Raw genomic sequence first — 144179 nt, forward strand, 5'->3', positions numbered from 1 at the left:
TTCGCTCCCCTTTCACAATAGAAGCCTAAAACAACGTTCTAAAGACGGTTGACATCTAGTGGAAGCCTTAGGAAGTCCATTTACACTGTATATTGGATAGGCAATCACTTGAAAAACTACAAACCTCAGATTTCCCACTTCCTGGTTGGATTTTTCTCAGGTTTTCGCCTGCCATATGAGTTCTGTTATACTCACAGACATCATTCAAACAGTTTTAGGAACTTCCGAGGGTTTTCTATCCAATAATAATAATATGCATATATTAGCAACTGGGACTGAGGAGCAGGCCGTTTACTTTGTTTTGTTTTTTCCTTGGTTTGTGTGACCAACTTGCACCAAATTTCCTGAAGATGTTCAGGAAGATGAATGCTGCTTCAGGTAAGTTACTCAACCTAATGATGAATATAAAAAAAACATGGCATTTATATGATGAATACAGATTAGTGTCCTAAATACTGAAATTGTCCTTCAACTGCTGTAATTTGATTTCCTAACTTTTGAATCAGATTGTTACTTGGTCCTGTCCGGACCAACGAAATGTGGGGCTGTAGCTCAAGAAGAGTCACATTGTAGTTTTATCATTGTCAAATAAAATTTTATTAGTCACATGTGCCGAATAAAACAGCTGTAGACCTTACTGCAGGGGTGGGCAACTCCAGTCCTCGAGGGCCTGATTGGTGTCACACTTTTTCTCAATCCCTAGCAAACAGATGATTAATCAAATTGCATTCTAAACTGAAGATCATGATTAGGTGATTATTGAAGTCTGGTGTGTTAGCTGGTGCAAAACTGTGACACCAATCAGGCCCTCGAGGACTGGAATTGCCCACCCCTGCCTTACAGTGAAATACTTACTTATGAGCCCCTAACCAACAGTGCAGTTAAAAAAAAAAAATAACACTGTTTATTTGCCTCGAAGCGAGCATAGAAGTAGTTTAGCTCGTCTGGTAGGCTCGTCACTGGGCAGCTCTTGGCTGTACATCCCTTTGTAGTCTGTAATGGTTTGCAAGTCCTGCCACATCCGACAAGCGTCAGAGCAGGTGTAGTACGACTCTATTTTAGTCCTGTATTGACGCTTTGCCTGTTTGATGGTTTGTCGGAGGGCATAGCGTGGTTTCTTATAAGCTTCCGGGTTAGAGTTCCACTCCTTGAAAGCAGCAGCTCTAGCCTTTAGCTCAGTGTGGATGTTGCCTGTAATCCATGGCTTCTGGTTGGGGTATATATGCACGGTCACTGTAGGGACGATGTCATCGATGCACTTATTGATGAAGCCAATGACAGATGTGGTGTACTCCTCAATGCCATTGGAGGAATCCCGGAACATATTCCAGTCTCTGCTAGCAAAACAGTCCTGTAGCTTAGCAACTTTTTTATTGATCTAGTCACTGGTGCTTCCTGCTTTAATGTAAGGAGGAATCAGGAGGATAGAACTATGGTCAGATTTGCCAAATGGAGGGTGAGGGAGAGCTTTGTTTGTGTCTGTGTGTTGAGTAAAGGTGGTCCAGAGTTTTTTTCCCCCCTCTAGTTACACATTTAACATGCCATTAGAAATTTGGTAAAACCGATTTAAGTTTCCCTGCATTAAAGTCCCCGGCTACTAGGAGCGGTGTTTTCTTGTTTGCTTATCACGGAATACAGCTCATTCCATGCTGTCAATAGTTCCAGCCTCTGACTATGGTGGTATGTAAACCGCTACGAAGAATACAGATGAAAATTCTCAAGGTAGTGTTGCGGATGAATCAGAATTAGTTAGGTAACATAGATAAATAAGATGTTTTATTTATTTACGTAATATGCTTATGTGAGATACTTGTCATTAGACTGTCTCCTTTTGGACAATATTGTTGGCAGTTGCACTTTTCCCTTCTCAGCTATGGAAAAGTCCCTTGGGGCCCAGAGAGGGGAGAGGTCAGGTTTGAACATTGTCTTCATATGTGAATGTATCTGTTAAACCATGTGAAGGGCTCCACAATGTCTGTACGCCAGTCACCCCCTCCTTTTCCCATTGGGGGGAGGTGTCTGGAACCATTGTATTACCCATCTGATGTTGCACTTATCTTTCATAGTATATTACCTAGAGGCTCACTCCCCTCAGTGAGCTTGCCCAGGATGGATTGTACTTGAGATGGGAGTATCTAGAGTTGACAATTGATATATGCCATTGGATGAGGTAATGTTTTGGTACTATGAAGTACCAAAACGAGATTAGAACCTCGTCTTAGAGACCAAACTGAACGAAAATGTATAGCTAATGCTATCTGGTTATGGGATACTCCTCTCTCAAGTAAATGGCTATAAAATATCTTGTTATTCTCTTATAGGCGCACTCAGAATTAATTTATAGACACTGAATTCATCTGAGAGTCAAAGGGCTATGGTGAAGCTCATATAATTAAAGATGAAGTTAAAGTATAACTCTGACTGGTGTGTGGTTTGTAAACTCTCCTCATTTAGTAATACAGGAAATTACCACGACAGTAGGTAGTGTGGTCTAAAGTTTATCATGAAATACAGTGGCTTGCGAAAGTATTCACCCTTTTGGCATTTTTCCTATTTTGTTGCCTCACAACCTGGAATGAAAATTTATTTTTGGGGGGTTTGTTTAATTTGATTTACATAACATGCCTATCACTTTCAAGATGCAAAATATTTTTTGGTGTGAAACAAATTAGAAATAAGACACACAAATTGAAAACTTGAGACTGCATAACTATTCAACCCCCCAAAATCAATAATTTGGAGGGTTATAATAATAATAACTTTCTCAGCAATTGTAACTGCAAGTCTGTTGGGGTATGTCTCTATAAGCTTGGCACATCTAGCTACTGGGATTTTTGCCCATTCTTCAAGGCAAAACTGCACCAGCTCCTTCAAGTTTGGTTCTTCTGGTGTACCAAACTCTTTAGGTCATACCACAGATTCTCAATTGGATTGACATCTGGACTTTGACTAGGTCAATCCAAGACATTTAAATGTTTCCCCTTAAACCACTCAACTGTTGCTTTCAGCAGTATGCTTAGGGTCATTGTCCTGCTGGAAGGTGAACCTCCATCCCAGTCACAAATCTCTGGAAGACTGACATATTCTTTCAATTTTTTAAATAATTGATTTAATGGTGCTCCGTGGGATGTTCAAAGTTGTGGATCTTTTTTTATAACCCAACCCTGATCTGTACTTCTCCACAACTTTGTTCTTGGCCTGTTTGGAGAGCTCCTTGTTCTTCATGGTGCCGCTTGCTTAATGGTGTTGCAGACTCTGGGGCCTTTCAGAACATGTATATATGTATACTGAGATCATGTGACACTTAGATTGCACACAGGTGGACTTTGTTTAACTAATTATGTGACTTCTGAAGGTAATTGGTTGCACCAGATCTTATTTAGGGGCTTCATAGCAAAGGGGGTGAATACATATACACGCACCACTTTTCCGTTTTAATTTTATATAATTTTTTGAAACAAGTTTTTTATTTTATTTAATTTCACCAATTTGGACTATTCTGTGTATGTCCATTACATGAAATCCAAATGAAAATCAATTTAAATTACAGGTTGCAATGCAACAAAATAGGAAAAATGCCAGGGGGTGAATACTTTTGCAATGCACTGTACTCTACCTCAGAGTACAGTGCATTGCAATAGCTAGAGACTTCCTTAGATATCGTGCACGAGCTGTTATTTACAAAAATACATAGTCCGCCGCCCCTTTTCTTACCAGAGGCCACTGTTCTATCCTGCCGGTGCAGCATTTCACCAGTCAGCTGTATGTTGATAGTGTCATCGTTCAGCCACGTCTCCGTGAAGCATAAGATATTACAGTTTAGAATGTCCTGTTGGTAAATGTAATCTTCCGCGTAGGTCATCTATTTTATTGTCCAAAGATTGCACGTTTGCTAGCAGAATGGAAGTAAGTGGGGGTTTATTTGATCACCTACCAATTCTCAAAAGGCAGCCCGCCCTCCGGCCCCTTTTTCTCCACCTCCTCTTCACTCAAACCACGGGGATCTGGGCCTGTTCCCGAGAAAGCAGTATATTGTTCGCGTTGGCCTCCTCAGACTCATTAAAGGGGAAAAAACGATTCTGCCAGTCCGTGGAGAGTAATCGCAGTCCTGATGTCCAGAAGTTATTTTGGGCCATAAGAGATGGTAGCAGCAGCAACATTATGTACAAAATAAGTTTAAAAAATAAGATATGAACAAAAAAAAACACAATCAGGTACATCTTGCCAAGTGTATGTTCTCTACAGAAGGTGTAAACGGTACAGCCAAATTGTTACTTGCATAGTAGCAATATAATAAATAGTGTCAATATAAATAAAATAATACACAGTATGTACAAGAACAATATCATTGATAGATGAGGTAATATGCATACAATCAGGGGTAAAGTGACTGAACAGCAGGATAAAAGAAAATTGTACATTAGCAGCAACGTATTGGTGTGTGTGTGTTAGGAGAGAGTCATTTGAATAGAGGCGGTGCAGGTGACTGGTCCAGACCACGCATGAACAAGGGAATCTATATTCGGAGAGCATGTTTCTGTCCTGCCCTTGACTTTGGTGCAGGGCATGTGATGTCCATAGCCTCTTCGTCGCAAAACTCCCTGATCTTCTCAAAAACATAAGTTTGTCTAGCTGTGTCCAGTCCAGGTGGTGCTTGTACAGGCAGACCATCTATGGGAGGAAGGATGTCAGCGTTGTGCAGCAGCTGAAACCTGGTCCCGACTGAGTCCAAACGTTCCTATGCGACAACAACACCAGGCTCCAGAGGATCGAAGCTGTAAAACAGGAAAATACCCCCAAAATTGACAAGACATTATAACCTTGCACAACATCAATTCACCTCCCAAGTTTATAATAATAAACTCATACAATAAAGTGCTGGAACTGCCTGAACTGTGGCAGCAGCCTGAAATAAGTTAGGTGTTGTTGCCAGCCATAGCTTTCCACCAGCACAGTACCATCCTCCAGTCCAACCAGCTGTGGGATGTTGACCCTTGTTGTCCTGCACAACACCAGCAATCTCAGACAAGGTGTTTACTCTGGTCTTTCTGAAGCGCTGCTTGATGAGGCCGAAGCACCAGTCGGGGGCAAACTTGGTTTGGCCTGTGATCAAAAAGTGAAGGTCCAGACTCTGGTGGAGCTTGTGCATAGTCCGCCAGGCACAATACCAGAGAACAAACTTGTTCTTCTTTTGGCCACTGCAGTTATCACAATTCAGGTCCACACGTCCACACATGTTTTCCAAACTCCGTAGTTGAAGAAATGATGCATGTAGCTGGTGACTGTGCTCCTGCCTTTGCTGGATGACATGCCTTCATCAATCAAGTAGTTGACTTGTTGTGATATTCCTTCACAGCAGACACCAAACAAGCCACACTTGCGAGGAGTTTAAAAGTAGATGGGACCTGGCTGCATGGGGTCAGAAGGATAGTGCACCTGCAAACAACAAAAGAACAGTAAGATAAGTTAATGAAACTAAAATGTAACGCAAATTGTGATATTTTTAATGCATCATTATCAGGTAAGTTTCACTTACCTACAAATGTGCAGAGTAGCAGCACTGCATACAGAAACATAATCTTGGAAACTGGAAGTTAAAACGATAACACACAGCCCGATGACACGTACCTCTGGAAAATACAGAAATAATGTGTGCTCAAGAAAAGTAGTGCCAATCATGTTTGAGGTCAATTAAATAATCAAAATGTGTTGTTTATGGTTCAAATACCAAGTGCTGTCATCGATTCCTTGTAGAGACACCACACTGCTGCTTTTGTCACATGGGATGGCAGCAGCTTTCCCCCAAAGTGTTTGTGTCCTGGGTGGCGTCCTGGTATACTATTGCATTATCCTCTGCGTAGTTGTTGAAGTTCACCACTCACTGCAAGTTCTCATGCTTCAGGTGTAACCTGTGCTTGCTTGGGACAGCTCTCTTTTTGATGGGAGGCATTAGACCATTCTCCTTGTATAACTGTTACAGGAGAGTCAGGCGTGTTCTACTGACGCTGAAAGACAAATTCCAGATAAAAAATATTTTGCCATTATTATACAATACCGTCAGACACACCTGACTAACTTGATGGGTTATGTAATCATCTGGCAAAGTTTAGTCTTTTGTTTAGACATGCTAGCTAAACAATTAACCATAATCCTAATCCATAGAGTACTAGCAATACAAACTGATTGTCATAGCTAGCTGAAGTTAACCAAAAAGGTTCAATGTTAGCTAGTTATCTATCTAACATTAGGCTATAACTCACAATGCGAAATCGCATTCTGAGAACATACTACACTCAGATCATATGTAATGTTAGCTAGCGAGCCAGCCATCTAATGTCAGCTAGCTAGCTAACAGTAAACTTGCAATGAAAACAACTTTCTGACAAAATTAGAAACATATAATATCTGAAACTAGCTAGATTCTTATCCATATACATGGATGAATGCTTCATGGCAGACTGCAGCCCCTTTCATTAAATAAGACGTCCTGCGTTTCCGTTTAGTTTGAACAGCTTGCTTGGCCCTTTGTTGTGTCAAGTCACTCTGGTTCACACTGACCGTGTGCAATGCCAATAGGATCATCTTAAACTTTAGCCCCCACTCAAACTCTGACTATTTTACTCACCCTATTAGAGCTGTTTAGGCTGTTTTCATGTTATCCAGAGTGTTGGTAGTGTCAACTGTGCTCCTATAACAATTGAATTATGCTTTTTTTGCTGACGTTTACTGACACCAGCCATATTCAACCGGTGTTAGTAAATTCATCCGTTATTCTGCGCTCTGGCACACTCAGACGAGACTGCTCTGAAACTGCTGTTGCAGTGACGTTCTATTGCAATGGATACTTGCATAGTGGAGTCTTTTGTTAAGTTTTACTACGCAATACACAAAAAAACTGCGTTAGACAGGATTGCCTACACAAACTGACCAGCTCAAATAGACAGAAGCGTGCTATATGGCAGACCAATCCAAACTCATCTCTCAAACACATTATGAAGGAAAGAAATTCCACAACAGGCACACCTGTTCATTGAAATGCATTCCAGGTGACTGACTACCTCATGAAGCTGGTTGACAGAATGCTTGAGTATGCAAAGCTGTCATCAAGGCAAAGGGTGGCTACTTTGAAGAATAAAAAATATATTTATTATTTGTTTAACACTTTTTTGGTTACTACATGATTCCATATGTGTTATTTCATCGTTTTGATGTCTTCACTAAAATTCTACAATGTAGAAAATAGTAAAAATAAAGACAAACCCTTGAATGAGTAGGTGTGTCCAAACTTTTGACTGGTACTATATTTATAGATATTTTTTAATTGCCTGTTTTTGGCATTAGTCCATGTCACATATCAATTTGCCAACAATGTAAATCAGGTTTAGTGAGTTAATAAAGCCACATACAAACATTTCTCGATTAAGGCAGCTCCAAAATGTTTCAGTCTAACTCAGTGTTTTCTGTGGTGGAAGGGCAGCTGCGGAATACAGAGAGTGTAGGTGTTGGTAATCTTCTTTAGTTGCGCCGTGATTGGCTCAGTGTTCGGTCACTCATGGGGACACTACGTCACCGCAGAATCTACAGGGAGAGTTAGGCAGTTTAAGCCCCATTGGGTGTTGACATAGATTTACATTAGAAGTCCCCATCCAAGAAAGCACAAGGTCATTGGCCACAGGTAAAATGATGTAAAATCATGTTATGTCTACCGTAGCTTTGATTGGACTGATGAATGCACTAACTGTAAGTCGCTCTGGATAAGAGCATCTGCTAAATGACTCAAATGAAAATGTAAATGTAGGACAGAGTTCCTGCCTTGTGGTCCAGATACACCCCTATTCTGGAGGACTAATGGCCAGACACTACAGTCTTTATATTGCTGTGTCTGAACCAGTAACTCTGCTTATTGCACTCTAAACTCGAGGACTTGTCATTGTTTCCCAATCCAGAGTCTTTACTTGACCTGCTGATGTCTTGAGACTGATGGAAGAACATCTTTCCCACTCCACTCAACCTCCCAGTAAAGTCCAGACAGAGTCTCTCACACAGCACCTGCCGGGCCAAAACAAATCTCTCTGGTTGATTAGCTGTTCTTGCTGTTCAGCAGTCACTTTGTTCAGCCCTCACTGAGAGGTTTTTGAATACTGTGTTTGAGTCCAAAGTGAGCTGGCAGAAATCAGGAAGAAGAGAAGGTCAAAGTTCTAAAGTTGTAAAGGGCAAAGTTGCAGATACCCTGTCTTTGAATCAGTGGAGAGAAATTGCAGTCAGCTGGAAACTGTCTTTCCAAATAAAACCACATTTGCAAATAAAACCACATTTGCAACCAAAAAATGGTTTTGTATGACCTGAAAGGGTTCTGGGACATTTCAGTGGGCCTTATAGATGATTCCAAAGAAACACATTCCAGCCCTCTTTCATTAACCAAAGGCATTTCCAGTTCAATAATAGGGTAGTAGTCTGTCACCTTGATATAATATTCAGACAACAATGAAAAAATATGACGTATTTCTTCTTAATCCCGCGGTGAAGCACTGGGGTTTCGTTTCGATTTAGGCCACTCCCACTCATCACATGTGTCGAAAGTCAGCAGGCTACACAGTATTTCATAATCAGGGCTCTCTCTTATCATGTTATTACAACGTCAGCAAACATATTTTCGATGCAAAGTCCACGTGTAGCCTACAGTAAGACTACAATAACATTTCATCATCGGTTATGTTGTCATGCATTTTCGATCTGCTTCAAATGATATTCATGATGTCACACAGCCTGAGGCTCAAATCAACGTATATTTGTCATGTGCGCCGAATTCAACAGGTAAAAAAGGTATTAGGTGAACAATAGGTAAGTAAAGAAATAAAACAACAGTAAAAAGACAGTGAAAAATAAACACACAATGCAAATAGTCCGGGTAGCCATTTGATTGCCTGTTTGGTTACCTGTTCAGGAGTCTTATGGCTTGGGGGTAAACACTATTGAGAAGCCTTTTTGCCCTAGACTTGGCACTCCAGTACTGCTTGCCTTGCGGTAGTAGAGAGAACAGTCTGACTGGTGTAGCTGGTTCTATTAAGTCAAAAAGAAAAATAGGCCTACGTTTTTTTAAATTATGGGCTTAATATAAATAAGATATTTTTGTTCAATGGCAAACATTAAATTAGACCCATTTCGATTGCTACTAAATTAAATAAAACAAATAGGCTAGTTAAAATCATATTGAATAGCCTACATTAATATTTACAGAAAATGACTCTGAAAAATACATGGAGACGAAGCCTACAGAAAATGCAAACAATTGCAATTTATAGCCTCAGCTCAAGCCATGCAAATCGGAAAAAGTGTCTCAAACATGTTTAGATGCGTCCTATTCAACGCTGGCTTGGTATGACATTTACAGTAGCCTATTCGATGTGTGTGAATATTGCTAAAAACAATACATTGACTTTCCAAACACCTGTAAAACATAAACGAATATAAATGTCGTGGTAAATATGTGATCTTAATTGTTTTCCAACCGTCGCAGGTACGGAAAGTGAAACAGGTATTGGCTTCACCCTATTCGTTTTGAGAAACTATAAAGGTCGCATTCCTACAGGTAAGCTGGTATACCTAAACATTAGTAACAAGACAGTGACATTTGACATAGCTAAGCCTGTTTTGTATTACAAATATATACTTTTTTTGCTCCACGTCTCGTTTTCATTACCAACATGCATAGGCCTACGAAGTCTTTGCTTATTTGTTTGTTTCTAACCCTGTGCAATGGTTTATCGGTGGGCTGCAGATGGATGGACGATCACAAATTCCTACAACACAGTGAGACCTTAATGAACGTACTCAATATTATGGTGAGTAGATTCTTATATTTTTGTTATTCTAAACCATTGCTGTAATTGTATCGTGCCAACAGAAATTGAAGCTGAATTCTATGATTTTGAATATTGTACATTAATTATTGAATGTATACATTGAATTTGTATTTATCATGTTTTTTTTTTCTCTCTTAAACATAGGGTGGGGAGTTTACTACAGACAGTGTGGACGTACCTTTCCCAGAGGACCTGTACGAGCAAGCTGAATATTTACCAGTAAGTTAGGCAGTCTTGTGAGATAGTCGACCTTAAGCATGGGATGTAGTGGTGCACAGAGGATGTATGCATTAGCATTGTACTGACATTCCAGAAAAATGAACACCCCGACGTTATTGTATGTCCATCATGAACTATTTTGATTGGCAAATATGAATTAATTTAGTACGGATCAGGTTAAAGTCATTTCCTCATGTCTTTCATTTTACAGACTGATGACACAATTTGGTTCATCCTCCAAACCCTTGACAAGATCGCTGAGCTGTTTGATGGAGAACTAAACTCTGTCTGGGATGAGAAGAAAGTGGAGATCTTCCTCAATGTTCTCACCAGTCAGTCTGATGGCCTTCAGTCATGTGTAAGTATAACATCTTCATATTCTACAGCTGGAATAGGACTTCTCTAGCCTGGTCCAAGATATGTTTGTGCTCTCTTACCAACTCAGTTGGACATTGACAACGATCAAGTTGTCAAAACAGATCTAGGACCATGCATGCTAGACATTTTAATATGAGCACATGTTAATTTGAATGAATGGACTGGAGTCTCAGAGAGTTGGAGGAATGCAATATCTATATTAAGAACGTTACTTTTATTCCACAAACAGACTGTAACTATAGTGCAATTCTTTCTCCTCAAATTATTTAAACTACTCACAATTGTGTTATACTTTAATGGGCCTTTTGTTTAAATTGGTAATGTATTTGTAGGGAAACACAATGCATTGAAAATAACTTATAGGAGATACAAACATTCAGTCATGCTTTTATCATCTATCCAGGTTAGGGCCCAGAAAAAAAATAGCAAGAATCTGCAAATGTACTTCAAGAGGCTGAACAACCACGTCCTTAAAAGAATGGTGAGTTTTTATTGAAATAATGTTTCATATGTGGCCATAATGAGATGAATCATCATGGTCACAGTGAGCCATTGGATCCTGTTTTACAATAATCTTTGACATAGAGTACCAGTAAAACGTTTGGACACACCTACTCATTCAAGGGTTTTATTTTATTTTTTAGAATAATAGTGAAGACATCAAAGCTATGGAATAACACATATGGAATCATGTAGTAACCAAAAAAGTGTTAAACAAATCTAAATATATGCCAAGAGTGCAAAGCTGTCATCAAGGCAAAGGTTGGCTATTTTGAAGAATCTCAAATCTCAAATATATGTTGATATGTTTAACACTTTTTTGGTTACTGCATGATTCCATATGTGTTGCTTTAATGTCTTCACTATTATTATACAATGTAGAAAATAGTAAAAAAAATAAAGAAAAACCTTTGAATGAGTAGGGGTGTCTAAACTTTTGACTGGTACTGCATGTGTCCATAACAATATACTGTACATACATTGAAAATGGTAGTTACACTGGAAAGTACAGTGTAAGTACATTGTATTTGTAAATACAAAAATAAATACATGATTCAATTTGGATAAACCTTCCCTCATCCAATAATTGTTGTTTATTTGACAAATACTTGAAACTGTTCATGGTGTAAACAGATTTAACAATGTGTACCTATCAACACTGCAGTAACATGTACTTGTTTAATTTAGGGCTCAATTTAATCCTTAATGCTAAAGAGCCGCGCTACAGTGCGCTAGAAATTTAAAGGCAATGTTCCCTTCTGTATGATGAGGGTAATCTGATTTTCAACTGCTAATATGTTTGTGGCTTTGTCATCAATCTGCAGGCATACAGTGCTCATGCATGGGAGCTGGTCAGGAAAGAGGTTAGGACACATCTGAGGAGGCTGGTTCTTCTGGGTTCAGCTACAGAAAACAGAATCTAAACTCAGCAACGCAATAATTATCGTCACGTATGAGTGACGTCATGTATTTCGCCTGTTTCTTTGTATTTTTTAATGATATTTTTATTGATTCCACATGGAAATGTTTTTTTAAATTTTTTATCTGGTTTTAAATCTATTTATTTATTGGGTTATTTATTAACTTTTATTTATTCTGTTGATGATTGCTGGATACATTTTTATACACAAAATTACTGTAGATGTATGCTTTTACCTGCTACTTCATTAAATGCATTTTTGACTACATATGGATTTGGCAATCACTGTTTAACAGTATATGGTATAGTAATAGTTTTCATAACAACAATAGAGCTTAGGCATTGTGATGTTTTTGAAAGAAATGACAGCTCTAGACAAAAACAACTTTCTCTCGGGACAAATTGTTTTTTTTTGTCTTTGGACATTTAAGGCAAAGTCCACTTTACAATGCTGCCATATCATAGTACAGGCAAGAGTATAACATTATTAGAAATCAGCAATGGATGGCCTACATATTTATCCAGGCCACATGTCCACTTAACAAAACACCCACATTGATACAATTTGAAGGGGCGCGATCAGGTTGAGTATTTACAATTGAAACAGGAGAAGCTGAAAAGAGAAAGCCTTTCTATGGACAAGCCTCGTTAAACAAGCATTGCAATAACTAACTGTGTCGCATTCACCCTATTATATAACAATCAAAATAATAGCACCAACTCAAAACTCCTTTTATAGAGACACCAAATCAAGCACAACTGAAAAGAATACATGAACACATTTGAGAGAGGTGAAAAGAGAAAAACATGCGATTAGAAAAACCTGAATCAACAATCTGTTCCTCTACGTGCATCTTATATAGGAGGTATCGAAAAGAACACGCGCACATGTATTCTAAAAAAACATTACCCATATGGATGGATCTATAACATGAAGAAATAGTGGTCATCTGAACAAATCACTAAACATAAGATACATCCTGTAACACCATGGATGAGACATTGGCCTTTGAGTCCAGGGCCGTATTCATATTGGATCTCAGAGTAGGGGTGCAGATCTTTGATCAGATCCCCCTTGTCTATTCATTTTCATCGGAGGCAAAAACTGATCATAGATCAGCAGTCCTACTCTGAACGCTTAACGAATACGGGGCGGATAGGCATTGAGATGCAGCGGATGACAGGAGAGCTCAATCCCCATCTCCGCGCCGATGCAGCTCACTCCTGCTTCCAAGCTGCAGCAGCCTCTGCTGGCCCAGGCTGAGCATACACTGAGATGTCCTCATACAGATCACCACAATGCTCGATCTCCAAGCCCTGCATGCGTCAAATACAGAAAAATGGCGTGGGGATGGGGGGGGGGGGGGGGGGGGGGTGGTAAAATGTACTATTTACTACATTACAACTAAACGTATTGTGCAATGAATACACTCGTACAAATAAATACAAAAGTAGGCTACAGTTTATGTACAATGTGCTGCTTTTGCATGAATTCCATTTGTTAATGACAATTGGATGGTTATGCTATTGGTATGTCTTTACTGGTATATCAACAAGTTGATTGTGTAAAGCAAGTTAGAGCAAAAGTAGTACCTAAATATTTCCGTACTATTTTAATTAGAAGCAGTGCTTAAGGAAGATGAAGCCCCACCATTAATAGAAAAAAATGGGGGGGGGGGGGGGGGGGGCTGTGGTTAAAGAGTCACTGAAGCAGAGAGAGAGAGAGAGAGAGAGAGAGAAAGAAGCATGCAGCTGTGAGGGAAAACACAATTTCCTGTTTGTCACTGATAGCCGATCACGTCTAAAGTTAGGCTGATTCCACTATTGTTGCTAACGTTAACAAAAATATTAGTGTCACAGCTTTTAATGTGGGACTTTGACTGTGGAAAATCACCTCCACTTAGTCTATTGCGCATATTGAACATTCATGATACTCTGTACAGCCTAACCTATGGATTGTACACCCATGAAATGCTGTGCACAAATCAACCTACTCAGTGACACCCACAGAAGACAACTTTGTAGAGTTTACACAAATATTAGCATCATAGCTCTTATAGCAGGACATTGACTGGGGGAAATCACCTCCTCATGAATATTCAACATACATACTAGACTAAGTGGGGAGGGGACTTGTCAAAATCCCGCAATAAGAGCTACAGAATGACAACAACAACAAACAAAAAACTCTACAGAGTTCTCTTCTGTGGGTGTCACTGAGTAGGTTGATTACGCCATTTCATGGGTGCACAATCCATAGATAAGTCTGTACAGTGTACACGTATACCCACAATGCAATTTTGAAGTTTAATACATTTAGATTGCGATTTCAACTGGTTTCATTTTATTTAGAACTAACAGGGCTGGAATTAATCTACCGGTAGCCTATGTGCCGTGTATCTTATGTTGAATCTATTTTAAGACATAACATACGGAAATCTTTGTTGGTTATATGCTGACTGTAATTACCTACCAATTGATGTAACCTACAGGTGTCGGATCTTAATTTGATCACCCTGTTGATGCAGGAAACTTGTAGTGTATTGAAGGCTTCTAAAGTTTTTTTTTAAATGTCAAACTTGATTTTCCCTAACATAAAATGTATCAACCCCTCCCAAAAAAATGTACATTAATAACAATCCACACAGTAACTAATACTTCCCTGCGGAAATGAAATTAGCATAATAAAAACATCCCCATAAAAAATCTGTCTGTTAAAACTCGAAATATCAGTTGTTTTGCATGGGCTGCATTTCAATCCCTATTTTTTCCCCCGTAAAGTAACATGCGCAGAACGTAAGGTTGTTTGGTGCACACGAATAGGTGTCCTGAACACATGTTGCACAGCCACTCCAGAATGAGAAATTGTGCGGTAACAGTGGATACTTTCTGGTACTATACGGTAGTTAATAATGGTAATGATACCAAATGGCTCTGAGTGGTATACGTTTTAATGGTTCCCAAAGGAACTCCAATAATTTACAGTGTTACCTTCGCATCGTAAAATAGGTGCAACCTGATTTTCAATAAGCCTACATTCCCTAAACAGACATGAATTCAAATGGAATTGACCCAAACTCTGACGTCTTGTCCTTTTAACATGAACCAAATTGTTACACTGCAGCCTATTGCAGCATACAAGATAGTAGGGAGAACAAATAGAGAATTGAGGTGGTTTTAGCTCCATTTTCATCAAAAACCACAGAAGACCCTGTTATCATCATTAGCATACTGTACCTCATAGATGTGATCATGTTCAGGTTCCTCATAAATGGCATCTTCCTTCTTCAACTGAAATAAAATTAGAGACAACTGAAAACAATTCTGCATAATAAAAACCAAGTATAAAATTGTACATATTACACCATATATTTTACACATACTGTATCATACACTGTACCCTCTCACCTTTGTGTCAAAATAATGAAACGTTTGAAAAGCTCGAAGATCAGAATGTAAGTAGTCAATGTGAATAAATGATTTCATCTGTTTTGTTGTGTCAGGTACATTCAAACATATTGAAATCACACCAGATAATCCATTAAAATACATCATTTTGTTTTTGCTGAGGTTTTCAGGGAGGTATATTTATTGTGTCAAGCGACTCACCAGGGATTGGTGGCGTAGCAGTGGGGCAAGAGCAAACAGCGTTAAGAGTAACGCCTGGAGAAATATCAAAGCATCCTTCAGCTTGCTTCTCCTTTCTGCATTTTCACTGTTAGAGGGTCCTTTATACACACACACGCACACACGCACGCACACACACACACACACACACACACACACACACACACACACACACACACACGCACACACACACACACACACACACACAGAGAGAGAGATAATTACAAGTTTGTAAATTTTGACAATCTATGACCATCTTTAAATCCGAGGATGACAATGATGCGGATTATATATATATATATATTTTAAATCATAGTAGTTAATAAAGCAATACATATCCTTAAACAGATGCCATCCCATTGACAAAAACGATTCCAAATAGTTTTCAACCAATCATTCTTTACATTTTATGTCACCATCCGAGATTGCATTGGGCTATACTGTAGTCTACTTACTGAGCACTTGTAGCTCTGTCCCTGGCCCCCAGGTGATGTTGTTAATCAGACAAAAGTAAAATCCGGTGTCCTCCGTCTCTACATGTCTGAGTTCGATCGAGGCGTTTTGTAACATGCTCTCCTGCCTCACAGTGACCCGGTCCCCAACTATCTTCTTCCTAGTGGTGTTGTATTCTGAGGCCTTGTACCATTCCACCGTGGCAGGCTGGTTTCGGTCCGACACCACACAGAATATGGCCACAGTGCGATTGGTCTTCACCCCATAGAAACGTGGCTTCTGGGTGACCTGTAGGGGGCTGTTTAAAGCCACTGGAGAGACGTATGGGATGAGAGACACAAGGTTTGGTCAGTGAGACAGGTGATGGAAGCGTTGAACTATTTCATAAAACCTACTACTGTTAAATTAACATGATTCATTAGCAAATGTTGTCAGATATTTGTTATGAGGAAATGGCAATTATCACATAGATAATCAAACACTAATCTTTCATATAATTCCTGTAATCTTTCGTATCTGATGAATTCTATAATATATAAATGTGTAAGCGTGTTAGACATCAGTATATGAAATAATGTATAAAGCCTACCCAAGCTATTTTAAATGACCGTATGCCTGTTTTACAGTAACAGCCTAATAAATATTCTGCTTATTTTACAATGACACAAAACGACAAAGTAAATGTAAAAAAAAAAAACATAAATTAATGGCTAATACCAATAATACAATGGATTAAACAATCTTGGATGTAACAAATTGTACATGGATCATAACTAAATGTTTATTACAGATATATTGTGAGGTTAGTTTGACTTCCTCTTTTACACAGATGGGCAGGAAACAATGCTGGAGACGTGGTCCAATGCAACAACAACACAAAATACTTGCAAAACAAACGTTTATAAATATCCAACATGTAAAATATTTGTAAATATCGATACAAAGATAACTTCAAGAGCAGCTTAAATGTAATGCTTGGGGTAAAGTGATGACTAGTGTTTTATGTCTCATTTTGTCAGCACACATGCTAGGACTCACTCTTAAAACAAGTCAGTGTACCAATCTCTTACCTGAGAGGTTCACAAAGGCGAGCCCACAACATCCAACCAGTAGCCAGCACATGGCGGTCAACATTACTACTGTAGATTGCAAAAGCACAAGTTGTACTAGCCCCAAAATAATCTATGCAGAATAGCACCTTGACTGTAGCGTGGAGAGAGACACCAGCATCAGTGGGTGTGACCACTGTTTGGTTGCGCATGCCCCATTCAAGATATCAAACAAATAAGAGACAGGATATGATTAAAGGGATAGTTCACCCACATTTCAAAATTGCAATCTTGCTTGACTTACATGTTAGTTTTGAAAATGCCAAAGATAGCGGATGGTAGCAGTGGCGACATAAACAACCCCAAAGAGTGAATTGTATTCATGAAGTGAATTGCACTGAATTGTCTTTGTCTCCAGACTGCTTACAAGGTAAGGAAACAAAATGTGAATTTGTCATTTGGTTGAGCTATCCCTTTAAGTTGCAAACTACCAAACACAAACTGAAGTCACACACTAACAGGTATGACCCAAGTTCATTAAACTGCCTTTAGAAAACAATTAGTCGACAAACAGTTAACATTTTCCAACAAACATCTTTCCTCTGCAACTTGTGTCCACATAGGGTCTATTCAAATAAAGTGTACTCGTGTGATATTTGACATAATCCGCTCAAACATGCTTATCAGAGCCCCCTATTTTAAAATGGATACCCCTCCCTTCCATACCTCATGTGACATACCTTATGATAAAGCAATGTGGTGCTGTGTGTTTAGAATGATCTGCTGCAACATGTTGGGCTGGTAACATGTAGGCCAGTGGTTCTCAAACTGGAGGACCTGACCCCCTGAGCCAGTGGTCACAAAAAGGTTATGGGGGATCGAGAGCGTGAAACATCTGCCTCTGATTCCAAAGGGCCAAAGGTAGCAAGTTTTTGACAATTGTTTTTGTTTGTTTGTGCCTCTGATTCCAAAGGTTGCAAGTTTGAATCCAGCAATAGAAAGTGTTTTTTATTTATTTTTGTTTTAAGCCTATCCCAAACCTTAATCCTTACCTTAACCCAGGTAACCACCCCATTTTGAAATCTGCTTCTTGTGACCCTCAACTGTGAGTATGTCATTATAAGCCAATGTTTAAAAAAATCATTTGGGGCTATAGCAGTCAATTGCATAACATTCTGTCAGTATTTCTGATTGTCCTCTCAACTTCGATAACATACAGTACTTTTAATGTAGGGCTATGACAGTCAACTGCAAAATAGTCTGACATAATGTCTCTAATGCGTGTACAAAACAGTTGGGAACTCGGAAATCTCTGACTTCCGACTTCAGTGGTTCAAGACAACTGGAAACTCAGAAGGAAAATTGCACCGACTGGGAAAAATAGTTTTGAACGGTCATCCAACTCACCCTGATGTCTGCAGAGTCTGCATCTCAGTAAATGCTGTATGGCCACTTCAGAGGTTGGATTGACCATGCAGAGCCTTTACGGCTGAGCCGACAGGTAGGCAGTATGATCCTGCTTGCTCTGGTCTCCAGAGAAGTGACATGATATCCCTAGTTGATATTGGCTGCTAATACGAATGACTTCCAGCCCAAAATGCAGGTGTACAACTCAATGTATTTTTGTATCTTTCGTTTTGAAATACGTCACCCTTTATGGCTGTAATGACAGGCTACACTTGTGCAGCGATTGTGCGCACATGCATGAACCACTGATGTAGACCAAGCTGAGTGATGCTGGAGATAGATTGCTGTAAAATGTGTTGTAAATTAATGAGTAATTATCCATACCGTGATTTATATTTGAAAGTTGCATTTAAATATTTTCACAGCACATCATTTGTTTGTGAATCATTACTCATTTATCTACAATACAATATCTCCATAATGATTCCTTTGCTCGTGTTAGTCACTACCACAATTCTCAGGCGAAATTCAGGATCATTTTTGCTTTTTTGGGGAGAAAGTGTATTGAGGCTTTTATGAAATCCACTTTAAAAAAAGTGCTTTGATGCACCAATAGTCCTTTGGGGCGGGGGTGATGCAGTCGCTGAAGTGTCTTACATGGTTCCCTGTTTTTTACTTAAAAAAATGTATGTCAGCACTCAGATAAGAACCAGGCTGATGCCTGCAAAATGCTACATCAATGAATCATGCTCCATGGTATGTACCAGATTTATGCACAGTAAGAATGCACAAAGCACCAGAAACAGTGACGAAACATAACCATGTGTCTCAGACGCAGATTTATTTTTTTAAAGTACGTAAATGTGTCGTGGCCTAGGTCTATGCCTCCAAAACACAAATACTGCTGCATCATGGGTTTGAATACGGCCCACTTCTATTTCAGCACACTTTTTCTATCTACAAAAGTATGTGGATTGGCTATTTCAGCCACACCCGTTGCTAACGGGTGTATAAAATCGAGCACGCAGCCATGAAATCTTCATAGACACACATTACCAGAAGAATGGCCTTACTGAAGAGATCAGTGACTTTCAATGTGGCACGGTCATAGGATGCTACCTTTCAAACAAGTCAGTTTGTAAAATGTCTGCCCTGCTTGAGCTTCCCCGGTTAACTGTCAGTGCTGTTAATGTGAAGTGGAAACTTTTAGGAGCAACAACGGCTCAGCTGGGAAGTGGTATGCCACACAAGCGTACAGAATTGGACCGCCGAGGGCTGAATCGAGTAGTGAGTAAAAATCGCCTGTCCTCGGTTGCAACATTCACTACCTAGTTCCAAACAGCCTCTGGAAGCAACATCAACACAAAAACTGCCAGCCAGGCCTAATCACCCAACATCAGTGCCCAACCTCACTAATACTCTTCTATCTGAATGGAAGCAAGTCCCCGCAGGAATGTTCCAGCATCTGGTTGAAATCCTTCCAAGGAGAGTGGAGGATGCTATAGCAGCAAAGGGGGGGACCAACTCCATATTAATGTCCATGATTTTCGCATGAAATGTTCGACGAGCAGGTGTCCACACACTTTTGGTCATGTAGTGTGTATATCGTGCATTTAGAAAGTATTCAGACCCCTTCACTTTTTCCAAATAGTTTACATTACAGAGGTAAAAAACAAGTTAATCAATTTTAGGATAAGGCTGTAACAAAATGTGGAAAAAGTCAAGGGGTCTGAATACTTTCTGAATGCACTGTGTATATACAGTGCCTTGCGAAAGTATTCGGCCCCCTTGAACTTTGCGACCTTTTGCCACATTTCAGGCTTCAAACATAAAGATATAAAACTGTATTTTTTTTTGAAGAATCAACAACAAGTGGGACACAATCATAAAGTGGAACGACATTTATTGGATATTTCAAACTTTTTTAACAATTCAAAAACTGAAAAATTGGGCGTGCAAAATTATTCAGCCCCCTTAAGTTAATACTTTGTAGCGCCACCTTTTGCTGCGATTACAGCTGTAAGTTGCTTGGGGTATGTCTCTATCAGTTTTCCACATAGAGAGACTGAATTTTTTTCCCATTCTTCCTTGCAAAACAGCTCGAGCTCAGTGAGGTTGGATGGAGAGCATTTGTGAACAGCAGTTTTCAGTTCTTTCCACAGATTCTCGATTGGATTCAGGTCTGGACTTTGACTTGGCCATTCTAACACCTGGATATGTTTATTTTTGAACCATTCCATTGTAGATTTTGCTTTATGTTTTGGATCATTGTCTTGTTGGAAAACAAATCTCCGTCCCAGTCTCAGGTCTTTTGCAGACTCCATCAGGTTTTCTTCCAGAATGGTTCTGTATTTGGCTCCTTCCATCTTCCCATCAATTTTAACCATCTTCCCTGTCCCTGCTGAAGAAAAGCAGGCCCAAACCATGATGCTGCCACCACCATGTTTGACAGTGGGGATGGTGTGTTCAGCTGTGTTGCTTTTACGCCAAACATAACGTTTTGCATTGTTGCCAAAAAGTTCAATTTTGGTTTCATCTGACCAGAGCACCTTCTTCCACATGTTTGGTGTGTCTCCCAGGTGGCTTGTGGCAAACTTTAAACAACACTTTTTATGGATATCTTTAAGAAATGGCTTTCTTCTTGCCACTCTTCCATAAAGGCCAGATTTGTGCAATATACGACTGATTGTTGTCCTATGGACAGAGTCTCCCACCTCAGCTGTAGATCTCCGCAGTTCATCCAGAGTGATCATGGGCCTCTTGGCTGCATCTCTGATCAGTCTTCTCCTTGTATGAGCTGAAAGTTTAGAGGGACGGCCAGGTCTTGGTAGATTTGCAGTGGTCTGATACTCCTTCCATTTCAATATTATCGCTTGCACAGTGCTCCTTGGGATGTTTAAAGCTTGGGAAATCTTTTTGTATCCAAATCCAGCTTTAAACTTCTTCACAACAGTATCTCGGACCTGCCTGGTGTGTTCCTTGTTCTTCATGATGCTCTCTGCGCTTTTAACAGACCTCTGAGACTATCACAGTGCAGGTGCATTTATACAGAGACTTGATTACACACAGGTGGATTGTATTTATCATCATTAGTCATTTAGGTCAACATTGGATCATTCAGAGATCCTCACTGAACTTCTGGAGAGAGTTTGCTGCACTGAAAGTAAAGGGGCTGAATAATTTTGCACGCCCAATTTTTCAGTTTTTGATTTGTTAAAAAAGTTTGAAATATCCAATAAATGTCGTTCCACTTCATGATTGTGTCCCACTTGTTGTTGATTCTTCACAAAAAAATACAGTTTTATATCTTTATGTTTGAAGCCTGAAATGTGGCAAAAGGTCGCAAAGTTCAAGGGGGCCGAATACTTTCGCAAGGCACTGTATACAGTGCCAGTGAAACGTTTGGACACAACTACTCATTCAAGGGTTTTTCTTTATTTTTACTATTTTCTACATTGTAGAATAATAGTGAAGACTTTAAAACTATGAAATAACACATATGTAGTAACAAAAAAGGGTTAAACAAATCTAAATATATTTAATATTTGAGATTCTTCAAAGTAACCACCCTTTGCCTTGATGACAGCATTGCACACTCTTGGCATTCTCTCAGCCAGCTTCATGAAGTATTCCTCTGGAATGCATTTCAATTAACAGGTGTGCCTTGTTAAATGTTTATTTGTGGAATTCCCGCAAAACACCAGTCTCAACGTCAACAGTGAAGAGGCAACTCCGGGATGCTGGCCTTCTAGGCAGAGTTGAAAAGAAAACGCCATATCTCAGACTGGCCAATATAAAGAAAAGATTAAGATGGGCAAAATTACACAGACACTGGACAGAGGAACTCTGCCTAGAAGGCCAGGATCACCGAGTCGTCTCTTCACTGTTGATGTTGAGACTGGTGTTTTGAAGGTACTACAGTATTTAATGAAGCTGCCAGTTGAGGACTTGTGAGGTGTCTGTTTCTCAAACTAGACACTCTAATGTACTTGTCCTCTTGCTCAGTTGTGCACTGGGAACTCCCACTCCTCTTTCTATTCTGGTTAGAGCCAGTTTGCGCTGTTCTGTGAAGGGAGTAGTACACAGCATTGTATGAGATCTTCAGTTTCTTGGCAATCACAAAACCCTTGAATAAGTAGTTGTGTCCAAACTTTTGACTGGTACTAATATATATATATATATATATATCCATTTATTCAATACATTTTAGAATAAGGCTGTAATGCAACAAAATGTGGAAAAAGTAAAGGGGTCTGAATACTTTCCGAATGCACTGTGTGTGTGTGTGTGTGTGTGTGTGTGTGTATATATATATATATATATATATATACAGTCGTGGCCAAAGGTTTTGAGAATGACACAAATATTAATTTTCACAAAGTTTGCTGCTTCAGTGTCTTTACATATTTTTGTCAGATGTTACTATGGAATACTGAAGTATAATTACAAGCATTTCATGATAATGACAAAGTGAAAACAGGTTTTTAGAAATGTTTGCAAATTTATTAAAACTAAAACAGAAATACCATATACACATAAATATTCAGACCCTTTGCTATGAGACTAGACATTGAGCTCAGTTGCATCCTGTTTCCATTGATCATCCTTGAGATGTTTCTACATCTTGATTGGAGTCCACGTTTGGTAAATTCAATTGATTGGGCATGATATGAAAAGGCACACATCTGTCTATATAAGGTCCCACAGTAGACAGTGCAAGTCAGAGCAAAAACATAGCCATGAGGTCAGAGTCTCTCTGTGGTGATGGGAGAACCTTCCAGAAGGATAACGATCTCTGCGGCTCTCCACCAATTAGGCCTTTATGCTAGAGTGGCCAGACGGAAGCCACTTCTCAGTAAAAGGCACTGGACAGCCCGCTTGGATTTTGCCAAAAGGCACCTAAAGACTCTCAGATACTGAGAAACAAGATTGGGCTGAAACCAAGATTGAACTCTTTGGCCTGAATACCAAGCGTCATGTCTAGAGGAAACCTGGTGAAGCATGGTGGTGGCAGAAACATGCTGTGTGGATGTTTTTCAGTGGCAGGGACTGAGAGACTAGTCAGGATCGAGGCAAATATGAACGGAGCAAAGTGCAGAGATGAAAACCTGCTCCAGACCTTAGACTAGGGCAAATGTTCATTTTCCAACAGGACAACGACCCTAAGCACACAGCCAAGACAACGCAGGAGTCTCTAAATGTCCTTGAGTGGCCCAGCCAGAGCCTGGACTTGAACCCAACCTGACAGAGCATGAGAGGATCTGCAGAGAAGAATGGGAGAAACTCCCCAATACAGGTGTGCTAAGCTTGTAGCATCATACCCAAGAACACTTGAGGCTGTAATCGCCGTCAAAGATGATTCAACAAAGTACAGAGTAAAGCGTCTGAATACTTATGTAAATGTGATATTTCTTATATTTTTACTAAACTAGCAAACTTTTTTTTAAACACTTTTGCTTTGTCATTATGGGATATTGTGTGTAGATTGATGATACAGTGCCTTGTGAAAGTATTCGGCCCCCTTGAACTTTGCGACCTTTTGCCACATTTCAGGCTTCAAACATAAAGATATAAAACTGTATTTTTTTGTGAAGAATCAACAACAAGTGGGACACAATCATGAAGTGGAACGACATTTATTGGATATTTAAAACTTTTTTAACAAATCAAAAACTGAAAAATTGGGCGTGCAAAATTATTCAGCCCCTTTACTTTCAGTGCAGCAAACTCTCTCCAGAAGTTCAGTGAGGATCTCTGAATGATCCAATGTTGACCTAAATGACTAATGATGATAAATACAATCCACCTGTGTGTAATCAAGTCTCCGTATAAATGCACCTGCACTGTGATAGTCTCAGAGGTCCGTCAAAAGCACAGAGAGCATCATGAAGAACAAGGAACACACCAGGCAGGTCCGAGATACTGTTGTGAAGAAGTTTAAAGCCGGATTTGGATACAAAAAGATTTCCCAAGCTTTAAACATCCCAAGGAGCACTGTGCAAGCGATAATATTGAAATGGAAGGAGTATCAGACCACTGCAAATCTACCAAGACCTGGCCGTCCCTCTAAACTTTCAACTCATACAAGGAGAAGACTGATCAGAGATGCAGCCAAGAGGCACATGATCACTCTGGATGAACTCCAGAGGTCTACACCTGAGGTGGGAGACTCTGTCCATAGGACAACAATCAGTCGTATATTGCACAAATCTGGCCTTTATGGAAGAGTGGCAAGAAGAAAGCCATTTCTTAAAGATATCCATAAAAAGTGTAGTTTAAAGTTTGCCACAAGCCACCTGGGAGACACACCAAACATGTGGAAGAAGGTGCTCTGGTCAGATGAAACCAAAATTGAACTTTTTGGCAACAATGCAAAACGTTATGTTTGGCTTAAAAGCAACACAGCTGAACACACCATCTCCACTGTCAAACATGGTGGTGGCAGCATCATGGTTTGGGCCTGCTTTTCTTCAGCAGGGACAGGGAAGATGGTTAAAATTGATGGGAAGATGGATGGAGCCAAATACAGGACCATTCTGGAAGAAAACCTGATGGAGTCTGCAAAAGACTGGGACGGAGATTTGTCTTCCAACAAGACAATGATCCAAAACATAAAGCAAAATCTACAATGGAATTGTTCAAAGATAAACATATCCAGGTGTTAGAATGGCCAAGTCAAAGTCCAGACCTGAATCCAATCGAGAATCTGTGGAAAGAACTGAAAACTGCTGTTCACAAATGCTCTCCATCCAACCTCACTGAGCTCGAGCTGTTTTGCAAGGAGGAATGGGAAAAAATTTCAGTCTCTCGATGTGCAAAACTGATAGAGACATACCCCAAGCGACTTACAGCTGTAATCGCAGCAAAAGGTGGCGCTACAAAGTATTAACTTAAGGGGGCTGAATAATTTTGCACGCCCAATTTTTCAGTTTTTGATTTGTTAAAAAAGTTTGAAATATCCAATAAATGTCGTTCCACTTCATGATTGTGTCCCACTTGTTGTTGATTCTTCACAAAAAAATACAGTGTTATATCTTTATGTTTGAAGCCTGAAATGTGGCAAAAGGTCGCAAAGTTCAAGGGGGCCGAATACTTTCGCAAGGCACTGTATATATATTTTTAAATACATTTTAGAACAAGGCTGTAACCTAGCAAAAAGTCAAGGGGTCTGAATACTTTCCCAAGGCACTATGTATGTATGTATGTATGTATGTATGTATGTATGTATGTATGTATGTATGTATGTATGTATCCATAGGCACATAGTAAAACAACAACCTACTACATCTAATGATCTTCCACCCCCTTACTAAGCCATCTTCCTTTCCAGAAAGAAGACTAAACGAGAGAACAACATAAGGTCAGTTTCCCAGACCCAGATTAAGCCTAGTTCTGTGCTAAAAAGCAGATATCCTCCTTTGGAATAGATTTTTTTAGCCCATCACTAGGCTCAATCTGACTCCAGGAAACCAGCTCCAACAGTATATCTTTTATAGTCTGTCCCTTGCTTCAGAAGAGTGTTAAACAGTATACAAGCATGGCAGGCATTGCCCAGTGTGACCACGCTGAGCGAAGCCTGGGAGAGACATTAGCACCAACTGGCATGAAGGCTGAAGGTCACTGGCCGCCCCTGACATTTTGTCTGGGCACTCATTTCCTAAGTACATATCCAGATGAACGTTCCCCCTTTTACCCACGTAACTGTTAAGGAAGAGAGGGCCTATGTACAGTATTAAGCTGTCGATAAAGAGGCTGTACAGAATTGCAGTTGCTAAATGTTTACTTCATATTTCCGCTTGAGTATTACCTGTATTGTTCAAATACACATATACTGTATATATACACATATATAAAACCAAAAAATCCCTAAGGCTAATAATATAATATTTTGCTCATGGGCCTGGGTATGTGTGCTCCTTTCTGTCCAATATGGTTACTTCTGGGCAATATTTCAGCCAATTTAGGGAATCCCTTTTGGCTCAAGAGCACTATCAAGAGGCAAAAGTTAATTATAGCCTCTTTAAAGATGTTGGATACTCAGTTCCCTGTTGCGACTACAAATATAAGTGGTTGCGTTTCGGTTTTATGAGGGGATAACAGTACACAAAACCTATTCAACTGTTTCAATTGAAGTTGGTCAGATTTTTTCAATGTTGAGCAATGTCAAGATGAAGCCATGTCTCACGACATCGGTTGAGCAGATCCAGCTATTTGCATCAATCACAAATGAATAGAAAATATAAGCAATGTCTAATTTCCTGGTTCTATTTGGCACTTATCTATAGCATTCAAGTGCATTGGAGGCATATAGCTGGATCTACACAACCAATGTCATGGGATGTGGTTTCATCTTGACATTAGACTACTATAGAGGTTTAAAAATATCTGACAGACTTGGATTTGAATGTGTTATTTCCCTTAAAGGCTACTCACCAACAGTGTTTAGTTACATGGCTATAAATGCTATATGACAAAGGTTCTCTGGAATTTCAGCAACCTCAGCATGGTACGTTGTATGTAAGTACAAGACATTCAATACGCATCTAATCCCAACAGAAAGGTGAAACTAGCCTGACAGTCTGTGACAATCGGTCTTCCGGTATTCACAGTTTTCCATTTCCAATCTCAACCGCTGTCTTTACATTTTTACTCACTCTCCCCTGAATAAGCACTTGGAAGTTGCTGAATTAATTGATTATTTACTTATTCGACATTGGTGAAAAGAAATTGAAATGTAAATATGTATTATGGAAATCATTGTCATTTGGGGGAATTGTTTTGGCACAAACTACATTTCAGTAACAGCTTTTCAATTCTGAAGATCTTTTTTAAATTTTTTTTTACCTGTGGCCAATACATCTTGTAACCTTAAAAATAGCTGGTGTGAAACAACAAATAATTGCATATTGCGTGTCATCTGTGCTTATGTAAGGGCAACCAATAGAGGGCGTGCATTTATTACTGTGGGAAAGCCCGCATTGCAACATACAGTATTATTCACACAGTCACAATTACAGTTACAATTATGTAACCCTGATCCCTAAACCTGACATTCCATTCCAAATACTTCAGAACAGTTTGAAACATATGAAAGCAGCCCGTTTCCTTTTCCCCCCATTTTAAAATATTTTATTCAAGTAACATGGTTAAATTGTACATTAATTAAATACATTAAATATAATACAAAGGGGGGGAAAAAAGTCACAAGAAAAAAAAGAGAACCTCCAATACTGAGCCAAAAGTATATACAGGCAACACTGATTATAAGCTTACTACTAACGTTTTGCATATGACTCCCCCTACATTGAAAATGTAAACATTGGTATATAGTATGTATTTCATTTCGATTTTGCCATTTAAGGAGCAAGCTGTCAAACAATGTAAGTATTGCAGCGATGATATATCATCTCAGATACCATCACTGCAGATCTCTAGTATTTGTAATAGGAATTACTGCCACAACTGCAGTTTCTTCATAAGAAAAAGAGACCCCTCACAAGAAGTATTTAAGAAATATGTTAAGGTCTGGCAGCTGTTACATTCATTTCAGGGACGACGTTTAAAGCAGTTGAACACACACTAAAAAGGTGCTCTACTTCCATTCCAAGTAGTTTAGAACGAGAGACACGGTCAACAACTTCCTACACTCTAGCACGGAAAACCTTAACACTTCAAAAGTGCTTATTTCATTCATTTATACATTTTCCAGGTAAGATATTTGTTTCATTCAATTACAACGTGCACAACAGTAAGTGCAGCTATCATAACAACATGAGTAAAGACTTAAAGGGACAGTTCACTCCAAAATCAAAATTTGTGTTCAGACTTCCAGACTAATGTTGCGTTAAGTCCACATCCCGTGCCTTCAGAAATTATTCATACCCCTTGACTTATTTCACATTCTGTTGTGCTACAGCCTGAATTCAAAATTGATTAAATAGATTTTTTTTCTACACAAAGTACCCCATAATGACAAAGTGAAAACATGTTTTTAGAAATTTTAGCAAATGTATTGAAAATTAAATACAGAAATATCTCATTTAGATATGTATTCACACCCCTGAGTAAATACATGTTAGACTCGCCTTTGGCAGTGATTACAGCTGTGTGTATTTCTGGGTATGCCTGTAAGAGTTTTGCACATATGAATTGTACAATAGATGCCCATTATTCCTTTTAAAATTCTTCAAGCTCTGTCAAGGTGGTTGTTGATCATTGCTAGACAGCCATTTTCCAGTCTTGGCAGAGAGTCAATTTAAGTGAACATTCAACGTTGTCTTGGTAAGCAACTCCAGTGTATATTTGGCCTTGTGTTTTAGGTTATTGTCCTGCTGACTTCTTACACATTTGGTTGTGTTACACCCTGAATTTAGATTGGATTAAATAGAGATGTGTCACTGGCCTACAAACAATATACCATAATGTCAAAGTGGAATGATGTTTTTTTTTTGTATTATATTTTTATACTATTTTTTAAAATAAACGATGAAACAAATTGAAAGCTGAAATGTATTCAGTCAATAAATATTCATCCCATATGTTATGGCAAGCCTAAATAAGTTCAGAAGTAAAAATGTGCTTAGCAAGCCACTCTGTGTGCAATAATCCTGTAGTGTTTAACCATTTTTTTGTTGACTACCTCATCTCTGTACACAACACATACAGATAATTGGAAGGTCCCTCAGTCGAGCAGTGAATTTCAAACGCAGATTCAACCACAAAGACCAAGTGGTTTTTCCAATGCATCGCCAATTGTTGCACCTATTGGTAGACGGGTAATACAAATAAAAAATCAGACATTGAATATCCTTTTGAGCATGGTGAAGTTATTAATGAACCCTTTGGATGGTGTATCAAAACACCCAGTCACTACAAAGATACAGGCACCAGTAGGGTTGCCAACTGTCCCGTATTAGCCGGGATGTCCCTTATATTGGGCTAAATTGTTTTGTTCCATACGGGACCTCCCTTGTCCCGTATATTCATCCAATCACAGTATAGTGTAAACGAGCCAATTTCTGCAAAGTCTGTCTGTCAAGGAAATATGGATAAACATGCAAAAAAAGACTGTTTATTGTAGCTGCACAATGTGAAGTAAAAAGACGTGGGTTAAGCCCGTCAATGGTGACTCAACGAAAGCTTTCTGTACTTTATGTGTCGGGAATTCTCAATTGGCCATGAAGGGGAGAATGACCTAACTCAGCATGCATCCACAGAAAAGCACAAGGCCACGCTAGCTAAAGGTGCATTCTTCGTGAGCTCTCCTTCACTGACCTGGAGCAGGCGGTGGTGGCCCTCAAAATGACAGTCAGTATGGACCAACTCTGTGAAGAGTTTTGTGCTAGCGGGAGGAAATGCAGAAAGCCAGACAGGATACCACAAAATCCACCAGTGAGAAGTAGCAGTGAGAAGTAGGTGGCAGTTTTCCAAAACCTAGGGAAAGCCAACTTGATCAACATGTTCAGGATTGTCTCATTGGTCCTCAGTGTGCCAGACTCAAATGCCTTTGTAGAGAAGATTTTCTGTCTGATGACCATTAAATGGTCAGACTCAAGAAACCGCTGTAGCACAGAGCTGAAGAAAAAAGAAATTCAAATATCTGGGAACTGTGACTTGTCACATAATGACTTCTCTCTGGCTATGCAAGAGTCAAGGACTGCTTGAAATCAGTCAAGAGCAGCAAAAAATATGTAGACTTGGTGAGTGACTCATGCCCCTCTTTTCCACTTTTGCATTTGAAAAGGTTATTTTTTTGCTGTAAAAAAGGTCCAAAATGTGATTTATTTTATCATTTATTTAGAGGTTTATTCACATATGTTTACACAACGATACAGTTTTAGTAAAGCTATAGGCTAAATGGAATATACAAATGTTTTGCCTTTCCAATTGAATAAGAATATACACTGTATATTCATTCACACAACACCGTACCCCCGTGACACCGTGCACTGGCACGCAACCTTTTGTCCCTTATTTGGTAGTGAGAAAGTTGGTAACCCTAGGCATCGTTCCTAACTCAGATACCGGTGAGGAAGGACAGTACTCAGGGATTTCACCATAAGGACAATGGTGACTTTAAAACAGTTAGAGTTTAATGGCTGTGATAGGAGAAAACTGAGGGTGGATCAACAACACCGTAGTTACTCCACAATACTAACCTGATTGACAGAGTGAAGAGAAGGAAGCCGGTACAGAATACAAATATTGCAAAACATGAATCCTGTTTGCAGCAAGGCACTGAAGTAATACTGCAAAACATGTAGCAAAGTAATTCACTTTTTGTCCTGAATACAAAGTAATTTGTCCAGAACATAAAACACATTACTGTGTACTACTCTCTATAATTTCAAGCATAGTGGTGGCTGCATCATGTTATGGGTATCCTTGTAACCGTTAGAGACCGGGCAGTGTTTCAGGATATAAAAGAAATGGAATGGAGCTAAGCATAGGCCAAATCCTAGAGGAAAACATGGTTCAATCTGCTTTCCACTAGACACTGGGAGATGAATTCACCTTTCAGAAGGACAATAACCTAAAACACAAGGCCAAATCCACTGTGGAGTTGCTTACCAAGAAGACAGTGAATGTTCCTGAGTGGCCGAGTTATAGTTTTGACTTAAATCTACTGGAAATTCTATGGCAAGACCTGAAAATTGTTGTTTAGCAATGATGAACAATCAATTTGACAGAGCTTGAAGAATTTTGAAAATTCTTCAAGCCCAGGTGTGGGAAGCTCTTAGAGACTTACCCAGAAAGACTGACAGCTGTAATCGCTGCCAAAGGTGCTTCTACAAATACTGACTCAGGGGTGTGAATACTTATGTCAATTATATATTTCTGTATTTCATTTTCAATACATTTGCTAATATTCTACAAACATGTTTTCCCACTAAGGGGGCGAGTCAGATTTGATATAAGCTTGTGCAAAATGGAATTGGAAGTACAAAATGCCAAACATCACCAGGGTGTTGGTATTCAGACTAATTCTGCAGGTAGGTAGGTGTTTGATACGCAGTCTTGCTCATGAGAAAATGTGTGATAAGTCTTGTGGCATCTAGCAGCATGTGGAGAGGAGCCGATAACAGTTTATTTGGATAATCCCATACTGATGGCAAATGGACGTTCAACTAAGCCAGTGGACAGAATTTGTCGAAATGACGTCATTTCAACCAATTTTGCCTGCTGTGAACTATCAACAAATTGTTCAAACAATATCCACTAACCCTAACCTAGCCCTTAACCTAAATTTAACCCTATACCTAAACATGACCCTAACTTCAACCCTAAAACTCAGCAAACTGTTGCATGTCAACAGACTTGAAGTTGAAACTTTTGCTGATAGTTGGAACGTGTAGACCATCTATAGAGGACTAACTAAATAAAGTGGGACCGAAGAGCAAAACAATTATATCATTCAATAGTCTGTTGGCCGTAATAATAAAACAAAGAATATACAGTCACCGGGCAGGCAGAGTAATAGACGAGGGACTTACGCAGGTGCTCAATGGAGCCAACTTGGAATCAGGCGCTAAGTGAATAGTTCTACGACTCGATTGTGCCGGTAAGATTACATGGCTGGTCCTGGTCAATAAAAATGTACATTTTTGATTAACTCAATAAAACAAACTGCACATGATCTCACACTCGTATTATGAACTACATCCACACCACTGCAACACAGAATTATATTGGCTCACTCAGAGACATTTCAGACAGACATCCAGTAACAGTACACGGTTGTGTCACGTAAGGCTCATGTAAACATTCAGTTGACAATTATTCCCTCGTAAACCAACCGGTACCCACCCCAGTACGTAAATATATTTTGGAGATATATTTTGGAGATGACACTAACAGCTGAAGAGACAAAATCCAGAAATATAATATTTTGGATCATTTGTGTGACATCCCGGTTGAAACGGGTACTTACCATTTCAATTAATTTATACTTACTTTAATTAAGACATTTATTAATTAAATGGTCAATACCGGACTGTAAAATAAATGATTACCAGTAGACCTGTTAGACACAGTGATGCAGCCACCTCCGAGGGGCCTTGAGACGGGGGTGCCTCTGCTTGAACATGAACTGGAGGGATATACAGTGCCTTCAGAATGTATTCACACCCCTTGACTTTTTCCACATTTTGTTATGTTACAAAGGGGGATTAAAATGGATTTGTCATTTTTTGTCAATGATCGACACAAAACACTCTAATGTCAAAGTGAAAGAAAAATGCTAACATTTGTAAAAAAAAATATATAAGAAATAGAACTTCTTGATAAGATAAGTATTCAACCCCCTGAGTCAATGCATGTTAGAATCACCTTTGGCAGCGATTACAGCTGTGAGTCTTCCTGGGTAAGGGCTCTAAGAGCTTTGCACACATGAATTGCGCAACATTTTCCCATTATTCTTTACAAAAATCTTCAAGTTCTGACAAATTGGTTGTTGATGACTGCTGGAAAACAATTTTCAGGTCTTGCCATAGATTTTGAAGCAGAGTTAAGTCAAAACTGTAATTCGGCCACTCAGAAACATTCAGTGTCTTCTTGGTAAGCAACTCCAGTGTAGATTTGGTTATTGTCCTGCTGAAAGGTGAATTAATCCCCCAGTGCCTGGTGGAAAGCAGACTGAACTAGGTTTTCCTCTAGGATTAGGCTGGTGCATAGCTCCATTCCTTTTCTTTTTCATCCTGAAAAACTCGCCAGTCCTTAATGATTACAAGGATACCCATAACATGATGCAGCCACCACTATGCTTGAAAATTTGGAGTGGTCCTCAGTAATGTGTTGTATTGGATTTGCCCCAAACATAACACTTTGTATTTATGACATCAAGTGAATTGCTTTGCCACAATTTTTTCAGTATTACTTTTGTGCCTTGTTGCAAAAAGGATGCATGTCTTGGAATATTTGTATTCTGTAAAGGCTTTCTTCTCTTCACTCTGTCAATTAAGTTAGTATTGTGGAGTAACTACAATGTTGTTGATCCATCCTCAGTTTTGTCCTATCACAGCCATTAAACTCTAACTGTTTTAAAGTCACCATTGGCCTTATGGTGAAATCCCGGAGTAGTTAGGAAGGACACCTGTATCTTTGTAGTGACTGAGGGTATTGATGCACCATCCAAAGTGGAATTAAAATCTTCATGTCTGCTTTTTATTTTATTACCCATCTACCAATAGGTGCCCTTTTTTGCAAGGTATTGGAAAAACTCCCTGGTCTTCGTGGTTGAATCTGTGTTTGAAATTCACTGCTCGACTGAGGGACCTTACAGATAATTGTATGTGTGGGGTACAGAGATGGGGTAGTCATCCCAAAAAATCCTGTTAAACTATTATTGCACACAGTCCATGCAACATATTTTATGACTTTTGACAGATTTTTACTCCTGAACGTATTTAGGCTTGCCATAATTAATAAGTTACTTATTGACTGAAGACATTTCAGCTTTTCATTTTTAATTCATTTGTTAAAATAAAAAATAAAAAAAAATTTGAAAAACATAATTCCACTTTGGCATACTGGAGTAGGCACAGGTGAATCTGGGTGATTTCCCCCCAAAAATAAGGTGATTCCAAAATGTCAAAATAAGGCATGATCTGAGTATGAAATGTTTTTATGGCAATAAAGGCATTTAGGCATTCCTTCAAAACAATTAGATGTGGGTAATGTTCACTGTCAAAAACATGCCCAATTCCTATGGGATATGTATGGATACTAATTATCAAACATTTTATATTTTGTGAGATTGTGAATTGTTTGTAGGTATAAAATAGAATACAGAGTTATCTAACAGTCCAGTGGTCAAATATAGATCAATTCTAGAAATGGCCTTACAAAAATAGAAAACGAGACCCCCTATTACGATCAATAAACTTGACTTTAATTATTATACCTAAACCATCAGCTACTTGTAATCACTTCATAGTAGTGCTATGTGGAAGCGTCAACTATATTGGCGACACTCCCAACACATAAAATTACTCGCCAAATCTGTGAAAAATACAATAGGAAGACCATGGTGAATTCCCTCAAGTGCTTTTTGTTATACAATCGACTCTCGCAGGCTGTCTATTGACTCACGGCTACACAAATAGGGGGTGACCTCTATGGGGACCACCAAGAGGTTTGGCCCAGCAGGCTCCGGCCAGGTAGGTTCCAGCCCTGTGGGTTGTGTTTGCTCGGGGAGGTCCAATGGCGGATCAGACGTCACAGGGGCTGAGTGTAACACCACCTCACTGGTGACCTCAACGGGGACCACCAAGAGGAGTGGTCTGCCAGGCTCCGGCCTGGTGGTCTGAGTTTGCTTGGGGAGGTCCGATGACCTATTGGACACCAGAGGGGCCGATATGGGTTGCGCTCGCAACCCAGCCAATTCCATCTCTGCGGCAAGGTCCAGGTCGCTCCCATAGAGCACGTTCATCTTTCGCACCAGAAGTCCCTCCGTCTCCGGGGGCTCCTCGTTCTCCTCCCGCCTTATCTGCCTCTTGGAGCGGCGCATGAAGGAGGCATGCAGGATGGAGCGCTTGAGAAGGTGCTTGCGGTAAGCCCGCTGGATGATCACGGCTGCTGCCTCCTCCTCCTTGCGCCGCAGCGTGGTGGTGATGGGCTCGTAGGAGTCGGTCGTGGGGTTGTTCATGTTGAACTTGGCCTCGATGCTCACCTTCATGGCCGTCATCTCCACCCCTTCGCCCAGCACCTCCTGGGTGACGGCCAGCAGGATGTCCAGGCAGTGAATCTTATCGCCCGTGACCAGGGGCAGGTCCATCGAGATCAGCTTGATCCGGTTGGGCTTGGCGATACGCAGGGGTTCCTGCAGGGTGTCACAAAACTCTGACAGCTTGGCATATTCGATGAACTGCGTGCCCTCCAGGTCGAACTTCTCCCAGGTCTCGTCGAACATCACAAAGTCATCCTCGCACAGCAGGTCCCCGCTCTCCTCTTGGGCCGTGTTGAAGTTCTCCAGGATGATGGCAATGTACATGTTAACCACCACCAGGAAGGACATGATGATGTAACTGCAAAAGAACATGATACCCATGCCTGGGTTGCCGCAGTTGCCCCGAACGTCCGAGCCCGGGTTCTCAATGTCTGGGTCGCAGTCTGGAGGACCGCTGTTTAGAATTGGCAGCAGAAGACCATCCCAACCCGCAGAGGTGGTGATCTCAAACAGGCAGATAATACTGCTGCCGAACGTCTGGAAATTGAAGATGTCGTCGATGCCTGCCTGTTTTTTGACGTAGGCAAAGTTGGACATGCCGAATATGGAGAAGATGAACATGATGAGGAAGAGCAGGAGGCCGATGTTGAACAGGGCAGGGAGTGACATCATCAACGCAAATAAGAGCGTCCGAATGCCCTTGGCACCTTTGATGAGACGCAGGACCCTGCCTATCCTAGCCAGCCTGATGACCCTGAACAAGGTGGGTGACACAAAGTACTTCTCTATGATGTCCGACAGCATTATACCTGAAGGGAAATTAGATAAACAATGGTTAATGACCAATCACACCTCTCCATCTACTGTCGAAATATCTCATCTTCAATGCTTTTCAGTGTGGCATTTTTCAATTGGAATTTGGTTTACTTTCTGAATCAACTTGATTTTAAATGGAATTGACCCCAACCCTGTAGTAACTTGTCTATGACTTATCCTATGTACAGTATACAATAAGGTATACAGTGTAAAGAATATTGAGGTACAAACCCGCAACGGACAGGATGACCACGACAAAATCAAAAATATTCCATCCGATGGTGAAGAAGTAATGGCGAAGGGCAAACATCTTGAGCAGACACTCGCCGGTGAAAACGACGATGAAGGCCAGGTTGATTTTGTAAAGGACATTTTCCTTCTCCGCGCTTTGGTCGTCCGTCTCCACCATCATGGTGACCATGTTGAGGCAGATGAGGACCATGATGAAGATGTCAAAGAACTGCTGAGTGATGAAGTCAAACACAGCGCCTTGAATCATGTTCTGTAGGGGCCCGAGGGTCACATGAAAGAGAGAGCGAGGGAGACACAAACACAAATTTCCTTAGGTGTGTTAAAGCCAATGTTGTGTAGAACAGGCTAAGGTGGGTCAACGATGATGTCATGGCAAAGTCACGCATTTTAATGTCACTGGGTATGTGGTATACTCAGAGCAGGACCTGCAGACTCTAGCCCCATAACATAATTGAATTATTACTTGTACATGAAATGTATCACACAATTACTGGTCAAAAGATTGACATTGAAATTCTACACATAAAAAATGCACTTTCAACACAAAAGATCATTGATCAAATGACGTAATCCCTATAATCAGCAATTTATTTATTGAAGGTGCTTATGTAGAGTACATTTAGTCTTGGATTAGAAAGATGTAATGAATCTTAATACTAGAGAGAGTAGCATAAGTGTGTGGCTATAACCGAATGCCATTTATGTGTTGCATACCGTAGGCCTTGGGATAGGCTTCACTGGCTTCTTCGAGCCAAGTTTCTTCATGGCTTCATGATATTTCTTCTGCTCCTCTGTCATAAAGATGTCGTCACCAAAGTGCAGGATCAAAATCAAATCAACAATTATTCTGGGCATTTACATGTATACAGGTATATATCAAAATGAATTAAAACTGTATATATTCAATCTTGATTTTTTAAAATTTGTAGTCAATCTGCGATTGGTACATCAATTGTTGGACTTTTAAAATAGTTATAAATACAGTTTGATTCTTGAAGAGTATCTGTACAGTATACAGTGCATTCAGAAAGTATTCAGACCCCTTCACTTTTTCCACATTTTGTTACGTTACAGCTTTAATCTAAAATCCTCACCAAATAATACCCCATAATGACAAAGCGAAAACAGTTTGACATTTTAGCACATTTATTAAAAATAAAAGACAGAAATACCTTATTTACATAAGTATTCAGACCCTTTGCAATGATACTTGAAATTGAGCTCAGGTGCATCCTGTTTCAATTGATCATCCTTGAGATGTTTCTACAACTTGGAGTCCACCTGTGGTAAATTCAATTGATTGGACATGATTTGGAAAGGCACACATCTGTCTATATAAGGTCCCACAGTTGACAGTGCATATCAGAGCAAAAACCAAGCCATGACGTCGAAGGAATTGTCTGTAAAGCTCCAAGACGGGATTGTGTCGAGGCACAGATCTGGGTAAGGGTACCAAAACATTTCTGCAGCATTTGAAGGTTACCAAGAACACAGTGGCCCCCATCATTCTTAAATGGAAGAAGTTTGGAAACATCAAGACTCTTCCTAGAGCTGGCCGCCATGCCAAAGTGAGCAATCGGAGGAGAAGGGCGTTGGTCAGGGAGGTGACCAAGAACCCAATGGTCACTCTGACAGAGCTCCAGAATTCCTCTGTGGAGATGGGAGAACCTTCCAGATGGACAACCATCTCTGCAGTACTCCACCAATCAGGCCTTTATAGTAGAGTGGACAGACGAAAGCCACTCCTCAGTAAAAGGCACGACAGCCCGCTTGGAGCTTGCCAAAAGGCACCTACAGACTCTCAAGACCATGAGAAACAAGATTCCCCTGTCTGATGAAACCAATATTGAACTCCTTGGCTTGAATGCCAAGGGTCACGCCTGGAGGAAAGCTGGCATCATCCCTACGGTGAAGCATGGCGGTGGCAGCATCATGCTGTGCCAATGGTTTTCAGCGGCAGGGACTGGGAGACTAGTCAGGATTGAGGGAAATATGAATGGAGCAAAGTACAGAGAGATCCTTGATGAACACCTACTCCAGAGTGCTCAGGACCTCCGACTGGGGTGAAGGTTCACCTTCCAACAGGACAATGACCCTAAGCACACAGCCAAGGTAACGCAGGAGTGGTTTCGGGACACGTGTCTAAATGTCCATGAGTGGCCCAGCAAGAGCCCGAACTTGAACAAGATCAAACATCTCTGGAGAGAAAATAGCTGTGCAGCGACATTCCCCATCCAACCTGACAGAGCTTGAGAAAATCTGCAGAGAAGAATGGGAGAAACTCCTCAAATACAGATGTGTCAAGCTTGTCGCATCATACCCAAGAAGACTTGAGGCTGCAATCACTGCCAAAGGTGCTTCAACAAAGTAGTGAGTAAAGGATCTGAATACTTATTTTTAATACATTTGCAAAAAAATATCATGTTTTATTAATGTACACTAATTATTTCGGGACTAATAAATTATATTAGTTGAATTGAGTAAATGCATTTCTCGTTTTACAGAGCAATTATTTGATTAACTACACGCTTATAATTTAGTAGGTCTATTGGTAGTTGTTATTTACACTATACACATAGCATATGCTTGGGTACCACATTGACATCTCTGATGTGCTTGCCTGAATAAGTGAATGCTAGAACAAGCCATTTGTATCTTGTCTCTTAATAATTGCATAACGGCGCAAGTTAGACATGTTCATTATTGTCCTACTGAGAGGTGATGTAAGGCTCGCTACCTTGACTAGATTCCTCCAGAGACGTACACGGCCTGTTGCCTTTATTCACATAATATGAACGTAGTTTACTATTATATTCAACATTTCTGCATAATGGTTGGGTCATTTCCGAACCTTTACAAAATGGCGACTCATCCAGTTGTCGGGGATTTCTATATCCAACTATATATATCTGTCATCTATTAATCACTTTATTTACTAGTAAAAAATAAATAAAAAAGAGATGGCGCTTATCTTTTTCTTTTGCTGGTTGAAATTGTCAATAATGACACCAATGAAAAGATTGAGGGTGAAGAAGGAGCCGAAGATGATGAAGATGACAAAGTAGATGTACATGTAGAGGTTGATCTCATACGAGGGCTGCTCCTCCACCTAGGGGACCATAAATAGTTTCGCTCGTCAAACAAACAAAAAAACGATTAACACTTTGAAATGACTTTCCTGAATAAGCATGAATAACATCTGACCAACTGTGTATAACTATACACTTTTAATAAAAGCATTTTGAAGCGTTTACAATTCACAAGCATGAATCACATTTATGATCATTTATAAAGCATGTATACACATTTTTCAATGGCTTACTCATGAATGCTATGACTTTTGTATTCTGTGGTAATAACTGCTCCCCAAACCAAATGTTTATATTACAGTATCTTATATAAGTACCTACTTCTCGAGAGTCCACGGCAGCATACATGATGTCCATCCAGCCTTTAAATGTGGCCTGTAGAGAGATAGGGCACTTTTTTTTCAGATACTTTTGAGTACACCAACACCCTCAGAGAAGGAAACAATATTAAATACTTTAGTAGACCAGGGGATGACCAAGTCTCTTGCTACCGGGTATGCAGGCATTTGCTCCAAACCTGTTGTTACACACTTGATTCAGTTAATCGAGTTCCTGGTGAGCAGCTAATTAGTTGAATCAGGTGTGCTAGAGTAGGGTTGGAGCAAAAGCCAGGAGGAAGGGTAGCTCTCCAGGAGGAGGATTGGGCCACAGCTTGAGAGCCAGCGCACAGCACCCATGCATCTTAGAAACCCTGGCCCTCACCACTTGCAGCAGAGAGAGGTAGCCCAAGCCCACGTTGTCGTAGTTGACTTTGACGTTGACCCAGCGGGCTTCCTGGGTGGCGTGCTGCAGGGCAAGGCAGTCACTCCTGTTGTTGACCTCGGTGATGGGGAACAGCTCCTCCGTGGTGGTGTTGATGCAGCGGTAGAACTTTCCGGCAAACAGGTTGACCCCCATGATGCTGAAGATGAGCCAGAAGATGAGGCACACCAGCAGCACGTTGAAGATGGAGGGGATGGCGCCGACAAGAGCGTTTACCACCACCTTCCTCCCATAGACAGGACACAGTGTAGTCAAAACCATCAAAGTCACCTCCGTTACAATAGTCAGCCATGACCACTGCAGTCACCGCCACCCAACACTAAGTCATGCTCCCTGCAGTCAAAATAGTCAGTCAAGACAGCTAACACCACCTTCGTCACAATAGTCAGTCATGATGACCACTAACATCACCTCGGTCACAATAGTAATTTATATGACTACTGCAGTCACCTCTGTCCCAATAGTAAGACATGCTCCCTGCAGTCAAAATAGTCAGTCAAGACAGCTAACACCACCTTCGTCACAATAGTCAGTCATGATGACCACTAACATCACCTCGGTCACAATAGTAATTTATGACCACTGCAGTCACCTCTGTCCCAATAGTAAGACATGCTCCCTGCAGTCAAAATAGTCAGTCACGACCACTAACGCCAGCTCTGTCACAGTAGTAAGTCATGAGAATAATACACTTGTCACAAGTAGTCACCTCCGTCACAATAGTCAGTGATGACCCCTAACGCCACCTACATCCTAACAGTCAGTCATGACCATCACCTCAATCGCAATAGTCATAGCTAACCACAGTCAACTCTGTCACAAGACGTCACTGTCAGAGATGTGTCAGTGTGTGTATACGTTTAGGATTGTCTGTATCAGCATTTCTGTCGGTGTGTCTTTCTCTGTCTGCGTGGATATTTAAGTGTTGTACTGATAGGTTTGAAACAGTTACTCACCCTCATTCCCTCAAATCTTGACAGGGCTCGAAGTGGCCTTAGAGCCCTGAGTGTTCTAAGAGACTTGATTGGTCCAAGTTCAGAGTAGCCCATCCAGTTAGCTCCTAAAGTGACTAAGGAAACCTGAGGCAGGATTGTAACGTCATTGTAGTCACCCAACATCTCGTTATATGCTTGTTCGAATGACCAAAACTTTACAAATTTAAGGTCTTGTATTTTCTGCCAAGCAGGATAACAAAAAAAATCAATTACTTGCGGAGAATACAAGGTAACACAAATGTCAATGTCTTCCTTGATTTTCACGTACATGTATTATGGAGCTCGCCCACAACAGTGATAATAGTTGTAACATTGCTTAACCCACGTTTCATTCTGTGTAAATATCACTCCAAAAACAATTCAATGGAAACTTACATCCACAATTAGGAAGTCCAGCCAACACCAAGCGTTGGTGAAGTAGGTCTTGAAGCCGTACGCCACCCATTTTAAGAGCATCTCAATGATAAAGACATAGGTGAAGACTTTGTCTGCATACTCCAGGATGATTTTGATAGTTCTTCTCCTCTCAATGTAAATATCCTCAAAAGCCTATCAGAAGTGAGCCAAAGAAAATGGATCTCAATATATATAACCAGTGGCCTTCCCAGAGTAATGGAGTATCAACTGTAAATAGGTCAACGACCAGGGACTCACTCACCAGAGCTCCACTGCTTAGGAGGATCATGAAGACTATGAAGGTCTCAAAGTAGTCGTGTTCCACGATGGTGAAACAGGTCCTGCGGAGGTTCCACCACTTCTTGCCTCTGCCCTGAGAGACGTCAAATGTCAGACACGGCCATCGAGCGATACAGCCTGGAGAGAGCGAGAGAAATGCCAACATGGTGTTTTTGTACGCTTCATTTGGACTGTTTCACTTGCCCCCCGAGGTGCTGTCTGTGTAGCATAGCCTAAAGTCTAGCCAGGTCCTGAGCGAGTTGGACAATCCCGCAAATAAAATGTGATGTGACGAATCATGGCAATCACTTTACTGACATTATTAAGCTGTGACTCCAAACTCTATGGTCCCACCTTACATGAAATAGAATATACAGTGCCTTGCGAAAGTATTGGGCCCCCTTGAACTTTGCGACCTTTTGCCACATTTCAGGCTTCAAACATAAAGATATAAAACTGTATTTTTTTGTGAAGAATCAACAACAAGTGGGACACAATCATGAAGTGGAACGACATTTATTGGATATTTCAAACATTTTTAACAAATCACAAACTGAAAAATTGGGCGTGCAAAATTATTCAGCCCCTTTACTTTCAGTGCAGCAAACTCTCTCCAGAAGTTCAGTGAGGATCTCTGAATGATCCAATGTTGACCTAAATGACTAATGATGATAAATACAATCCACCTGTGTGTAATCAAGTCTCCGTATAAATGGACCTGTGATAGTCTCAGAGGTCCGTCAAAAGCGCAGAGAGCATCATGAAGAACAAGGAACACACCAGGCAGGTCCGAGATACTGTTGTGAAGAAGTTTAAAGCCGGATTTGGATACAAAAAGATTTCCCAAGCTTTAAACATCCCAAGGAGCACTGTGCAAGCGATAATATTGAAATGGAAGGAGTATCAGACCACTGCAAATCTACCAAGACCTGGCCGTCCCTCTAAACTTTCAGCTCATACAAGGAGAAGACAGATCAGAGATGCAGCCAAGAGGCCCATGATCACTCTGGATGAACTGCAGAGATCTACAGCTGAGGTGGGAGACTCTGTCCATAGGACAACAATCAGTCGTATATTGCACAAATCTGGCCTTTATGGAAGAGTGGCAAGAAGAAAGCCATTTCTTAAAGATATCCATAAAAAGTGTTGTTTAAAGTTTGCCACAAGCCACCTGGGAGACACACCAAACATGTGGAAGAAGGTGCTCTGGTCAGATGAAACCAAAATTGAACTTTTTGGCAACAATGCAAAACGTTATGTTTGGCGTAAAAGCAACACAGCTGAACACACCATCCCCACTGTCAAACATGGTGGTGGCAGCATCATGGTTTGGGCCTGCTTTTCTTCAGCAGGGACAGGGAAGATGGTTAAAATTGATGGGAAGATGGATGGCGCCAAATACAGGACCATTCTGGAAGAAAACCTGATGGAGTCTGCAAAAGACCTGAGACTGGGACGGAGATTTGTCTTCCAACAAGACAATGATCCAAAACATAAAGCAAAATGTACAATGGAATGGTTCAAAAATAAACATATCCAGGTGTTAGAATGGCCAAGTCAAAGTCCAGACCTGAATCCAATCAAGAATCTGTGGAAAGAACTGAAAACTGCTGTTCGCAAATGCTCTCCATCCAACCTCACTGAGCTCGAGCTGTTTTGCAAGGAGGAATGGGAAAAAATGTCAGTCTCTCGATGTGCAAAACTGATAGAGACATACCCCAAGCGACTTACAGCTGTAATCGCAGCAAAAGGTGGCGCTACAAAGTATTAACTTAAGGGGGCTGAATAATTTTGCACGCCCAATTTTTCAGTTTTTGATTTGTTAAAAAAGTTTTAAATATCCAATAAATGTCGTTCCACTTCATGATTGTGTCCCACTTGTTGATTCTTCACAAAAAATACAGTTTTATTTCTTTATGTTTGAAGCCTGAAATGTGGCAAAAGGTCGCAAAGTTCAAGGGGGCCGAATACTTTCGCAAGGCACTGTAGTAACTCTCTCTCTGTGAATGCTGATGTGCCAATTTGTGTGATATGGGACAAAGTTTACAGATATTTCCACAAGAAAATTAGACATCAAACACTTGATATTAGCGTTGCATTTTTGTAATTTAGTAACAATACATTGTAAAGACCATGAAAATCAGGAAACCCAACCCAGATCTATTTAAGCAGGGGACAGTATTTCCTGTGTACCATCAGTGAAGCAAGCTTCTGGTTCCTCTGGCTCTGGCTCCTCCTCTTCCTCCTCTTCCACAGGCTCTGGTTCAGGTACATAGTCCACCGTGCTGCACACCGAGGACTCGTCACCCACTGCACCCCACAACTATGGATGGGGAGGAAAGAGACTGAGTGGCTGAGACAAAATGTCAGCCACGACTTCAGGATAGGAGAGAGAGGAGAAATTTAACTCATGTAGGATTGTGAACTCGGATTGAAGAACTAAGTGAGATTTGTCCTGATTCTTATACTTGTTTGCTTAAATATCCAGATAACACTTTACATGGTATACTTGAAAGATTTATGAAGGGTTTATAAGTAGTTTATTAACTTACAATTATTAGTTCATAGATAAAGCAGAGTACAATTATCGTCTTCAGTTTGCCATCATACTGTACCTTCAAGTGATCACCCTGTCCATTTTCTTCATCTGATGTAAAAGACCCACTGTAGTCATCATCGTTCTCAAAGTCCGTCTCCCCCTGGGCAATGGGCACATTGAGGCTCATCTCGCCGTCTGCCTGAAGCCCGTCCACACAGTTGGTCATCCCGTCGGCCATCTTGGAATCCTGGCACGTGTCTAAGTGGTTTAGTGCAAAGGTCTCCTTTTCGGGGTTTCCTTCGATCCCCTCACCCCCTTCCTTGTCCCCGGTGGCCTTTTTGCCCAGTAGCTGCAGGACCATGTGGCGGACAGAGGCTTTCACCCAGTCGATGCCCCAGTTGATCCTGCCGATGGCGATCTGGAGGTTGTTCATCTCACCGTCGTCATCACTGGACAGGTTGTCTCCACTGAATGAGCTGAGCAGCAAGGCCAGGAAGAGGTTCAGCACCTACAGGGAGGTAGAGGTGGCAGTTCTCTTTGAAAGTTAGAGAGAAGGTGTCTGACAGGGCAGTGTGGGGAATCTGATCCTACTTTACTCCCAGCTACTCCAAGCCTTGTGCGTTTAAGGGAGGTGTCCTGGGAGAATTAAAAGACAGCCAAAAGACACATCTATTCTATTCTGCTTCATGGCTTAGTGACTTACTGCGAGCTTACAGGCAGGTGAGCAAAGAATGGAGGAGAACTAAACTTCCGTGGGACCTATCGTCCTTCCACTCGCTCCTCTCTACCTTCTCTTCCTCTGTATGCACTGCTAAAGGCACTTTCTATCACTCTAAATTTCAGGCTTCTGCCTCTAACCCTAAGAAACTATTTTCTATCTTCCATCCCCCTCCCTGCTCCCTCTCTGCGGATGACTTTGTCAACCACTTTGAAAAGAAGGTTGACAACATCTACTCTTTAAATCAGCCTACTGAGTCCACTGGTCCCACTCACATAGAACTACCCAATGCCTTGACCTCTTTCTCCCCTCTCTCTTCAGATAAAATCCTGCAACTAATAAAATCACTTTTTATAGCTACTGTTTACAGGCCTCCTGGGCCATATACAGCGTTCCTCATTGAGTTCTCTGAATTCCTATTGGACCTTGTAGTCATAGCAGATAATATTCTAATCTTTGGTGACTTTAATATTCACATGGAAAAGTCCACAGACCCACTCCAAAAGGCTTTCGGAGCCATCATCGACTCAGTGGGTTTTGTCCAACATGTCTCTGGACCTACTCACTGTCATACTCTGGACCTAGTTTTGTCCCATGGAATAAATGTTGTGGATCTTAATGTTTTTCCTCATAATCCTGGACTATCGGACACCATTTTATTACGTTTGCAATTGCAACAAATAATCTGCTCAGACCCCAACCAAGGAACATCAAAAGTCATGCTATAAATTCACAGACAATACAAAGATTCCTTGATGTCCTTCCAGACTCCCTCTGTCTACCCAAGGATGTCAGAGTGTCACGAGTCCGACCGAGGGTGTTTCCCTTTCCCGGGCAGGTGGCGCTCGGCGGTCGTCGTCACCAGCCTATTAGCTGCCACTGATTGTTTTTCCTTCCCCTCCTTGTATGTTGAGTGGTAGCACCTGTGAATGTTTAATTAGTTTGTCTTTATTAGACAGCCGGCCCGCCTGGTTGTTGTGCGGGATTATTTCTATGTAAACCTTCGGCTCTGTGGTATAGGCACGTGTTAGTGTCCGGTCGGGATTGTTTCCCATTGTACATTTTGATTTCCCTGTGTTTTGGGAACGTAACGTTTTTGTGAGCACCCTGTGGTGCATTGGTGCGATTAAAAGACGCGCAGCATTGAACTCTCTGTCTCCTGCATTTGACTCCACACCCACGACACCCGGAGCATTACACAGAGGACAAAAATCAGTTAACCACCCAACTGAGGAACTCAATTTAACCTTGCGCAATACCCTAGATGCAGTTTCACCACTAAAAATTAAAAACATTTGTCATAAGAAACTAGCTCCCTGGTATACAGAAAATACCCGAGCTCTAAAGCAAGTTTCCAGAAAATTGGAACGGAAGTCTTCCGACTAGCTTGGAAAGACAGTACCGTGCAGTATCGAAGAGCCCTTACTGCTGCTCGATCATCCTATTTTTCCAACTTGATTGAGGAAAATAAGAACAATCCGAAATTCCTTTTTGATACTGTCGCAAAGTTAACTAAAAAGCAGCATTCCCCAAGAGAGGATGGCTTTCACTTCAGCAGTAATAAATTCATGAACTTCTTTGAGGAAAAGATCATGATTATTAGAAAGCAAATTACGGACTCCTCTTTAAATCTGCATATTCCTTCAAAGCTCAGTTGTTCTGAGTCTACACAACTGCCAGGTCCTAGGATCAAGAGAGACACTCAAGTGTTTTAGTACTATATCTCTTGACACAATGATGAAAATAATCATGGCCTCTAAACCTTCAAGCTGCATACTGGACCCTATTCCAACTAAACTACTGAAAGAGCTCCTTCCTGTGCTTGGCCCTCCTATGTTGAACATAAATGGCTCTCTATCCACCGGATGTGTACCAAACTCACTAAAAGTGGCAGTAATAAAGCCTCTCTTGAAAAAGCCAAACCTTGACCCAGAAAATATGAAAAAACAATCTAAAAAAACTATCAGCCTATATTGAATCTTCCATTCCTCTCAAAAAAATGTAGAAAAGGCTGTTGCGCAGCAACTCACTGCCTTCCTGAAGACAAACAATGTATACGAAATGCTTCAGTCTGGTTTCAGACCCCATCATAGCACTGAGACTGCACTTGTGAAGGTGGTAAATTACCTATTAATGGCATCAGACCGAGGCTCTGCATCTGTCCTTGTGCTCCTAGACCTTAGTGCTGCTTTTAATACCATCGATCACCACTTTCTTTTGGAGAGATTGGAAACCCAAATTGGTCTACATGGACAAGTTCTGGCCTGGTTTAGATCTTATCTGTCGGAAAGATATCAGTTTGTCTCTGTGAATGGTTTGCCCTCTGACAAATCAACTGTAAATTTCGGGGGTTCCTCAAGGTTCCGTTTTAGGACCACTATTGTTTTCACTATATATTTTACCTCTTGGGGATGTCATTCGAAAACATAATGTTAACTTTCACTGCTATGTGGATGATACACAGCTGTACATTTCAATGAATCATGGTGAAGACCCAAAATTGTCCTCGCTAGAAGTCTGTGTTTCAGACATAAGGAAGTGGATGGCTGCAAACTTTCTACTTTTAAACTCGGACAAAACAGAGATGCTTGTTCTAGGTCCCAAGAAACAAAGATATCTTCTGTTGAATCTGACAATTAATCTTAATGGTTGTACAGTCGTCTCAAATAAAACTGTGAAGGACCTCTGCGTTACTCTGGACCCTGATCTCTCTTTTGACGAACATATCAAGACTGTTTCAAGGACAGCTTTTTTCCATCTACGTAACATTGCAAAAATCAGAAACTTTCTGTCCAAAAATGATGCAGAAAAATGTATCCATGCTTTTGCTACTTCTAGGTTAGACTACTGCAATGCTCTACTTTCCAGCTACCCGGATAAAGCACAAAATAAACTTCAGTTAGTGCTAAACACGGCTGCTAGAATCCTGACTAGAACCAAACATTTTGATCATATTACTCCAGTACTAGCCTCCCTACACTGGCTTCCTGTCAAGGCAAGAGCTGATTTCAAGGTTTTACTGCTAACCTACAAAGCATTATATGGGCTTGCTCCTACCTATCTCTCTGATTTGGTCCTGCCGTACATACCTACACGTACGCTACGGTCACAAGACGCATGCCTCCTAATTGTCCCTAGAATTTCTAAGCAAACAGCTGGAGGCAGGGCTTTCTCCTATAGAGCTCCATTTTTATGGAATGGTCTGCCTACCCATGTGAGAGACACAAACTCGGTCTCAACCTTTAAGTCTTTACTGAAGACTCTTCTCTTCAGTGGGTCATATGATTGAGTGTAGTCTGGCCCAGGAGTGTGAAGGTGAACGGAAAGGCTCTGGAGCAACGAACCGCTCTTGCTGTCTCTGCCTGGCCGGTTCCCCTCTTTCCACTGGGATTCTCTGCCTCTAACCCTATTACAGGGGCTGAGTCACTGGCTTACTGGTGCTCTTTCATGCTGTCCCTAGGAGGGGTGCGTCACTTGAGTGGGTTGAGTCACTGATGTGATCTTCCTGTCTGGGTTGGCGCTCCCACTTGGGTTGTTCCGTGGCGGAGATCTTTGTGGGCAATACTCGGCCTTGTCTCAGGATGGTAAGTTGGTGGTTGAAGATATCCCTCTAGTGGTGTGGGGGCTGTGCTTTGGCAAAGTGGGTGGGGCTATATCCTTCCTGTTTGGCCCTGTCCGGGTGTGTCATCGGATGGGGCCACAGTGTCTCCTGACCCCTCCTGTCTCAGCCTCCAGTATTTATGCTGCAGTAGTTTGTGTCGGGGGGCTAGGGTCAGTTTGTCATATCTGGAGTAATTCCCCTGTCCTATCCGGTGTCCTGTGCGAATTTAAGTATGCTCTCTCTAATTCTCTCTTTCTTTCTCTCTCTCGGAGGACCTGAGCCCTAGGACCATGCCTCAGGACTACCTGGCATGATGACTCCTTGCTGTCCCCAGTCCACCTGGCCTTGCTGCTGCTCCAGTTTCAACTGTTCTGCATGTGATTATTATTATTTGACCATGCTGGTCATTTATGAACATTTGAACATCTTGGCCATGTTCTGTTATAATCTCCACCCGGCACAGCCAGAAGAGGACTGGCCACCCCACATAGCTTGGTTCCTCTCTAGGTTTCTTCCTAGGTTTTGGCCTTTCTAGGGAGTTGTTCCTAGCCACCGTGCTTCTACACCTGCATTGCTTGCTGTTTGGGGTTTTAGGCTGGGTTTCTGTACAGCACTTTGAGATATCAGCTGATGTACGAAGGGCTATATAAAACACATTTTATTTGATTAGTGAGGTCTGACCACACGACAACCTGCCCGCTCAACCTCATTCCCTCCTCAAGACCATCTATGGATACCTTCTCCCATTCCTCACATCCCTCCTCAAGACCATCTATGGATACCTTCTCCCATTCCTCACATCCCTCATCAACTCATCCCTGACCATTGACTGCTTCCCCTCGGACTTCCAAATTGCCCGAGTCGATCCCCTTCTCAAGAAATCAACACTTGAGTCCCTTCTTTCTTTTCTTTCCAAAACACTTGAGCGTGCTGTCACTGACTAACTCTCTCGCTATTTCTCTCAGAACGATCTTCTTAACCATAACCAGTCAGGCTTCGAGACGGGTCACTCAACCGAGACTGCTCTTCTCCGTGTCATGGAGGCTCTCCGCCAGTGTTGTGTTCGAGACCACCTAAAGTGGGACTGGTTCAAGACAAAGACCGGAGCAAATCGAGTCCGAGTCAAGACCAAGACCGGAGGGGGTGAGAACGAGTCAAGACCAAGACCGGAGGGGGTGAGAACGAGTCAAGACCAAGACCGGAGGGGGTGAGAACGAGTCAAGACCGAGACCAGGAGGGAGACAAAGGGTCAGAGACCAAGCCAAGGCTGAGACCAGGAAAATGTGAGTCCAATTCAAGACCATGATTGTAATTTTGTCAAATCATCACCATAATAAGAGTTTGAAATGTCCAGTATTTCTGTATTCATATTTCAGAACAACATATGGATTCTTTAGACATTAAGAATGGTGAAATGCTGAATGCTGGGGGAAAATAGAGCCACTCTACAAATTATTACTAACCCAAACACAGCGGGGAACATTGAGTGCCTCCTATAATAATACCTCTAATTACATTATTATTTTCAATGATGTTCTGATTTAATCTATTCAGTTTTTGTTGAAAAGGGTTAACACTGAAGAGAAAAAAAGATCCAATCAGGATTTTTCCTTTTTGGTCTCTGGGGAGATAAATATAGCTAGCTAAGTCAGCCATTGGCTACCAAAAAATGTATGGAAACATTTGCCTTCTCAAAGGCCAACAGGTCCTTGCACAACAGCGAGCAGTAGTTTTCCAGTTTATCCACGGTCTAGTAGGCTAGGTTTGCAGTGGCTGCAGCAGGTGTTATTGAAGAGGAAGTTGTTGCTAATTTGTTAGCTTCTCCCTTTTCAAGAATAACTTTCAACGACAAGCTGAGTTTCAAATGATCATCTGGTGAGTGGAAGTGTGTTTTTTTATCACAAGGCGCTTGCTGTTATCCATCTCTTTGAAAATAACTTGTTGCATTTAAACTTTCGGTCAGCGGATACTTTGTGTGCTAAACGTGAAATGCTTTTGCAATGGGAAGTCATAGTTGTACATTTCGATTAGGAAATGCTTAGCCTCATGGTTGTGTTTTTGTATTCTTTTGAATAGGCAACTACTACGGTCTTGTAATGGATGCGAGCTTTGACTGGAAGCCAGTGGAGTGTGAGAAGTAGCGGGGGGATATGGTAGAACTTCGGAAGTTTGAAGACCAGGTGGGCTGCATCGTTCTGGATAAGAAGCAGGGGTTTGCTGCCCGCTCTGTCCAGTTCAAGCTCTTCTCTGTCCTGGCACCCCAATGGTGGAACCAGCTTCCCCCTGAAGCTAGAACAGCAGAGTCCCTGCCCATCTTCCGAAAACATCTGAAACCCTATCTCTTAAAAGATTGCCTTGCATGTACTAACACTCACACTTAATAGCTACTTTATTAAGGAAAATGTGCTTACAAGGACTGTGATAAGTGGTTGTCCCACCTAGCCATCTTAAGATGAATGCATTAACTGTAAGTCTCTCTGGATAAGAGCATCTGCTAAATGACTCAAATGTTAATGAGAGAGATCGAGATAATGAAGAGAAGCAAACTTACACTAATTTCAAGTGCCTCCTAAACAGGAACGTTTGTGAGACACGTGTCACCAAGCCTCGTGCTGTAAAATAAAGTGAATCCGTTTAATCATAAACCTTGTGCGTCTCGTATACATAACGCGTATAAAGTTGATGTCGTTCGGTGGTGACAATATAATGTTGCCTGCGATTCTTCTGGAGGTGGCTATCTTTAGTGTCTAAACCCCGTTAGACCATACCTGGGTTCTTATTTCTCAGATTAAGATGTAGATCATGGTTACATGGTGGACTGGGCAAGGCTGATCTCTCTCATTCCTCTGTAAGGAGCTGTGAATCAGCCAGAGGCCCTGGGAAAGGGCTGAGAGGGGCAGAAACACAAGGCTTAAGGGGGTTAGCAGCACAGGGGGCTCGAAAGGGCTAGAAATGAAGGGCTACGGTAGCGGTGGATAGGGCTGTGGAGGGAATCACAAAATGTGTTGAGACATAGGGCTGACAACGGGCTAACTTGTTGATAACATAACACCACAAAGAAAAAAAGGACTTGGGGGGGGGGCAAACTGGACTGAGAATGGTAGAAGTAGTCTCTTGGAGCAAATACAGGGCTTGTAGGAGAGACATCGGGGGAGAAACAGGCTGGAGGGGAGCCGACAAAGAGTTCAAATCGAGATGATGACCAACCATAATATACATTATTGGCTGCCACTTGGAGCGGCCTACCGTTATTGTGCTCGTAAGTCGCAACTGTACTCAAAAGGAACCTCCCCCATATTCCATACAGCGTGTGTTCGTGTGATGGGACATTTGATTACCTTCCCCATCAATTAGTGATGCATTCTGCAGACGTCTCTCTCTCTTGGATCTGATCCCCGAGCCCCTCTCGCCGTGCGCCGTTCAGCTGTCCGTGTTTGTTCCGTCCGTGCCAGGGGGCTCACTTAAGCTGGGTCTTAGCAGATACCCAAGGTCAGAACCACTGTTTGCTGGCTCAAGTCATTTGACTTAAATAGATAGAAGCCCCCCCCTCCGCCGATTAATAAATAGAATGACTCAAAACACCATTATTGTGCAGTAAAACCACGAAATGTCATGAAACTGAACTGAGATCTGGTGTTTGGTGGTTGTTTGAATGTAAACTGAATGTGTATTATGATACATCCAAAGTGGAAACATCCAAAGTGGTTCTGCAATCTGAATAATTGTGTTTTTAAGAGAGGGTTGTGAAAACATTTTGGGGGGGGGTTTAGTGCATGTACAATGCAGCATCAAAACACAAACAATATGTTTTGGCAGACTGTGTCTCTCATACAAGGCTTTTATGTAAGTTATAGTAGAGGTAATGTGGAAAGTGGGCCTTCATCACTGGTTTTCATGTGAGAGAACTGTTCAGAATTCTCCCATTCTGAGGTAATGGAGGTGGAGAGAGGGCACTCGTGGAAGGTGTGCCCTCTAGCAAACTCTATAAAACAGGCAAGTTTTCGGGCACCTCCCCTGTATTCGGACACTTATTTAACCCCTTATTGTTGTTGGCGCCAAACTACCTTCATGCTTCCATTAATTTGAATGGGTAACAAATCAACAAAAGAGTCTCCCCTTTCCATAGTAGTCATAATAGTTTCTCTAGGCCAAACCGTTCGGACGCTACAGATGTTTTTGTGAGAAGACCGTGGTCTCATGGTCTGACAAACACCGCTGTAGCTCGCAACCTTCCACCACAGATGCGGTTGGCCGACGCGGTGGATTGAGATGCAACAAAAAAAACTGATATCTCTACCTTAAACTGACGGATTTTGATGGGGATTTTTTAAATTATGTTACTTAGATTCTTAAGGATTTTAACTAAACTTTTTGTAATTTAAGTGCTTAAATATTATTTTAATGATGATTAATCGCAGTCTGAAAATATCCCAAATACATAATCTGTACAGATAAAATCTACAATGCAATGCAAAAACAAGTTGACAATCAAGTAAGGTGTCTACCAACTCTACCTAGAGGTATTGAAAACGAACTTGTGATTAAATTAACATTTCTTATGTTATAAAATACATTTTAACAAGGCAAATGTGATTATTCATGTCCTCAATAATTCAGTGGGGTCTTTCTCTAACATTATATCCAAAAAGTTAGATTTCGTAACTTATCTAGTCTATCCCATAATAAGCACCAAGCACTGTTGACATGGAGGTGCAGGTTACTAAGCAACAACTTTTGAGGATTTTGTGGTGGTCGTCTTCAAAGTTGTTTACCTGGTTAACAAAAACCTAAATTACCATGATACGAGTTGAAATAAATGTAAGAGGCTTTGAAAATAAAAAGCTTGTATTACACTTAGTGCTCCATTGCCATTTCACAGAGGCACACTTGTTTTTGTAAGAAATCTTCAAAAGAGAACAGGACTTTCTAATTAATATGAGAAACGTATACTAAAATTCTACATGTCATGTCTCAAAATTTATATCCGTCTTACCTCTCTATATATTGTTTTATGTCCTGTGAATTCAACATGAAAGATGAGTTCATCGGGAAAGTGAGTATGTCAGGTAGCCAGTAGCCTTAATTCTTTCAGAATCCAGCCTAGCTGACATTACTAAATTTTCCATATTTTTGACCACTTTTTTCCTCTGGCCTCCATTGATTTAATCACCATAATTCTGACTGTCCCACAAGGGTTAACACTCCAATAACTTTTGAACAGATTCCCTCTCTCCACTGGGATTCTCTGCCTCTAACCCTATTACGGGGCTGAGTCACTGGCTTACTGGTGCTCTTCCATGCTGTCCCTAGGATGGGTGCGTCACTTGAGTGGGTTGAGTCACTGACGTGATCTTCCTGCCGGGTTGGCGCCCCCCTCGGGTTCGTGCCGTGGGGGAGATCTTCGTGGGCTATACTCAACCTTGTCTCAGGGTAGTAAGTTGGTGGTTGAAGATATCCCTCTAGTGGTGTGGGGGCTGTGCTTTGGAAAAGTGGGTGGGGTTATATCCTGCCTGTTTCACCCTTTCCGGAGGTATCGTCGGACGGGGCCACAGTGTCTCCCGACCCCTCCTGTCTCAACCTCCAGTATTTATGCTGCAATAGTTTGTGTCGGGGGGCTAGGGTCAGTCTGTTGTATCTGGAGTATTTCTCCTGTCTTATCTGGTGTCCTGTCTGAATTTAAGTATGCTCCCTCTAATTCTCTCTTTCTCCTTCTCTCTCTCCGAGGACCTAAGCCCTAGGACCATGCCTCAGGACTACCTGGCCTGATGACTCCTTGCTGTCCACAGGTGCTGACCTGTTGCACCCTCTACAACCACTGTGATTATTATTATCTGACCCTGCTGGTCATCTATGAACATTTGAACATCTTGGCCATGTACTGTTATAATCTCCAACCAGAACAGCCAGAAGAGGACTGGCCACCCCTCAGAGCCTGGTTCCTCTCTAGGTTTCTTCCTAGGTTCCTACCTTTCTAGGGAGTTTTTCCTAGCCACCGTGCTTCTACATCTGCATTGCTTGCTGTTTGGGGTTTTAGGCTGGGTTTCTGTACAGCACTTTGACATCGGCTGATGTAAAAAGGGCTTTATAAATCAATTTGATTATGATCGAGACATGAGTTTTGGACCATTGGTTTTCTTAGAGAATTACATACACAATTAACATATTATTTGACCATTGGTCAAAAGATGAGCTTTTAATTGGACACCCTACATTGGAGGTAAAAAAATGTGTTCTTTATGAATTTACCTAATTATGCTTCCCGTTACTTTAGAAGAAAAAAAATATTGTAAATTCGTTTTTTGTTTGTTTTGCTTTTTATGCGCTTTGAGATTTTTTTTAAATATATTGTTTTACCCCTTTTTCATGGTATCCAATTGGTATTCTTGTTCCATCGCTGCAACTCCCGTACAGACTTGGGATGCCCGCTTAACCCGGAAGCCAGCTACACCAATGTCTCGGAGGAAACACCGTACACCTGACGACCATATCAGCGTGCATTGCGCCCGGCCCACCACAGGAGTGGATAGTGCGTGATGGGACAAGAACATCCCTGCCGGCCAAACCCTCCCCTAACCCGGACTACGCTGGGCCAATTGTGCACCGCCCCTTGGGTCTCCCGGCCGAGGCCGGCTGCGACAGAGCCTGGACTTGAACCAAGATCTCTAGTGGCACAGCTAGTACTGTGATGCAGTGCCTTAGACCAGTGCGCCACTCAGGAGGCCCGTGCTTTGAGCATTATTAATCTACAGCTCACTTTGAGCAAATTCTGGATTTTTTGACAGCCCTAATAGAAATGATCTGGTATATTGTAATATAGTGTAATATGATTACAGGATTTGTAGAGGGACACTACTGATAGTGGTTGGCTTAGATGCCTTGGTATTGCATGGAACCACAAGTGGTGGCTAAGGCAATCCACTCCACCTATGATGGGGTGCTGGATGGGAGGCCCTGTCCCGGTCTTTACTCATCTTCCAGAACAAGGACATGCAGATGAGCTGTTAGCAGCTGATCACACAAGCACAATATTTGCGGCGTGAGGCCAAATGCATTTCCTCTCTCTGGTGGTTATTAATAGAATCAAGCGGAAATGGCTATTCTCATCCCGACGAGCTAACAAAAGCACTGGGTTCTCGCGCCAACACTAACATGGCTTTTTTTGTGTCTCACCCCCCCCCAACCCTCATCCAAGTCCCCTGCTGCCTATGGCTGCTGTGTCTTCCAGACCAACAGCATATAGTGTAACTTAGACACTACACTGTTAAAATGAAGTGCATTTTTTTGAGCTGCCACCACCTTAAAGGAGACGAGACCTTAACTCTACTGAAGTATTGAAACACTGAACACTGAAACATTCATCCTGAGGTGTTCTGAAACATGACAAGGTATGTTGTAACATCACATAATCAAGAGTTGTGCCACACCTTGCCAAAGACTGGAGAACTAACCCAGAAAAGGTTGAAAACACCATTCCAAATACTGTACTGTAAATGGGAGTGCCTCCTCTTATTGTACAGTGGTTCTTCCTTTAAAAGTTGCAGCGTACTGCAGCACAGCATGCAGGGCGCCGCAGAAATCTATGGCACGTTATTTAACTGTCAGCCATTGTTGCCGGGGCGGCAGGGTAGCCTAGTGGTTAGAGCGTGTGACTAGTAACCGGAAGGTTGCGAGTTCAAACCCCCGAGCTGACAACTTACAAATCTGTCGTTCTGCCCCTGAACAGGCAGAACCCACTGTTCCTAGGCCGTCAACCACTGTATATTCCCCACTCTTATATGGTTTGTTGATTAACTCCTCATTAGCAATTCCAAAATGTATTTTTACTCGTTACGTGGTGGTCCCGTTCTGTGAGCTTGCGTGGCCTACCAGTTCACGGCTGAGCCTTTGTTGCTTCTAGACGCTTCCACTTCACAATAACAGCACTAAGAGTTGACCAGGGTAGCTCTAGGCAGGGCAAAAATTCAACAATTTGTTGGAAAGGTGGCATCCTATGACGGTGCTACGTTGAAAGTCACAGCTCTTCAGTAAGTCCATTCTACTGGTTGTCTATGGAGATTGCATGGCTGTGTGCTCTATTTCGTACACCTGTCAGCAACGGGTGTGGCTGAATATAGCCGAATCCACTAATTTGAAGGGGTGCCCACATACTTTTGGCCATGTAGTGTGTCTGTTCTTGGTGTCTCTAGGGGGCCAAAAATAGACTCTCCATCAGCTGTGTGCACAATATCTCCTGGATTGACTGAGCATTACAATACTATAATCGTTAGGTCTGCAGAGATTTCAAATAACTGTTACGGAGATTTACAAGTTGACAGTAGTGACAGATGTTCACAGTTGGGGACCGCGTGTGTTGTTGAGAGGCATTATCTAGGATCTCTAGAATGTTCACTATACTTAAAAGATTTGTGCCCTCACATTGAAAATCTATTTATGCTTCCATACAACCCTAATTAAAGGGATAGTCTTTACGTAACTAGATAAGACAGTGTCTGTCCTATATTTGAGAGATATAAGTAAGCTCTGGAAACAAAATACATGTATTACCCGTATACATGTGTAAATTCCCTACTCACTTCCATACATTTTTCAGTCTGGTACTAGGTTACCTTCAGACGAGTCTTGTGAGGCTTGAGCGTCGTAGAGCAAAAACAACTGATATGTACATATTTGAGAGCATCTCACCTTTCCATAGTGAGTCCTAACATAGTTTCTTGCCCAAACCATTTGTACTCTGTGGACGTTTCCATGAAAACCAATTTTTCGGGAACGTTTCCTGGTCTGACAAACACCACTGTAGCTCTGCCACCTTCCACCGCAGGTGCGGGAGGCTGACATCGGCGGATACGGTGGGTTGAGACGCTGGTATCTCTAGCATAAACAGACTGATTTTGAGGGGGATTTCATTTATCACGCAAATTAGATTCCCACACGGGAGTGGGCATCGACTCTATGGTGAAACGGCTACGCCCGTTTGTGATATTACAAAGAAGTTAATGAAAACAACAAACTTTTTCCCCCTCTGACATTGCACATGCAATAGAAGAGCACAATATGCACTGCAAATTTTTTGGACCATGTTCCGCGACCCTCCTGAGCTCGGTAACAAAAACAATAAGAATGTTGGAGGGACGTCCGTGGTGCTATTTCTCACAACCGCAGCTTTTAGGATGAGGGTTAGGTTTAGGGATTAGGTTTACAGTTGGGTGTCTGCTGCACTCACCACCAGGTTTCCGATGACCATGACCATCATGAAGACCACCAGGCACATCCCGGCTCCGGCCACCTCCATACAGTCCCACATGGTCTCGATCCACTCCCCGCACAGGATGCGAAACACGATGAGGAATGAGTGGAAGAAGTCGTGCATGTGCCAACGTGGCAACTCGCAGTCGGTGGCAATCTTACACACGCATTCCTTGTAGCTCTTGCCAAAGAGCTGCATGCCCACCACGGCGAAGATGAAGACGATGATGGCCAGCACCAAGGTCAGGTTGCCCAGAGCGCCCACAGAGTTGCCAATAATCTTGATCAGCATGTTGAGCGTGGGCCACGACTTGGCTAGTTTGAAGACACGCAGCTGCCTCCAACACATAGTACATTAACAGACAGACAACACACAAATTGCATTTTTCATGGCTTGATGTGCTCTTGATGCAAGTTCCATTGTTGTACATTGTCCCTGTAAACTAAATGAGTACAATAAAGTTAATCTACGAATACTATTTCACAGACATGAATTGACTGGAAATCAGTGTGTCTTACCAAACGGAAAGACCTGAGAACGGACAGGCCTTGGACATTGGCTAGACCTAACTCCACCAGACTGAACGTGACAATGATACTGTCGAAAATGTTCCAGCCGACCTGGAAGTAGTAGTACGGATCCATGGCGCAAAGCTTGAAGACCATCTCTGCTGTGAAGATCCCAGTGAAAACCTAGAGGGGGATTCATATCAGAAATATAAACAAGTTGTCATTTGGATACATCATGTCAAATACCTTAACTCGGATGTTAAGATATGTTCTCATCAACACAAGAAAAGACTAAGTAATATCCGATTCAAGCGAACAACATAACACCTGAAATTTTATGTCACGGAGTTATAATAAGGAAGCGAGAGTAGCAATGCAAGTTTGAGCTAGCAATACAGCTAGCTTTAAACACCTAACATCTACTTCTAAACTACTCATTTAAAAGTTGTTACCAGGTTCCCCACGGAGAGCATGTGGTCAAACTGTGGGCTCATGGGGTAGTGCTCCATGGCCATGAAGAGGGTGTTGAGCACAATGCAGATGGTGATGCCTAGGTCCACGAAGGGGTCCATCACAATAAAGAGCAACCACTTCTTCAACCATACCCAGGGCACGCAACAGTCCCACTTCAGGAAGATGTCGGCAAACTTGTACCAGCCGGGTGGACAAGGCTTCTGGGCGTCTTCCAGCTCTATTAGAAAGAGAGGGAAGGTTTAGATGACCAGTTCAATAATAATGTTTAATAGAAACATAATAACAAACAATTTTTTTTTATATGATTTGGAATTATGGCTGAAAACTCTACAATTCATCCCTCTTGCCGTTGTTATGAAGTAAAAAAAGACAACGAAACAAAGTTACCCAAGACTACTAAGACACCCCTAGAATATTGATCTGGCATTCGAGCAAAATGTCCTGCTCTAAAAAGTGACAGGAGGGGATGAGTGGATGATTGACAGAATTAGGGACATTTGTCATTCATTGCCCTAGTTCAACGCTCTTTGATTTTAAGAACATGCATTGGTGACATTCATGTGTCGTTAAATGTGTACAAATATGGGCAATCTGTCTGTTCTAAACAAAAACAACAAGTAAATGAAATGCAACGGTGGGTAACACCAGAATTCATGCCCGTGGTGCCAGCCCGCCCTGGAAGGCTGAAATAGCTCAAGCTTAGCACCAAGAGGGCATGCAACTGTACATTAACAGGGCTCTCTCCCCCCTCACTCACATACACAATGTGATTGGCTGCTCTGTGTGTGACAGACTTCAGACAATGCTACTGTAATGAGAGGTGGGGGGGGGGGGGGGGTCAGAAGGCCATGTCTACAACCACATGATAAGCTAGGCAATTACACTTCACATTAGAGCGAAGATTGCATCCACTCCCAACTAAGCCTAGTGTATTTCTAAACTTGCCTGAGGGACTTGACATGTCTCCTACTGTGGATGGTTATGTTTGTCTCACAGGCAAGAAACAGACCAATGACACACAGTACATTTCACAGTACAGTACACAGTACATTTCATATATATATATATAAATGAATACATACAGTGGGGCAAAAAAGTATTTAGTCAGCCACCAATTGTGCTAGTTCTCCCACTTACCAATATGAGAGAGGCCTGTAATTTTCATCATAGGTACACTTTAACTATGACAGACAAAATGAGAAAAAAAAATCCTGAAAATTACATTGTAGGATTTTTAATGAATTTATTTGCAAATTATGGTGGAAAATAAGTATTTGGGCAATAACAAAAGTTACTCAATACTTTGTTATATGCCCTTTGTTGGCAATGACAGAGGTCAAACGTTTTCTGTAAGTCAGGTAAGGTTTTCACACACTGTTGCTGGTATTTTGGCCCATTCCTCCATGCAGATCTCCTCTAGAGCAGTGATGTTTTGGGACTGTTGCTGGGCAACACGGACTTTCAACTCCCTCCAAAGATTTTCTATGGGGTTGAGATCTGGAGACTGGCTAGGCCACTCCAGGACCTTGAAATGCTTCTTACGAAGCCACTCCTTCGTTGCCCCGGACGGTGTGTTTGGGATCATTGTCATGCTGAAAGACCCAGCCAGGTTTCAGCTTCAATGCCCTTGCTGAGGGAAGGAGGTTTTCACTCAAAATCTCACGATACATGGCCCCATTCATTCTTTCCTTTACACGGATCAGTCGTCCTGGTCCCTTTGCAGAAAAACAGCCCCAAAGCATGATGTTTCCACCCCCATGCTTCACAGTAGGTATGGTGTTCTTTGGATGCAACTCAGCATTCTTTGTCCTCCAAACACGACGAGTTGAGTTTTTACCAAAAAGTTATATTTTGGTTTCATCTGACCATATGACATTCTCCCAATCTTCTTCTGGATCATCCAAATGCTCTCTAGCAAACTTCAGACGGGCCTGGACATGTACTGGCTTAAGCAGGGGGACACGTCTGGCACTGCAGGATTTGAGTCCCTGGCGGCGTAGTGTGTTACTGATGGTAGGCTTTGTTACTTTGGTCCCAGCTCTCTGCAGGTCATTCACTAGGTCCCCCCGTGTGGTTCTGGGATTTTTGCTCAACGTTCTTGTGATCATTTTGACCCCACGGGGTGAGATCTTGCGTGGAGCCCCAGATCGAGGGAGATTATCAGTGGTCTTGTATGTCTTCCATTTCCTAATAATTGCTCCCACAGTTGATTTCTTCAAACCAAGCTGCTTACCTATTGCAGATTCAGTCTTCCCAGCCTTGTGCAGGTCTACAATTTTGTTTCTGGTGTTCTTTGACAGCTCTTTGGTCTTGGCAATAGTGGAGTTGGAGTGTGACTGTTTTGAGGTTGTGGACAGGTGTCTTTTATTCTGATAATAAGTTCAAACATGTGCCATTAATACAGGTAACGAGTGGAGGACAGAGGAGCCTCTTAAAGAAGAAGTTACAGGTCTGTGCGAGCCAAAAATCTTGCTTGTTTGTAGGTGACCAAATACTTATTTTCCACCATAATTAGCAAATAAATTCATTAAAAATCCTACAATGTGATTTTCTGGAATTTATTTTCTCATTTTGTCTGTCATAGTTGAAGTGTACCTATGATGAACATTACAAGCCTTTCTCATCTTTTTAAGTGGGGTAACTTGCACAATTGGTGGCTGACTAAATACTTTTTTGCCCCACTGTGTGTGTGTGTGTGTGTGTATGTATATATATATATATACAGTGCCTTGCGAAAGTATTCGGCCCCCTTGAACTTTGTATTCGAACCCCTTGAAATATCCAATAAATGTCGTTCCACTTCATGATTGTGTCCCACTTGTTGTTGATTCTTCACAAAAAAATACAGTTTTATATCTTTATGTTTGAAGCCTGAAATGTGTCAAAAGGTCACAAAGTTCAAGGGGGCCGAATACTTTCGCAAGGCACTGTATATATATATATATATATATATATATATATATATATATGATAGTAGTTGAAGTAGACAAAAAACAAATATTTGTATGCCTTATGAATGGATCTATAGGGACATTTTTTTCTGAAAATACACTGACCAAAAATATAAACGCAACATGCAAAGTGTTGATCCCATGTTCCATGAGCTGAAAGAAGATCCCAGAAATTCTCCATACACACAAAACGATTATTTCTGAAATTTTGTGCACAAATTTGTTCACATTCCTGTTAGTAAGCATTCGATCCTTTGTCAAGATAATTCATCCACCTGACAGGTGTGGCATATCAAGAAGCTGATTAAACAGCACCTTGTGCTGGGGACAATAAAAGGCTGCACTAAAATATGCAGTTTTGTCACACAACACAATGCCACAGTCTCAAGTTGAGGGAATGTGCAAATGTCATGATGACTGCAGAATGTTGACCAGAGCTGTTGCTAGGGAATTCCATTTTAATGCGTCAACCATAAGCCACCACCTCCAACGTCGTTTTAGAGAATTTGGCAGGACATCCAACCGCAGACCATGTGTAACTATGCTAGCACAGGACCTCCAAATCTTCACCTGCGGCATCCCCTTTAATGGGGAAAAACTCTCTGATTGGCTTCCCTCCCAGGCCCATCCATGGCGGCGCCCCTGCCTAGTCATGTGAAATCCATAGATTAGGGCCGAATGAATTTATTTCAATTGACTCATTTCCTTTTATGAACTGTAACTCAGCAACATATTTTAAATTGTTGTATGTTGCGTTTATATTTTTGTTCAGAATACAGTTATCAATGCAGGGCTGCATTTTACTCTCTCCAGAAACAAATCCTGAATTAAAATGATATCATTGTCATTGTTGATGATATCACAATGGTAATCCTATCATTCAAGAATCATCGTCATCATTATCAGCATTTTCACCATTGTTGTCGTCATAATCATGACCATCACTATGTGTCGCTCTCTTACCCTCCATGACGGTGGTGAGAACACTAACAGCACTCGCCGATCTGTTCTTCAGGCCTGGCTGCTCCAGATGGAGCATGCTGTCCTCTTTGAGCTCGTCCTCTGGAACCGACTGCGGGGGGGTGAAGTCTCATCATCACTGGCCACTAAACATCTTACATGCTGTCTACACCGCGTGCGCAAGCCTTACAAAATAAATGTACACATACATGTTATTTGATCATTGCACCCACACCACTAGCGCGCATTAGCGAGCGTCTGCGTAGCCGGGCGCTAAAATAGAACTTGGTTCTATTTGTGACGCTCAACGCGCTGCAAGTCCTGCCTCCCAAATCTCCTCATTGGTTTTTAGGAGCATATACCCATGTGGGTGATTGAAAGATGAACTGAGGTCCACACTCCAGTCGGTTGTAGTAATGCACCTTAAATTTGGTTGCCAGGAAGGAGGAGAGATGACGAGAAAGGAATTTGGTTGACCGTTTTATCTGTGGATTACTTGTCGAAGTAGAGGACCTTGTGCATTTCAGGTAAAATAACAACCCAATGTTTATATCCCAGGACAAATTAGTTAGCAACAGCAAGCTAGCTAGCTAAATTCGCCATAAATGTTTTCGACCTGGCCCCAAATTTAATATAATTGGTTCAGAGTTTGTTTTGATATTTAAAAATATAATTTGTTTTACCAGACCACATGTATACATACGGTCTGGTAAGCATGTTAGGTGTCACTGAACTCTTACGATAGAAGGGTTGTGTACACAAGACAACAAAGACCAATAGCCAAAACAACCTGCGTTTGATGTGAATTTGTAAAAGAATGAGACAAAACAAACTGCACTCCCACCACTGTGGACCCATTCTGACCTATCAACGTTGACCTGATAAGATAAACATTAGCAAGGAGAGGTCACACTGACCTCCGACTCAGAGGACACTGGAACGATGGCCAGACGGGGCACGATTCTCCCATTACAGTCCTTGATAACATCATCTCCGAGGCTCTGCTCGTCATCCGCAGAGCCCCCGTATGACCCAGAGTGATGACTAAGCTCTTTCCGACTTGTCAGGGTCGCCTGACTTCCAGCAGCAGCATCAGCTTGCTCCTGTGAAACACCAATGATACATCGATCAGAGTTAATTGTGTAAAGTAGGACAGCCACTGGCCTACCGGACAGGCCGTGGTGAAAACATTTGCACACAAAAATGCAGTCAAAAAGTTTAACTGAATATGATTTAATTTACCTTGGATATTGCAGCCCATTTGTGCAGCCTATTAGCAAGACAAAACAATACATAGTGGCTGAATTTATCCTCCAGCAAAAAAACATTTCCTAATTGTTAGGCTATTTGAAGTGTAATTTTTATAAAACCTTTGTAGTAGCTAAATGGTTAAAGAGTAGGAGGCTAGACTGCATGATGAAACAATCCCTAGTAAGCTAGTATTTTGAGGGTGGATTGTATTTCTGTCCAAGCTGGTAGAGTGAGGTGGGCTCATGTCATGCAGGTTCAGGTAGGCTATGCAGGACAGTTGTATATTCAAAAAAATCTATTGGTAGTTGATTAGGGGTGAACTTTGACCTTGTGGGGTCCATAGAAATCTTGTTACGCCAGTGAGGGCTGCATGATATGGGCAAAAATTTGAATTGCTATACTTTTTTTCAAATTGCTACCAAATATTGCGATTTGACTTGGATAAGTATACAATGAGTGTACAATGGATGAGTGTACAAAACATTCGAAACACCTTCCAAATATTAGGTTGCACCCCCTTTTGCCCTCAGAAAAGCCTGAATTCATTGGGCATGGGCTCTACAAGGTGTCAAGCGTTCTGCAGGGATGCTGGCCCATGTTGACTCCAATGCTTCCCACAGTTGGCTGGATATCCTTTGGGTGGTGAACCATTCTTAATACACACAGGAAACTGTTGACCATGAAAAACCCACCAGCGTTGTAGTTCGTGACACACTCAAACCAATGCGCCTGGCACCTACTACCATACCCTGTTTAAAGGGACTTAAATCTCTTGTCTTGCCCATTCACCCTCTGAATGGCACACATACACAATCCATGTCTCAATTGTCTCGAGGCTTAAAAATCCTTATTTAACCTGTCTTCTCCCCTTCATCTACACTGGTTGAAGTGACATCAATAAGGGATCCTAGCTTTCAACTAGATTTACCTGTCATGAAAAGAGCAGGTGTTCTAAATGTTTTGTTTACTCAGTGTAGCTCAGAACATAGAAATATAATGATTTATGTTAAAACGCAAAGTGGAAAGCAGTATTTGTCTTGTTTGGAACAATCTCTTGACTGCATTTGACCTAACAGAAAAGCATGCAAACGTATAGTGAATATAAGTTCATCTAACAGCGAGGAGGAGGAATTGTGCTGCTTAAGTGACAGGGGGCGTGGCTTGGTGTGTGGGAACAAGCCGCAAGAGGAGAGAGGAAGAGAGAGACGAAAAAGAGTAAACACATTTTTTTTTAAATTTACACGCTGCTGAGTGGTGTTTCAAAACATTCCGATATGGACATCTCTTGCGATATGGATATTGGGTAAACCGATTTGAATTCAGTCAGTTTTCGACAGCACCCCCTTTTGATTGGAACGAAAACTTCCATACATACTGTATTTGCCTATTGTAGAAGTGCTCAAGAGACAAAAGTGCTCAAAGTTGACCTATTTTGCTGACCTTTAAACACTGGAAAAGATAAACGGTTGAGATTGATACCATTTAAAAGCTTACAAACAGGTTTGTTAAACTATTTAATTTCTTGAAAAAACTTTTTTTGTACAAATTGTCATTTTACCAGAAAAAAAACAAACTCCTTTTTTTTCATATTCACATACAGTATGTTGTAGCTTAGACCCTATTTTACCTCATCTGAGGTTTTGTGTTGTGCCCGTCATCGTTTGATACACAACATGCTCTTCATTACAGGTTGGGTGTCATGTTTTGGCTGACTAAAATTGGAATAAAATTGACATTTCAACTTTCAAAACACAGAGATGGTTGGAGGTTCACGCAGAAAACGTTGACTTGAATGGGAATATCTGTTTAAAACTATACTGTTAAACTATTGAAATAATAGAATAGACGTGACTATTTAAGTTGACATTCAACGGTGGGTGGACCGGCCGCCGTCTTTGTGGTAGTAATTAAAGATCAAATTTAAATTCAATGGTGTACCAGCTAAATTGCAGTGGTCTGACAGGATAGGTCCATTTCTATGAATTCTAGTTCTATGACTGAAATGACACAGTGTTGTGTTTCAACCAATGGTGGGCACAGCACAACACAAAAACCCCAGCGTGAGTTTACATGTTTTTTGATAATTGACGTTAAAAGGTTCAAATCTGTAATATTTTTTATTAAAACACTTTTATTTAAAAAAATGTATACAATAGTCTGACAACTCTGTAAGCTTTTAAATGATATCAAACTACTTAAGTAGTACTTTACACTATTTTTACTTAAGTAGTTTTTGGGGGTATCTGTACTTTACTATTTATATTTTTGACTACTTTTACTTCACTACATTCCTTAAGAAAATATTGTACTTTTTACTCCATTCCTTTTCCTTGACACCCAAAAGTACTCGTTATATTTTGAATGCTTAGCATGACAGGAAATTAGTCCAATTCACGCAAGTAATAAACCGAACGTCCCTGGTCATCACTACTGCCTCTGACCTGGCAGACCCACTAAACACACATGCTTCGTTTGTAAATTATGTCTGAATGTTTGGGTGTCCTCATGGCTTTCCGTAAATAAAAATAGGTTCCAACTGATTTGCTTAATATAAGGAATTTGAAATGGAATATACTTTTACTTTTGATACTTAAGTACAGTGGGGCAAAAAAGTATTTAGTAAGCCACCAATTGTGCAAGTTCTCCCACTTAAGATGAGAAGCCTGTCATTTTCATCATAGGTACACTTCAACTATGACAGACAAAATGAGAAAAGAAATTCCAGAAAATCACATTGTAGGATTTTTAATGAATTTATTTGCTAATTATGGTGGAAAATAATTATTTGGTCACCTACAAACAAGCAAGATATCTGGCTCTCACAGCCCTGTAACTTCTTCTTTAAGAGGCTCCTCTGTCCTCTACTCGTTACCTGTATTAATGCACATGTTTGAACTTGTTATCAGTATAAAACAAACCTGTCCACAACCTCAAACAGTCACACTCCAAACTCCACTATGGCCAAGACCAAAGAGCTGTCAAAGGACACCAGAAACAAAAAATTGTAGACCTGCACCAGGCTGGGAAGACTGCATCTTCAATAGGTAAGCAGCTTGGTTTGAAGAAATCAACTGTGGGAGCAATTATTAGGAAATGGAAGACATACAAGACCACTGATAATCTCCCTCAATCTGGGGCTCCACGCAAGATCTCACCCCGTGGGGTCAAAATGAACACAAGAACGGTGAGCAAAAATCCCAGAACCACACGGGGGGACCTAGTGAATGACCTGCAGAGAGCTGGGACCAAAGTAACAAAGCCTACCATCAGTAACACACTACGCAGCCAGGGACTCAAATCCTGCAGTGCCAGACGTGTCCCCCTGCTTAAGCCAGTACATGTCCAGGCCCGTCTGAAGTTTGCTAGAGAGCATTTGGATGATCCAGAAGAAGATTGGGAGAATGTCATATGGTCAGATGAAACCAAAATATAACTTTTTGGTAAAAACTCAACTCGTCGTGTTTGGAGGACAAAGAATGCTGAGTTGCATCCAAAGAACACCATACCTACTGTGAAGCATGGGGGTGGAAACATCATGCTTTGGGGCTGTTTTTCTGAAAAGGGACCAGGACGACTGATCCGTGTAAAGGAAAGAATGAATGGGGCCATGTATCGTGAGATTTTGAGTGAAAACCTCCTTCCATTAGCAAGGGCATTGAAGATGAAACATGGCTGGGTCTTTCAGCATGACAATGATCCCAAACACAACATAGGAGTGGCTTCGTAAGAAGCATTTCAAGATCCTGGAGTGGCCTAGCCAGTCTCCAGATCTCAACCCCATAGGAAATCTTTGGAGGGAGTTGAAAGTCAGTGTTGCCCAGCAACATGCCTAAAACATCACTGCTCTAGAGGAGATCTGCATGGAGGAATGGGCCAAAATACCAGCAACAGTGTGTGAAAACCGTGAAGACTTACAGAAAACTTTTGACCTCTGTCAATTGCCAACAAGGGGTATATAACAAAGTATGAGATAAACTTCTGTTATTGACCAAATACTTATTTTCCACCATAATTTGCAAATAAATTAATTAAAAATCCTACAATGTGATTTTCTGGATTTTTTCTCTCTCATTTTGTCTGTCATGGTTGAAGTGTACCTATGATGAAAATTACAGGCCTCTCTCATCTTTTTAAGTGGGAGAACTTGCACAATTGGTGGCTGACTAAATACTTTTTTGCCCCACTGTATATTTTAAACGAAATACTTTTAAACTTTTACTCAAGTAGAAATTTACTGAGTGACTTTTACTTGAGTCATTTTCTATTAAGGTATCTTTACATCTACTCAAGTATGACAGTCGGGTACTTTTTCCACCACTGATCTTTTCCAATGCTAAATACATGGATGTCTCATGGTATGGTGGTGTATACAAAATGGGTCAACTTTGAGCACCTCTATCTCCTAAATGTTTTGGCATTCAGGTCCAAAAATCACTTGCTGTCTACTTCTTCCCTGGGTAAACACATATGGAAAGTGTTGTTTAAATCAAAAGGGATTCTGTCAAAAAGGTATTGAATTCAAATTGATTTACACTATTGCACATGTCAATATTGCGATTTTGATGTGAATTTGATTAAATGTGCAACCCAAGGATAATACTTTGGGTTTAGTGGGCCAGCATCCCTGACACAAAGAGAAAGTAAGTCCAAGCTATCCTATTTGGTAGCCATTCAATATACCATCAGTCGATTGCCCCAACCTAATGATATGTACATTATTCCATATATACTGAGAGGCTTCAAAAATTGTATTTACATAGTGTTCAGTTTGATGTCATAATTTCTCATATCTTTTAAAATTATTTTAAAACTTTTACAGGGAAGTCATACTAAAATACATAAAACATATATACAATACAAAATTACAAAACAAATTAAGATTTTTTTTTTTTTTTTTTTTTTTATCAACATAGAGGTCTCTGATAATTTCTCTGAACTGACCAAGGGGAACCAGAACATCTAATTTCAGAGATCTCTGTGAGTTGTTCACCATAAAGGGCGCAAAAAAACCTAAAAGCATCTTTACCCAACTCTGGAGACTGAAGGGACCTCCAGTGTTATCTAAGCCTGTGTTTGTTCGTTTGTAAGTCCACATTTAATTAATAATGAGAGATACATAGGACGTTTCTGTATGAGTGCTTTGTAAATAAACAGAAGAGAATTCTGCTCTCTCCTTACATAGAAAGAGGCCCAACAAACGTTTTGATACAAAACACAATGGTGAGTTCTATAACCATCACCAGTAATAAACCTAAGGGCACAATGAAAAACAGCATCTAGTGGTTTAAGTGTAGATGATGCTGCATGCAAATAGATAATGTCCCTATAATCTAAAATAGACAAAAGGCCTGGACGATTTCCTTCCTATTAAAAAAAAAGTCAGGCATGCTTTCTTTCTGTAAAAGAAACGAGCCTTGAGCTTTAACTTCTTGACCAGCTCAGTGACATGTTTTTTTTTAATTCGTTTTTCATCAAGCCAGATACCAAGATATTTGTAGGAATGAATTTGCTCAATTTGTGTACCGTTCAAACTAGTCATTACAAATTCATTTAAATCTGGGTTATGGGGGCTAGAAAAAAAACATGCATTTATTTTTGTTTGCATTTAGCACTAACTTTAGATCAAATTAGTGACCTCTGCAGTGCTAGAAAATCTGATTTCAAATTTGAAAAGGCTTGGCCAACCGATGGAACACAACACTATCGGCATACAAATAAAAATGTTTTTTTACAGCATTACCAATGTTATTTATTTAGATTGTAAACAGTAGTGAGCCGAGTATCAAACCTTGAGGCACCCCTTTATGCAACTCAAGGAACTCAGATTTGACCCAATCAACCTTGATGGCCTGAGTTCTGTCATTGAAATAAGAAACCATCGGCCAGCATTATTATCCAACCCTTTCAAGGGCAACCTATTCAACAGAATAGCATGGTCTACAGTAGCAAAAGCTTTTGACAAGTCTACAAACATTGCAGCACAATTCTTTCTATCATCTTTGGCATTTGCAATATAATTAAAACAAGCATGGCAGATGTAGTGGTACTATGTTTAGGTCTGAATCCGGATTCATTAACCTTAAGAATACCATTTACCAATAGAAAATACCATAGACTTTTCTTGACCAATGATTCCAGGACTTTAGCAGGACAAAGGAGCCTGGAAATGGGTTGATAATTATCAAGATCACTACTACCACCACCTGTAACGGCAGATTTCCTCCTCTTCTTCTGAAGAGGAGGTGTAGCAGGGATCAGACCAAAACGCAGCGTGGTAAGTGTCCATATCGTTTATTATAAAACATAAACTGAACACTAAGAACTACAAAACAATAAATGTGAACATGAACGAAAACCAAACCGAAACAGTCCCGTGTGGTGACAAACACAGACATGGAAACAAACCAACAGTGAAACCCAGGCTACCTAAGTATGATTCTCAATCAGAGACAACTAACGACACCTGCCTCTGATTGAGAACCATACTAGGCCGAAACAGAAACCTAAACATAGAAACACAAAACATAGACTGCCCACCCCAACTCACGCCCTGACCATACTAAATAAAGACAAAACAAAGGAAAATAAAGGTCAGAACGTGACACCACCCTTTGTGTCCATAGCTAATAAGGCAGCAATAACTTTTGTTTCTGTGAATTGCCAAAAAGGAAAACTCTGACTACCATTTCCCAAGTCATGTGAGGTTGACTGATCATCCATCGAGGCAACTGGAGGCTCTATGTGGGAAGAACAGTCAACTAACTCACCAAGACCATTATGACCGCCAATATGACCAAATCTTAACTTTTTCAGTAAAGACGGAGGTGTCTAAAACTACTTTCTTTTCCAGAATTTAGAGGGATCACTAACAAAGTCTGCCATAGCTCTAAGGTAGTAGTGTGATTTGGCCTGTTTTGTCATGAGGATATGCAGTAGCTGTCACCTGACCTGGGCTTGGATCCTGTATTGCTCCAGAAGCCTCTGAAACTCCTCCTCCTTATCCTGCGCCTCTTTCAGAGTGGCCTCATTCTGCTCATCGTAGGCCATGGCAACCACGGCCAGGATGAGGTTGATGAGGTAGAAGGAACCCAGGAAGATGACCAGCACAAAGAAGATCATGTACGTCTTCCCCGCTGCTCGAAGTGTCTGCATACGAAGAGGCATGCAAAGACAAGTTTGGAGGATGACACAAAATGGGAAGTCAACATGCAGTTTGTAGTAAACCTCATGAAATTCCTTTTAGGCACACTCCCTGCAGTCCCTTTCAAGGAATGGAGAGCGCTCACATTTTTACAGGACAAAGTCCAGGAAAAGTCTAACTTAAGGCTTAAATTTGTACCTATGAAACAATGTATCATTCTATACTATATTATATATTGTAAGTACCAACCAGTTGGAACAGGTTCTCCCAGTAGTCCTGCGTCATGAGTCTGAAGAGGGACAAGAAGGCCCAGCCGAAGGAGTCGTAGCTGGTGTAGCCGTAGTTGGGGTTTCTCCCAGCCTTTATGCACGTGAATCCTTCTGGGCACTTCCTATCAACAGTGGTGGGTAGCGGGTGAAGAATCAGTTTGCACACAGCCGGCCACCCCTCCCTGACCCCACAATCCTCAACATCTAGAATGCTGCTTGTCAGAGACAAGAGCATAACTTATATCTGATAGTTGTATTGTGTGTATAGCTTACATAACATTTGACTACTTTTCCAATAGTGTTCTGTTTGCCCACAGTGGTGTGCATCCTTCCATCAAAACCCTGATATTGCTTTACTAAATGTAAGAAATACATTCATAACTCATCTTTGTATCATTGTGCCATTTGTGTTATCACAAAGTAACATACCCAGCATCAGAGCTGTTTCCGCAGAGAAGAGCATCCAGACTACCTTCCAAATAGTAGTGGTTCTCTATAGCCGAAAGACAGAGCAAATCAAACACAAACTAAAAGTACTGTTCATACCGTCACATCAGCCTGAAGTAGAGGAACAGATGACTTGTCTCAGTGGTTCAAACGCACCTATATTGCTGATGTACTCCTTGAAATCGACAGGAACGGTGGAATTTGCTGTTTCGCCAAAACCCATGGTGGCGTCAAGCGGCAAGGTGGAGTTGTAATCGTCGAACACCGTTGAGTTGAGGATGGGCCATCGGACACACTTGTTGCGCAAATTTCCCATGAAGAGTTGCAGGCCGATGAGCGCAAACACGGCCAGGGCGAACACAGTGAGGATCATCACGTCTACCATTTTCTTTACAGACTGGACCAGGGCGCCCACGATGGTTTTTAATCCTGGTCAAATGGATGCATGTCAGTGACACATCTGCAGGCCGAGATAAACCAGATTGTGCATAGTGGCTCTGATTCTGATGGCTTACTGGTTTCAGCATGGTGCTGTCAACACCAAGGTTATGGGTTTGTTTCCCGAATTGGCCACCCATACTATATATTTGACTGTGTAAACAGTAAGTTGCTTTGGATACTATTACTATTATTATCTGACATCACAGTGTCAATAGTTCAATAAGTCTGAACGTGTGCATACAAACCAGGTCAATTAATTGAAGACATATCAAGGAAACATTTTGATATTGACATCAGTTTGGCGAGTCTCAACAAGAGCTGCAGATGAAACAACCTGGACTCGGGTAGAGGTAACATGGTAAATACAAATCTGCTAAACGTATGATATATTGCGAATTCCAATTTACTGTGGCTAATGTTAGTTAGGTGGGAGACGGTTGATAGTTAGGTTAAAGGGTTAAGGTTAGGATTAGGATTAGCTAACGTGCTAAGTAGTTGCAAAGTAGCAAAACATTTGTGTAGTTCCAAGTTACTACTTAGCTAAAACGCTAAATTTGAAACGTGATGAGATTCGAACACGCAACCTTTGGGGTTGCTAGAAGTTCGCGTTATACGCCTGCCCATCCACCTCGACCAACCACCCTACTTTAGTTTTTTCCTTCAGTGACCTTCTGTTTCATGTAACCATTCCGAAAGCAACATATCATACTAATTAAGATAGTACATGTAAATCTGGGACAATGAGACCAGGCTGGATGAAAACATACCAGGAATCACAGTGATTGTTTTAAGGGCTCGGAGTACACGGAACGTCCTAAGGGCTGACACGTTGCCTAGATCAACAAACTCTGTGACGTACCTGTGGAGAGACACACAGTACAAGCAATATATTAACATGATTTAATTGTGGACTGACTGACAGTGGACAACAGTGGACCTGTCACTGAAGAACGTCTTGTGTGTTAAAAAAAGGTTACAAAATAGTACACAAAACATCAGACATGGTGTTTGCTGTGGTATATGATATCTTTTTTTTTATAGAGTCTATTTTTATATTGGTCCAATTCTTGGGCCAAATGGACGCACTGCTTGAGAGGGTGGCCAAAACCATTTATCCATCTCGCAACAAGACGTGTTGTATATACAAACTATTAGATTATTTTTTCATTTTTTTTAGCATTATTATTGGGTATGTTTTCAAATGTTTTACATTTGTTTTTCTAAGATTTAATCATGAATGTATTTAAATGTTTTTGGCAAAAATGCACAGAATGTATTTCTTAAATATAATGTGGCCAGGGGGGTCATTGCAAAAATAAGAATGTATCAATTTACTTACTTGGATAAATAAAGGCTGGATGTATAAAATGTGTTATAAAACATTTACTAACCATTCCAGTTTGCTAACAATTATATCATTAGTGAAAGAGGGAGCCAGTCGGGTGTTTAGGTACTCACGCCATGCTGATCACCATGAAATCCAGCCAATTCCATGGATCTCGAAGGAATGTAAAAGGGCCGACAACAAAGCCTCTTGACAACACTTTGCATGAGGCCTCAAAGGTATAAATACCAGTAAAAACATACCTGCAATGAGAAAACAGGATCTTTCCAATGCACTACTTCTGCAATTCTCTCTCTGTGAGCTACATTGTAATTCAGAGATAATTCATTGTTTACATGGCTTAAGACACTTTGAACCATTAGATATCGTGGTAAAACAGTGACGCGTGCAATAGCCCTTTCAGGAATCAATTCTGAAATTCAGCACAGGTTGGTATACTTACTCAACAGTTTTACTCCATGACGGTGGGTCGCTCATCGTCATAAAAAAGCAGTTCGACAGAATGGTAATCATGATGAACATGCTAAATAACTTAATATAGAGTCAAGGCAAACCGGCGGGCACACTGATTGTACTGAAAAACACAATAGTAACATCAAAGGTCGCGAAACCCTGTTGGGGTACAGCTTTATATACAGTACACAACAATATAAGACCATCCTTCTTACAATCCCCCCTTCCCTACACAGGGCAGCTAGAGTCCCTACATTAAAAAGGATATGAATGTATGAGAATTTTAATGGCTCCTCTTCTAAGATGATTGAAGGGGCTTAGAATGTAGCAAGCTGATTCAGCATTGAACCTGAAGATTGTGTTTCCTTTGGTGATCACGATAAAGGTCTGGAAAAACACAACATGAAAAGACATTACCGCACTGCTAAGTGAAGGACTAAAGTAACAAATTGTAAATAATAACGATTAAACTCTGCACAAAGCTTACATGGTGGTAAAGGATATTACATGCACTCCGGACAACTTATGGAATCATATTTGTCAAGTCATCCAACCTGTCATATTGCAGTGACACTCCAGCAAGCTAATCCAGGCTAGCATCCTAGTTCGCTAATCCCTTTTAGCCCCCAATTCATTCTATCACAGATAAAGGAAAACCACACTGTAGGTTTCACCCAGAATTTTAAAGGACAGGCTTGGTTTGGTGGCAATATCCAATGACAATGTCCCTGAAAGAACAGTGTGTGTGGGGTGTGTCTCTTTGAATGCCTGAAGTTAACACCTCAGAAGCAGCATTAACGATTGAGAACCTTGTGAATCTCGTGAACCCGTAGTGTGGTTTTCCTTTATTGGCAAGTGATTCAATTGGGGCCTTAGTGTGCAACACATGTACAGTCGTGGCCAAAAGTTTTGAGAATGACACAACTATTAATTTTCACAAAGTCTGCTGCCTCAGTTTGCAAGATGGCAATTTGCATATACTCCAGAATGTTATGAAGAGTGATCAGATAAATTGCAATTAATTGCAAAGTCCCTATTTGTCATGCAAAGGAACTGAATCCCCCAAAAAACATTTCCACTGCATTTCAGCCCTGCCACAAAAGGACCAGCTGACATCATCTCAGTGATTCTCTCGTTAACACAGGTGTGAGTGTTGACGAGGACAAGGCTGGAGATCACTCTGTCATGCTGATTGAGTTCGAATAACAGACTGGAAGCTTCAAAAGGAGGGTGGTGCTTGGAATCATTGTTCTTCCTCTGTCAATCATGGTTACCTGCAAGGAAACACACACCGTCATCATTGCTTTGCACAAAAAGGGCTTCACAGGCAAGGATATTTCTGCCAGTAAGATTGCACCTAAATCAACCATTTATTGTATCATCAAGAACTTCAAGGAGAGTGGTTCAATTGTTGTGAAGAAGGCTTCAGGGCGCCCAAGAAAGTCCAGCAAGTGCCAGGACCGTCTCCTAAAATTGATTCAGCTGTGGGATCGGGGCACCACCAGTACAGAGCTTGCTTAGGAATAGCAGCAGGCAGGTGTGAGTGCATCTGCACGCACAGTGAGGTGAAGACTTTGAGGATGGACTGGTGTCAAGAAGGGCAGCAAAGAAGCCACTTCTCTCCAGGCAAAATATCAGGGACCGACTGATATTCTGCAAAAGGTACAGGGATTGGACTGCTGAGGACTGGGGTAAAGTCATTTTCTCTGATGAATCCCATTTCCGATTGTTTGGGGCATCCGGAAAAAAGCTTGTCCGGAGAAGACAAGGTGAGTGCTACCATCAGTCCTGTGTTATGCCAACAGTAAAGTATCCTGAGACCATTCATGTGTGGGGTTGCTTCTCAGCCAAGGGAGTGGGCTCACTCACAATTTTGCCTAAGAACACAACCATGAATAAAGAATGGTACCAGCACATCCTCCAAGAGCAACTTCTCCCAAACATCCAGGAACAGTTTGGTGACAAACAATGCCTTTTCCAGCATGATGGAGCACCTTGCCATAAGGCAAAAGTGATAACTAAGTGGCTCGGGGAACAAAACATTGATATTTTGGGTCCATGGCCAGGAAACTCCCCAGACCTTAATCCCATTGAGAATTTGTGGTCAATCCTCAAGAGGCGGGTGGACAAACAAAAAAACACAAATTCTGTTAAACTCCAAGTATTGATTATGCAAGAATGGGCAACCATCAGTCAGGATGTGGCCCCGAAGTTAATTGACAGCATGCCAGGGCGGATTGCAGAGGTCTTGAAAAAGAAGGGCCAACACTGCAAATATTGACTCTTTGGATCAACTTAATGTAATTGTCAATAAAAGCCTTGGACACTTATGAAATGCTTGTAATTATACTTCAGTATTCCATAGTAAAATCTGACAAAAATATCTAAAGACACTGAAGCAGAAAACTTTGTGGAAATTAATATTTGTGTCATTCTCAACATTTTTGGCCACGACTATGTTAAGTCAGCTGTCATGATATGTCTAAATATAGTATCTTCGGGATAAGTCTGCTTTGCTTGAGTCATGACTATGTAAATAATTTTTTTTTTTAAAGGTACTAAAACAAAAATATGTTTATTTATTACAGTCCAGTGAAATTGCTAGGTGAGCTTGAGGTGTCCTGGACTGACCTTCTGTGCTTTGTAGAAGGGGTCTATGTCCTCCAGTGGTGTGTTAAGCATCTCTGTTGGGGCGTCTCCAAAGATCATGGGCAGACTCTTGCCGGCTTCCAGGTCTTTGCTGGGCTCCGACGGCCCATCACCTACGTACCCCTCTACTTCCGCGGCTATTCTCTTGTCCTCCATGAGCCTCTCAATCTCTGCCAGGGATTCCGGGGTGAAGCGGCGGAACGCATCAGCGCCTGTGGGAGGGAGCAGGGGTGCCATCTTCGCATTGCGAAGAGATACCACCACACCAGAATCGCTCTAGTCTAGAGTGAGCTATAGAAAGAGAAAGAGCGAGGGTGAGAGTCATCCACAGAATTAAATAGAACACATCTCTATGGAGTCATAGCCATAGCTGGTTCTTTCTAGAGCAGTGTTCTTCAATCGTGGTCCTGAGGACCCACAAGGTATGTATGCTTTTGTTCCTGCCCAGTGCTAACACACCTGATTTTAACTAATTAAGGGTCTTAAATTAGGTGATTAGTTGAATCAGGTGTTACTGGGCTGGAACTGGGCTGGAACAAAACACTGTGGGTCGCCAGGAGTTGAACAACACTGTCCTGGAGTGAGCAGAGAAACAGAGGGGGAACTTTTACAGGAGGAAACCATGCAATAAGGGTATTTTTAGAGAAGGAGAGACAGTGAAAAGAGATACTTTCACACAAGGGTCTCTATATAGTGAGCCAGGATAAGAGAGGGAGAGACAAGATTGCAACACTCTGGTGTTTCTAGTCAAACCTGGGTTCATACACTATTTGAAATCATTTAAATAATTTGAGCGTTTGCTTCAGCCAGCCAGGAGTGCCAGGGGGGCGGGGAAGGGGTTGGAACTTTTGGAACTTTTCCACCGGCTCTATTAGTTCCATTCCAACAGGCACGCTCAATCGAGCACAGTGAAAGTATTTGAAATGATTTCAAGTAGTATTCTGAACCCAGTTCAGTTTCTAGTGCACACTAGATACCCAGTCATTCACACTAGCAAAGTGTGGTGTATCGAACATTGGTTGTCTGCATGCCATAAAACGACAAAGGCTGCTGAGCTAAATCCTAGGTATTGGCTCAAAAATGTAACACAAATTGTAAAGTCTCAGGCACGATTCCTCATCACACGATCGTGGTTCACCAACCCTCCTATGTTACACTTCACCACCTTTGACCTCCTCCTCTACAGAACAACCCCAGCAGCTGACAGGTATTAAGTGACCAAATCCAGGTCATCCCAACAATGCCACTGACCAGTTATTGAACCTGTGTCTGCGTGCCACACCACTACATTAGCCGATTGAGCCTAGGAATTAGCTCGGGGAGTAAACTTCAGGCAAGGACATACCATCTCATTAGATTATGCTAGGGTAGACAGTGTGTGTATCAGCATGCCAGTCTTCTGTGAGAAAAACCACTTCCGTCTTTGTTACACTTCACTCCCCCTTTGACCTCCTCCTTCTCTCCGTAACAACCCAAGGAGTTGACAGACATCAGCTGACCAAATCCCGGTCACCCCACCAATGCCACTGATCAGCTATTGAACCTGGGTCGTCTGTGTGACACATGACTGTATTAGCTGCAGGGCTTAAGCCTATAGGCATAAGCTCAGGGAGTTAATGCAAGACTTTAGATCTTAGGCAAATTTACTCATTACATGAGCATGTTTCACTGAACCACTTCCATTACACTAGTGTCGAAACATTAACTTCTGTTTGCTACCTTAAAACATGACATTGATGCCATTGCTATATTTGTGTAAATGTCACACAGTCTGGACATATATCTTATGCATACTCTCACAGTAGCAATTATTTTCAGTATACCTTTGATTAACAGTACACAACCAGAACATCAAATCTGAAATGTTGCCTAATGGGTAGGCCCATCCACATTTGGGATGAAATTGTTGCTTGGGATACATGGTGCCAAGTCCTTTACCATTGGCATCGATACTTTTTGCAGTTGAGAAACAAAATACAAAGATTAATTACGCACTTACTTGTAAGTATCATGCTTATCTGTGTATATGTGCAGGGACATATGTGTGTATAAGTGTGTGCCCATGTGTGAAAGAGTGCATGCAGTGCTTGACTTGGACTGAAATAGGTGCTGGTACTCATTTTGTGTGCCGATACTGTTTATATTTAGGTGCAGGAACCCCACAATACTTTTGAGCTAATATTCTATAAGAGGTGCAGGAACTCAAGCAGTAAAAAAAAATGTGAGGTGCCGGTACACAGCTCCGGTGAGCTCCTGCCCAAATCAAGCACTGAGCATATGTGGTATATTTGTCTGCGACTTGGTAACGATCCCAGGCTTGAATGCCTTGATCTAGATCCAGTCCCCATAAAAATGGTGTACTGATCACATGAGCATGTTTCACTGAACCACCTCTGTTACACTGTTTTATTCAACACATTAACTTCTCTTTGGTACCTTAAAACATGACACTGAGGCCATTGCTGTACTTATGTAGATGTCCCACAGTCTGGACATATATCTTATGCATACTCTCACAGTAGCAATTATTTTCAGTATACCTTTCATTAACAGCACACAACCAGAACATCAAATCTGAAATGTTTCCTAATCATTGCTTGGGATCCATGGTTGCCAAGTCCTTTACCATTGGCGTCGATACTCTTTGTAGTTGAGAAACCAAATACAAAGATTAGTTACATACTTACACACTTGTAAGTATCATGATTGTGTGTATATGTGCAGGGAGGTATGTGTGTATAAGCGTGAGCCCGTGTGGGAAAGAGTATTCTATTTAGGTGCAGGAACTCCACAATACTTTTGAGCTAATATTCTATAAGAGGTGAAGGAATTTAAGCAGTAAAAAATGTGAGGTGCTGGTACTCAGCTCCTGCCCAAGTTAAGCACTGATTGTATGTACAGTATGTGGTACACTCTAAGAAACATGGGTTCCAAAAGGGTTCTTTGGCTGTCCCCATAGGATAACCTTTTTTGGTTCCAGGTAGAAGTCTTTTGGGTTCCATGTAGAACCCTCTGCGGTAAGGATTTTACATGGAACCCAGAAGAGTTCTACCTGGAACCAAAAATGGTTCTTCAAAGGGTTCTCCTGTGCGGACAGGCAAAGAACCCTTTTAGGCTCTATATAGCACCTTTTTTCTAAGAGGTGTGTGTGTCTGCGAGTTGGTAACGATCCCAGGCTTCATTGCCTTGATCTAGATCCAGTCTCAATGTAACCCCCACCCCCTCATATTACTTATTAACTTAGCAGGCGGCCAGTATCCAGGCCAATTGGCATTGCTTACATGCTAGCACAACATCGTGTTCAGCGGCCAGTCTGCTTTTCTCTGGAGAAGCTAAGGTTAAAGAGCTACTGCACTTCCTGATTTGGCCTTGTGTTCCATCAATGGTCATTAGGAAATGCAAGCGGCCATGGCTGAGGGCAAATGAGAGTTGTCTAGGGGTGTGGTTTGACATGCTTGTTTCTTTGCCATTCAAGCACAAAAAAAACAAGGGCAGTAGTGGGTAGAGAAAGGTTAGCTAAGATAGCGTTGCTATGGAGAGAACGTTTTGAAGTTGAGGACTTCTCCCCTCCTGATTGACTCGCCATCTCAAGAGTCAGCGCTAACCCTGTGCCAAGCTGACAGCAGCTAGCTAGCATAGATTTGGTGATAGCTGCAGCTGGCCATCCTATCTAGCTGATATTTCTCTGTCAAATCAGTTATGGCAAGATAGCAAGAGCCAGTGTCTGGAATTTGTTTCATGAGACAATCCTTCTATAACACCTTGCTACGAAAGTAGCTTGCAAAGCAGTTTCATCACGTCATGTAAATACATGTTACCATGGAAACTATATTAACAGCGTGTTGAAGGCCCGTTCTTGAGTCAGCTCAGCTGTCCTACAACACAATATTCTAACTGACTAGTTGTCTCGTCTCTCCTTATGTCCGCTGTTAGATCTTTCCCAGGGGACAAATCCCAGAACTACTAATATCCCTACAACAGGTGTAGGCTACATGTGAATATTGCACAAACATTGCCCAGCTTGAGTGTACTGTACATGCATTAATCAACAAAAACCGATGGGTGTTCATGTTACAAAGACAAAACATGTTATGCTGTAAATATCATATTGATGTGCATATAAAGATAGTATGCCTACACTTACCTAGCAAATAAAAAAAGTTGTGTGTAGAGTACAATTTCAGCTGTCTAACCAGAACAGCATTCTATTTAGCCATATCTAAGGATTTGGCTATCTAACCACACACTGACATGCACAGCTCTCTGGGTGATGAAGTTCCTTCCATCTATGTAATGTATTACAGGTTATGGATAGGTAAAGTCAGGTGGCAGGAGGGGTGGAGTGCATGATACTCCAACCTGGATATGACAGATTTTGCCTCAACCAATGGGTCCAGCAGTTCAATAACTACAGTACAGGCAGATGTGAGATGCAGGAGGATGGCGCACTCATACTACTCAGTAGGTAACTGACAATTCATCAGGCAGTAGCCTACAGAGTAATATGAGAAGAGTTCAATTGCTGAACTTTTGTAGATATTCTAAACAAAGTATTTTGATAACATTCAAGTGTAACAGTTCCATGTAGAATAAACCTTACTTTACATAATACTGTAGAAGCAGTGTTCTGCTAGTACCAATAGATTATCTAATAAAAAAAGACAAAAAGTAATAGATGTCTTGTAAAAATTTTATGCTGAGTTGCAAGGTCTCTCCCAATTCTGACATCAGTATTAACCTGTCTTTCAGTCAGAGGACTCCATCTGAAAAGCAACTCTTCTTCCCATCTGTAGAAAACCAAGGAAGAGTTGATGAGTGACACATTGAAAGGGTGATATGATGTACTGTCTTATTAGTAATCACTGTTTGTTTGTCCCTTTTGAGGCGTTTGCCAACGCCTGATTGGCATGGCAGCGTAGATCAGCTCCAGGTCCCTCTCATCACAGATACTGGTCATGCAGAAGCCCGACTACGGCTCCTATATCCGACCCAGCTCCTATATCACAGAGGGAGGGAGAGAAATACTGTCACCATACAGTCATGGAAGCCAACAGTAAATACACAGTTGAAATAGCCAATCAGAGATCCTGATTCACAAGGGACACGTGCCAGCATGTCACTGACTTGTTGGCATTACTCACTCTGGGCCCAATAGTCCATTGGAAGGGGGCAGCTTTCTTACAACGTACAGTACAAGACACACATATACACAGAGCACTGATTACATTATCAATGGTGGTTAGGTGAATTCCAGGACTGATAGTATTTTGACCATTGACCAGATCAAATGTGACCAACCTGATTCAAGTGTCCTCCATTACTCTCAAGCAGGACTGGTGTATGGGCCTCAGCCTTCTGTAACAGCTCCTGATATGGCAGAGGGGGTTCCAACAACATTGCTGAACTACAAATCAACCAGGTCTTGTACGTAGCCTGTGGATGAAATCAAATATCATCACTCAATAAACATATAGTGAGAGAATAAAAAGTTATCGTTTGGAAGTAATTTATATGCTAATAGAAGGACTGCAACTACCGAACAGATTCAGGCAGGTGAATCTGACAGTGTTACTATGCAACCAGCTGTGTACGATGCTGAATGCTTGCTGATACGTTTTGTATTCGCTGACAGAGCCATATTTGTAGTAGACAAGTAACATAATTCATTTATTTTTGCCAAAAAAAATACAAACTTTTACGAGAACAGGCCTGTTGATTTTGGTTAAGCAGACGAAGCCCCCGAATGTTAGCTAGTTAGCTACCTAACTTGCAAATCCGGGGTACTTATATCTGTCTGAGTTGAAATGACTTGGCTAGTGTTAGCTAGATTTGAAACATTATCGAAAGTAAGCTGGCTACATCCTATGATTAGCTAGCAAGCTAGTATCCAAGTGCCTGCCCTGTATTGACCCTAAATGTCAATGGGCTACAGTTAGCTGTTGTTAGCAAGGTAGCTAGCTAATGTGAGCTATGCACAATTTTCCTCTGAAATGCTACATCGCATTAGCTTCTTGTATTTAGCTAGATACAGTACCATTCCCCTTTCATCTGTGGCATTTTAGCTAGCCTGGTTCGCTAGCATCATCAAATAATGTTGAATAACCAAAAGTAGCTACTAGCTAACTAGCACCAATTATCTAATTTAGCTAACGTACTCACCAACACCAGTGCAGTGGTTGACGGTAGACAGGCAGCAGAAGTGACCGTGTCGAATGTAATCCACTCCTGGCAATATTGTTGAAATGTATTGGAATTTTGCACCAACTTTATGGAAGCCCATTTTCACTCATAATTGCAAAGCGAAATGTGCGTTCCACCCATATGCAGCCTTGACAGCACATGTCCACATGGCAGCTGGATGCGGACTACAATTTGTTTTCTCTGCAATTTGGCATAATTGGCAAAAGTGGGCATGATCATAATCCATACCCAACCATCCAGAAAAATCATGACGAATTCAATTACAAAACTATGTTTTGGACGAGACTGACTTTATGACCATAATTATCCTATTTACACTTTGTAATACATCTTGACACTATAATATTGTAACGACCCTGGGTTTATAAGCGGCGGAGGGGCACAGCTTTTGGGGCACAGTCGATAACGCGCTGGTCTTCGGGCCTGAAGGTCGAGGGTTCTGCCGCATATCGATGGTACATAAAGTCATTTAAAACCACAGAAGGGGCAGTTGACCTTTAAGCTCCTGATAGGACCAGTAATATGTTCATTTGTTTCTCAACCGTCTCTGAACGTTAAAAAAATGATATTAGATGATATGGATTTAAACTAATTCAACCAACAGAAAACTATTCAGTCAGGTGTTACTTTCCCCCCCCATCAATATACAGTATATACACTGAATATACCAAATATTAGGAACACCTTTCCAATATTAAGTTGCACTTTAATTATTTGGTCTGTTGTGCATGGGTATGAAGGCTCAGTGTTTGTCGTTTCCATTTCATGCCTAAATTTGCTAATCTTGTCTGCAAAAAAGTGTATTAGGACATGTTTGCGATTAGCCCACTATGCTGTTTTGGGATAGCATATGAACCACAGTCGATATCTTAATATACACAATATACACAGGCAGCTAGGAAAGCAAAGGCTAGCTTTTTCAAACAGAAATTTGGATCTTGTAGCACAAACTTCGAAAAGTTCTGGGACACTAAAGTCCATGGAGAATAAGAGCACCTCCTCCCAGCTGCCCACTGCACTGAGGCTAGGAAACACTGTCACCACCGATTAAATCCATGATAAATTAGAATTTCAATATGCATTTTTCCATAGCTGGCCATACTTTCCACCTGGCTACCCCTACCCCGGTCAACAGCTCCGCACCCCCCACAGCAAATTGCCCAAGCCTCTCACATTTCTCCTTCACCCAAATCCAGATAGCTGATGTTCTGAAAGAGCTGCAAAATCTGGACCCCTACAAATCAGCTGGGCTAGACAATCTGGACTCTCTCTAAAAAATATCCACCACAATTGTTGAAACCCCCATTACTTGCCTGTTCAACCTCTCTTTCGTATCGTCTGAGATCCCCAAAGATTGGAAAGCTGCCACGGTCTTTCGAATCCCACCGTACCTTCTCCGCTACGCAATCTGGTTTCCGAGTTGGTCATGGGTGCACCTCAGCCACGCTCAAGGTCCTAAACGATATCATAACTGCCATCGATAAAAGACAATACTGTGCAGCTGCATTCATCGACCTGGCCAAGGCTTTCGACTTTGTCAATCACCAAATTCTTATCGGCAGACTCAACAGCCTTGGTTTCTCAAATGACTGCCTCGCCTGGTTCACCAACTACTTCTCAGACAGAGTTCAGTGGGTCAAATCGGAGGGCCTGTTGTCCGGACATTTGGCAGTCTCTATGGGGGTGCCACAGGGTTCAATTCTCGGGCCGACTCTTTTCTCTGTATACATCAATGATGTCGCTCTTACTGCTGGTGATTCTCTGATCCACCTCTACGCAGACGACACCATTCTGTATACTTATGGCCCTTCTTTGGACACTATTAACTAACCTCCAGACGAGCTTCAATGCCATGCAACTCTCCTTACATGGCCTCCAACTGCTCTTAAATGCAAGTAAAACTAAATGTATGCTCTTCAACCGATCGCTGCCCTCACCTGCCCACCCGTCAATACTCTGGACGGTTCTGACTTAGAATATGTGGGCAACTACAAATACCAAGGTGTCTGGCTAGAGTGTAAACTCACATTAACTACTTATGGCTGCAGGGGCAGTATTGAGTAGCTTGGATGAAAGGTGCCCAGAGTAAACGGCCTGCTCCTCAGTCCCAGTTGCTAATATATGCATATTATTAGTAGTACTGGATAGAAAACACTCAAGTTTCTAAAACTATTTGAATGATGTCTGTAAGTATAACATAACTCATATGGCAGGCAAAAACCTGATTAGAAATCCAAACAGGAAGTGGGAAATCTGAGGTTGGTCGAATTTTAACCCGGCCCCTATTGAATACACAGTGGGATATGGATAAAGTTGCACTTCCTAGGGCTTCCAGTAGATGTCAACCGTCTTTAGAAACTTGAATGAGGCTTCTACTGTGTTGTGGAGCCGGATGGGAGCTGTTTGAGTCTGTGGTCTGTCAGAGAGCCAGATCCTGGTCATGCGCATTTCACATGATATAGCGACCTGCATTCCATGGGTTCTCTACAGACATAGGAATTCTCCGGTTGGGACTTTATTGAAGATTTATGATAACAACATCCTAAAGATTGATTCTATATTTAGTTTGACAAGTTTCTTCGACCTGTAATATAACTTTTAGAAGTTTTCGTCCGACATTCGGATGGACCTGCACGAGCGTTTGGATTTGTGTACTAAACGCGCTAACAAAAGTAGCTACTTGGACATAAATAATGGACATTATCGGACAAATCAAGCATTTATTGTGGAACTAGGATTCCTGGGAGTGCATTCTGATGAAGATTGTCAAAGGTAAGGGAATATTTATAATGTGATTTCTGATTTCTGTTGACTCCAACATGGCGGATAATTACATTTGTATGAGCGCTCACTCAGATTATTGCATGGTTTGCTTTTCCGTAAAGTAAAAAAAAAATCTGACACAGCGTTTGCATTAAGGAGAGGTATATCTATATTTCCATGTCTAACAATTGTATTTATCGACATTTATAATGAGTATTTCTGTAAAATGATGTGGCTCTCTGAAATATCACTGGATGTTTTTGGAACTAGTGAACGTAACACGCCAATGTATACTGAGATTTTTAAAATATAAATATGAACTTTATCAAACAAAACATACATTGTATTGTGTACCATGAAGTTCTATGAGTGTCATCTGATGAAGATCATCAAAGGTTAGGGATTCATTTTATCTCTGTGCTTTTTGTGACTCCTCTCTTTGGCTGGAAAAATGGCTGAATTTTTCTGTGAGTTGGTGGTGACCTAACATAATGTTTGTGGTGCTTTCGCTGTAAAGCGTATTTGAAATCGGACACTGTGGTGGGATTAACAACAGGATTACCTTAAAAACGGTATAAGATACATGTATGTTTGAGGAATTTTAATTATGAGATTTGTTGTTTTGAATTTGGCGCCCTGCACTTTCACTGACTGTTGTCATATAGATCCTGTTAATGGGATTGCAGTCCTAAATTAAGCATCTCCAATCCAAAATTTAATCTAGAATTGGCTTCCTGTTTTGCAACAAAGCATCCTTCACTCATGCTGCCAAACATACCCTCGTAAAACTTACTATCCTACCCATCCTTGACTTTGGCGATGTCATTTACAAAATAGCCTCCAACCCTCTACTCAGCAAATTGGATGCAGTCTATCACAGTGCCATCCGTTTTGCACACCAAAGCCCTATATACTACCCACCACTGTGACCTGTATGCTCTCGTTGGCTGGCCCTCGCTTCATATTCGTCACCTAAACCCACTGGCTCCAGGTCATCTATAAGTCTTTGCTAGGTAAAGCCCCGCCTTATCTCAGCTCACTGGTTACCATAGCAGCACGCGCCAATTCCTCCTTTGGCCGCATTTCCTTCCAGTTCTCTGCCGCCAATGACTGGAACGAATTGCAAAAATCACTGAAGCTGGAGACTCATATCTCCCTCACTAACTTTAAGCATCAGAACAGCTTACAGATCATTGCACCTGTACATTGCCCATCTGTAAATAGTCCACCCAACTACCTCATCCCCATATAGTTTTTTTGCTCCTTTGCACCCCAGTATCCCTACTTGCACATTCATCTTCTGCACATCTATCACTTTAATTGCTAAATTGTAATTATTTTGCCACTATGGCCTATTTATTGCCTTACCTCCCTAATCGTACCTCATTTGCACACACTGAATATAGACTTTTTTATTGTATTATTGACTGTACGTTTGTTTATTCCATGTGTAACTCTGCGTTGTTGTTTGTGTTGCACTGCTTTGCTTTATCTTGGCCAGGTCGCAGTTGTAAATGAGAACTTGTCCTCAACTGGCCTACCTGGTTAAATAAAGGTGAAATATATATACATATTTTTTTATGTATATATGCATATACACATACAGTGCATTCAGAAAGTATTCAGACCCCTTGACTTTTTCCACATGTTGTTACGTTACAGCCTTAAAATGAAATTGATTAAATTATTGTTTCATGTCATCAATCTACACACAATACCCCCATAATGACAAAGCAAAAACAGGTTTTATGCAAATGTATTAAAAATAAAAAACATAACATAAAATTGAGCTCAGGTGCATCCTGTTTCCACTGATCATCCTTTAGATGTGTCTACAGCTTCATTGGAGTCCACCTGTGGTAAATTCAATTGATTGGACATGATTTGGAAAAATACACACCTGTCTATATAAGGTCCCACAGTTGACAGTGCATGTCAGAGCAAACACCAAGACATAAGGTTGAAGGAATTGTCCGTTGAAATGGAAGGAGTATCAGACCACTGCAAATCTACCAAGACCTGGCCGTCCCTCTAAACTTTCAGCTCATACAAGGAGAAGACTGATCAGAGATGCAGCCAAGAGGCCCATGATCACTCTGGATGAACTGCAGAGATCTACAGCTGAGGTGGGAGACTCTGTCCATAGGACAACAATCAGTCGTATATTGCACAAATCTGGCCTTTATGGAAGAGTGGCAAGAAGAAAGCCATTTCTTAAAGATATCCATAAAAAGTGTCGTTTAAAGTTTGCCACAAGCCACCTGGGAGACACACCAAACATGTGGAAGAAGGTGCTCTGGTCAGATGAAACCAAAATTGAACTTTTTGGCAACAATGCAAGACGTTTGGCGTAAAAGCAACACAGCTCATCACCCTGAACACACCATACCCACTGTCAAACATGGTGGCAGCATCATGGTTTGGGCCTGCTTTTCTTCAGCAGGGACAGGGAAGATGGTTAAAATTGATGGGAAGATGGATGGAGCCAAATACAGGACCATTCTGGAAGAAAACCTGATGGAGTCTGCAAAAGACCCGAGACTGGGACGGAGATTTGTCTTCCAACAAGACAATGATCCAAAACATAAAGCAAAATCTACAATGGAATGGTTCAAAAATAAACATATCCAGGTGTTAGAATGACCAAGTCAAAGTCCAGACCTGAATCCAATCGAGAATCTGTGGAAAGAACTGAAAACTGCTGTTCACAAATGCTCTCCATCCAACCTCACTGAGCTCGAGCTGTTTTGCAAGGAGGAATGGGAAAAAATTTCAGTCTCTCGATGTGCAAAACTGATAGAAACATACCCCAAGCGACTTACAGCTGTAATCGCAGCAAAAGGTGGCGCTACAAAGTATTAACTTAAGGGGGCTGAATAATTTTGCACGCCCAATTTTTCAGTTTTTGATTTGTTAAAAAAGTTTGAAATATCCAATAAATGTCGTTCCACTTCATGATTGTGTCCCACTTGTTGTTGATTCTTCACAAAAAAATACAGTTTTATATCTTTATGTTTGAAGCCTGAAATGTGGCAAAAGGTCGCAAAGTTCAAGGGGGCCGAATACTTTCGCAAGGCACTGTATATATATATATATATATATATATATATACACACATATATATACAGTACCAGTCAAAGGTTTGGACACCTGCTCATTCAAGGGGTTTTCTTTATTTTTACTATTTTCTACATTGTAGAATAGTGAAGACAAACTATGAAATAACACATATGGAATCATGCACTAACCCAAAAAGTGTCAAACAAATTAAAATATATTTTATATTTGAGATTCTTCAAAGTTGGCACCCTTTGCCTAAATGACAGCTTTGCACACTCTTGGCATTCTCTCAACCAGCTTCAAATTGGCTCAACCAGAGGTAGTCACCTGGAATGCATTTCAATTCACAGGTGTGCCTTAAGTTAATTTGTGGAATTTATTTCCTCCTTAATGCGTTTGAGCCAATCACTTGTGTTGTGACAAGGTAGGGTCGGTATACAGAAGATAGCCCTATTTGGTAAAAGACCAAGTCCATATGTGACCGACCGGCTCAAAATTTGAAATTGTGTTTTTTACATTGGATAAAAGTAGAGACTCAGAGCTACAAAATTGTATATCATACACTACAGTTGAGTTGATAAACTTACAAACTCACTTTTGAGCCCTTCTTTTTTTACACCCATTCAGTATCATAAGCTTTAGCCCCACCCATCTCTTTAAGGATTGATCCAAATGTACTAACAACAGCAGTCAAGCTAACTTGCTAGCTACTTCCAGTCATCTAAGTGAGAGAACAACAAACTGAACACCCTAGCAGAGCTAGTTAGGCTTTCATGTTATCCAGAGTGGTGGTGACTCAGATTGTACTTTCGTAAATTCAGAGCGTTTCGCATTGAGCACACACCGAACGCTCTGGCCGATGAGTTTACTGACACCAGCCATATTCAACGGGTGTTGAGCATTCGTAAATTCATCAGTTTTTCTGCGGTCTCTGGCACACTCAGACGAGAGTGCTCTGAAATCGGAGTAGATGGCCAGACTGAATTTATGAACGCAATGGTTACTTGCCCCGAAATGGTTACTTGCATAGTGGAGTCTTTTGTTAAGACATGTAGCTAGCTAGCTAGCTAGCTAGCTAGGTAAACAATTAACCATAATCACAACTCATGACGATACTACCCTGCCTGAATCTGCAGGTAGCTAACCAACCAAGTTCAAAGTTAGCTAGCTAACATTAGGCTCTAGCTAGCCAGGCACATAGCTCTAAGATACAAATAATAAGATCATACATGTAACGTTAGCTAGCGAGCCAGCCAGCTAACGTTAGTTAGCTAGCTAGGTAAACAATGAACCATAATCACAACTCATGACGTATACAGAATGGTGTCGTCAGAGAATCACCAGCAGCAAGAGCAACATCATTGATGTATACAGAAAAGAGAGTCGGCCCGAGAATTGAACCCTGTGGCACACCCATAGAGATTGTCAGAGGTCCGGACAACAGGCCCTCCGATTTGACACACTGAACTCTGTCAGAGAAGTAGTTGGTAAACCAGGCGAGGCAATCATTTGAGAAACCAAGGCTGTCGAGTCTGCCAATAAGAATGTTGTGATTGACAGAGTCGAAAGCCTTGGCCAGGTCGAGGAATACGGCTGCACAGTAATGTCTCTTATCGATGGCGGTTATGATGTCGTTTAGAACCTTGAGCGTGGCTGAGGTGCACCCATGACCAGCTCTGAAACCAGATTACATAGCGGAGAAGGTATGGTGGGAATCGAAATGGTCAGTAATCTGTTTGTTAACTTGGCTTTCGAAGACCTTAGAAAGACAGGGTAGGATAGATATAGGTCTGTAGCAGTTTGGGTCTAGAGTGTCACCCCGTTTGAAGAGGGGGGTGACCGCGGCAGCATTCCAATCTTTGGGAATCTCAGACGATACGAAAGAGAGTTTGAACAGGCTAGTAATAGGGGTTGCAACAATTTCAGCAAATCATTTTAGAAAGAGGGTCCAGATTGTCTAGCCCGGGTGATTTGTAGGGGTCCAGATTTTGCAGCTCTTTCAGAACATCAGCTATCTGGATTTGGGTAAAGGAGAAATGGTGGGTGCTTTGGCGGGTTGCTGTGGAGGGTGCCGGGCAGTTGACCGGGGTAGGGGTAGCCATGTGGAATGCATGGCCAGCCGTAGAGAAATGCTTATTGAAATTCTCAATTATAGTGGATTTATCAGTGGTGACAGTGTTTCCTAGCCTCAGAGCAGTGGGCAGCTGGGAGGAGGTGCTCTTATTCTCCATGGACTTTACAGTGTCCCAGAACTTTTTTGAGTTAGTACTACAGGATGCAAATTTCTGTTTGAAAAAGCTTGCCTTAGCTTTTCTAACTGCCTGTGTATATTTGTTCCTAACTTCCCTGAAAAGTTTCATATCACGGGGGCTATTCGATGCTAATGCAGAACGCCACAGGATGTTTTTGTGCTGGTCAAGGGCAGACAGGTCTGGAGTGAATCAAGGACTATATCTATTTCCTAGTTCTACATTTTTTGAGAGGGGCATGCTTATTTAACATGGTGAGGAAGGCACTTTTAAAGAATAGCCAGGCATCATCTACTGACGGGATGAGGTCAATGTCATTCCAGGATACCCCGGCCAGGTCGATTAGAAAGGCCTGCTCGCAGAAGTATTTCAGGGAGCGTTTGACAGTGATGAGGGGTGGTCGTTTGGTCGCAGACCCATTACGGATGCAGGCAATGAGGCAGTGATCGCTGAGATCTTGATTGAAAACAGCAGAAGTGTATTTGGAGGGTGAATTAGTTAGGATGACATCTATGAGGGTGCCCATGTAAACTGATTTGGGGTTGTCCCTGGTAGGTTCATTGATAATTTGTGTGAGATTGAGGGCATCAAGCTTAGTTTGTAGGATGGCCGGGGTGTTAAGCATGTCCCAGTTTAGGTCACCTAGTAGCACGAGCTCAGAAGATAGATGGGGGGGAAATCAATTCACATATGGTATCGAGGGCACAGCTGGGGGCAGAGGGAGGTCTATAGCAAGCGGCAACAGTGAGAGACTTGTTTCTGGAAAGGTGCATTTTTAGAAGTAAAAGCTCAAATTGTTTGGGTACAGACTTAGCCTGCAGAGTTCTGTATTACTATATTTGCAGTAGATTGCAACACCGCCCCCTTTGGCAGTTCTATCTTGGTGGAAAACGTTATAGTTAGCAATGGAGAGGTCAGGTTTTTTGGTGGTTTTCCTAAGCTAGGATTCAGACACGGCTAAGACATCTGGGTTGGCAGAGTGTGCTAAAGCAGTGAGTAAAACACAGTTAGGGAGTAGGCTTCTAATGTTAACATGCATGAAACCAAGGCTTTTACGTTTACAGAAGTCAACAAATGAGAGCACCTGGGGGGTGGGAGTGGAGCTAGGCACTGCAAGACCTGGATTAACCTCCACATCACCAGAGGAACAGAGGAGAAGTAGGATAAGGGTACGGCTAAAGACTATACGAACTGGCCATCTAGCACGTTCAGAACAGAGAGTAAAAGGAGCAGGTTTCTGGGCACGATAGCATAGATTCAAGGCATAGTGTACAGACAAAGGTAAGGTAGGATGTGAGTACATTGGAAGTAAACCTAGGCATTGAGTAATGAAGAGAGAGATATAGTCTTTAGAGAAGTTTAAACCAGGTGATGTCATTGCATATGTAGGAGGTGGAACAACATAGTTGGTTAATAACCTGTTATGGCTGCAATCCCGGTATCGGGATCGATATGACAACTACCAGTGAAAATAGAGGGTGCCAAATTCAAACCACAGAAATCTCATAATTACAATTCCTAAAACATACATGTGTCTTATATCATTTTAAAGCTATTCTCGTTGTTAATCCCACCAACGTGCCCGATTTCAAATAGGCTTTTCAGCGAAAGCACTACAAACGATTATGTTAGGTCTCCACCAAACCACAATAAGCACAGCCCTTTTCCAGCAAAATATAGCATTCACAAAAAGCATAAATAAAGATAAAATGAATCACTAACCTTAAATTATCTTCATCAGATGACACTCATAGGACTTCCTGTTACACAACACATGCATGTTTTGTTTGATAAAGTTCATATAAAAAAATCTGAGTTTACATTGGCTATTTAGATTCACTAGTTCCAAAAACATCAAGTGATTTTGCGTAGCCACATCGTTTCAACAGAAATACTCATCATAAATGTAGATGATAATACAAGTTATACACATGGAATTATAGATATACCTCTCCTTAATGCAACCACTGTGTCAGATTTCAAAAAAAGTTTACGGAAAAAATCAACCCTTGCAATAATCTGAAACGGCACTCAGAACAGTAGCCAAATTAGCCTCCATGTTGGAGTCAACAGAAACCAGAAAATACATGATAAATGTTTCCTTACCTTTGATGAACTTCATCAGAATGCAGTCCTAGAAATCCCAGGTCCACAATAAATGCTTAATTTGTTCGAAAATGTCCGTTATGTATGTCCAATTAGCTACTTTGGTTAGCACGTTTGGTAAACAAATCCAAAGTCAAAGCGCGTCCACTATAACGTGACGAAATGTCCAAAAGTTCCGTAACAGTCAGTAGAAACATGTCAAACGATGTTCTGAATCAATCTTTAGAATGTTGTTTACATATACTGTATCTTGAATAACGTTCCAACCTGGAGAATTAGAATTACTTCAGATGAGCGGTGGAACGCAAGTCCTTCCCTGTGAACGCGCCTGGTGAAAGCATGGTCCACTCATGGCTGTGGTGACCATTTCCTGTGTCAATCGACCCCCTTCACATTAGAGTCATCAGACAAAGTTCTATTGACTGCTGACATCTAGTGGAAGGCGTAGGGAGTGAAAACTCATCCATATCTCGCTGTAATTTCAATGAGACCTTGGTTGAAAATATGCCACCTCCAGAAAAAAAACAGGAAGTGGAATTTCTCAGGTTTTTGCCTGCTATATGAGTTCTGTTATACACACAGACATAATTCAAACAGTTTTAGAAACTTCAGTGTTTTCTATCCAATACTAATAATAATATACAAATATTAGCAACTATGACTGAGGAGCAGGCCGTTTGATATGGGCACCTTTCATCCAAGCTACTCAATACTGCCCCTGCAGCCATAAAAAGTTAAGGCGTATTGAGCAGGGCTAGAGGCTCTACAGTGAAATAAGACAGTAATCACTAACCAGGACAGTAATGGACAAGGCATATTGATATTAGAGAGAGGCATGCGTAGCCAAGTGAACATATGGGTCCAGTGAGTGGTTGGGCTGGCTGGGGACACGGCGATTCAGACAGTTAGCAGGCCGATGCTAACAAGCTAACAGTTAGTAGGCCGGGCTAAACAAGCTAGCAGCTAGTAGACCGGGGCAAGCTAGCAGTTAGCAGGCCGGGTTAGCAAGCAAGCAGTTAGCATGGGCTAGCAGTTACAGACCGGGCAGGTAAGCTAGCAGTTAGCAGGCCGGGGCCGGCAGCTAGCAGTTAGTAGACCGGGGCAAGCTAGCAGTTAGCAGGCTGGGTTAGCAAGCAGTTAGCAGGGTCTAGCAGTTAGCAGACCGGGTTAGCAAGCAAGCAGTTAGCAAGGGCTAGCAGTTAGCAGACCGGGCAGGCAAGCTAGCAGTTAGCAGACCGGGTTAGCATGCAAGCAGATAGCAGGGGCTAGAAAGTTAGCCTTTGGGGGACGTCGCGATTGGGGTAAGTCTGTTTTTGCCTCTTCGTGCGGTGACGTCGATAGACCAGTCGTGGAATTAGTAGGGTTCCAAGTAGCTCTAGGTAGCTAGCAGGCCTAGCTGGTTAGCATAATGGGCATTCAGCGGGCGTTGCACCTGAGGGGCCTGTTGGAGTCCTTGGGCAGATTATGTCGGTATTCCAGTCGTAGGGGATCTGCGGGGTTCCATGCCCTGTACCGGCTGTAGAAGGGGTCCGGATATTGTAGCCCAGGAGTATACTTCGGTGGTAGCACAGGAGCCCTGGCCGGGCTAGCTTCAAGCTAATTGGTGCTTGCTCTGGGATGGAAACGCTAGCTAGGAGTAGTCATCCGGGATTGCGGTTAGCTAGTTGTGAAGATCCAGATGAAAATGTTCAGTTTGCGGTAGGAATCCGGGGATAAAAATAACAGGTCCGTTATGCTCTGGTTAGAGTCACGTTGTTCGAACTGACGAGAGCTTTCCGAGCTGAAGGTTAGCTGATGACCACTGGCGATGGTTTGCTGACTGATAGCTGGTAGTTAGCTGGCTAGCTTCAGTTGAGGGATTCCAGATCCGAAGTAAATAAAAAAACTGACATAAAAAAACAAGAAAAAATAGCAGGGTAGCCTAGTGGTTAGAGCGTTGGACTAGTAACTGGAAGGTTGCAAGTTCAAACCCCTGAGCTGACAAGGTACAAATCTGTCGTTCTGCCCCTGAACAGGCAGTTAACCCACTGTTCCTAGGCCGTCATTGAAAATAAGAATTTGTTCTTAACTGACTTGCCTGGTTAAATAAAGGTAAAAAAAGCATTGGGTGAGGCGGGTTGCAGGAGAGTATTTAGATGTTGAGGTTTAGTTAAATATTTTAAAGGATATGCAACGAAAAATATGTCAAATGATATATACAAGGGACACGACAGGACAAAGACGTCTGACTGCTACACCATCTTGGATGTAAACGATGGCCCTAATCTATGGAGTTCACATGACTGAGAATACAGATATCTGTCTGTTGGTCACAGAAACTTGCAAAAATAGTTAGAGGCGTTGATAAAAAAAACTGTTCGTATCTGGTGTGACCCCCATTAGCCTCATGCACCGCGACATATCTCCTTCGCATAGAGTTGATCAGGCTGTTGAATGTGGCCTGTGGAATGTTTTCCCACTCCTCCTCAATGGCTGTGCGAAGTTGCTGGGTATTGGCGGGAACTGGAACACGCTACGCTGTCTAACATGTTGATCCAGAGCATCCCACATATTCTCAATGGGTGAGTATGGTGAGTAAGCAGGCCATGGAAAAACTGGGACATTTTCAATTACAAATCTGGAGTATACTTTAGCCAAATACATTTAAACTCCGTTTTTCACAATTCCTGACATTTAATCCCAGTAAAAAGTCCCTGTCTTAGGTCAGTTAGGATCACCACTTTATTTTAAGAATGTGAAATGTCAGAATAATTAGTAGAGAGAATGATTTATTTCAGCATTTATTACTTTCATCACATTCATTGTGGGTCAGAAGTTTACATGCACTCAATTAGTATTTGGTAGCATTGCCTTTAAATTGTTTAACTTGGGTCAAACGTTTTGGGTAGCCTTCCACAAGCTTCCCACAATAAGTTGGGTGAATTTTGGCCCATTCCTACATACAGAGCTGGTGTAACTGAGTCAGGTTTGTAGGCCTCCTTGCACGCACATGCTTTTTCAGTTCTGCCCACACATTTTCTATAGGATTGAGGTCATGGCTTGTGATGGCCACTCCAATACCTTAACTTTGTGGTCCTTAAGCCATTTTACCACAACTTTGGAAATATGCTTGGGGTCATTGTCCATTTGGAAGACTCATTTTCCACCAAGCTTTAACTTCCTGACTGATGTTTTGAGATGTTACTTCAATATATCCACATAATTTTCCTTACCTCATGATGCCATCTATTTTGTGAAGTGCACCAGTCCCTCCTGCAGCAAAGCACCCCCACAACATAAGGCTACCACCCCCGTGCTTTACGGTTGGGATGGTGTTCATCGGCTTGCAAGCCTCGCCCTTAATCCTCCAAACATAACGATGGTTATTATGGCCAAACAATTCTATTTTTGTTTCATCAGACCAGAGGACATTTCAGATGAACGTGGTACCTTCAGGCGTTTGGAAATTGCTCCCAAGGATGAACCAGACTTGTGGAGGTCTACATTTTTTTTCCCTGAGGTTTTGGCTGATATCTTTTGATTTTCCCATGTCAAGCAAAGAAGCACTGAGTTTGAAGGTAGACCTTGAAATACATCCACAGGTACACCTCCAATTGACTCAAATTGTCAATTAGCCAATCAGAAGCTTCTAAAGCCATGATATCATTTTCTGTATTTTTCAAAGACGTTTAAAAGGCACAGTCAACATAGTATGTTAACTTCTGACCCACTGGAATTGTGATAAAGTGAATTATAAGTGAAATAATCAGTCTGTAAACAAATTGTTGGAAAAATTACTTGTGTCATACACAAAGTAGATGTCCTAACTGACTTGCCAAATCTATAGTTTGTTTTAAAAAGACATTTGTGGAGTGGTTGAAAATGAGTTTTAATGACTCCAACCTATATGTATGTAAACTTCCGACTTCAACTGAATGTACAAATCCTTGCGACATTTGGGCTGTGCATTTTCATGCTGAAACATGAGGCAATGGCGGCGGATCAATGGCACGACAATGGGCCTCAGGATCTCATCACAGTATCTCTGTGCATTCAAATTGCCATTGATAAAATGCATTTGTCTTCATTGTCATGTAACTTATGCCTGCCCATACCATAACCCAACCGCCATGGTACACAATGTTCACAACGTTGATATCAGTATAACCCTCGCCCACACGTCTGCCATCTGCCCGGTATAGTTGAAACCGGGATTCATCCATGAAGAGCACACTTCCCCAGCATGCCAGCGGCCATCGAAGGTAAGCATTTGCCCACAGAAGTTGGTTACGACGCTGAACTGCAGTCAGGTCAAGACCTTGGTGAGGACGACAAGCACCCAGATGAGCTTCCCTGAGATGGTTTCTGACAGTTTGCATTCAATTCTTTGGTTGTGCAAACCCACAGTTTAATCAGCTGTCCGGGTGGCTGGTTACAGCTGTTCGGGTGGCTGGTTAAAGCCGGATGTGGAGGTCCTGGCCTGGCATGGTTACACCTGGTCTATGGTTGTGAGACCGGTTGGACGTACTGCCAAAATCTATACAATTAGGTGGCTTATGGTACAGAAATGAACATTTAATTATCTGTCAACAGCTCTGGTGCGCATTCCTGTGCTTGAGACATCTGTAGCGTTGTGTTGCGTGACAAAACTGCACAGTTTAGAGTTGTAACAATATGCGCTGAGAGTCGGGAAGCAAGTTCAGGGAGTGAGTGTTTTAATAAATAAATGGAACTTAATACAAAACAAGAACAAAGCACAGACATGAAACTGAAACAATGACGCATGGGGAAGGAACCGAAGGGAGTGACATATTATAGGGCAGGTAATCAAGAAGCTGATGGAGTCCAGGTGAGTGGCATAATGCGCGTACCGATGGTGACAGGTGTGCGCCATAACGAGCAGCCTGGTGACCTAGAGGCCTGAGAGGGAGCACACGTGACAAGAGTGGCCTTTTATTGTCCTCAGGACAAGGTGCACCTGCGTAATGATCATGCTGTTTAATCAGCTTATTGATATGCCACACGTGTCAGGTGGATGGACAAATGCTCACTACAGGAATGTAAACAAATTTGAGAACATTTTTGAGAAATGAGCTTTTTGAGCTTATTTCTGGGATCTTTAATTTCATCTCATGAAACATGGGACCAACACTTTACATGTTGCGTTTATATTTTTGCTCAGTATATATTATGTATTTTACTTGTTGTTTTGATTCTGTCTCGGCAGCAGCTAATTGGGGATCCTAATAAATACTACTTTACAAACGTAAAATGTACAGCATAGTCATTAGTGGAGCCACCTGGAGTAACTGTTACGTTTGCTAAAAAAGAGTGGTGCGATAGCTAACTGTAAAGTGAATTGTTTTGCCCTTCAGTTAGCAAAGTTAGTTAGTTAAAGTTACAGTTCATAGTTAAGGTCAGCTCAGATGCTAACAATGCTCTTTAAGTGGGATCTTATGATGACCTTAGTCCTATGAAAGCTTTGGGGAACTCACCCTTCATCAATTTATTCAATAGCGTGCGTGGTAGTGTTTATTACCTTGTGACATTATCACCTGTGGTGATCCACCCTGGAGTTGGAATTCCTTTTAATCTCTGTAGACATCTGGGCCTTCTGAGTCTTTTCATCTAACAGCAGGATAAGTTACAGATTTGCTGTAGACAAGTGCACTGTGTGTCACAAGCCAAGTCAGGCAGATACAACCGAAAGCATCTGAGCTGTGAACTGGGGGACTAGAGGCTTCTACGATATCCTGTATACTGACACAGAATATGTGACTGAGTCAATTCAGTGTGTTTTCAGAGGTGAGGCACAGAGGCAGGTTGGTCAGAGGAATTGGTGCCAAGATGCCCACACAGTGACACAAACAGCCTTACGGCACGCACGCACACGCACCCACACACAGAGTGTACAAACATTAGGAACACCTTCAAAATATTGAGTTGCACCCCCTTTTGCCCTCAGAACAGTCTCAATTCTACAGGTGTGGAGAAGGATGCTGGCCCATGTTGACTCCAATGCTTCCTACAGTTGTGTCAAGTTGGCTGGATGTCCTTTGGGTGATGGACCATTCTTGATACACACAGGGAACTGTTGAGTGTGAAAAACACAGTAGCGTTGCAGTTCTTGACACACTCAAACTGGAGCGCCTGGCACCTACTACCATACTCCGTTCAAGGCACTTAAATATTTTGTCTTACCCATTCACCCTCTGAATGGCATACATACACAATCCATGTCTCAATTGTCTCAATGCTTAAAAATCCTTCTTTAACCTGTCTCTTCCCCTTCATCTACAATGATTGAAGTGACATCAATAAGGGATCATAGTTTTCACCTGGATTCACCTGATCAGTCTATGTCATGGAAAGAGCAGGTGTTCCTAATGTTTTGTACACTCAGTGTATATACATTGATACACATAAAAACACAATTATAGATAACCATACATTCACACACATACACATTACACACGCAAGCTCACACACAGATACGGTGGCTGCCCAGCTGCCACCGGCAATCACTGTGGAGCATCATGTTACAGCAGCCTGATGACTCTGCTCATTCCTCCCCAGTTTAACCCTCACTCTCTCCCTCACATCCCTCCGATAAACAGGCCAGCATGCCAACTTAACTTACCGGGCTAACTCCCCACTCCGCCACCTTCTATTTTACATGAGGCCCAAATCCACTGGGCTTCCGCCTCTACACACACACCCCCTTCCCTCTACTTCACACACACACCGGACACCCAAAGCGCTAAATCTCCGTTCACACCACTCAAACATCCATTGCCCCTCCAACCTCCCACCAACTCTAGCCTTCACCACCCCCCTTCTACTATTAGTCCATATTTCAACTTTCCTGCCAAAGATGGCCTTCGGACTGTCATTTCCCCAAATCTATTCGGCTTCACTGTGCCATTCTGTTTTCCCATTATGCAGGCATCCTCGATAACCCCTTTGCTCTACTTGCCCCCACAGTCACCCTCCACCCCCACCTCTCACCCATTTCAAGACCCAATTCTAGGAGACAAGGGGCCCCTCTCTCCCTCCCTGAGAAGGATGGCTGGCCTTAAAATACACATCCTGGGGACAGATTTGTTCCTCTGGGGCTTATTGGAGACATTTCCTGATCACATTATTCACGGTGGGGTCTGCCCATCAATCAAAGGCCATCCCTTGGAAAATCCAGGTTGATTTTTATTTTTTGAGAGCTAGCCAATCTTGAACTGGATGACTTGCATCTTCCCATAGGGAAAAGTTAGATCGGAGATGGCGGTCTCCTGCATTCTGTTTCAATTAAGTAAATAATAGCTTTGGTGGCATTTGTAGGCTACATTGAGCAACACTGCAGCCAAGGGCATAGGTCTGAAGTTGGCACATTTAAAAAAATAAATGACAGGTGATCAATCAAAAACAAAAAAAGAATTGACCCATTCTGGAAAAAAGGATTACAAAATGTAAAAGGATGCTTGCATGAACATTTGATCAAATCCAAAGTATTGGTTACCCTTTGTCATACGTACTATTCTACCTCAGACCTAACCTCGCCCCCAGGCTTTGAGCCTGGAACACCAATGACTCATCTGTCCTCGTGGGAGTTAACTTACTGAGTAAAGTGTTTATGATTATTTGATCTTAGCGAATCACACAACTGCAAGGCACCGCTTAGAGTCAGAAACATGTGTGCGAGCAAACATTCCCCTGAGTTTGAGAAGCTACTAGAGCTAGCTAGCTAACTTAATGTAGGAGGCAGCCCTGCCGGCTATACGTTGTCCAAATCTGTGGTCAATGTGTGTTACGCTTATGGGGAAAGCAGCTAGCTATATTTTCTGAAATCTCCATGTTACAACAGATGAATGCATAAACTGAGGTACACAAGACGGGGGGAGGTGTTGTCAGAGATGATTGATAGGAGATTAAGCCAATGGCTATGCACCAAATGTATATTACCGTCGGGATTTTCTCCCAAACTTTCTATTGGATAAACATAGGCCATTTTGAAGCTTTGGTCCACCAGACGTTGTTGATTCTTCCTGGAAGCAAATCACAGTTACAAGGCTAAAAATGTGTTGATAAAATCAAAATGTACATGACTTTCACTGTCAATAAATCACTCATAAATCAATAAATATTATTATATAGTGTACATTAGATTGAACTTATAATTTTGTCACCAATCCATTGTGGCACAAACTCTTAAGAGGAAGAGAAGAGATTTTCATGGCCGCCCCAAACATCCTCATACCGTATATGTCACTGCCGTACATATCAATGAAGGACACCTATCCACCCAGACATGACATTCCCATTGAGGATATGGAGGGGGTAATATAGGCCCTTGGCGTTACACTAGACGTTCATGGAATGCAAGCACCGATATATCTATCCGGAAACTAACTTACAAAGCTTTGGGTTTTTTGCACAAGGACAGAGGTCCAGATATATGAGCTCATACAGTGCAAGGCCTTGATGACATATTGAAACGTAAAATCGTCAACAGTTTGGACTGTTGACTCTCAATTTTCCTCAATGTCTCGTGTTAGGCAATTGCAACATTTCAGTGGGTGAAATTTGAGAACAACAGGGGATTGGTATCTATGTTTCCAAGGGGGTTAAGACATGATAAACATACAAGGATAGAAAATGCTGTTAGAAAAATAAAACATATTATAATTGTTATAATAATTATTATAATTATAATTTCCAGTAATATATTGATTACATTTGGAACTCAAAAGACAGCCTACTGTCATTGTGGTTTGAAAATGTACAGGATTTGTCAATCAAAGATCTGCAGTCTAGCAAAAAGTCCCAATAAAAGAAAAAGTTCCAATCATTGAAATATTTGTTTTATGTATACATTTCAATTCAATTACACGCATATCCAACAAACCAAGAACCATTGAGTGACACAGACAATACATACCTAAAAGAACAACACTCATAGATGCCTACATTTCAATCCCCTTGCTATACAGCAGGCCTACAACATTATGCCATGGATGGAATGTGGTAAGTTGTAAAAGAAAGACGTGCAGAGCAAACAAAAGGCTTTTATCCACACGGCCCCCGTTGACACTTGCCACGCCCCCTGTTCCTCCATTTTCTCATGGGGTCAAATCGTAGAGCTCTCCCTCTCTCCCTGCTATCTTCAACACCCTGTCACCCACCAGTTAACCTTGTACTTCCAACTCTGACTGTCAATATGACCCCCTATAATGTGGCCCCCGCCTGTTCAAATGTCCTCCTGTGTCTCATTGTGGCCACCTCATGTGAGGTCTACCAGTTCACCAGCTCAAGCACATTACTGTAGCATGTTAAGCTAACTCTGAAAGTAATCAAACTTGTTCAATGGGGTCATGCGTAAACCACCACATTTAATGGCAAGGTGACTGATAACATAGACGATATTTAATAGAGCTCTACATATCCCAGTCTTTTGTCCCCACTTGCTTCAAGATGTCCACCATTGTTCCTGTACCCAAGAAAGGGAAGGTAAAAAAAAGAAGAAAAAAAAGAAAAGTAAGGTAACTAAACAAAATGACTATCTTCTGTCATCATGAAGTGCTTTAAGAGGCTATTTAAGGACCATTTCACCTCCACCCTACCCGACACCCAAGACCCACTACAATTCACATATCGCCCCAACAGATCCACGGAAGACGCAATCGCCATTGCACAGCACACTGCTCTATCCCACCTGGACAAGAGAAATACCTAATGTAAGAATACTGTTCAGCGACTACAGCTCAGCCTTCGACCGCATAGTGCCCTCCAAGATCGTCACTAAGTTCGGGGCCTGAACCCCTCAATGTGCAACGGGGTCCTGGACTTCCTGAAGGCCTACCCCAAGTGGTGAAGGTAGGCAACAACACCTCCGCCACGCTGATACTCAACACAAGGACCCCATGGGGTGCGTACACAGCCCCCTCCTGTACACCCTTTTCACCCATGACTGTGTGACCACGCACGTCTCCATCTCAATTATCAGGTTTGCTGATGACACAACAGTGGCCTGATTACCAACAATAAGACAACCTACAGCAATGACCATCAACTAGATTCAGCTGCTGAGTTTACGAATGTACAACACATGTTGAGTATGACTGGTGTCAGTAAACATCTGTAAAAAAACGCAATTAAATTGTTGCCAGCAGCACAGATACAGTCACCAACACTCTTGATAGCAAGCTAGCCAACTTTAGCCAGTTAGCTTGGGTGATTGACTACCATTGTGAGGTCAGAACGCTTGGATCAACCCTACTCCTTGGCCAGAGCACCCAGTGTGTACTCTGAACGCTCTGAGAATGAAAGGCTGTGAATTTACAAATGCCCAGATAGCACTCTGTTACTCCAGAGGGAATTTAAGAACACACTCATAATTACAAATAATTTGTAGACTGAAAATTGACTGCAAATTGATCACAGATACATATGACTAAAACATAATAAAACATAAGCAAGGCTTGAAATCTGTTTCAAACCTTGCTTACATTTGTATACAATCACGTCTCTCTATTATGGGTGGGAACAGATTGAACAGATTTTCAAAACTAAAATAAATTGGAGATGATTTCTTGGTGTTTTTAGTCTTTTATGCTCAGTAAACTTGGGATGCCAGTTGGAGAACCCTGGCCTACAGGGAAGAGGTGAGAGCCCTGGCGTAGTGGTGCTAGGAAAATAACCTCTCCCTCAACGTCAACAAAATTAAGGAGCTGATTGTGAACTACAGCAGACAGCAGAGAGAACACGCCCCCATCCACATCGACGGGGCCGCAGTGAAGAGGTTCAAAAGCAACCTGAAATGGTCCCTTCACACAGACAGCTTGGTGAAGAAGGTGCAACAGCGCCTCTTCAACCTCAGGAGACTGAAGAAATGTGGCTTGGCAGATGCACCATTAAGAGCATCCTGTCGGGCTGTATCACCGCCTGGTACGGCAATTGTACTGTCCGCAACTGCAGGGCTTTCCACAGGATGTGGCGAAGGGGTGTTGCGGTGACCGTATTACCGCCACACCGGCAATCGCGAGTCATGACTGCAGTAAAATTCCACGTGACCATCACGGTAATGTCCTTTTATGCACTCTGGACATGCTTTAGTAGTACCAACTTGCTAACAGCCATTAGGTCCTAATGGCCTGGTACTCAGGACTCTATTGTCCCTCTAACTACTCTGACATCAATGGAAATGCAATTGAAAATCACATCACACACATATCATCAAAACAGAATCATGCTTTTAAAACTCACCTCAATGTAATGATCAAATTGAAGAAAGAAGTTCAACAGTAGGTTGAGCTAAGTGTAAAACATGGTTGTTCTGCATGTTGTTTCAAAGCCCGACATTTAAAAAAAAAAATTCAAATGATGATTGTGCCAATTACTATACAATACATAGCATATTACCCGTGGCAGAAAAACATAAAACAAAACTGATTTATGATATCTTTGGTACATAATTGGTCTAGAATAAACCCATTTGAGTAATCGCCTTTGAGTATGGACTGTATTATGCATACTGGATGGACTAGTTACTGTATGCTACTCTCCAAAATGTCTATCCATGAGTCTGAGAGAGAACGTATAGCTCTAGGCGATGCTGTTGCGGAGCGGCTTACAGTTAGCCTACAATTATAGTGAATTTGTATTTGATTTTGAAATTAAGTGGGTGACACATTACCTTTAGCTATACAGAGTCTCCCCACCATGCGTTTCCATCTCCTCCTCTCTACTTTATTCCTGTCGCGAGCGTATAGAGGGGCTGTCAACAGTTAAGTGAAATATGTTTCATAACAGAAACATGTTACTTTTGATGTTCTCAAACCGATTTTATTTGGTTTCCCAAATTAAGCACTGGGTAGCTGCAGGAACAGGGCTGGAGAGCCCATGGCATACAGAGTTTGGGGCGGAATATCACCTGTCACGCAGCGAGAGCATGCTCCTCAAACAGTGGTTGATGCGTGAAGTGAAATAAGTGTTCTTATATTTATTTCTCAGCTGCTCATATTAAGCACAGCTCCTCTATAAAACCGAAGTAGCTTACCCCGCATCATTCAAAAACAGAAAGTGTGTTCGAGTGCATACAGATTACATGTATTTTTTTCGCTGACCCTATTCCTGCTCATTTAATAATGGGCCATTCTAAATTATTTACCATATTAGTAAAGACAAGATTGATAGGAGAACAGCTGTGCAGCCTGAGGCAAGGAACAAAGCACAGGCTTTTATTGCGACTTTCTCAACATTCTACGGTTTGTGTCATTCACAACTAAAGTTGTCAAATAATTAAACATTTTACATACAGGACATGTTTCAAGTGATCACTTTTACACTCAGCACAGCCACTTCATATGCGCACTCGCTCCGGAATGGGAAAAATGTCCTTTCTATTTCATTCAGCTAAGTTCAATTATATTATTCTTACTGTAAAATCATATAATATAAAATAATTACACAGGACTTATAATGGCACAGGACTTGGGGTGGCAGGTAGCCTCGTGGCTAGAGCGTTGGACCAGGTTGCTGGCTCGAATCCCTGAGCTCACAAAGTAAAACTCTGTCATTCTGCCCCTGAACAAGACAGTTAACCCACTGTTCCTGTCACGCCCTGACCTTAGAGAGCCTTTTTATTTCTCTATTTGGTTAGGTCGGGGTGTGATTTGGGTGGGCATTCTAGTTTCTGTTTCTTTGTTGGCCTGGTATGGTTCCCAATCAGAGGCAGCTGTCTATCGTTGTCTCTGATTGGGAATCATACTTGTGGGTAATTATTTATTTTCTGTGTGTGTTTGTGTGCATCACGGTTGCGTCATGTTCGGTTTCTGTTTACCTGTTTTTTTGTGAATGTTTCACTTCATTAAAGATGTGGAATTACATGCACACTGTGCCTTGGCTCATTTATGACAGGGAGTTTGAAGACAGTGAACGTGACAGAATTACCCACCACAAAAAGACCAAGCAGCGTGCGCCAACTTCGAGGACGAGCTGGACCGGGAAGGAGATTATGGCAGGGGACAAGACCCGGTCACAAAGCCCAAGAGGCAGCTCCAAATTTATTTTGATTGGCGGAGTCAGGGTTTAGACCCGAGCCAACTCCCCGTGCTTACAGTGGGGAGCATGTGAGCGGTCAGGCACCGTGTTATTGCGGTGATGCGCACTGTCTCTAGTGAGCATTCACAGGCCGGTGCGCTCTGTGCCAGCGCCCTGCATTTGCCGGGCGGAAGTGGGCATCCAGCCAGGACTGGTTGTGCAAGCTCTACGCTCGAGACCTCCAGTGCGCCTCCACGTCCCAGTGTATCCGTTGCCTGCTCCACGCACCAGGCTTCCAGTGCATCTCCCCAGTCCGGTGAGACCTGTTCCGGTTCCACGTACCAGGCCTCCAGTATTTCTCCCCAGCCTGGCAAGCCCTGTGGCAGCTCCACGCACCAGGCTTCCAGTACGTCTCCTCAGTCTGGTGAGACCTGTTCCGGCTCCACGTACGAAGCCTCTAGTGATGATCCATGGCCCGGAGCCTGTAGTGATGATCCATGGTACGAAGCCTCCAGTGATGATCCATGGCCCGGAGCCTGCAGTGAAAATCCAGGGCACGTTGCCTCCAGCGATGGGCCCTAGTCCGGAGCCCCCAGCGAAGATCTCCAGTCCAGAGCTCGCGGCGACGGTCCCCGGTCCGGAGCCCGCGGCGACGGTCCCCGGTCCGGAGCCCGCGGCGACGGTCCGTGAGTGTTTGTGTGCGCCACTGTTTGCATCACGTTCGGTTTCTGTTTACCTGTTTTTTTGTGAAGGTTTCGCTTCATTAAAGATGTGGAATTACATGCACACTGCGCCTTGGCTCATTTATGACAGGGAGTTTGAAGACAGTGAACGTGACAGTTCCCCTGTCAACCGTCATTGTAAAAATATTTTGTTCTTAACTGACTTGCCTAGTTAAAGGTTAAATAAAGGTTAGATTTAAAATATATATATATATATATATATATATATATATATATATATAAGCATATCTTGTCAGCTAAATGAAACAGAGAGCATAGCCAGAAAAATTAAGCATAGAGCATAGTCAGATAACATACTCATATTTAATTTTTCTTAAATACATTTTCTTCATATAATTTAGACCCGAACAAAAAAAATTATGGATTTATTGTGATGGTGTATATTAAATTGATTTATTATACTTTTTTAAATGTAGATATTCCAAAGCCGGAAATCAGCGTGGAGGCGCTAAACATGTTTATGTTCATTAACGGCCATTTACATTGAGACAGGCAGTCTTCTGCATGACAATAACCATGACAATAACTCACAAAATCTTATGACCGCCACAGCCCTAGAGGTGTGGTCAGCCCAACGTATCAATAGGGGCACACTGCCTGCCCTCCAGGACATCTACAGCACTCAGTGTCACAGGAAGGCCAAGAAGATCATCAAGGACCTCAGCCACCTGAGCCACAGTACAAGCGCATCAAATCTGGGACCTAGAGACTGAGAAACAGCTTCTATCTACAGGGCATCAGACTGTTAAACCTTCACTTCTGGCCGGCCTCCACCCAGCACCCTGCCCTGAACCTTAGTAACTGTTCACTGTTCTACCTTGCAGCTTAGAGACTGCTGCACTATGTACACAGTCACTTTAATAATGTTTACATACTGTTTTACCCAATTTATATGTATATACTGTATTCTAGTCATGGCTCAACTATATAACTACTGCTATACACACACCTTTTCTTTTCATATACTGTCCATACCGTCCTTACACACCATTATATGTATAAATATTTGTATACATTATATGTATATATTTATATTCCAGTCTCTGACATTGCTCGTTCTGATATCTCTTAATTTAGAAACAAAAGTATTTTGCGGGACCAGAGCGATAACATCCGTGAAATCTGTGTACGCAACCAATAGACTGTGATTTGATTTGTTGGTTAGGGTCACATCTTGGGTGGCTTTTCTTGGTTTAACTGCTGTGATGATTGCAGTGGCGATTTTAGCATGTAAATCTTGGTGGGATTTTTTTTTTTTTAAAGAAGTGGGATGCATGCCAGCAAAGCCACTACACAACACAACACAATACATTAATTGCACTATAACGATGACAAACGGTGTCCACAAAATGTTAGGGCCTACATAAAGCTGTCCCAACAACAGAGTCCAAACAGCAGTCCCAACACCTTACCACTGCTACACCTGACTATCAGTGGAGCCTTGTCTGGCTGCGAAACAGTTCATTCAGCCTAATTTACTGCCTTTTAAAACAACACAGATGATTTGGCTGACATGCTTAAAAAAAATTGCTTTCTACTGACAATTGAGATGTACAAACTATGGCATAAGGGGACAACAAACAGATAAGAGGCAATCCGTCATTTCGATAAAGACATTAATGAGCGCGCAAGGACCGACGTGGTTCAGCACGTTTGAAATGTACAGCGACAGAATTCAGTACATGGGTCGTTCTTAAGGTGATCCCCCTGTACACCAAGTCAGAACCATAGGATAAAAAAGGGGGCATATAAGCAGACAATGAAAGCTCTTACAATATTTGATGATTACATGTCACTAAAACAGGTTATAGGCTACATGTGCACCACCAAGTCAGAACAGTAGGCGAAATTAAGAGGGGAAAATAGACCAAATTACTAGGGTGAGACACATGGGCTACTAACAGCTTACCACACAACATAAACTTAGTATTACTTTCTTAGCTACAGTATACATATCTCTCAGGCATACAGTGGGGCAAAAAAGTATTTAGTCAGCCACCAATTGTGCAAGTTCTCCCACTTTAAAAGATGAGAGAGGCCTGTAATTTTCATCATAGGTGCACTTCAACTATGACAGACAAAATGAGTTGAAAAAAAATCCAGAAAATCACATTGTAGGATTTTTAATGAATTTATTTGCAAATTATGGTGGAAAATAAGTATTTGGTCACCTACAAACAAGCAAGATTTCTGGCTCTCACAGACCTGTAACTTCTTCTTTAAGAGGCTCCTCTGTCCTCCACTCGTTACCTGTATTAATGGCACCTGTTTGAACTTGTTATCAGTATAAAAGACACCTGTCCACAACCTCAAACAGTCACACTCCAAACTCCACTATTGCCAAGACCAAAGAGCTGTCAAAGGACACCAGAAACAAAATTGTAGGCCTGCACCAGGCTGGGAAGACTGAATCTGCAATAGGTAAGCAGCTTGGTTTGAAGAAATCAACTGTGGGAGCAATTATTCGGAAATGGAAGACAAACAAGACCACTGATAATCTCCCTCGATCTGGGGCTCCACGCAAGATCTCACCCCGTGGGGTCAAAATGATCACAAGAATGGTGAGCAAAAATCCCAGAACCACACGGGGGGACCTAGTGAATGACCTGCAGAGAGCTGGGACCAAAGTAACAAAGCCTACCATCAGTAACACACTACGCCGCCAGGGACTCAAATCCTGCAGTGCCAGACGTGTCCCCCTGCTTAAGCCAGTACATGTCCAGGCCCGTCTGAAGTTTGCTAGAGAGCATTTGGATGATCCAGAAGAAGATTGGGAGAATGTCATATGGTCAGATGAAACCAAAATATAACTTTTTGGTAAAAACTCAACTCGTCGTGTTTGAAGGACAAAGAATGCTGAGTTGCATCCAAAGAACACCATACCTACTGTGAAGCATGGGGTTGGAAACATCATGCTTTGGGGCTGTTTTTCTGCCAAGGGACCAGGACGACTGATCCGTGTAAAGGAAAGAATGAATGGGGCCATGTATCATGAGATTTTGAGTGAAAACCTCCTTCCATCAGCAAGTGCATTGAAGATGAAACGTGGCTGGGTCTTTCAGCATGACAATGATCCCAAACACACAGCCCGGTCAACGAAGGAGTGGCTTCGTAAGAAGCATTTCAAGGTCCTGGAGTGGCCTAGCCAGTCTCCAGATCTCAACTCCATAGAAAATCTTTGGAGGGAGTTGAAAGTCCGTGTTGCCCAGCAACAGCCCCAAAACATCACTGCTCTAGAGGAGATCTGCATGGAGTAATGCAATAACAGTGTGTGAAAACCTTGTGAAGACTTACAGAAAACAGTTGACCTCTGTCATTGCCAACAAAGGGTATATAACAAAGTATTGAGATAAACTTTTGTTATTGACCAAATACTTATTTTCCACCATAATTTGCAAATAAATTCATAAAAAATCCTACAATGTGATTTTCTGGATTTTTTTTCTCATTTTGTCTGTCATGGTTGAAGTGTACCTATGGTGAAAATTACAGGCCTCTCATCATTTCAAGTGGGAGAACTTGCACAATTGGTGGCTGACTAAATACTTTTTGCCCCACTGTATTACATCATATATGCAGCAGCATTCAAGACATTTTTGGACTCACCTTGTTGTGCTGTGCTCACTTGAACAGGAAGGTGGCGTGACGGTCATTTGTTGGCAAATTTTGTCATCAAAATTTGTCATCAAAGTCTGTCATTCCCTGGATTTATAGTGCTTTCAAGACAACTGGGAACTCTGAAAAAACAAGGTTGAATCATGATGACGTCAGTGATCTTCAGGTCATACCTCTAGAAAGAGGCCAGAGTTCCTGATTTACAATTCCGAGTTGAGTGACCGTTCAAAAATGCATTTCCCCAGTAGGAGCTTTTTTCCCCCCTGAGTTCCCAGTTGTCTTGAACTCACTGAAGTTAGATTTCCCAGTTCCGAGATAACAGTTGTTTTGAGTGCTGCACAAATCATGCTTCATTGACAGCATGGCCAATGTTGAATGTTTATAATTTTAAGTTTGGAAAAGAGACTCTTAATCCCAGACTCGGGACCACACAGACACTCCACTGAATAGCAGGCTAGGGATTGCTTTGCAGTTAGCCACTGATTCCTTCCAAACCACTCATTGTTGAATTTGTGATTTCCAATTTGTTGTGTAATGTTTATGTCCAATGGCCCATGGGCACCGATACGTTTTATCTATAATTTCTCATTATTTCTCTTCATATGACAAAGATTTAAAAGGATTTGACAGTAGATTGTCGACTTGACTGATGATGATTGCTACAGTAACTAGGATTTTGAAAGTATGATGTTGACATCAGTCAAATCAAAGCTACTGTAGGTATAACGTGATTTGACGTCATTTTATCTGTGGCCAATGACCTTGATCCTTCTTGGATGGGCACTTCTAATGTAACTCCATGAAAGCAGCCAAGGGGCTTGAATTTCTTTGCTCTACCTTTAAGACTTGGAGGTGACGTAGTGTCCCCATGAGTGACAGAACACAGAGCCAATCACGGCGCAACTACAGAACATTACCAACCCCTACGCTCCGTATTTTCAGCTGGCTGCCCCACCACCACAGAAAGCACTGCGCTTGGCTGAAAACCTGCATTTTGGAGCTGCCTTGCTCAAGAAAGCAAAAAAGAGACCATGTTTGTATGCGGCTCTATTAACTCAATGATTCAAAAAAATAATAATTACATTGCTTGCAAACTGATATGTGAAATGCAATAACATGCAATAACATTGTATAGTTTTAGCTAAAAATGTGGGCTCAAAACAGGTGGGGCTGCTCTGAATGACAGATCGCCACTGGATAGTTGCTAAAAGTAAGTGCAGCTAATGTATAGTAGGCTGTAATGATCTAGAAACAGCAACCATGCATGGTGTGGAGATGGCGTTAGACGTGTGGTATGCTTCTGTCACTACATTCCTAGGAGCTGTGAAGGGCTGTCATAAACTAGGTATTGTCTATAAAACAATTCAAGCAACTGTGATGGCCATGAGGGAATCTGTGCTGTCATACACAAACTTGCTGGTTAAAATCCTACTCCAACACTTGACACTTATCTTATCATTTCTTTCCTAAACCTAACCAAACCAGTAACTAACCCTAACCAATTGGGATAACTTGTCTAAAGTGAATTACATTTCTTACAAACAATGGTGAACAACCTTAGTTCAAGTGTCTTAAATACAGGTAAGGGTACAAGATTACAATTACTTTACAATCATAGTAGTAGTTTTGTACATAACACAGCAACAAGAGAAAGAATACTAAAACAATGCTAAGTCCTTCCTCAAATGTATTTTTTTACAAAATGGAACTGGACATGATCCTTACCAGTTACCCCCTTGGTTTGTCTTTAAAACATTTACTGAGAATAGAATAGTCCCACATCTAACCGAAAGACTGAGCAACGGTAAAGAGGCCGATAAAAAAACCTTCAATTAACCTAAATAGAGAACCTGATAGCCAGTTATGATAGCTCTACACACAAATGTTGAAATGAGACTAAGTTATCAGAGACAGTTTCACATTACACTACAACATGAAGATGTGACTCATGTAAGATATGATCTACTCATTGGGTCAAACAACATCATGGCTGGAAGGGGGGGGGGGCCTGAGTGATGATTGGGGAAAACTTATGGAAGGAGAAGATGACCAATGACAAAGTTGGTTTGGAAAACACCACATTTTGATTTTTTCTTTCACTTTGACCTCATTTCACCCTTTGCCTACTACGGAAAAATAGGGGAGGTCTTTCCAAGCAATCACATGCCCTCCCTTGGTGAAAGAAACCCAAAACCAACACCTTCTGCGTCCAAGAGCATGTGATACTCGGTGCTGCAACACACACACACACGCACGCACACACAGACACACAGCAGATCGGTATACAAACGGCTGAGAACACCATTATACACACACACTGCAAAACAGCAATGCCTTTTATCTAAACAGCTACACATTTGATTCTGTCCCAATAGACCCCTTCAGAATGATGCTGCAAAAATTCTTAGACAATCACGTGCCAGTAAAGTAGCTGGACGCCTGACTGATGGCCTACTTTCCAAGAAAATCTCTAATTGACATCAACGGATGATTTACGCAAAGTGTCTCATTACGAGGCACAAATCCACATTGAATATTGGCCTACATATCCATGTGTCTGGTTTAGAGGCAGCCTTTATGATTGGACAAATGTTTTAACAAATGTAATAACCACTTTAATAACCACAAAACTCTGCACCTATAACCCTCCAAACTGCACTTGTAGCCTTGTCACCGTCACTAAAGGGGTCCATTGTGGCTGGGGAGCCAGCCAGGTTGCGTAAGAGGTGGCGTACTGCTGACAGGTAATAATACGAACGGGCCGCTACCACCTGATCTCCAAGTCTGCCCGACTGTCCAGGGAACAGCAATGCCTGGGGGCAATGGAGGGGCTGGGGGCCGTCTCCAGCTCCCCACACCTCTGATTTGGGCAACATGGATTAGTGGCAGAGGAATGGTGGGGTACAACTGAGCATCCACAGCATCACAGTACCCTGCCTGTCTTCCATTAAGACACAGGCTAAATATAATCTGCCCCCTGGGAAGGAGGGAGGAAGGGAAATTGCCCAAACTGGACTAAAGGACCAGGTGCCTGGCCTGAAGTGTGCTTGTGATGAGTCAGGCTGCCCTCACCTGCCAGGTTACAAAGAAAGGGGATATAGTACCTACACTACAAACAATCCCCTGAAATGTGCTACTATATTTCAACAGTGTAGTAGCGCATTAAACATATGTAATTACACACACACACACACACCCGTACACATAGACAGACAGACAAGACAAGACAGACAAATGGAGACACTGTAAAGCTGGTTAAGTCAAATAAAACAATGAAATCCAAGCAAAACATCACTCCCAAATATGCTCATACCAATCAAAAAATAATCTAACTGCATTTGTCAGGTGTCTCACCTGCAATCATTATCTGACATAGAATGTCTCCAATGAATCAAGAGCAGCTTTACAGTATGAGCAAAAACACTTTGAAGGAGTTTTAGATTGTCCATTTAATGAAAATGTGTATCTTCATGCAGAACATAATATAGGGCTAGCCTATCCTACTACTTTATTACAATTTAACCATGGCCTATTACAGTAGCTACATTGAAAATGTTACAATGAGGAGCAGTGCTGTTATTTTGGTTTGTGTAAAACACATGGCAATACATTTGATTTGATGAGTAGCATATTGGGACATTATAATTTTTTCAGATCCAATTTAAACCAAATCAATTAATATATGCAATTATCAACTGGTGGAACAGGTGAAAGAGAAAAGCTGCTGACCATCTAACAGGTAAGACATGTAAAAATAGCACCAAGGGTAAACAATGAGGCAAAACTACATAATATTCTAGAACAGTGTGACCTGGGTCTTTACATAGTTCTGAATTGTCAGTGCTATCCGGTAACCTTGGGACGTTCTTATTCTAAACCCGAACCTCAACCCCTACCCTAACCTTAGCCTTAACCATAACCCTTACCTATCCCTAACCCTTACCTTAACCATTTTACATTTCAACTTCAATGGGTAGGGACGTCCCAAGGATCCCGAATTGCATGGACCAGCACGCCACAAAACAGAGCAGAGAGCGGTGGAGAATTTTTTTTTTTTTTACCTTGCCCAGGAAAATAAATAGATTTCCACAGAACTCAAACTCCACAGAAATTCGCCTTCCTTCAAGCCTTTTACTGAAGACTTAATTCTCTCCTTTTGGAGGCTAGTGCAGGCTCCAAGACAGCTGTTGCTGACGCGGTAGTGTCTTGAATGAAACCGGAGAGTTGCTTCAGGTAGGATCATCACGTCAAAACTTTTTGACACTTTGAAGTTCCCACACTCGGTCCAGTCGGTCCTCGGTGCCACTCAGTCGGCTTAAACCGTCAGCATTTATGGAAGACATAGGTTTATTTAGCAATGACATGCAGTTTTCTGTGTGACAGGTACTCCTTGAAATATGTCGACCTACTTAGAATGTGGAGAGTCGTGTAATGTTTCCTAGACCAAGCTGGTTCGTTCTGGTTCTGAACGTAGACTATCGGCTACAATTTGTGTGCTATGTTTGAATGTCAATGTGTAGGCTAGGCTACACTCATATGTTTTACCTTACATTTTTCGGATTTGTTATTCCTTACATTGCCTTCTTCTCATGAATGACTAGTGCATATTTTTTTACAAGGTAGGCTATATTTTCCTCGTCGAATAAACGACCCGGATTAGTGGCCTGGAAGAAACAAAACATTTTATGTAAATGCACAAAACCAGAGTAGATTAAAGATTCGTTAGTTACGCGCATGTGCCGACAGGTGGAAATGCAGTGAGTGAATTAGTCTTGTGCCTTCCGATATCCCATCCGTGAGCCCACAATTCGATTGAGTGAGAGGAATCCTATCCTTGTAAAAGCTAAATTTGGCTCTAAGGTGCGTAATATGGTTATACATGGAAAATGATATGTGATTACAAACGTTTAATTTAGTGTCGTCGTCTGCTTCTTGGAACTTGTAGTGCCTCCAACGTGATTTTCCCACGTCCCTGTCCATGGAGGCTATCTTCAGGACATGTTTGCTGTTAAACTCAAGCCTAAAGCACAGTCTTTATAGGTAAACAATATATTGGATTATTAGAAACATTACTTATTTTCTGCCATTCAATTTAATGATAAGACGTCAGAGGTAAAAACCGTTTTAAGCCTGCCAACTGTTTTCAACACACGATTATATATAGTATGCTACAAAGCCTACTCTTTAAAAAAATATATGTTTAATTTCCAAATGAATATAAAAAGAAGCAAATCGGTTTTGATATGTCATCAATGATATGGTTCTTCTTATTTCACCTTGCAGACCCATAAGTTCTGAATAAAACGTTTTTTTTGCACCCTTTCCACCCACCCCTTTCCTCTCTTCTCTTCACACTTGCTCATTCCAACCTATGTTGATCTAGACAAAACAGCTGAACAGAAACCTAATCTTGAGCTTGTTCGTTCACTCTGATGATGTTGCCATGCTGCCACAGAATGACCAGGCACTTCTTGGAAGGATGAACTTCCCAGCGGGTTAGGATGGGTAACTTGGCTACTGATTTCAATACTTTTCACAGTAATACAAAATTCAAAAGGCACTTGCACATCTGAGCAATCTTTTTTGCAGGTGCATGGCAACAGTTGAACAAGATGAAGGAAAAAGGAAACCGCACACTGCTCTTGATAGTATCACTGATATTTAATAAGCTTACGTATCTGACGAAGGCCGTGAGGCCGATACGTAAGCTTATTAAATATCAGTGATACTATCAAGAGCAGTGTGCGGTTTCCTTTTTTCTTCAACTTGTTCAACTGTTGCCATGCACATCTGAGCAATCTTTTTTGCAGATGCGAGTGCCTTTTGAATTTTGTATTACTGTGAAAAGTATTGAAATCAGTAGCCAAGTTACCCATCCTAACCCGCTGGGAAGTTCATCTTTCCGTTTCCTTTTTCCTTAATACTTTTCACAGTGAAGGCTACTACTCTATGCCAAAACAAACGTGTTACCTAAAGAAAAAACTACTAAGACATAAGACACAAATTACTGTTAATGCAGAAATTATTAAATTATCAGAGAATAAATAAACTAGCATACACATGCAAATGTGCCTACCCCTGAATTCTGATAAATACTGTAAGCACTGGCACAACACACAACCCCGCAGCCCCCACAAGGGGGGGATTTGGGTTTAGAAGTGGAGGGGACATGCACTCCAAAACACCTACCCGACCGCTTGGAGACGTCCGCATGGTCCTAAAGCATACTGTTGTCTCTTTTTGTATCACATTCCAATGATAAAACTGGGGGAGGAACAAAAATTAAATGTCAGAATGTGGGGGGGGGGGGGGGACATGTCCCCACCGTCCCCAGTGAAAGTTGCGCCCCTGGCAAAATATGTAGAATAGCAGGAAATTATTTTAGGAATTCTTGAAAGTCAGGATAATCCTTGTCTGGCAGGGACACGTTATTTTTATATTTCAAATGGTTTATTTTGTTGCATTATTTGAGCTTAAAATGAGCATTTAGTGCAATTTTATAAGGAAAATATTTGTTTTGGGAATTTTCGAAATAATACTTTCAATATTATTCATTATGTCGTCTCTATGCCTGGAAATGCCCTTGTCTGGAGCAAAGGATCCCAATTTCAAACTCTCCAAAAAAGTGTTTAAAATTCTAAAAACAGGCAATAATGGAAATGAACTGAAAAGGGATCTTATGTTGTTTCTTGCAATAGCCCTCTGTGACTTTAAATAATACTTTGCTCAAAACTGTGATTCCTAAAAGATGTGTCCAGGGATTTGGTCAGCGTCGTCAGATTTGCCTAAAATCCTGAATTAATCAGTAATAAGCAAGGCCATCTATACCATAAGGACCCCTTATTCATGTCCTCACTACATGTAGTGCAACCATAGTCTGTAAAGTTCCACTCATGGTCTGTAAAGTTCTCTACTTTTGATAGATTGAAACAAACAATATTGGAATTACCATGGTCACAACCATAGACTGTCAACTCCATCTGCCAGAAAATATTTTACATTTAATTATGTTCTAGAGTCATAAAGCAACTGAGGGGAAAAAAGTGCTATTATTGTATGTATACCACTTGAATGATGAAGAAAAATGTCATGTTTGTCAACTCTGTAAAATATCAACTCTGTCAGATTTGTCAGGAGTTATCTAGTATGTTGTATTCTATTAAATCAGAAGTTATTATCCTGGTGAATGAGAAATGCAATCTTCAGACAATCTAAAAGACGTGTAATGATATCTAAACCTAACCAGCTGGTGACTAAGCCTACACTGCCCAACCCTAAAGATCCTTCAAAGTAAACTCTGATTCAACTTATTTGAATGAATTCACCAGATAAACATTTATTTAACCTTTATTTAACTAGGTAAGTCAGTTAAGAACAAATTATTATTTACAATGACGGCCTACACCGGCCAAACTCTAACCAGGACGACACTGGGCCAATTGTGCACCGCCCTATGGGACTCCCGATCACGGCCAGTTGTGAGACAGCCCAGGATCGAAGCAAGGTCTGTAGTGAGGCCTCTCGACCGCTGCGCCACTCGGGAGCGCATTTATTGAACTTGATTGTATTTCAGCTATCCCTGAACATGATTTAGCTTTGAGCCTTTTTGCACATGTCTTTAATACCATAGTGGATAATCAGGCTCCCTTCAAAAAATCCAGGATTAAAGGTAGATCGAATGCCTGGTACAATCTGGAATTAACAGAAGTCATTCATGAAAGAGATTATGCTTTGTTAGCAACAGACAACAAGAAATCCCCAGGGGCCGACCAATTCGATTCTGGTCTGCTTAAGTGTGCAGTGCCCATCATTGTTGGCTCAATAACCCACATTTTCTATTCAACATTTATCAGGAAATATTCCAAAAGTATAGAAATCGGCTCTTGTGCTGCCACTCCATAAGGGCGGGGATATTAGTGATCTTAATAATTGTCGCCCCATTTCAAGGCTTCCTTGTCTAGCGAAGAATCTTGAATCCTTGGTAAATGTACAACTTTGCACTTTTTTATCTGAGAAATGTATTTTACATGTAAACCAATCAGGGTTTAGGCCTGGGCATAGCACTATTACAACAACCACTTTAGTTGCTAATGATCTTGTCAATGCTTTAGACACTAAAATGAAATGTGCTGCTTTGTTTGTGGAAAAGCTCTGCTTTTGATACTGTTGATAATGCTATTTTATTGAACAAGTTGTCCTCGATAGGCCTGGTGAACTTGATTTTTCTTTCATGATTATCTTAGTAACAGAAATCAGGCCATCGTTAATGATTGGGTTAAGTCTGAATTTCTGGAAGTACATAAAGGTGTACCACGGGTCAATTTTGGGACCTGTTGTCTTCTATTTATATAAACACCATTGGTCAATCTGTTAAAAATGTTCAACTTCATCTATATGCTGATGATACTATTATGTATGCTATTGGCCTGATTGTTGATCAAGCTGTGTCAGCTAGAGTCAGTTTTATACTTATGCAGGAATCTCTTGCTAATTTTACTTGTGCTTAATACGGGCAAAATGAAATAAATGTTGTTTTCAAGCTCTTTTAAGAATGTTTCAGATGAACTACACGTTCACTCATTTGATGGTTCTCCAATCAAACATGTTCCCGCATATAAATACTTAGGCATTTGGATTGATATGAATTTGACATTTAAAAAACAAATAGATGAGCTGGTTAATAAGGAGCTAGGATTTAAAGTTAGCTTTTTCTACAGAAACAGATCACGCCTATCTCTTAGCTATAGGAAGCAGATTATTCAGTCAACCTTTTTATCTGTTCCTGATAATTGTGATACTATTTATCAAAGTGCAGCTACTACTACTCTTAAACCTTTGGATGCCATCTACCATAGTGCCCTTCGCTTTGTTACAGGTGACAGTTTTTATAATCACTGCATTCTGTGTCGAAAGGTTGGCTGGATTTCGCTAAAGACTCATAGATTACTCTCTCATAGATTAGGCCCTATTTCATAAACTTCCGTTTTACCTAACTTTGCTGTTGAAGTATAGACACCTGAGTTGCCTAACCTGTTCACAGGATGGATTAACTCTTGAGGTTCCTAGGGTCTCCACTACGGCTGTGGCGGTCATGAAATTTCGTCAGCCAGTGATTGTCAAGCAAATAACAGTCGGTTTTAAGGTAATTGACCGTGAATTAACATACACACATTTAGCATCTCCTAAATTGCCATGAATGTTTAATGCTTTTCGACCTGTCCCCAAATTAATATAATTGGTTCAGAGTTTGTTTTGATATTTCAACCTGCATGTCCTAATCATGTCTGGTGTGGGGGTACAAAATCAATATGCGCAGGAGAGCGGTTTGGTCAGCATGTTAAGGCAGACACATCAGGGACGCAACTGCGCGCGTCCTTATCCAATTCTGTGGTGCAAATTGAAGATATTGGATGAACTGTCCACATTTACTTTTCATCAGCCAATAAGACGAGTAGGCCTAGCAAACAGCAAAAGCACTAGTTTATGTCAATCTACTTTTCCCCCATAGCACAAAAGTCAACCTATTCTGTGCGAGAAATAAATATTCCAGTTGTGGGATGCGATAGATCCCAAATTAATACAACCACTAGCATCAACAACAACTTTTGTATGCAATGCAACAGATCAGAATGTTTAGCTTTAAATGATGATAAACTATTAGACTATTTCTTCACATTATAAGCGTAGCAATGCACACAGAGTAGTAGGCTATAAGCGCGAATGTTCCCTTTAGCGGAAAACAACAAATGCAATTATGCTGTAACTGTGCTCTGAGAGTCGGGAAGCAAGTTGAGGGAGTGAGTGTTTTAATAAATAAATGAAACATAATACAAAACAAGAAACATGAACAACGCACAGGAAACAGACACAATGACGCCTGGGGAAGGAACCAAAGGGAGTGACATATACAGTTGCAGTCAGAAGTTTACATACACTTAGGTTGGAGTCATTAAAACTCGTTTTTCAACCACTCCACAAATTTCTTGTTATTAACAAACTATAGTTTTGGCAAGTCGGTTAGGACATCTACTTTGTGCATGACACAAGTAATTTTTCCAACAGATCTCCAGTGCGCCTCCTCAGCCCGGTATGTCCTGTGCCGGTTCCTCGCACTCGCCATGAGGAATGTGTCGTCAGTCCGCTGCCAAAGAAACCCCAAGATTTTTTTGGGGGGGGGGGGCATGGAGCTGGCGGTTGAGCAGAGGAGAGTGTCAGAGCCTGTGTGGGAGTCGGAGGAGGAATTCGATGAAAGATTCCGGAGAGAGGTGGTAGCGATGAGAATGCTGCAGCGCACTCGTCCTGAAGTGCGTGTCCCCAGTCCGGTAAGTCCTGTGCCAGCTCCCCGCACTCTCCCTGAAGAGCCAGAGACCGTCAGGGAGACGATGGAGAAGTTGGGGGAGAGAGAGAGAGAGAGAGAGAGGAGAGAGATGTTGTGCAAGTGTGTTCTGCTCAACATTCGACCAGAGGATCGATCCGGTTAGCAGTCTGGTGAAACCTGTACCGGCTCCACACATCTGGACTCCAGTGCACCTCCCCAGTCCGGTACGTCCTGTGCCTTCTCCCAGCACTCGCCCGGAAGTGTGTTTCACCAATCCGGTGCAACCTGTACCGGCTCCACGCACTAGGCCTCCAGTGCACATTCACAGTCCAGAGCTTCCGGCGACGGTTCCCAGTCCAGAGCTTCCGGCGACGGTTCACAGTCCAGAGCTTCCGGCAACGGTTCACAGTCCAGAGCTTCCGGCAACGGTCCCCGGTCCAGGGCTTCCGGCGACGGTCCACGGTCCGGAAGCTCCTGCGACGGTCCACGGTCCGGAAGCTCCTGCGACGGTCCACGGTCCGGAAGCTCCTGCGACGGTCCACGGTCCGGAATCTCCTGCGACGGTCCACGATCCGGAAGCTCCTGCGACGGTCCACGATCCGGAAGCTCCTGCGACGGTCCACGATCCGGAAGCTCCTGCGACGGTCCACGATCCGGAAGCTCCTGCGACGGTCCACGATCCGGAAGCTCCTGCGACGGTCCACGGCCCGGAAGCTCCTGCGACGGTCCACGATCCGGAAGCTCCTGCGACGGTCCACGATCCGGAAGCTCCTGCGACGGTCCACGATCCGGAAGCTCCTGCGACGGTCCACGGCCCGGAACCTCCTGCGACGGTCCACGGCCCGGAACCTCCTGCGACGGTCCACGGTCCGGAAGCTCCTGCGACGGTCCACGGTCCGGAATCTCCTGCGACGGTCCACGGTCCGGAAGCTCCTGCGACGGTCCACGATCCGGAAGCTCCTGCGACGGTCCACGATCCGGAAGCTCCTGCGACGGTCCACGATCCGGAAGCTCCTGCGACGGTCCACGGCCCGGAAGCTCCTGCGACGGTCCACGATCCGGAAGCTCCTGCGACGGTCCACGATCCGGAAGCTCCTGCGACGGTCCACGGCCCGGAACCTCCTGCGACGGTCCACGGCCCGGAACCTCCTGCGACGGTCCACGGCCCGGAACCTCCTGCGACGGTCCACGGCCCGGAACCTCCTGCGACGGTCCACGGCCCGGAACCTCCAGCGACGGTCAACGGTCCGGAACCTCCAGCGACGGTCAGTGGTCAGGAGCTTCCAGGAAAGGCGTCCAGCTTTAGGGCAGGAGCCTTCCTCTGCGCCGGTGCCCAGTCCAGGCACGGCGTCCAGTCCCGCTCCATGGCAGGAGCCTTACTCTGCGCTGGTGCCTAGTCCAGGCACGGTGTCCAGTCCCACTACATGGCAGGAGCCTTCCTCTGTGCCGATGCCCAGTCCAGGCACAGTGTTCAGTTCCGCTCCAGGGCAGGAGCCTTTCTCTGCGCCGATGTCCAGGCACAGCGGCAAGCCCAGCTCCATGGCCGGTGCCTTCCTCAGCGCCGGTGCCTAGTCCAGGCACGGCGACCAGCCCAGCTCCATGACCGGAGCCTTCTTGTGCACCAATGCCCAGTCCAGGCACGGCGTCCAACCCAGCTCCAGGGCCAGAGCCCTCCTCTGCGCCGGTGCCCAGTCCAGGTACGGCGTTCAGCCCGGCACCGTGGTCGGATCCAGGGTCTAGGGGGGGGCTACTACCCGCACCGAAGCCGACAGTAGTCACCCCCCTAACCCCCCAATTTGGTTTCAGGTTTTGCAGCCGGAGTCTGCACCTTTGGGGGTGCGGGGGGGGGGGGGGGGGGGGGGGTACTGTCACGCCCTGACCATAGAAAGCCATTGTTTCTCTATGGTGTAGTAGTTCAGGGTTCTAGTTTTTATTTTCTATGTTGGTGTTTTGTTTGATTCCCAATTAGAGGCAGCTGGTAATCGTTGTCTCTAATTGGGGATCATATTTAAGTAGATATTTTTCCCACCTGTGTTTGTGTTATATTGTTTTGTGCATGTGCACCACATAGTCACGTTTAGTTGTTCGTTTATTGATATGTTTTGTTTAAGTTTCTCTTTGAATTAAATATGTGGAACTCAACATCCACTGCGCCTTGGTCCCGTTCTTACGACAGCCGTGACATAACCGATTGCTGCAGCTGTACATAGTCCATCTGTAAATAGCCCGCCCAATCTACCTACCTCATCCCCATATTGATTTTATTTACTTTTCTGCTCTTTTGAACACCAGTTTCACTACTTGCACATCATCATCTGCTCATCGACATCTGCTCATCTATCACACCAGTGTTAATCTGCTAAATTGTAATAACTTTGCTACTATGGCCTATTTATTGCCTCACACCATTTGCACACGATGTATAGATGTTCTTTTTTTTCTATTGTGTTATTGACTGTAAGCTTGTTTATTCCATGTGTAACTCTGTTGTTGTTTGTCGCACTGCTTTGCTTTATCTTGGCCAGGTCGCAGTTGTAAATGAGAACTTGTTCTCAACTAGCTTACTTGGCTAAATAAAGGTGAAATAAAAAAAATGTAAACAAATAAAAACAAATAAAGTACCTGTGGATTCATTTCAAGGCCTACCTTCAAACTCATTGCCTCTGCTTGACATCATGGGAATATCAAAATAAATCAGCCAAGACCTTTAGACCTCCACAAGTCTGGTTCATCCTTGGGAGCAATTTTTAAACGCCTGAAGGTACCATGTTCATCTGTACAAACAATAGTATGCAAGTATAAACACCATGGGACCACACAGCCATCATACCACTCAGGAAGGAGACACGTTCTGTCTCCTAGAGATAAACGTACTTTGGTGCGAAAAGTGCAACTCAATCCCAGAACAACAGCAAAGGACCTTGTGAAGATGCTGGAGGAAACAGGTACAAAAGTATATATCCACAGTAAAACGAGTTCTATATCGACATAACCTGAAAGGCCGCTCAGCAAGGAAGAAGCCACTGCTCCAAAACCGCCATTAAAAAAAGACTATGGTTTGCAACTGCACATTAGGACAAAGATGGTACTTTTTGGAGAGATGTCCTCTGGTCTGATGAAAAAAAATAGAACTGTTTGGCCATAATGACCATCGTTATGTTTGGAGGAAAAAGGGGAGGCTTGCAATCCGAAGAACACCATCTCAACCGTGAAGCACATGGGATCATGTTGTGGGGGTGCTTTGCTGCAGGAGGGACTGGTGCACTTCACAAAATGGATGGCATCATGAGGTAAGGAAAACTATGTGGATGTATTGAAGCAACATCTCAAGACATCAATCAGGAAGTTAAAGCTTGGTTGCAAATGGGTTTTCCAAATGGACAATGACCGCAAGCATACTTCCAAAGTTGTGGTAAAATGGCTTAAGGACAACAAAGTCAAGGTATTGGAGTGGCCATCACAAAGCCCTGACCTCAATCCTATAGAAGATTTGTGGGCAGAACTGAAAAAGTGTGTGCGAGCAAGGAGGCCTACGAACCTGACTCAGTTACACCAGCTCTGTCAGGAGGAATGGGACAAAATTCACACAACTTTTTGTGGGAAGCTTGTGGAAGGCTACCCGATATGTTTGACCCAAGTTAAACAATTTAAAGGCAATGCTACCAAATACTAATTGATTGTATGTAAACTTCTGACCCACTGAGAAGGTGATGAAAGAAAGAAATGCTGAAATAAATCATTCTCTACTATTATTCTGACATTTCACATTCTTAAAATAAAATGGTGATCCTAACATACCTAAGACCGGGGATTTTTACTAGGATTAAATGTCAGGAATTGTGAAAAACTGAGTTTTAAAAGTATTTGGCTAAGGTGTATATAAACTTCCGACTTCAACTGTATAGGGCAGGTAATCAAGGAAGTGATGGAGCACAGGTGCATGTAACGATGGTGACGAGTGCGCCATAATGAGCAGCCTGGTGACCTAGAGGCCGGAGAGGGAGCACACGTGACATATGCGTGTAATGCTTTTATTATAAAGGTGCTTTTTTATGGTGAAAATGATCTTCCCCAAACTTAAAACTCACGCGCTGTTTATATATGCCAATTAGGCTCTACACCCCTTGTAAAGCTGATTAATGTGCTTCATTTTAAGAAGTTATTTGGCCACTTTAGTTGTGATACAAACCTTATTAAAACATATAGGCCTATGGGCTAGGCTACATCAAATCAAAGTTTATTTGTCACGTGCACCGAATACAACAGGTGTAGGTAGACCTTACAGTGAACTGCTTTACTTACAGGCTCTAACCAATAGTGCAAAAAAAAGGTGTGTAGGTAAGGAAAGAAATAAAACAACAGTAAAAAGACATTTGAAAATAAAAGTAGCAAGGCTATATACAGACACTGGTTTGTCAGGCTTATTGAGGTAATATGTACATTTAGGTATGGTTAAAGTGACTATGACAATATATGATGAACAGAGAGTAGCAGTAGCGTAAAAAGAGGGGTTGGCGGGTGGTGGGACACAATGCAGATAGCCCGGTTAGCCAATGTGTGGGAGCACTGGTTGATCTGGCCAATTGAGGTAGTATGTACATGAATGTATAGTTAAAGTGACTATGCATATATGATAAACAGAGAGTAGCAGCAGCGTAAAATAGGGAGGGGGGGGGGGCATACAATGCAAATAGTCCATGTAACCATTTGGTTACCTGTTCAGGAGTCTTATGGCTTGGGGGTAAAAACTGTTGAGAAGCCTTTTTGTCCAAGACTTGGCACTCCGGTACCGCTTACCATGCGGTAGTAGAGAGAACAGTCTGTGGCTGGGGTCTTTGACAATTTTTAGGGCCTTCCTCTGACACCGCCTGGTGTAGAGTTCCTGGATGGCAGGCAACTATGCCCCAGTTATGTACTGGGCCGTACGCACTGCCCTCTGAAGTGCCTTGCGGTCGAGCAATTGTCGTACCAGGCAGTGATGCAACCGGTCAGGATGCTCTCGATGTTGCAGCTGTAGAACCTTTTGAGGATCTCAGGACCCATGCCAAATCTTTTTAGTTTCCTGAGTTAAGGAATAGGCTTTGTCGTGCCCTCTTCACGACTGTCTTGGTGTGTTTGGACCATGTTAGTTTGTTGGGGATGTGGAAAACAAGGAACTTGAAGTTCTCAACCTGCTCCACTACAGCCCTGTCGATGAGAATGGGGGAGTGCTCAGTGCTCCTTTTCCTGTAGTCCACAATCATCTCCTTAGTCTTGGTTACATTGAGGGATAGAGGGTTATTCTGGCACCACCCGGCCAGGTCTCCGACCTCCTCCCTATAAGTGGTCTCGTCGTTGTTGGTGATCAGGCCTACCACTGTTGTGTCATCTCCAAACTTAATGATGGTGTTGGAGTCGTGCATGGCCATGCAGTCATGGGTGAACAGGAGGAGACTGAGCACGCACCCCTGGGGAGCTCCAGGGTTGAGGATCAGTGTGGCAGATGTGTTGCTACCTACCCTCACCACCTGGGGGCGGCCCGTCAGGAAGTCCAGGATCCAGTTACAGAGTGAGGTGTTTAGTCCCAGGTTCCTTAGTTTAGTGATGAGCTTTGAGGGTACTATGGTGTTGAACGCTGAGCTGTAGTCAATGAATAGCATTCTCGCATAGGTGTTCCTTTTGTCCAGGTGGGAAAAGGCAGTGTGGAGTGCAATAGAGATTGCATCATCTGTTTCGGTGGTATGCAAATTGGAGTGGGTCTAGCGTTTCTGGGATAATGGTGTTGATGTGAGCCATTACCAGTCTTTCAAAGAAAGCACTTCATGTCTACGGACGTGAGTGCTACGGGTCTGTAGTCATTTAGGCAGGTTGCTTTTGTGTTCTTGGGCACAGGGACTATGGTGGTCTGCTTGAAACATGTTGGTATTACAGACTCAATCAGGGATGTTGAAAATGTCAGTGAAGACACCTGCCAGTTGGTCAGCACATCCTGGTACACGTCCTGGTAATCCGTCTGGCCCCGTAGCCTTGTGTATGTTGACCTGTTTAAAGCTCTTACTCACATCGGCTACAGAGAGTGTGATCCCACAGTCGTCCGTAACAGCTGATGCTCTCATGCATGCCTCAGTGTTGCTTGCCTCGAAGCGAGCATAGAAGTGATTTAGCTCGTCTGGTGGGCTCGTGTCATTGGGCAGCTCGCGGCTGTGCTTCTCTTTGTAGTTTGTAATAGTTTGCAAGCCCTGCCACATCCGACGAGCGTCGGAACTGGTGTAGTATGATTCAGTCTTAGCCCTGTATTAATGCTTTGCCTGTTTGATGGTTTGTCGCAGGGCATAGCGAGATTTCTTGTAAGCTTCCAGGTTACCTTGAAAGCGGCAGCTCTACCATTTAGCTCAGTGAGAATGCTGCCTGTAATCCATGGCTTCTGGTTGGGGAATGTACGTACAGTCACTGTGGGGACGACGTCCTCGATGCACTTATTGATATAGCCAGTGACTAATGTGGTGTATTCCTCAATGTCATCGGAAGAATCCCGGAACATGTTCCAGTCTGTGATAGCAAAACAGTCCTGTAGTTTAGCATCTGCTTCATCTGACCACTTTTTTATAGACCGAGTCACTGGTGCTACCTGCTTTAATTTTTGCTTGTAAGCAGGAATCAGGAGGATAGAGTTGTGGTCGGATTTACCAAATGGAGGGCGAGGGAGAGCTTTGTACGCGTCTCTTTGTGTGGAGTACAGGTGATCTAGAATTTTTTTCCCTCTGGTTGCACATTTAACATGTTGAAAGAGATTTGGTAGAACTAATTTAAGTTTCCCTGAATTAAAGTCTCCGGCCACTAGGAGCGCCGCCTATGGGTGAGTGGTTTCCTGCTTGCTTTTTTCCTTATACAGCTGACTGAGTGTGGTCTTAGTGCCAGCATCTGTTTGTGATGGTAAATAAACAGCCACGAAAAGTATAGCTGAGAACTAGGCAAGTAATGTGGCCTGCAATTCATCACAATATGCTCTACTTCAGGCGAGCAAAATCTAGAGACTTAGGATAGGATATTACAGTTTGATGTCCCATTGGTAGGATATTCGTGATCGTACCTCGTCTCATTTATTGTCCAATGATTGCACGTTGACGAGTAATATTTACGGCAGCTTTCCTACTCGCCTTCTGCGTGTCCTGACAAGGCATCCATCCAGCTCTTCGTCCTCTGTACCTGCTTCGCTTCCTCTTGTGAATAACTGGGATGTCGGCCCTGCCAGGTGTTTGAAGAATATCATGTGAGTCTTGCTTGTTGTTGAAGAAATCTTGGTCCAACACAAGGTGAGTGATCGCTGTCCTGATATCCAGAAACTATTTTCTGCTGTAAGATACGGTTACAGAAACATTATGTACAAAATAAGTTACAAATAACGTGAAAAAAAACACATAATAGCACAATTGGTGGGTCTCCCGTAAAACCGCTGCCATTTCTTCTGGCGGCATTTTGTTACATGAGGTGTGCGACTATGATTAGAACAAGTCTCAATAGTGTGCAAGCTGTCATCAAGACAAAGGGTGGCTACTTTGAAGAATCTCAAATATAAAATATATTTGTTTTAAAAAAAAATGGGTTGCCTTCCAGAGAGACATCAGAGATTGTAACATTCTCTGTTTCACGGAAACATGGCTCACTCGGGATACCTTATCAGAGTCGGTATAGCCACCCGGTTTCTTCACGCATTGCTCCGACAGAAACAAACATCTCTGGTAAGAAGAAGGGTGGGGGTGTATGCCTTACGATTAAGGAGTTGTGGTGTGATCATAACAACATACAGGAAAACAAGTCCTTTTGATCATCTGACCTAGAATTCCTTACAATCAAATGCCGACCGCTTTATCTACCAAGATAATTATCTTTGATTATAATCATAGCCTTGTATACAGTGTAACAGTGTAGCTATTCCCTCCGCAAGGCAATCAAACAAGCTAAGCGTAATTATAGAGACAAAGTAGAGTCCCAATTCAATGGCTCAGACACGAGACGTATGTGGCAAGGTCTACAGTCAATCACAGATTACAAAAAGAAAACCAGCCCATCGCGGACACCGACGTCTTGCTCCCAGAGAAACATTAAGTTTGCAGACGACACTACAGTGGTAGGCTTGATTACTAACAACGATGAGACGGCATACAGGGAGGAGGTGAGGGCCCTCGGAGTGTGGTGTCAGGAAAATAACCTCACACTCAACGTCAACAAAACAAAGGAGATGATCGTGGACTTCAGGAAACAGCAGCGGGAGCACCCCCCTATCCACATCGACAGGACAGTAGTGGAGAAGGTGGAAAATGTTAAGTTATTTGGCCTACACCACTCGATGTCACAGGAAGGCCAAAAAGATCATCGAGGACAACAACCACTCGACCCACTGCCTGTTCACCCTGCTATCATCCAGAAGGCGAGGTCAGTACAAAAACAGCTTCTATCTCAAGGCCATCAGACTGTTAAACAGACATCACTAACATTGTGGCTGCTGCCAACATACTGACTCAAATCTCTAGCCACTTTAATAATAAAAAATGGAATGTAGTAAATGTATCATTAGTCACTTTAAACAATGCCACTTTATATAATGTTTACATACCCTGCATTACTCATCTCATTTGTATATACTGTACTCTATACCATCTAATGCATCTTGCCTATGCCATTCGGCCATCGCTCATCCATATATTTATATGTACATATTCTTATTCATTCCTTTACACTTGTGTGTATAAGGTAGTTGTTGTGAAATTGTTAGATTTATTGTTAGATATTACTGCACAGTCGGAACTAGAAGCACAAGCATTTCACTACACTCGCATTAACATTTGCTAAACGTGTATTTGACCAATAAATTGCTGTCTTCACTATTATTCTACAATATAGAAAATAGTCAAATAAAGAAAAACCCTTGAATGAGTAGGTGTGTTAAAAATGTTCACTGGTACTCTATATATATTAGTTTGCGTGTAATGTGTATATTTATGGTGTATATACTGGGCACATTTGAAAAAAAGAGACCTAGGTCTCAATGTGTCTTCCCTGTTAAATAAAAATAAACTCTGTCCGAGTGCTGAAAGATCTGATAGAATGTTTGTTTTTATTGGGCATTTTCAAATGAATAATTTTCATGTTTTACAAGTGTTTGTACTGAACTTACTTTTTAGAGGCAACAATATGTCTGTTTTAAGTATCTGTTGTCAACTGATGGCTAACCCCCTTATGATCGATTTTTTTGGGGGGTGTCAATATTCTGAAAAATATATTTTAAACACTGTTCTGCAATATATGCTTAAACAATTGAAGTATTTGCTGTGCTAGACCTGAGGGATAATGTTTGCATTATAAATGTTGCTTTATGTTCTACATTTAGGAAAACATACCAAAATGCTAAAGAAATTAGCCCTGGAGCATTTAATAGTGCTATAAAACAAAACAAAAATACTTTTGGAGGTTTGTATTACATATTTGAATAATCTAATGTCAATCAAGGCCTTTAAACACTTGTTGGACAATAATTGTAAAAAGGAAATGGCGTTTATAGTGTCTTACACAGTTGACATGAATCCAGTTAGTTGCATTTTAAAATACAAATACATTTGGAGGTTGTTCCTTTACATCACTTGTCAAACTCATTCCACAGAGGGCTGATTTTCTGCAGGTTTTTGCTCCTCCCTTATACTTGATTGAGGAATTAATGTCACTGATTAGTAAGGAACTGCCCTCACCTGGTTGTCTTGGTCTTAATTGAAAGGATAAACCAAAAACCAGCAGACAATAGGCACTCCATGGAATGACTTTGACACCCCTGCCTACATGGTGTGATAGCTGATACGTTGGTCTATCAAAATATATTAAAAATATTGTTTTTAAAAAAAAGTTGAAGTTGTCCTGTCTTTCAAGAATCCCTGAGCTCTAAAACAGCAAAATGTTCTCTTAGCCTCATGGCAAAATGTGTAAAATAGCACGAGATTAGAAATACAACTGCAAAATGTTCTGTCTGCCAATGGGGGGCCCTTGCTCAGACCTTACGGGGGGCCCTGTGAAACTGCGCTACACCACTATGTCGCTCAAGTCAGAATTTAGTGTGCTCAAGTCAGAATTTAGGCTAAAAGGATGTTGACAATCATATCATTAGGAAAGTAGGATTTGAGATGAAAAAACAAGTGACCTCCAAATCCATAGCATCTTGCAGTAATGCATCTCTCATCCGATATATATACTGTATATACTGTAGATTGTGCCATCCTCACATCCTCTAGTAAAGACAGAAAATGACGAGTTATGATAAAACTATCCACCTGTCGACTACTTCAAGCACTACACAATATACAGTCTATGCTTAAGCCACAGTATTATATAAATGGTCATAAATATGTGAAATGCAATTGGTATAGTGTTAAAGAAAATATTTGTGTAAATGTATTAAACATTTAAAAACAGGAAAGGTAGCCTAGAACTGCAAATCTCCAGTTTTTTACTTCATGGCTCAATGATCTGACGGACAAGTGTAGGATATAACAACAAAAGTGATACGCTAGCTAAATTGTTATCACCACAATTATCAGTCATCAACACAAATGTGGGTGAATTATTTTTGTTGTTTTACCCATTTTACCATGTGTGTATCCTCATACAATAATCACCAAGACAGACAGAGGTACATTGCATTCGGAAAGTATTCAGACCCCTTGACATTTTCCACATTTTCTTACGTTACAGCCTTATTCTAAAATGGATTACATCGTTTTTTTCCCTCATCAATCTACACACAATACCACATAATGACAAACCAAAAACAGGTTTTCATTCATGTTAGAAAATGTATTTAAAAAACTGAAATATCATATTTACGTAAGTATTCAGACCCTTCACTCAGTACTTTGTTGAAGCATCTTTGGCAGTGATTGCAGCCTCGAGTCTTGGGTATGACACTATTTGGGGAGTCTCAAGCTCTGTCAGGTTGAATAGGGAACGTCACAGCACAGCTATTTTCAGGTCTCCAGAGATGTTCGATCGGGTTCAAGTCCGGGCTCTGGCTGGGCTACTCAAGAACATTCAGAGACTTGTCCCAAAGCCACTGCTGCATTGTCTTGGCTGTGTTCTTGGGTTCGTTGTCCTGTTGGAAGGTGAACCTTCATCCCAGTCTTAGGACCTGAGTGCTCTGGAGCAGATTTTCATCAAGGATCTGTCAGTACTTTGCTCCGTTCATCTTTCCCTCGATCCTGACTAGTCTCCCAGTCCCTGCCGCTGAAAAACATCCCCACAGCATAATGCTGCCATCACCATGCTCCACCGTAGGTATGGTGCCATGTTTCCTCTAGATGTGGTGCTTGTCATTCAGGCCAAAGAGTTCAATTTTGGTTTCATTAGACCAGAGAATATTGTTTCTCATGGTCTGAGAGTCTTATAGTGTCTTTTGGCAAACTCCAAGCGGGCTGTCATGTGCCTTTTACTGAGGAGTGGCTTCCGTCTGGCCACTCTACCATAAAGGCCTGATTGGTGGAGTGGTGCAGAGATGGTTGTCCTTCTGGAATGTTTTCCCATCTCCACAGAGAAACTATGGAGCTCTGTCAGAGTAACCATCTGGTTCTTGGTCACCTCCCTGACCAATGCCATTCTTCCTCAATTGCTCAGTTTTGCCAGGCGGCCAGCTCTAGGAAGAGTCTTGGTGGTTCCAATCTTCTTCCATTTAAGAATGATGGAGGCCAATTATGCAAAAAAAGGTTGGTACCCTTCCCCAGATCTGTGTCTTGACACAATCCTGTCGCGGAGCTCAATGGACAATTCCTTCGACCTCATGGATTGGTTTTTGCTCTGAAATGCACTGTCAACTGTGGAACCTTATATAGACAGGTGTGTGCCTTTCCAATGCATGTCCAATCAATTAAATTGACTAGAGGTGGAGTCCAATCAAGTTGTAGAAACATCTCAAGGATGATCAATGGTAACAGGATACACCTAAGCTCAATTTCAAGTCTGATAGCAAAGGGTCTGAATACTTATATAAGGTATTTCTTTTTTTTAATAAATGTTCTAAAATTCCCCCAAATCTGTTTTCACTTTGTTGTTATGGGGTATTGTGTGTAGATTGATTAGTGAAAAATCTTTTTAATAAATTTTTCACAAGGCTGTAACGTAACAAAATGTGGAAAAAGTCAAGGGGGTCTGAATACTTTCCGAATGCACTGTATTTGTCCTTAGACTTAGGTTATTCAATGATAATAAACCATCTGAGATAGTCATCACCACCCTGAGTCTAGGCTACATAGTCCTGGGTTGCCAGATTGAAGACATTGTTTTCTGTCTGAGAACGACACCCCTTCATCGCCTTTCGAATTTCATTTTGTACCTGAAAAAACAAAACAATAAAGGTATTGACTTTGTAGCCTATTATTTGTTGTAAATGTAATTATGATTAATTAAATACATCACAGGGTTAACAAAATGGCACATCTTACCTCCCCATTCAAGAAGCAGTACAACAATGCAACTATAAACCCCTGTAATTAAATGAAGCCGAATTAATAGTTGTTCACTATTTTAATATTTTCAGCCCTTTATGAGGAAAATAAAAGTTTTATCAGAAGGAAATAAGTAACAGAGACATTTTATGTTAGTTTTCATTTAAGCCTTCCCTATTGAGGTAATTATGAGTTATGAATCTGTTAAATTATTAATAATATTGATATCAGATCAATTGAATATTGAAAACCTGCAAATATAGCCATTCCAGGGCTGGGTTGGAGTACCGCTCAGTCTAAAATGCTCTCGTACCTGGAAGGAGCCCAGGACCAGCTCCAGGGAGAGTCGGGCCCCTACACCCACATGCTCAGGTAAGAGGGCGAAGACCACATAGTGCACTCCAAACAGAGGGATGAGAAGAAGGGTGGATCTCGCCAGCCTCCTGCAGGGGGCACCAGAGGAGAGAAAGAGATGGGATGGGAAAGAGAGAAACATGAGAAGTGAGAGCGAGACAGGAAGGGAGACAAACATGAGAAGCGAGACAGGAAGGGGGAGGGAGAGATAAAGAGGAACTTCCTGGATCCACATTAATTATGCTACAATACACTGGGGAAGTTTGACCCTTTTGAAATCCTACCCAATTCAGTCACTCTATCAACATATGGGGGGGAACAGGGTGAGTCAAGCCAGTAGTTAAAATGAGCCAGCCCTTTTATTTTGTGCATGCTAACAGTTCAGCGCTCATGAGTGGTCAGTCAGTCTCACCTGTAGACCTGAAGTCCCTCACTTCCATTCTGGTCTGTGGCCTTGGTCTTCTGAATGATGATCCTACTAATGTTCACAAACACCACGAAGTTGATCTGTGGTTGAGAAAAACAGTGGTTTGATACCAAGTCTCAACCCTCTTGATTCATTAATGGAACAAGATTCATTAATGGACAGTGTTTTCTTGGTCTTACAAAGACAGATAAGAGGATGGGAGTTTTGATGATCCACCACAAGGCACTGTCAAGGTTGTCCCAGCATCTGTTGGGCAGAGAAGTTATAATGCTGGAATACTGTTGATTACAGTACTACACGATCACATTCAATATGTAGGTCTTCTCTTTTCTTGCCCTTGTTTGGGCCCCTTTATTTGCCCTTTTCACGTACTTCCACAAAGGAATATTGATACCAATACTTTCAGAAGTAGTACATGTAATTATGTCTAATGTAGACAACAAAATAACTATTCTAGTTATTCGCTAGCCTCACCCTTCATTGTCAAACTGACTCTTCAGCAGGGTCCAAATTATGATGGTCACTGAGGGAGTGCCTGGAAGAAATGGAATGTACAGTCATATAAACACACACACGCACAGATGCTCACAAACACAAATACACACACACACACACACACCTTACCCCAGCCTATGCCACTGTACAACCAGAAGAGCTTTCTCTTCTGTGCAAAGGTGAATACCAGCAAAGTTTGCAGGTACAAGCCCTCTACAAGAAGCCAGAAGAAGTTGGCCAAGACACAGTACTGGAAGAAAGTCACTGCTGCTTTACACGTTACCTAATGGATGGGAAACAAATTTCAATAACAACTACTTTTCTCACATGTACAGTACTTAGGCATTTAGATTTAGTAATTCTGACAGTCTGTGGCCACCGGTTCAACAAGTCAATAACAAATGTTCTTTATACTTTTTATCTTTATACAGCATCTAATCATGTGTAATGCATTGTTGAAAACACATAGTAGTACAAGCAAAAGCCACAGAATTTGGAGAATGACATTTCAAATCTAAACAGCGAGTAGTTTCACCCCCCCCCCCCCCCCCCCCGGAAAAACAAATGTGTATGATAACCAATCAGCGTGTTTACTCAAGATCTGAGTGCATTATTACCCCTTAACATGCATTCCGAGCACAGGAAGGTCTGCATGAGCCCTCCTACAGGGAGAACATAAAGAGGCTCTCCTAGCTGCACAGGGATCAGGCAATGATTCCCATGGACCTCGCCATGTTCTGGATTGAGTTTGTCATGAGACAAAAAGATGCTATTCACCTGCACACCTGGGTCAAACAGATTGCTTTGGTATGTCTACCACTGTGGATGCCATGGCATTCCTTCAAGCTGCTGTTCTGCTGATTCTGGTGACTACTTCTGCTGTTCTCATATGTTTATGCATCAGGGTGCGTTGTAGACCAACAGGTAACACGAGTAACTGAAAGTGTAATGGGCATTGATGAGGATGTATCAATTGGCTTGAATAGTGCTACTACTAATAGTAGATTGGATTATTGGAAATAATTTCCCAGGACGATCAAATTGCTTTACATTGGTATGAGGGGAATTCACCTCATCCACCACAGATCTGTCCAGCTATATTTGTTCCAGTGATCAACCATACTCCTCAAATAGCTTTTTTGTTTATTTGTCGTTCAGGGTCTGGTTGCTATAGTTGAATTTAGGGGCCAGTTAATGCAAGATTAAGTGTGTGTGTTTGTATCTGTTTATAAATAAAAGAGCACTGTACTTTCCATTTCCTGACAGTTTTGTTACATCTGATAATGTAATAACGAAGAACCAATGACAGCCTTATGCTCAACAATAAAGATGGCACGGTCAGACATGGCAGCTCTGCATCTAGCTCCTAAGCAACTTTTCAGTATTTCGTTTTTTGTATGTTATTTCTTACAGTATAAGCCAAGAATGTTTTTGGTGTTATTACATATAGCCAGAAATAACTTTTGGATATCAGAGCGGCGGTAACTCACCAACATTACGACTTTCCCAAATTGGATCCTTTATTTGTACCTCCCAGGGCAATTTCATTTATCCCAGAGGCTGCTCCAAGACACCACTGGTGGAAAAGAGGTATTCAGAGTGGACTTCTAGTCCGACTCAGGAGGCGTGAAAACCATCCACCACTTCCGAGTATATTACTTGCTAATGTTTAGTCTCTGGACAATAAAGTAGACAAGCTCAGGATGAGGATCTCCTTCCAGAAAGACATCAGGGACTGTAACATACTCTGTTTCACGGATCATGGCTCTCCGGATATGCTGACCCCAACTACATAGCCAGCTGTGTTCTCAGTACATCGCGCAGACAGGAATAAAGAACCCTCCGGGAAGAAGAAAGGTGGTGGTGTATGTTTCATGATTAACTACTCGTGTGATTATGATAACGTACAGAAACTCAAATCCTTTTGTTCACCCGACTAAGAATACCTCACAATCAAATGCCGACCGCATTACCTCCCAATATAATTATATTTGGTTATAGTCACAGGTGTGTATATTCCCCCTCAAGCCTATACCACGACGGCCCTCAAGGAACTACACTGGACTTTGTGCAAACTGGAAACCACATATCCTGAGGCCGCATTTATTGTAGCTTAACAAAGCAAATTTTGAGGAAAACGCTAGCGAAGTTCTATCAACACATTGACTGTAGTACTTGCGCTGGAAAAAAGCTTGACGGCTGCTACTCCCACTTCTGGGATGCCTACAAGGCCTTCCCCCGCCCTCCCTTTGGTAAATCAGATCACGACTTCGTTTTGCTCCTCCTTTCCTATAGGCAGAAACTTAAGCAGGAAGTACCAGGTGCTAAGGTATATTGAATGATGGTCTGACCAAACGGAATCCATGCTTCAATATTGTTTTGATCACTTGGACTGGGATATGTTCCGGGTAGCCTCTGAGAATAATATTGACGTATACACCGACACGGTGACTGAGGTCATCAGGAAGTGAAGTTCCAACTGTGACTACTAAAACCAATCCAAACCAGAAACTGTGGTTAGAAGGCAGCATTGGCGCAAAACTGAAAGTGCGAACTACAGCACTTAACCATGGCAAGGTGACTTTGAATACAAACAGTGTAGTTATTCGGCAGTTAAACAGGCAAAACGTCAGTAGAGATTGGAGTCGCAATTCAACGGCTCAGACACGAGGCATATGTGGCAGGGTCTACAGACAATCACAGATGACAAAGGGAAAACCAGCCATGTTGCGGACACTGACATCTTGCTCCCGGACAAGCTGAACACCTTCTCGCCTGCTTTGAGGATAACACAGTGCCACCAACACAGCCCGCTCGCAGGGGTGGGCTCTTATTCTCCGTGGCCGACGTAAGACATTTAAGTGTGTTAACCCTAGCAAGGCTCCCGGCCCAGACGGCATCCATGGCCGCGTCCTCATAGCATGCGCAGACCAGCTGGCTGGAGTGTTTTGAACATATTCAAACTCTCCCTATCCCAGTCTGCTGTCCCCACTTGCTTCAAGATGTCCACCATTGTTCCTGTGCCCAAGAAAGCAAATGTAACTGAACTAAATAACTATTGCCCCGTAGCTCTCACTTCTGTCATCATGAAGTGCTTTGGGAGGCTAGTTAAGGATCATATCACCTCTATTTTACCTGACACCCTAGACCCACTTCAATGTGCATACTGTCCGAATAGATCCACTGACGATGCAATCACCATCACACTGCACAATCCCATCTGGACAAGAGGAATACCTATGTAAGAATGCTGTCCATTGACTATAGCTCAGCTTTCAACACCATAGTACCCTCCAAGCTCATCATTAAGCTCGGGGCCCTGGGACTGAACGTCGCCCTGTGCAACTGAGTTCTAGACTTCCTGATGAGCCACCCCCAAGGTAGGAAACAACCTGTCCACTTCGCTGATCCTCAACACAGGGGCCCCACAAGGGCATCAACCAACCAATCATCAAGGACATCAACCACCCGAGCCACGGCCTGTTCACCCTGCTACCATCCAGAAGGCGAGGTCAGTTCAGGTGCATCAAAGCTGGGACCGAGAGACTGAAACACAACTTCCCTCTCAAGACCATCAGACTGTTAGATTGCCATCACTATCCGGCTACAACCCGGTTACTCAACCCTGCACCTTAGAGGCTGCTGCCCCACATACATAGACATGGAATCACTGGTCACTTTAATAATGGAACACTATTCACTTTACTCATTTCATATGTATATACTGTATTATATTCTACTGTATTTATGTCAATGCCACTCCGACATTGCTTGTCCTAATATTTATATATTTCTTAATTCAATTCTATTACTTTTAGATTTGTGTGTATTGTTGTGAATTGTTAGATACTACTGGACTGTTGGAGCTTGGAACACAAGCATTTCGCTACACCCGCAATAACATCTACTAAATATGTGTATGTGACCAATAAAATTGTATTTTATTTGATCAGAGTCACGTCTTTCTCATGCATTTTTAAATGTTTTTTTAGCCTAAAGCAGGGCTGCCCAACCCTCTTCCTGGAGATCTACTGTCCTGTGCGTTTTCAGTCCAACCCTAATTTAAGACACACAATTCTACTAATTAGCTGCTCAACAAGATCTTGACCTTAACTAGCTGAATACGCTAAATGAGGGTTGGACTGAAAACCTACAGGACAGTAGATCTCCAGGAAGAGGGTTTGGCAGCCCTGGCCTAAAGCATTGCCGAGTTAAGCATTGTTCTAGATCGCTTGATATTATCAGTGTCTGTTTTATTTATATTCAAAATCTTAAGCTAACATGGGGTATTGTGTGTCCCGTACAGCTCAGCGTGTCCGGTGTGGCTCAGTTGGTAGAGCATGGCGCTTGCAACTCCAGGGTTGTGGGTTTGATTCCCACAGGGGACCAGTATAAAAAAATATTGAAGAATACACTCACTACTGTAAGTCACTCTGGGTAAGAGCATTTGCTAAATGACTAAAATGCATACTCTTACATACCCCCTTAATTTGAGATCTGACACTGGTTGTTGCAGGATTTTTAGATAAAGGAGAATTTCCAACGTGAACTTGGTTCCATATGATACAGGGATAATAATGATACTGTGAAGCCTACTTTCTGTTGTTGATGTCCTTCCTTCCACAATCTAGAGGCCACAGTTGATTATTGTCCTACCGTTGAGACAGTGCAGTGGTCCATGCTTTCGTCTGCAAACAGTACGGCGTCCTTAACAAACACGGCCAGGCCACGGAGGATGAAGGTGGAAAACAGGTTGAGGTGGATGGAGGTCCTGATGCACAGCAGCTTCCTATGGAAGACACCAGACTCAAATGGGTAAAACTTTACTTGAAAGGTACCTACCTATAAGGACTACATAACACATTTATAACCCTTAAAGTCTACCATTCAAATAACGCGTTAACGACGTATAAAGGCTTTATAAAGGGTATATAAGTCATTTATAGATGGTTAATTATTCATTTATAGATAGTTATTGAATTAGTAATAAAAAAGTAACAACCTGTGATATAGAGGAGGATAAGCACAGTCCATGCACCTTTTTATTTGTGAACAGCCTTTAGGCACCTATAACGCTACATCTCCATTCAACCTGCTTTGTAGTCTACAAAGCCTTAACTTGTGTCCAAGAAACCGGCCCATATTATTTATAGTCAGCAGACCTTCAAATGAAGTGGTACCAGGAAAGGAGATGAGGAAAGGAAGCTGAATCAGAAGCAATTACTGTATATAGCGTCACTTTACTTGAACTGTAGTGTTATGACAAAAACATTTTAAAGTGTTACCACAATGTGCTATTCTGAGTTCTAGTTCTGAATGATTTATATTTGCTGAAATGTCAAAGCTCACCTGAAGATACAGAAGACCAGAATGGCAATGAAGAGCGATGCCAGCGACAACCCATAGCCCACAGTATAAATGATCTTCACCGTAGCAAAGTAATTTTGCTTGAAGAAATAATCAAAAATGTATTGTCATACTCACGGAAAAACAGTCAAAGGTCCCAAGTTGACAAAATGTAAATGAAACATGCCTGCATATTTTTGTATTCATTTGCTATAATGACTACTCGTGAGTAAAGTCTAACATTTGTCACAAGTGCTCATAAATGCCAACAATCACAGACTTGCATGTCACTGTATTGTACGCCTTGTGCCCAAATGCAACCAACCTTCAGTGAGTAGACAACGGCAGATTTTGTACCGTAGCTGTATCCAATTTGTTGTGTCTTTATCTACATTTGCACCCGGTGTGATGATCATATATCATTATTATTCAAACTTTGACAAAAAAATATGTCAGCTGACATGTACACTTGATAGTAAATAATGATTTTGTGTGAGAAATGATCCTTTTACTAAAGTGTCACCTTAAAATGCTACTAAATCTACTCTACCTTATCCCCAGTCTCCTCCTCTTCTTCACTGCTGTCCTCAAAGTAACAGGCTTTGTAATATGGCAAGCTTGGCTTACTCCATCCTTCGGGGGTGCAGTTGCGTGTGATTAGAGCTGTAAAGAAAATATCACAGATTTCAAATATATATTGTTTAAATGGATGAGATGGTGGATGATGTTATGAGTTGGGTGATTTATTGTACCTGGGGGAGAGTCTGGCTTCAAGAGGATCAGAGGACATGATACGGAGAGGCTCTCCCCATTTAGGGCTGCGGGCCAGCAGCTCACACCATCCCACTCCACCAGACAACCTGTCATTTCCCACACAAAGTTATAAACAAGCAGTAAACGATGGCGGAAAGAAGAAAAAAAACAGGTTGAATGCACAAGTTATTTTTTATGAATGTATCTTAAAAATAAAGCAAAGGGATGTTAAACATGTAAAGATGTCCCCCTCTGTTTTTTCTACAAATGAATGCCATTCTCATTGGAGAGAGAGCTACCTGTAGTGTTATTAGGAGTTGACAAGGACAGTGCCTTGGTGTTCCTCATCTGGAGTTTGCACTCGCCCTCTTTCTCCAAGAGGTGGAGGACAATGGAGCATTCAGGATGAGTGGTCCTGATCTGAGTGGCAGGAAGACGGACGGACGTACAGATACAAGAAGGCAGACAGACAGAAGGACGGATGGACGGACACCGACAGACAGAAATACATTGATCCATTTCACCAGCTGTCTGCCCGTCCATCTAATATATACAGTATTTATTACTATTTTCATTTTTTTTACCGTACATCGGATAATAAACACACACATTCAAACTCTTTTAGCTAACAATTTGAACTCTTTCAAGATAATCGTTAATGCAGCATTGTTTATGTATCCTCTAGATCAGGGTTTCATAATGATTACTCCTGGAGACCCTGCACTAGAATAAAAGACAGGCAAGCATAACCGTCAAAGTATATAATACTACAGTCATTAACTCGAGTGCTGTAAATACAAACATTTTGAACCCAAATGCACTTACCACCCTTACACTACAAACAAGGATGAAAAATATGGCGACCAACTTGATGTCCATGTTCCTTGTGTTTATATGCCTTGTAAACATACTCAAAGCAGGTAACGTTTAATTCGGTCTTTATGGTCCCTCTTGCAGTCTCAGCTTCCCATGCAAAGAAGTGTTTCCTCCTTATTTGGCAGATGGTTAAGAGTTCATGGCCACCTCCCAAATGGTATAGCCTAGTTTTCAGGGTTACTTAGTCCATCGTCAACCCGCCATGTCAAACCATATTATTACTTAAAAGCCAATCAAAATCCTCACAGTGGCTTTAACAGTTCTCAAAATGCTCCAGACATGTCTGTGGTGATCTCCAAACAGACACCAAACAGTCATGGTGAAGGAGGTAGTGTATGCAAATGCGGTCTCTTTCAGTCCTGTTTCCTTATTTCCCTGCAGAGCTGGCTACCTTTCTTGTTTACCTGTTTGTCCCCTTTTTCCCACCCGAGTGAGCGTGATTGGAGCTTTCTGCAGCAGTAAAGTCAAGTGATTTAAGGGATGACTGAACTTACATGTCCGAGATAAGAGGATGACATCATCACCTGGGAGGTATGCAGATTACCTTTGGCGAACACAGGTAAAAAGGCAAGGAAGTGTCTTTCATGCAAAAACGTAATGCATGCTGAAAATACAAAAACAACAACCCCAACGTACCTTTGAGAATGACATATGTGTACAGTAATGACTTGGAAGTATTTTTCAGCATAGATGGACCACGGTTCTTAGCTCATCCATTATTCAAATAGGTCTCTTTCCCAGTGGACCTTCTACCATGACAAGCAAAGGACAGTGTGTAAAAAAAAGTCTAGCGGCCTCCTTATTTAACAAATAACCATGCAATATTCAAGAAATGAGCACCAAGAGAATGGTAAGTGAAAATGAGAGAAGGGGGGAAAAGGGGTGAACGATAGACATCACGGCTGAGGTTCACCATTGCTCTTGTTTCTAACAATTATAGGACTTTTTGTCATGACTAACCATTAGAATAATCCAACCCTCTAAAAAGATTGTACTTCACCAATTTAGGTTTAGGGTGTGCATTTTTGCCCTCTATTTGAATGAAAGTAAGACATTATGGGGAATCCTTTCTAAACAATAATTCCCCCACTAAGGTGGTTGCCCAGCCCAAAATTAGCCATGTGTGTCAATGGAACACAGATGGAACATGGTACTGTACATAGATGGAACATATAGTAACGGCATGCAGGGGCTCATACTGTATATGGTTTCTTCTAAAGACATCCCCCGGGTGTGTGTGTTGGGGGTTATATGCTTATTGAGAGCGTAGCGTTTGTCCCAACATGTGTGTCTATCAAAGAAACCACCTCACTCCTACACTGCCACACCCTCTCTATTTTTTATTCTTGATTTTGTGTTCTTTGGTCATGCCACCCAATGGGCCAAACCCCAAACAAAGGATGTTGCTCTAGCTCCTGCGACAGCCCCTGACTCAATTTCTGCTTCAGCTGCAGACCCAGCTCTAGTCGCAGACCCAGCCGCAGACCCCTCTCCAGTTGTAGACCCAGCTCCAACCCCTGCTCCAAGTCCAGCCCTGGCCTGTGCTGCCGCTACAGCCCCTGTCCCACCTAAAGCCCCAGCCCCTACTAAAGCCCCAGCCCCTACTAAAGCCAAAGCCAATACTAAAGCCAAAGCCCCTACTAAAGTGCCAGCCTCTACTAAAGGCCCAGCAGCCCCTACTAAAGCACCAGGTCCTACTTAAGCCCCTACAAAGCTCCAGCCCCTGCTACAGATCCGGCCCCTGCTCCAGCACCTGCTACTGATTCGGCCCTTGCCCCAGAGCCCGAGACATCAACAGAGTCTAAAGTTGAAGGTCATTGTATGTATGTGCTGTAATTAATTTTGGTTTAGACTATTATTTTAAAAAAGAGCCCTTTTTTCGTGATATCCAATTACGATCTTGTTTAAATCGCTGAAACTCCCCAATAGGCTTGGGAGAGGGGAATGTCGAGTCATGCATCCTCCCGAAACATGACCAGGCAAACCGCACTTCTTGACACCCATCAACTTAACCCGGAAGCCAGCCGCACCAATGTGCCGGAGGAAACACTGTTCAACTGATGACCAAAGTCAGCCTGCAGGCGTCCGGCCCGCCTTAAGGAGTCGCTAGAGCACGATGAGCCAAGTAAAGTCCCCCCTGCCAAACCCTCCCCTAACCCGGACGACGCTGGGCCAATTGTGTGCCACCCTATGGGACTCCCGGCCACGACCAGTTGTGACACAGCACGGGAACGAACCCGGGTCTGTAGTGACGTCTCAAGCACTGCGATGTCGTGCCTTAGACCGCTGTACAACTCGGGAGGCCCAGAAGTTTATTTTTTATTTTTAAGCACATCCAAATGCACATCCATATTTTTGTTAGTCAAGAGATTGTTACCATGTCTCCATCAGCCAGCAGTGACTGGACACTTACTTGGAACCTTACTTTCTTTTCAATGTTCCGTCTTTGCAGCGATTACCAACTGTACCTATATCTCTAAATTACATTTGATTAAATCATTTGGAATCTCATTGGGAAAGAAAGATGCACTATGGAAACTTAACTGGAATATCTACATGGTGAAATGGGAACGAAAACAAAGGTGAATACTAGAAGCGAAGGATAGTTTATTTTTTTATTTTTTTTTACCAGAATGAGCCCACCACTACATCCCTGCTGCATCAACAACATCTGACTTAAAATGTTTAAAGTCAGAGAACCAATGATTGGACATAAAAACTGCATTACAACAATGATTTAG

At 42.0% G+C, this 144179-nt stretch overlaps 4 protein-coding genes and 3 long non-coding RNA genes across 8 annotated transcripts; 2 read left to right on the plus strand and 5 right to left on the minus strand.

Moving 5' to 3' along the window:
• Positions 1-4215: 4215 nt before the first annotated feature.
• LOC110491708 (uncharacterized) lies at positions 4216-8579 on the minus strand. The gene is made up of 4 exons (XR_005036485.2): positions 7407-8579; positions 5729-6005; positions 5537-5630; positions 4216-5436 (listed from the first exon to the last, which is right to left on the minus strand). It is a non-coding gene; the product is annotated as an uncharacterized LOC110491708 (long non-coding RNA).
• Positions 8580-9496: 917 nt separating this feature from the next.
• On the plus strand, positions 9497-13199 carry ifn5 (type I interferon 5). Of its 2 annotated transcripts, XM_021564390.3 has the most exons (6): positions 9505-9589; positions 9779-9842; positions 10008-10082; positions 10294-10440; positions 10864-10941; positions 11786-13199. In XM_021564390.3, the coding sequence occupies exons 2-6, from the start codon at positions 9783-9785 to the stop codon at positions 11882-11884; spliced, it is 459 nt and encodes a 152-aa protein (XP_021420065.1). In that variant the 5' UTR covers positions 9505-9589; positions 9779-9782; the 3' UTR covers positions 11885-13199.
• cd79b (CD79b molecule, immunoglobulin-associated beta) lies at positions 11520-17235 on the minus strand. Its single transcript, XM_021565350.3, has 5 exons — positions 17031-17235; positions 15963-16271; positions 15490-15608; positions 15118-15171; positions 11520-13197 (listed from the first exon to the last, which is right to left on the minus strand). Exons 1-5 carry the CDS (start codon positions 17092-17094, stop codon positions 13099-13101), a joined length of 645 nt encoding a protein of 214 aa, XP_021421025.2. The 5' UTR covers positions 17095-17235; the 3' UTR covers positions 11520-13098.
• A 10287-nt stretch (positions 17236-27522) lies between these two features.
• scn4aa (sodium channel, voltage-gated, type IV, alpha, a) lies at positions 27523-80129 on the minus strand. The gene is made up of 25 exons (XM_090202343.1): positions 76646-80129; positions 74283-74401; positions 74004-74093; positions 73675-73803; positions 72984-73075; positions 71932-72204; positions 71758-71821; positions 71309-71450; positions 70867-71064; positions 63585-63770; positions 62671-62779; positions 58735-58973; positions 58292-58465; positions 57750-58106; positions 44287-44718; positions 43865-43994; positions 41655-41809; positions 41372-41545; positions 40958-41080; positions 39942-40223; positions 39561-39614; positions 39122-39259; positions 36865-36966; positions 36130-36400; positions 27523-35891 (listed from the first exon to the last, which is right to left on the minus strand). Exons 1-25 carry the CDS (start codon positions 76898-76900, stop codon positions 34468-34470), a joined length of 5712 nt encoding a protein of 1903 aa, XP_090058469.1. The 5' UTR covers positions 76901-80129; the 3' UTR covers positions 27523-34467.
• Positions 50241-51174, plus strand: LOC149976615 (uncharacterized). The gene is made up of 2 exons (XR_016487190.1): positions 50241-50404; positions 50606-51174. It is a non-coding gene; the product is annotated as an uncharacterized LOC149976615 (long non-coding RNA).
• A 1206-nt stretch (positions 80130-81335) lies between the features above and the next one.
• LOC149976616 (uncharacterized) lies at positions 81336-82096 on the minus strand. Its single transcript, XR_016487189.1, has 2 exons — positions 81962-82096; positions 81336-81659 (listed from the first exon to the last, which is right to left on the minus strand). It is a non-coding gene; the product is annotated as an uncharacterized LOC149976616 (long non-coding RNA).
• Positions 82097-129804: 47708 nt separating this feature from the next.
• On the minus strand, positions 129805-142089 carry ghrhr2 (growth hormone releasing hormone receptor 2). The gene is made up of 13 exons (XM_090201684.1): positions 142075-142089; positions 140862-140982; positions 140562-140669; positions 140360-140472; positions 139813-139910; positions 139120-139252; positions 134593-134746; positions 134443-134503; positions 134148-134214; positions 133954-134048; positions 133501-133630; positions 133185-133226; positions 129805-133075 (listed from the first exon to the last, which is right to left on the minus strand). The coding sequence occupies exons 1-13, from the start codon at positions 142087-142089 to the stop codon at positions 132983-132985; spliced, it is 1230 nt and encodes a 409-aa protein (XP_090057810.1). The 3' UTR covers positions 129805-132982.
• Positions 142090-144179: the final 2090 nt, after the last annotated feature.

The sequence above is a fragment of the Oncorhynchus mykiss genome, chromosome 16 (assembly GCF_057628025.1).
Source record: "Oncorhynchus mykiss isolate SJ-2025 chromosome 16, ASM5762802v1, whole genome shotgun sequence".
NCBI classification, from domain to species: Eukaryota; Metazoa; Chordata; class Actinopteri; order Salmoniformes; family Salmonidae; genus Oncorhynchus; species Oncorhynchus mykiss.

Excerpts from the sequence above, each read along its gene's own strand:
- ifn5 (XM_021564390.3), top strand. The coding sequence starts at position 9,783 with ATGGACGATCACAAATTCCTACAACACAGTGAGACCTTAATGAACGTA. Across the intron at positions 10,083-10,293 it reads AGCAAGCTGAATATTTACCA|ACTGATGACACAATTTGGTT; the intron begins GTAAGTTAGGCA and ends TTCATTTTACAG. Across the intron at positions 10,942-11,785 it reads ACCACGTCCTTAAAAGAATG|GCATACAGTGCTCATGCATG; the intron begins GTGAGTTTTTAT and ends ATCAATCTGCAG.
- cd79b (XM_021565350.3), bottom strand. The coding sequence starts at position 17,094 with ATGTTGACCGCCATGTGCTGGCTACTGGTTGGATGTTGTGGGCTCGCC. Across the intron at positions 15,609-15,962 it reads GACAGAGCTACAAGTGCTCA|GACCCTCTAACAGTGAAAAT; the intron begins GTAAGTAGACTA and ends GTGTGTATAAAG. Across the intron at positions 15,172-15,489 it reads TGCTACGCCACCAATCCCTG|TTGAAGAAGGAAGATGCCAT; the intron begins GTGAGTCGCTTG and ends ATTTTATTTCAG.
- scn4aa (XM_090202343.1), bottom strand. The coding sequence starts at position 76,900 with ATGGCACCCCTGCTCCCTCCCACAGGCGCTGATGCGTTCCGCCGCTTC. Across the intron at positions 63,771-70,866 it reads AATACAGGATCCAAGCCCAG|GAGCAAGCTGATGCTGCTGC; the intron begins GTCAGGTGACAG and ends GGTGTTTCACAG. Across the intron at positions 35,892-36,129 it reads GGTCATCCTGTCCGTTGCGG|GTATAATGCTGTCGGACATC; the intron begins GTTTGTACCTCA and ends ATTTCCCTTCAG.
- ghrhr2 (XM_090201684.1), bottom strand. Across the intron at positions 134,049-134,147 it reads CCATCCTCTTATCTGTCTTT|ATCAACTTCGTGGTGTTTGT; the intron begins GTAAGACCAAGA and ends TCTCAACCACAG. Across the intron at positions 133,227-133,500 it reads TGGTCCTGGGCTCCTTCCAG|GGGTTTATAGTTGCATTGTT; the intron begins GTACGAGAGCAT and ends ATTTAATTACAG.